This window comes from Tyto alba, unplaced genomic scaffold (genome assembly GCF_018691265.1).
Source record: "Tyto alba isolate M040663 unplaced genomic scaffold, T.alba_DEE_v4.0 Super-Scaffold_27, whole genome shotgun sequence".
Taxonomy (NCBI): Eukaryota; Metazoa; Chordata; class Aves; order Strigiformes; family Tytonidae; genus Tyto; species Tyto alba.
The window spans coordinates 6,399,474-6,533,295 of NW_024881301.1; the positions used below are offsets into that span (position 1 = coordinate 6,399,474).

The window sequence follows — 133,822 nt, forward strand, 5'->3', positions numbered from 1 at the left end:
CTCTGAAGCAGACAACTGAGTGAGCTCGGAGTTCAAGAGATTTTGTTGCTGTGATGCAGGGAGAGACATCACCTCCTCTTACAGTGACTGGCAGGCAGAACTGTCATATCTGGGCAGCTGAGGGCAGAGCTAAGGGATCCGCACGGAAATCCATCACTACTTCTGTTTCTGTATGCATTTGCATTGCCTAACACCGAGGCAACCTCACAACCAGGAATTGTGGAGGGATATGGGAATACTTTTATTCAGCTTTTGGCTTTTAATTAAGAGGAAAAGGGCATAAGTGGTGTAAGTGCAAGTGGCACATAAGGACTACACAGAAACAGGAAAGAAGGACTTGCTGCATTAGTTCAGCCACCTTCCTGTAGTAGACCTGTGGCTTGATTCCCTGTTATTCTCATGAACGCAGAAGGGGTGCTGCTTCTTAGGCTACTTCACTGTTTGGTATGGTTCACACTGTCCAATCCATTTCACAGTTAAATAACAAAATCTATTTCTTCAAATACTGCATCAAAATGTTACTGGTAATAAATAAAAAATATATTATTTTTAACACTCCTTGGGGAAAACAAATCTGGAGAAACTGTGTTCATAAATCTCCCCCTTCAAATGCAATGTAAAATCCTTTCTATTTTTCTAAAAAGAAAAAAAAAAAAAAAAAAACAAAAACAACAAAAAAAAAAAACCCAGCCACTGACAAAATATCTAATTCAGGCAACTGTTGCTAGCTTTTATTTCCACACTAAGCTGCTCTTACTATTTTTGAAACAAGATTGCAGTGCACATGAAGCCTATGGACTGCAGGAGGGAACTTTCAAAAGAAGGTCAAGCTGACATGAGGGCCTTCCTGAGAGAAGCCCCTGTACCTGTTTCCAGACAGGATTACAGCTAAATCAGAAATAATGCCCTTTAGCAAGCGGACACATATGATCTGCAGCCGTTGGAAAACCTGCATCCTCAAAAGCTGCAATTTTCCATACTGTTAACATTGACAGTGATTTGGAAAAACTACTATAGTTTTCCAGGGGCTAATTATGAACAGGTGATGATTTGAGGAAAAATTCAGAAATCAGATATTGAGATCAGTTTGAGCTCATTAAAGTTGCTATTCAGCATCAGTAAAATATTCATAATGCACAAACACAATGTAGTTTTATGTAAACCTGTTTAAAAAAAGATAACTCCAAGTAAAACAGAATAGAATTTGGTTTGATTTCTTTTCCTTTGTATGCAAATTACCTCCGAGCAGTTAATAAAGGTAAACCTTGCTAACTTATTTAGACATATGTGACAGCCTTTATGGGTTCTATTGATCTCTTGTGAACTCTCCCGATGACAAAATTCATCCCTAGATCAGGGCACGGCCACACCAGTAGTAAATTCAGGCCTGAGTTAAGGTAAGAGGGCTGCAGATACTGAAAGCTGTGAGAAGGAAGAATAAGCAAAGCCAGGGTCTTTCCTCTCCTCTCCTGGGAAAGTACTGGAAATGTTTAATTTGCATGTGAAAAGAGATGCAGATAGTACTTCAGTGTAGCAGTTAACATCGACTTCTTTGAGAATACCTCCGTTTTATTCATGTGCATTTATAATTTTGACCACCGTGTAGAGGGAAGGACCAGGCTGCAGTCCCATCATGATATGACAGTGGACAAACACAAGCAACAATATCTACCCAAAATGGTTTGCTCCAGTGGGCATTTGCCCTATCCCACAAATGTGATGTGAGACTTAAGCCCATGATTTTCTGACTCGGAGATGTAAATTTTACCAAATGAGCCTTCCTGAGGTAATAAATAAATTTTCTTACTTCTTAAAAAAATACACCTTTTCCTATCTAGTGTTGACATCATTTGATAAACTCTTTGCTGCAGGTAAAATAACAGGCGCAAGGATATTTTTCACATTTTTAAAGGATGCTACATCGCTATTTTTCTTCACCTTTCGCCACTTGCAAGCCTGAAATTAAAATTTGTTCCTTTACTGATTTTTTTTTTTTTCCCTGTATTATGCAGGTCGCTAATGAGTGCCAGGCTGCTGGCATTGCTTTACGTATTTATTAGAAAGGGAAGAGCAGTGAAGCATTTAAAACAGTCACATACAAAGAACCATGAAAATTTTTGTGGTGACACACTGTAAGAAATAAAGTTAGGTCAAGACACAGGTCTACTGAACTTGTAACTGTTCATTTCATCTGGATAGATAACTGAAAGTTTTCTTTACTGCATTTTAATTGACAAACAAAGAGAATCTTTAAGTTATTAAACCAGCTTTAAACACTTCAAAATTACTGTTGCTAAAGCTGCATAACATTAGTAAAGGTTGCAATGACCCTATTCCACACAAACCCAGCTGGAGAAGGCATAAGCGGTTGAGGGGGAGTTTTTCCACTTGTGTGCTACTAGCTTTTGGAGGAATATTACAAATAAAATTTGAAGATGTGACCAAGTTCAGCGTTTCTTGGGGCATGCAAGTGTGTGGTTATTTAAAGTTTTTCCTTCTAATTCCTGTCAGCCATTCCTGGTTAATTAACCTAAGATACTTTTGCTTCTTATATTGCAATGACAAAGCATTCGCAAAGGCGTGATTCCTACGTGAGAAGTCCTACCACGTTGTTATGCTTATCATTTAAAGACAAGAGGAAGGACAAAAAGAAAGTATTAGGTAGGATGTATTTTTAAGCAAGAGAATTAGTCATTCCTTAGGCTGCAGGAATTGCCTTAGGAGAAAAAAAAAAAAAAAAAAAAAAGTGATTGTTATATTTTGCATTACTTTCTTTAAAATACCAAACCCATATAATAAAAAGCTTATTGTAGGTATTTGCTGGACATGTCTGGTTCCATTCAGGGGCTTTATTGGGCAGTTTTGGCCTCACAGCCTGGTCTTTTTTGTAAGAAATGTCAGCAAAGTCTCTGAATTAATGGACTGTGAAGTGCTTAGAAACATACCGTTTCACAAAAGTATACTGCGAGGATGTGACACTAATGGGAGGTGACCCATGGGTTTATGACAAAAGAGCCCACTCTAACAACAAAACCAAAAAAATTAATACAGCTTCAATATGCAGTAGCTTTGCACAGAGCAATATAGAGTGTAGTGGGAGGTGAAGAATGGTAGAATGAGGGAACACTGATCAAGAATATGATTTGTAAATTATTCGGTTATCCAAATTTTTCATTTTCTTCAGGAGAAGGGAGCTGCAAACTCCCAGCTGAAGAAAAGGGAAAAAGGCAAGGCTCCATTTCAGTTGGATAATTGGGGAAGGAAAGTTAAGTTCATATGACATCGCTCACAGATTTCACTAAGTGGTAAATTCCTGGATTTGCTTACATGGATTTGTTTTATTTTAATTTTGCTGCCTAAAAAAAAAAAAAAAATAAAAAATGCAGTGCAACTCCCTCAATCTTTTTGCAATTCTGCATGGTTGAACATTTGAAATGAGTTTGTGTATCACCCCCAGGCATTGATTCAGACTTGATTGGGGCAAAGCAGACTCCATGTGCTTATTTTTATACACGTCATTTGGGAAGTTATATAGCCAAGGGAACAGAAAATGTGTTGCTCCACTGCCAAATTATCACATATCCCTCGATCAAAACGGGAGGTGATCCTAATCAACAAGTCGTGCGACCTCAGTGCAATGGCAATGCCAGGTCAACTCGGGAAAGTGAAGAGACAGATCTAAATACAAATAAAAAGAAAGAGAGAGACAGACAGAAAGAAAGAAACAACCAACAATCCTTATAATTATCATCATCTGCTGCTTTTCCCTCTTCTGGCAAAGAAACACTCCATCCATTTGCAGAAATCGCCCGCGGAAACGTTACATCAAAACTAATCACAACGATTAAAATCAGCTTTTCTGTGCAAGAGGAGAGTAAAAAGCAAGTTGGAGGCTGGAATGAGACTGTTTTTTCCACCAAAAAAAATCCGAAAAAAAAAAAATACGCGCGATATATATTTATATATATATATCTATATGCACGTTTCGAAGGAGATCAATTTTATGCCCGTGTGATCAGTTAATTTAATTTAACTTTTATTTCGGAGATTGATTCAGACTGGAGGTAGAGACATGAGCTAATTGTATCCTGATCCTTGCCTTGAGGGGTTTCAAAGCCCTGGAGCAACTATTCTCTGTATTTTGCTCTGTCTACCTTAGCCAAGCTATTGCATTTCTCTCTGGTGTAGCGAGGAGAGCAGACCGCTGCCGGGAGAGAGAAATATCGGAAGTGTGAGTTGGGGAGGGGGGGAGAGGGGGGGGGGGGGGGGGGGGGGGGGGGGAAGGGGTGACATTAAAAAAAAAAAAAAAAAAAAAGGAGTGGGGGGAGGGGAAAAAAAAAAAAAAAAAAAAAAAAAAAGAGGGACACTTTTGCGGCTCCGATGTTCCAGGTAAGGGCTGCTCGGGATCGCTGCTGTCGTTGGCGGCGGGTGCGGCGGGGCTCGGGCGCCGCTCGCTTCCACGCATGTGCCGGGCGCTCGCACCCCGCGCGGGGACGCGGCGCGGCCGCCTCGCCCGCCGCGCTCCCCCGCGCAACCCGCGCCCCCGCGCAGCGCCGCGGGGAGGCGGGGAGGGAGGGAGGGAGGGAGGGAGGGAGGGAAGGAGGGCGGGAAGCGGGGGGGGGGGGGGGGGGGGGGGGGGGTGCTCCTCCTTTCCCCACCGCCTCTGCAAGGCGGGGGGGTGGGGGGGACGACACACACACACACACACACACTTAGCGGGTGGTGTGTGCGCGGCGGTGGTGGGAATTTATTGAATTTAAATGTGTGTATTTTCGCGCGGGGGTGTGTGTGTGTGCGCGCGGCTGGCATTGTTCTCCGCCGGGCTGCAGGAGGGGGCCGCCATTGTGTGTGTGTGTGTGTGTGTGTGTGTGTGTGTGTGTGTGTGAGGGGGAGCGAGCGGGAGGCACCTTCCCCACCCCCCCGCCCCGCGCGCCCCCGCCGGGCCCCCCGCGGCGCCCTTTGTTGCCGGGGCGGCGGAAGGAAGCGCGGCCCCGCGGCCCGGCCCTTCTCCCCCCCTCCCGCCGCGGCCCGCGGGGCGAGGCGAGGCGGCGGGGCCGCGGCCGCGGGGGCTGAGGCGGCGGAGGCGCCGCGGCCGTTGGCGGCGGGACGGCGGTTGCGCCCTCACATCCCCCCCCCCCCCACACACCCACACCCACACCCCGGTGTCCGATGCCGTCCCGGAAGAGAGGGAGCCGCGTCCACCGTCTCCACCATCCCCCCCCCCCCCCCCCCAAAAAAAAAAATAAAAAACGCGGTTCGCTGCCTGTTTCCAGTCAGCGAGGTACAAGTTTATTCGAGCGTGCCCTGCGGGCGCCCAGCGCGCTCGGATTGCCGGGCGAATTAAAAGGCGAAACGCTTCCCCCGTCTCAGCGGCGGGGGCTGCCGAGAGACCCCCGGCGCTTCCCGAGGAGGGGGCCGGGCCGGGCCGCCCGCTGCGCACCGAGCACCGCTCGGGGGGCAGCCGGGGCTGGCGGCCTGAGTGGTTGTTTTTGTTCTGCGTTCCCGGCTCGGTGGAAGGGCTGAGCCTGGAACGCGGCTCTCCGTGTTCCTGGAGGCCCGGGGGCGGCTCGGCGGGGCCGGGGGGCGGCGGGCGGAGCGGGGAAACTCCGGGCCGAGCCGAGGAAGTTGGTGCCTTACGCACGCCGAGTCCGGAGAGAGGGGAAGGGAAGGAAAAAAAAAAACAAAACCAACCACGAAACAACAACAGCAACAAAAAAAAAAAAAAATGGGAAGTTTAAGTGGTGCCGGTTGGGTTCAGCAGCGGCCGTGCGAGGATGCTCGGGCCCGCAGGTCGGAGGCGCTTGGGGAAACTTCCCCTCGCCTATTCACAATGACTGCGGTGATTTTGGTGTATTAATTACGCCCGAAGCACAACACAAAATGTTCTAGCACACACTAGAGGTCCCTCTCTGAGCTGTCAGACGCCTTAGTTGGGGTGTTTTCAGGTTGGGTTGTTCTGCTGTGTTTTTTGTTTGTTTGTTTTTTTGTTTCCCCCCCCCCCCCCCCCCCCCACACACACACACCCCTTTTAATCTTTTGAACAACATTGCCTATTTCTGCAAATACCAGCGCGGCGTACCTTATTCGAATAAGGGTGATGAAGGATTTGCGACGTTTTTGTTTGCGCCCTATTTGTTTGGGCATCAGTGGGTCAGTGAGCACACAACATTCCTATGCGCTCTAAAAAACGAATGCAAACGGGTTTCATTTCTTGCAGTGATTTATGAGTTCTGTTTGAAATATCCTTGCAGTTTGTTGTTGTTGGGGTCAAGTTCCAAATTTCATACTTGCTTTTATTGTGTGAATCCTGCCATGGAAGTAAACAGCATGAAACTTGAATGAGGATTCCAGGGTATGGCTCATGGTTGTTGAAAGAGAAATATTCAAGCGAGCAAAAAGCCGAGTATTAATATTAGAAAGTCAATCAAGGTGATGGAGGCCACTAAAAATGATTGATCCCCAGCAATTTTCATATACTGACCATGTTAGGGAACTAACTGGTTCCCCCAATCTTCATGTATTACAAGCAGTATTATCACCATTTTACGGATGGAGAAACTGAGAAATAAAAAGAAGGTCACTGACTTGCCTAAAGCCATATAGCAAATAAAAGATAGATCTGGAATCAGCTAGGACAGATTTAGATCTCTTGCTGATTTGCACTGCTGTAACCATTGATTTCCGTGGAATTCTTCTGGATTTAAGTCAGATTTGGACCTTAGGTGCTGCTCTGTCTCTTAGAAACACTGCCTTCATCTAAATTCCATTTTGAACTCTAGATGGAAGTTATTGGGGGTAATATTTGGTGTACATCTAATTTTTAAAACACAAATTATTGTGAAACTTTTAGGACTATGTTGGCTTTTGGTTCCCGCCCCCCCCCCCCCCCCCCCCTTATAGTTTAATCTGTGACATCAGCGTAGTTCCCTAGTTGGTTTTTGGTATTGTTTTTTTAATGAACAATTTCCTCATGTCTAGTGCAGCTTTTATTACTGGTTTACAAGAAGCACTTCTTACTAGGTGTCTCTGAGTGAAGCCTTCAGTTTTATGTCAGAACAACCTGAGAACAGATGATTTTGCATGAGGAAGACTTCTGTTCATTGTGGATCGTGCTCAGGCAGAAATGAAAAATTGCATGACCGTCATATACAAAAAAGCCAGCCTTTCCCCTGCCTAGAAAAGGCTGCATGTAGAAGACTTTCTCCCATAGGGTCTCTATTGAATTATGATAAGTTTATATATGGAGAAAATGCGATGTGAAAGGAAATATTCGCTGATCATAACAAATGTGAGTACATTATTCAAAGTGGGGTCTCTCACAATTAACAAAATATCAAATCTGCCAGTCACAGTCAGACAGCATTTCACATGAGCCCAGCTGGGAAGGAATGATAATTTCTGCTTTCTCTATTCCAACTACTTTAGAAACATTTTCAGGATAACATAAAACAGACACAGATGCACAGATTGTGATTACGGTGCTTTACTGTTCATTTATTAATATGTGCTGGTATACATAAACTGCCACCACTGAAGCATAATGTAAAGTTCCTGCTTTCTTGCAAGTAGTCATCAGCTGGATTGAGTAAGATGCTGATACTTCAGGGAGCTGCTAGTCCCTTGGTGTTGCTAACACCCCCGTAGTGAGGGTCTGACCCCACATCTTAATGTGTGGGGAAGCAGACATAGAACATGGGTCTAATTACAACTATTCCTACCCCCTCAGTTTGAGCTTCTATGTCTGAAATAGAAAGCATGTAGGTGGGATTTAGCCCTAAAGAGCGTCTGTGGTTTGTTTAAGACCATGTACTGGCTCCCCGGCTGAGCTGAGTTTTAAATGCCAGAGCCTTAGCCCCCCCTTTCTCATGTTCTGTGCAACGAACTCCCGTGCCTTGCTTGCAATATGTGTTCAACTCTTCTCTGGTACCAGAGGGAAAATAATGTCGATCAGAAGCAAATTTTAGCGGAGATGCCTGCTGTTACTTATTTTGGATCCTTTTGCACTCCTGCAGCGGAGCCAAGTTGGATCTCCTTCCAGGAAACAAATTTAGTTAGTTGTTGTTTTTTTCTGACAGAAACATAATTCTTGCTTTAAATGGAATCTCTTCTGTTGGTCTGTGTTGCACTTATGTTTTCTTTTTACAGCCTGGGTAAAATTCATCTCTGGTACATTGCCATTGACTTCTGTGTTGTTTCACAAAGAATTAATTTGCCTTTCTGTGTTAAAATACAGATTTCTGTTGTCCTACTTTCCACAGAATACAATTTCTTTTTTTTTTTTTTTCAGTTTTAAGAAGAAAAATAGAAAATGCACATCTTCATTTTTATTTTATCCACCTTTACTACTTATGCAGGCAGAGGTATCTCTTCTTTTGCTACTTCTCTGGTAAACTAAGTTGAATACATATATATACACACACACATTTAAAGAATGTCTATAGGTGGTAGGAGGGAGTAATTACTCTCTTCCAAGCTGGTAACACCTTTAAAAAATTTCTGAATGTACATGAAAGCCATTAGCACATTCCTTATTGATGATGTGTGTTGTAGTTGTAATAATCTTGGGTTCCCTAATGTGTATTTTAATCCTGCTTTTGATCCAGAAATCAAATAAACAATATCCCATATCCAACTGAACCAAAGTTGATGCTGTTGCATGTTCAGTTGTTGTAAGCCCATGTTTATAAACTGAATGGCTCACCTGATGGTAACCTTTTCCTGATAGCTCTTCGTCTGGCTGGCTACCCCACCGGCAATGGAAGTTACCGGCTTGATGTGGTTGGCAGGTTAGTGCAAAGGCGGCTTTGCAGGTGGTTTGTATGTAGCCGAAGTCTTCAGGTGAGGGATACAAACCTTAGAAGTGCTTGCTGGGGCAAAGGACAACTCATCCTGACAAATTATTTAGTGGCATTTACTCAACTGGCTTTCCTTGCCCAACACACTCATGAATAAGGAGCAGGCTTTAAAAAAAAAAAAAAAAAACAGAAAGTAACACTGCATGGCAGGATTGCCCCAAGATGATAGGGAAATGAGTTCTGTCTCACCCAGGCTGATGGCTCTTTCTGCTTCTGATTCTCAAACAAGATCTTTACAATCACGGTCATTCCCCCTCAGCCAGCATTTATGACTCAGTTCTGCCTCAAACCTCAGGTTCAGTATAGGCATCTATGGGGTTTCCTTTATTTTCACTGGCATAATTCAGGATGATTTGCAGGACAGCTAACATGAGGGACTGTAACTGGTCGTATGTGGGCTCAGACATGTGCACCCCGCTCCTGACTCTGTGATTGTGGTTGCCTCTATCAGAGGCAGCTGGTGCGGGGACAAAGCTGTCGCCTACTGCTGTAGTAGGTTTTGCTAGACCTCACCTGTCATAATTTTTAGCTCTCAGGGAAGAACTGTGAAGCTACATTTTCATTTGGTCAGGCAGAAATGATGGGAGGTTGTCTCAGGCAAGGTATTTCCAGCAGACCCGGGGAAATGTTAATACTTTTGTGTAAGGCACAGGTGCAACTTGATCTAGAGCACAGAGTGCAGCTCTGAGCATCCATCTTTGAGAAAGGTGAACTTAAGCTGGAACGGCGGCTAGAAGGGTGATCAGGGAATGGAGTGTCTGTCTTGTGAAAGGAGGTTAGAGGCTTGAATGTCTGTGTTAGTAAAGTGTAGTCTGGAAAGTGATATGACTATTCCCTATAAATCACACGGGTAAGTGAATCCCAGTGGGAAGAGAAGTAACTGTTCAAGCTAAATGACAATAAATGTGGATATAAACTGGCCCTGTTTAGGCAGTAGTTTCCAAGAACACTTTCTGATACATTATCTGGAAGATTCAGCGTTGAAAAGGAGACCTTGAATTTGGTAATACCCTGCTTTGGGCACGTCTTTAAAACCTGGGCTACTTGGAGAATACTTACAAAAAAAGCTCTACCGACCCTTTACCTCAGTGACCTTACCTGCACAGTCCTAACAGGCTACAGTTGGGTAAGTTTTTCATCAACATGACTGTCAGTGGAGAAGAGCTTTAGTTTTTTTTTTAAGAAAAAATAAATTTTTATATATATTTTTAAAAATCTAACAAAAATGCACTTTGAGATTCTTTTCCAAAACTGCAACCAGACCTTTCTCGTACCTGAAAACCACTATTTATTTTTAATTTTCATTAGATAGAAATTTGAAAAAGACCATCTGACAGAAAAATGAAAAAAAATTACCTTAATTTTTCACAGAAAAAAATCCTCAGTCAAGATCTGTTTTTATGATCAGTGAAAATTTTGCATAAGCGTTTGTCAGCAGGAGGAATTTCTAATTTGGTCTCTAGATCAGATCCTTTATTTCTTCTCAGTTCCAGCTGAAAAACTGTTTCTCTTTGTATAGTTCTTAATTTTTTCCCAGTTAGACCTTTAATTCTTAGGGTTTTCCTCTGATTTATTTAGTGGCATTCACTTTATTTTCATCATATTCCATAACAAGGAGAGGAGAGATTGAGCAAAGAAACATGAACAAAGGGTCCTTTTCTCTTTTCCTCACCTTCTTACATGCATTAACTTAAAAACATCCTCTTCATCATCCAGTCAGCTGGCAAACTTTCTGTGCACTAGTTTAGTTGTATAGCCAGCTTAGAAATCCTGTTGGGGAAGGACTGTCTGTTCTGCTGGAGCAGAGCACTGCAGGTATTCAATGAGTAATTAATACTAGTTGCTGCTATCAGTGTTGCCAGAGGAGCAGGAGGAAGAGGAGAGGAGTGGCAGGCGTTGAGAACATACAAATAACTGTTGGAAACCAAAGTATCCAAGGGCTGTTAAAGTAGCTCAAAGTTAAGGCAAAGTGCTCTTATGAAATAAAAACAGCTTTATTTCCTTGTGTGAACTGAACCTGGTGGCGGCATTAGATGCAAAAGGTGCTGTGCATGTCACATCTTGCAAAGGGAGTGCAGGCCCATCAGCACAGTCACACGGCCATCGAGAGAGGGAGGTAGGAGTATCCTGGTTGCCCAGACCCAGGGGAAGTAATGAAATGGGGGTCTCTAACTAAAATACTGATGCCGGTCTCCCCAAGGTGTACTGCTTTCTAAATAAGCCAAGACTCACCTAGAAGTTTAGTTACAATGTCCTGGGAGAGATTGATGGTCAGCACTGGGGACCAGTAGCTTTTCAGCTTCAAACTGTAGCTTTGAAGTATTTTCTTTAGCTCAAAAATCTGTATTTATTACTGGCTACATACAATCTTTCCTTATTTTCCTTAATTTTCTTGAACTATTTACATCAATGTCCTGCAACTGAGAGTTCCACGGGTTGCTCGGAGATAAGCTGGAGTGTGATATCCTTATCCATTTATAAGCTAATGCCTTTTTAAATTCCATTAGGTGCCCTCTTGTTTTATGAAGGGCATCTGATTTTTCCTTCACACCATTCATTATTTTATACACCTCAATTCGATCATCTTTTACTGTTTTCCTTTCTAAATGAAATAGTTCTGGTCTTAATCTTTTTGTTTAAAAATACCCCCACATGTCTCTTAATCATTTTTGTTGCCTCTGGCTATCTACTGTAGCTATCTAGCACTCCCATCATTGCATCTCACTGGATCTTTTAAAGCTAGTTCCAAAGTCACCAGCGTGAAGGAGACTGAAGGATGGTCTTGTGGTTAAAGTGCATCACCGAGAGTCCAAAGTTCTGCCTCCAGATCTTCTGTCCTATGACCTTGGGCTAATCACTCAGCAGCAGAGATCTACAGTTTGCCTTTTAGTCCCAGGAAGTGGTATGGAAAAATTTCAAGTGAAATATGTTAAGTGTTTCTCCACGCCTGGATGGAAATTATTATAGAAGCACAGCCATATTAAATATAGTAGTTTCAGTTGTTTTTCCACAAGGCAGCTGCATGTGTGTTGAAATTTGTAACTTCTCCCTAACTGTTTGATTGTATGGCTCTTGACTGTTTTCTATTTGTTACACTCCTCTGATATTGGGTTCCAAACAAATTCAATTAAGTAATTTCTCTTTGTTATTTTATGGTGAACTTCATATGGAAAGTATGAGTTACAAATGATTTGGGCCAAACAGACTCATGGCTTTCATGCATCCTTGGGGACTTGGAAAGTCAGCAGAGTCCCGCTGAAAGTGAAAAACAGAATCAAATTCCGACCTTTTACATGTAGGACATGGCCCATTCCTAGGAGGCGCTGGGTACCCCTCACTCCCACTCATACTTCCCACATGTGGGATCAAGACAATGGTATTGCTGGGTTGTCTCTAGTCTGAACGAACTCATTATCCACAACCTGACAAGACTCTCACAAGGAATGTGCCCATCTGGTTCCCTTCTCTGATGTTTTCAGCTAGGCCTAGCTGTTACATATTTCTAGCACTCTATCACTCTCCAAAAGCCTTCTTCGGGTCTGGGGCACCTCATTGCCTTGGTGTGTCATTTGGTGTCTCGTCGTTCCTGGCAGACAGGATCGTGCAACTCTGCAGCCAGGTGCGTGCTGCTGTCACGGCCCCACGCGCCACGGGATCTCACAAGCAAATGCGTGCCCAGATGTCATCGCTTGCTGCAAAACGGTCACATCTCAAGCACTGGGAGAGGAGATCTCTGAGGTCTCTCAACTACAAAACCTACTTTTTTTAAACCATCTTGTGCCACGAAAGGTGCTAGAAGAATACACTTCTTTGATAGGATACTACTCCATCAGAATAGCAAAAGCAAGCTGCTTAGATATTTTGTAGCATAAACCCAGGATAACTAAATTCTAGTTTAAACTGCGTTGTTTTGTTTTTTTTTTTTTTTTTTTTTTTTTTTTTTTTTTTGTCTGCTTGTTATCTTCCTAGCTCTGTACCTCCTCTTTTTGCCTTGATGTCACTTTTTCTTTTTGTAAGCAGATAGTCAGCTACTGCTCCCATGAATACCCCAGAGGGCACTGCCTGCTCAAGCTGGCTCAAGCCCTTACACACATTCCCATGCAAGCCCTGGGAAGTTTGGTGCTCTTCTGGTCTCTTTGAAAAGGGGTCAATCCTACAGGACTCTCCTGATAAGCCAAATCATGTCATTAGGCCTGTTTGTGTGATTAAGGATAACACATAAGGATGCTCAGGGGGTTGGTGCATCAAGAGTCTTTGCAGCTTTAAAAGAGGAAAAGAATGGTTTGGCCTTTGGTGGGGCTTGGAGGGCTTTGTTTCCCTTATGCCTCATAGCTGGCATTTTGTCAGAGCCTTCTGCTCACTAGCATTCCCACAACACATGAACATGCTCAAAGAAAAATTTCCTGTGAGAAATCAATGGGCTTCATTAAATTTTCAAAGTTTAGAGCTCTGATCCTCCTTGCCCCTCTCCACGGGCAGCTGGCCCTGCCAGATTCTGATTGCTTACGTGAACATTTGATAAATCTCACTGTGGACTACATTTGCTCTTTCACCCAAGCAGTTATCACACGCATTTCCCTAACACTTTAAAATTATGCCTGCCAAACATTTTCTGATGTAAAGTTAAAAGTCATCTATTACTGAAGTGATTTTTCAGCCCTCATGGGCATGTTTTTCTTTCCTTTTTTTTTTTTTTTTTTTCTTGTGTAGTTCAGATAGTTTCAAGCTCTTTTAAGCAGGCTGCCAAGGGTCAGTTTCAAAATATATATATTTTTTTTAATTTTCTGTGCCCTAAAAATATGTTGGTGCTATTCTTCTTTTATACATCTCCTTTTAAAGTCGAAGTCAAGTGAACATAATGTGGCCTTACTGCCAAGGCCACAGAGAACTTGATATAAAACTGGAGATTGCTTCTTTCTCTCCCATTCAGGTCTCAGTCCTGCACTTACATCGGGAAGGACACTTTTCCTGTTGCCTTCAGTTAACCACGGCCAAATAGACGCCATACCACTGTGCCAAAGTCGATGACACTCTTTCTGAAGTGACCTCCGCTGTGTGCAGTGGCACTCGCGCCTGCTGTGCTCCCGAGACCTCCAAACCGGGGACATGGTTTGGGGGGTGCACAGCTCCCACCTGGCTGCCCCGCCGCCTCGCAGGGGAGGGAGGCAAGTTCTTGCCCAGAGCAGAGCTGGGATGGGACTGGATCAGGCATCCAGATCAGAAACACTCCCAGGTCCCCTGCTCTAAGTTGGGCCTGTGTGGATTTGGTTGCAGCTTTGCAGTCCAGTGGTTTGGTGCTGTTTATGGCCAACCTCTATATGCAAACCATTTGTTGGTATTCAGAGCCTTGCCTGACCCTTTCCTTCTTTTCTCCCTTTTCACCTCCTGTACAGATCATACTCCTGTTTTCAGTGTGTGATCAGAAGGCAAGATGTCACTTCTTTCCTCCCTGATCCTCTCATTTCCCCTTCTCGGTGCTCTTGGCATTTTCCTTTAAATGCCTCTATACTTCCTCTAGGTTCTAGAGCTGTGCATGGTTTTTGAAACTGGTTAAAGCAGTTTGTCCTACTATGGGAGGGAGATGCTGAAACAGAACGTGTGTCTCTTGGTTTTAAACTAGGATTTTTCTTACTCTTCTCCTAGTTTCTTCTTTAGCAAACATGGTTAAACTGGATCATGGTGCAAAAAAGCAAAGCAAGCCCTCCCTTCCTGGAGAGTGCCAGCCTCATAACACATCCAGCTTTTTTTGAAAACCCTACTAGTGCACTTGAACGTACTGAAGTATGCTGCAGCATCAAATGGTCTGACCAGTCTGAATTTGTCATTTCCCTTCAAAGTGCCTTGGCAGGACCTTTATTTGAAATTGCATTTGCCGCTTGTTTGTGTCACAGCTGCATTTCATGCAGTATCTAGAAGCATAGAGACTTGGGTCTGGGCCAGTCTTAAATAAAGAACCTAATGCAAATACCTCCCACCCCAGTAAAACACAAAGCATCATACAAAGCCTCCTAGGGTGGAGATAGAAATCTAAGAGCTAGCTAACAATTAAACTGCACTGTAATTAAAATATAATCCTTTAAATTTCTTGGATTTGGAGAGGGTTGGAAAGAGGTACAGAGAAGGAAAAGAGTGAGAAGTGAAGACATTACAATCCTTAGCCTCAACATGGAACTACTTAAGCATACCATAATTGCATCACAGAAGGTATGCATACCCCGAAACCAAAAAGGAAGCAGGAAGGCAAGAAAAAACAAACACAGTATGATGAACCAAACAGGTAACCTTCAGGAAAAGGAAATCTAGCCCTGGCTAACCCAAAAGAAAGGAATGTAAAGTGGCAAGGAAAAATGAAAGATGGGAAACTGGAGGACTGAGAGGAAATTTCAAGTGCAAACAGACATATTTCTTCAAACAAATGAGAAATATAAATGTCTAACAGAGAATTAGTGGATTTGCTGGATCAAAGGGGCAATTAAAAATGACAAGGGTATTGCAGAGACTACATTATACCCTCCCATCAATCCTTACTGATTGGAAATACATTCACTCTCTACATATTTTATTTAATTACTAAAGATGGGGGCCTGTCAAACATTGAGGTATCAGAAGAGAAACTGCAGGATTGACACGCTAAAGTAACCAACCTCCCAGAGCAGATGGCATCAATCAAGGCTGATCGATCTTAACAAAATCATGCAAGTTTCCCTTAAAAAGAGACTATTCTGCTGTACCAAATTAATGGAACATGGCATGTATTTTATTTTAAAATCAAGATCATCTCAGCCACATGAAAAAGAAAGAAAGGTTGAAATATAAGTTAGTGAGTTATAAAACCTGCACATGAACTTAATGCTAAGCATGGCTGACACAGTAACAGAAAAGCATGCCTTTTTAAACTTCCTAAAAATACCTTGAAGTATCTCAGTGAAGCCATGGATTATGCAGAATCATTTCATATAAATTTTAGAGGAAATTTCAGAAAGTCTTTGATAACTTTTCTCACAAGAAAATCTAGCTGTTAAGAAAATCTAGCAGTCATGAGGTGAGATGCAAAATTCTGCCCTAGCATCTGTTTAACAAAAGTGTTGAAGGAACAAAGAGCGAAAGGTTAGCGAGGAAGGAAGTAGAATACCCACAGATAGACCCTAGGGGTGGTATTTAAAACTTTGATGAATTATCAGAAATATAAGCTGGGACATTTGGAGGTAGCAACATTGTCAAAATTGTCTGCCCCCTTGGTCATCCAGGGCGAGACAAGACTGCAAAATTTGCGGACCCAAATACAGTTATGTGGAGAGGAAGATGACATTAATTTTGTTTATTTGCCAACACAGGAAGTGAGAAATGTGAGAAGAAATATTCTGAGTTCTCTGCATACGCTCTCAGGTTATGAAAAAACTCTTAAAGCCTTATTTTATGTGTCACGTGGGAGCAGAGCAGCAGTGGAAGGGGCAGGCTGCGGTGCGCGGCTGCTGAAGGCAGAGCTGCGGAGGCTCCAAGCAGCCCCGGGACCCGGAGGGCAGCGAGAGGGGGCTCCCCTAACGCAGCCAGGCTCCTCGCCCTGTGCTGGGGGGGCTGCCCAGGACCCGGGGGTACAAAGCCTGGCCTGCAAGGAGGGGGCCTCAGACCTGAGTGAAGTGGTTTGGTCATCCTGTTGTACCAAAGTGAGTGTAAACACAGAAGGGACCCAAACCGCACAAAAAACACGGAGGCGTGGAAGGTCACCGCCTGGCTGTGGGAGAGCAGGTTTGTTTAGAGAGAAGACTGAGAACAGGGTGAAGGTAGACAATATAACAAATACAGCTGAGAAATTATGTTTCATTTTACTCTTTCATGATATTAGGAAAAGGTTTGTGTGACAGTGTTAGTTTGTAACAAATAAACTGGTATTCTTCCTGGAAGACTCATCTTTTCTAAATTTCTGCCCTGAACTGGATGCAGCACCACTCCTGCCTATTTCCACGTGTGTTTCCCTATCTTTGCAAACTGAAAGAGCCATGGCAATGCTCTCACAAAGATCAGAAGCACAATAAAACGTAAAGCCAGCAAGTCTAAAGCTGCTAAGTGGAATTATGTTTTGATACCAAATGGAAACTCCCCAGTGCAGGACATTACTGACAGCAAATACCATTTGGGTCAGCACGGGCTGGCACAGCGAGGTTCACCCAGGCTGGTCCTTGGGAGAAAGACAGGAGAGAAGGCTGTGCGAAGACTGGACTTAGTGCCCTACAACAAAGCTGTGATCCATTTTTAAGGAGAACTGTACTGGTCCCTTCACACTTTTTGTCCATAAAAATTACTAAATTTTGTAATTCAAAGGTTCCTTTCACTGTTCTTGTGTACTTTCATTCCCTTAGTCCTGCAGTGGTCATGTTCTGCTGCAAAATTACTAGCGAAAAGTGTTCAGTTTAGTACAGGTTATTTGAAATTTTGTCAGTCCTGGGGTCGGCAAGAAAGAAATGGAAAGATACTTGCATAAGGAGAAATTCTAGTTTGTGGAAATGAATAGGACATGATTAAAGCACAGAATAAGCTCCTTTCATCTCACAGCAAATACAATATTTGTGGAATGTCAGGATTATGAATTTCTTATGAATGACTAGAGTTCAAAATACTCCTATTTGTAATTTTGCGGCTAGTGGCACTTCAGGGTCTGAGTGTCACCAGAAGAAATTACAGAGAGGGAAATAATTTAGAGAAGAAACTAAAAGTTTATTATGACACAAATCACAGTGGAGAAATGGAAGATTAATTTTGTTCCAACATACAATATATGCTTTGGTGTGCAAGCTAAGAAATAATAATATAAAACCTCACTGCCTAACCTGATTTACAAATAAAATCAATTTAATTCCTCCACTTTTCCCTGGCAGTAAAGAATGAGAGTATAGGTAAAATTTAGGTGATTTCAGGATGATATTGCCAACACTGATTTTTTTTTTTTTTTATTATTTAGCTAAAAAAAAAGAAGGAAGGTCACATTTTGTCCTTTTTAATCAGCGCCCCCAGTGGATGCTTCTGTTCTTGCTCCGACAGAGTGTTTTATAAGAAACCTCATTTGAAAGCCCAGTATTTGACTTCTGGTTTTGTCTGACAGGACAGATAATCTTAGGTGCAAAGTCACTAACCTGTGAGAGTGCCGAGATGCCAGACGTTACAGGGGCCACCAGAAAATACGAAGCATTCAATATGTGATGAACTTCCCACAAACTCTTTTACAGAGAATCCTAGCGTAACACCTACTGCCACGTGTACATGAGAAGGAGAAGGAAGGAAAGAGAACAGCCAGATCACAGGTTTCTCTTCTGTTCTCAAGGGCAGATTGTGTAATCTCCATAGGTGGGTGCACATCTTTAAATATATTCTGCGTATTAACGAATTTGGCATTCATGTCTGCCAGCCACAAAACAGCAATCTGCAAGCTGATCTGAGCATCCCTTTCTGTGCCAGGGTTTATGTGGAGGTGGTCAAAACCTCACAGGATTAGGCACACTGGGCAAAACCTGCTATATTTAGCTATGCATAGGGAATTCCCTTGTCTCTTTTGATATCTGTTACATTTGCAAACAAATGTTCTGCTGAGGGCATTAATAAGTACTATCAATAACTTCTTCAGTCTGTAAACTGATCACAGAGCAGGGCAGAACTGATTGCTGGGTAGAAAGTGTGACTGTGTCCTGCTAGACTGGCAAACAGAACAGCAGGAGTCACTGTCCTAAGGCAAAGAAATGAATACCGGGGTCTGTCCAGAAGTTAAGACTGAGCAGGTGGAGCATTTCCTAGTCACACATGGAGGAGGAGGAAAGGGTTGCTTGGTACACCATGCATTTATGAAAGGTTATGGGTAGACGGTTAAACAGAGAGAAGTGCTTTTGTTCTCTATTCTGAATGAAATGAGAGTAACAAGTTCCCAAAGGACACAGATTTACCTGGAGAGGCAGCTGCAGAAGCTGTGGACGTGTTTCCACTGTGCTCAGGAGAACCTCTCTTTTGCTACGAGTGGATGACACCAAAGGTTAATTTAAAATTATGATTATTTGAATAGAATAACCACAAAGCAAGATAATGATAGTAATTATAATGGCCACCTCTTCCGTTGCATTTTTTATCAGCAGATTTCAAAGTTTACAACAAAAGAGGTGTTTAACTTTGGATGCATTTTGCGGAGAGGGAAACTGCTGCACAGAAGATGGAGTGACCTATCCAAATTCAGCCAGGAGGCATTTGGCTGACTCAGGAATAGAAACCAGAGTGCCAGCCCAATGGGGAAGGCTTCCTAAAACAACATGAAACCAAGGAGAAATGGGAACAAAGTCTCGGCGTTTTAGCAGTGAGAAGCACCAGCTGCATTATTAACCATTTCTTTAGAATATTAGTGCATAATTCTTTTTTTTTTTTTTTTTTTTTTAAAAAAAAAAAAAAAAGAGTATTTAATTACTGAGCTGGTTCTGCAGTTCCTCTACAGGATGAAAACAAACACTTAAACAAGCCTCTCCTGCCAACCCCACCCAACACCTACTCAGTTACAACAGATGGATGAGCGCCACAGACCAGATGTCAAAATGATACCAAATTTGACACTGCACAAGAAACTGTAGCACGCTGCAGAAAAGAACCGCTCCCACGGTAACATTATTTAAATGCCAGATTGCACTGATCCCTGTTAGAAGTGATGTGCACAGAACCCGGATAGCAAAGCCTGCAGTTGCTGCCACAACCTCCTGAAATCTTTCCATGTCTTTTAATACTCTTGACTAAATTTTATCGTCTTCCAAGGGTGGGAAGCTTTGCTGAAAAAGGATATAGAAATACCTGGCTGGAGTCCAAGAGGGATGGGATGACTGTCTTCTCTCCTTGGAACAGCTTTGCTTACACCTGCTTTTGTAGTGCCTAGTAAATAGAGCCACTCAAGGTGCTCCTTGCCACCCTTGGACTTTGGTCTTGAAGGACAGGTGATCTCTCTTCTGAGAGATTGTCTGTTCCTGAAAGATGAAGAGATTCAGATGTAGTGTGGACAGGGACATATGTATGTGCAAAGGTAAAAAGCTTTGACATTTACATAGGTGGCAGCTTCATTCAAATGGTTTATATAATGTTGTACCAACTGACTACTTTTAAGTCTGAAGCAGCGTACCCTTCTGAGCAAATCTGAAGGCCTTGCAGATTTGATAGGTGGCCCAGCATTACTGGGCTTTCTAAGGAGACTGGTCACCCTCCGTGTCTGTAGCACAGCACAATGACCTGAGCCAGGTGAGCTCCCATGGAGCTGGGGAGCATCCGTGGTTGGGACAGCAGAGTTCAGGTGAAAGAGGTGCTTTTGCAAGCCTAGTTTGACTGCACTGAGAGCATCACAACCTTTGGAAACATAAACTTGTACAGCGGGACTGTTGCACTCTTCCCAGAGAGTCCTGCCATAGTCTCAGCAGTCCAGAGAGGAAGCATGTACAAAGCAGTTGTCTGTCAAGAAAAGTTCTACTGAAACTGAAGCTTCTTACTGGAATTTTTCAGTTTTGATGAAATCCTGATGGGGAAAAGTTTCTCAGTTAAACTGAGTGTACAAATGACCTAGAAATGCCAAAATCTGCTGACTTGAGCAACTACATAGGACAACCTGAACACCTGGAAGCTGTATGAGAGGTCCTCCCCTCAAGGACTGTGTGAGTGGTTTGTTTTTTGTCCTAATGGAGATTTGAAACCTCAAAAACACCATTTCCCAAAGACATACTTGTAACTGGCACGCTGTCCCCATGCTGGAAGAAGTATTTTGCATACAGGAAAGGAATTCCAGGGAGATTGTGGCTAAAACTGTCTACTAATTTTAAATTTGAGCTGTTGAGTGTCCACCTTTTTCAGAATATTTAGCGTTTTTTTGTAGCATTCTGCACCAGTTGCATGCAATGAGTGCTTAGCTATTTCACAAACGGGATCTCAAGTGATTTGAGTCAGGTGCCCACAGCATAAAAAAAGAGGCTCTTGGTGCCCACTTTGGTTTGGTTTAAGTTACTGGTCCAGTATATTAACATAGGAACTTTGTGGCAGAGCCAAGGATAGAATCAAAGGATGTATCGTCAGCTCCAGGCAAATCTGCAGACAAACTGTCTGACTACAGATGCCTATTCAATGAGTCCCATCCATCCTGGGCACTGATTGAGGCAAAGGCCCTGTAGAAAAAGGAGGATGTGATTAGATCATTAAGTGCAAGAGAAAATGTGGCAGTAGGAGAAGAAGCATAGCCATGCTGGCTTTAATCTAACTAGCAGGGAAACAGTTTTATTGTAGATGTGGCTGTATGGAAGACTCCAGTGTTGGGTGACTTACATTAATGTCACACCCTTAGTTTGCTGAGCAAACTTACTAGATTCTCTTTGATGCCCACAAACTTTCAGCAACGTAAGAGAGTCAGGATCCATCCTCAGATCAAAGCTTAATCAGGTTCCTGCTGCCTTATCATGTTCTCCTTATTGGCGGTATGCAGGTGGGATCACATAAGACAGTCATGACCTGAAATACCAAGGTACCATATGTGAAATAATGGCTGGTCCTTGGCAGGAAAGTCATGAATTATACACATTTTTAATATTCTGTAAGATTTTTGTTTTTTTACCACTATGTAGTTTTAAAGAATATAATCTGTTTCAAAATCCCTACAGTATATCTGTGTATCCCTGCATTTTAGAGAAACCCTGATATTATGTCCATAAGGCACAGGAGTTAATGCTTGTTAATCATTAACTGACTCCAGAACAATACTATGTGAATGCAAATTCTTTGTGGATATTGGACCTCATTACTGTGTTCCTGTTGGAGCAGTGACCTCACCATTTTGGCTTGTATCATGTTAGTGCTATCTAACACTGTGGGAATTAAGGTACCAGGGGTTTTTAAACATAGTTATTGAATCCTATGTGCTTTAGTAGAGGTTTTTTATGTCACACAATTTGTAAGACAAAAGTTTGTAGTGTGTCACTCTAATTCCTAAGATGGAAGGCAGTCTCCATGGTATGTCCAAAATCAAAGAATTGATGCCAAGTTGTAGCTGTACAGCACTTGTGCGGTACTGTTCTCAACAAAAAGGTGGCTTGTGTAGGTCATCTTCACAGCAATGCAGCTGTGATAATGGTGATGAGGCTCTAACAGTACAATTGGTCAAAAAAAAAATAAAAACTCTTGCATTAATCAGTCACATTGGTAAAACTGTCAAAAATAGACAAGTCTGAAATGGTAAAGGAGACTTAGTAACAGAGAATGGAACAGACTTGGAAGGTCTTTTAGAGTTCTGTGGTTGGCCATTTTGTACTAGTTGATTAGAAGATTCCTATAATTTCTTGTAATAAATATTTTATCTGTGACTATTATGTTTGACGAAGTGTTGGAGACAATAAGGAAAAGTAAGGAAGAAGAGCACCAGGCGATGCATATAAATTCTACAGGTCATGGTGATACAAGCTGAAAGAGGGGGCAAAAAAGAAGGGATGGTCTGAAAATAAACAGGAAAAAGAAAAAACAGTGAAAGTAAAAGGCAGAAGAGAGCAAATCAGGGAGTTAATTGACAGCTGAGGTAACTGAGATCTGCCAAATACATGTCTCCAGTCTGCTCCGAGTTCCCAGTGAAGCCCACAAGTAAAGGTGCAAATCAAAGTTTCAAATGTTTTCCATTGATGCACTTTCCATCCCGTAGTCTGACCCCAGAGCCAGTTATCTATCCCCAGTCATTCAACAGCCCTTCAGGAGCGCTGGTAGATGGCAAGGGGAAGGAGCATCTGAGGCCATGCTTTCTATGGCTGAGAAGACTAATTTCCCTTCATTTAAGGATTTATCTTTTTCACAGTTCTAAGGATGACTGCTCAAATGTTCTTAATCATGTGTGTGCTTGCCTGATGGGAAATGTGCAAGATCATTTGGAGACTGTGGCTTTGATACATGGCAAATGGCAATTTAGAGAACAAGATCTGCTTCTGGCAAATTAACCTTGCACAGAATTCTAGAGGGTTTTTTTCATCGGTTTTGTTTTGAAGTGACTTTATTTGCTGAACTGCAGGAAATTGAGGTTATCATTTCAAAATGTTTGTGGGGATAGAGTCCTTCTTCCCTGCCACATGCACTTATTTGTCAGTCCTTGTTTCTCGCTTCTATTTGCCTAGGCATTGGCCTGTATCCGTTCGTATATATTGCCTCTGATGTCTGACTCATTATGGCAACAGAAGTGTTGATGCCAGGCCCAGAAGCAGTACTTAAAAACCTTCTATTCTCTCTCCTTCAAGCTCAAAGTTAACCCAGTTTGTGACAAATGAAGCAAATGCAATCATTTGGCACTTTATCCATGCATCAGTTTGGAAACATAGGACCTTTCTCCTCTGCTTTTCTGAGTCTTTTTCTATTTGACTAGGCTGTCATAAAGACCACTAACTCTAGGGTGTGGAGTTTAATGCTTTGAAAGGAAATGACTGGTTTATTGCATTCTTTCTTGAGTTGCCAAGACTTTTCCCTCACCTCCCAGTATATTTCCCAGTGCCTCATAACCAGGAATGAAGAGATTCTCGGATTTCAAAGGGAGAAACAATCATCCTTAGCCTTTACATTTGGGATGGAAGGTGAATGGATAGGGCAGTGGGAGAAGAGGAAGACAGAACAGGACTTGAAAACAAACGCAATCTGAAAACTCAAAACCCGAAGTTAAGTGAATACTCACAAATACGCTGTTTAAAAAGTAATCAAGGCTTTTTCTCTTTTTTCATGCTTTGTTTGGGAACATCTTGTGATCATAAATACTTGATATTGTCATGGACTGGGAACAGTTGTACCCAAAAACTTGCAAGGAGATGTGGCTGAAAGCATGGAGATTCCCTTACGCATGGCTAGGGAGATGAGTACTGGCAGGTGGCTGCAGTGCTTGGTGCCACCTTGAGTAGAGCATCACGCTCGTTTTGCGCCGTGTGTCGAGGTGAGGGGTTGGAACCTTCTGAGGAGTCAGGCAGGGTTATACAAAAATGGAAGAACTTGGAGAAAGAGTGGAGAGAATCTCTGTCTTTCCTACAGACATTATCACTGTCTGCTCAGCTGTTTGTGTGCCCCAATAGGAACAACAGAGCAGCCAGGGATTCTCCCAGAGAAGTGTGGGAAGTCATCCATCCTGAGATATAATCACAGCTCAGAGTGGAAGGGGTATTTCTCTTCTGCTTTGAAGCTGACGGGCATCCAGATTTTTCCTGACAATTTTCAAGGGATTGCAAAGGAGAAGAGATAAAGCAGAAGGAGGAGATAATAGAAGAGATGTTCAAGGTAGGTTTGCATATCAGCTCAGTGTATTTTCTGTCCCACCTTTTCCTTCATATGCAGTGAAGGAGATGTTATGGGAGAAAGAAGAAAGTGGTTTGGAGACAGTGGAGGACAGATGAGAAGAGGAAACATTGTCCAAGCTGGAACTGATATGCAGCATTTCTGTTACCTGGGTGAGATGCACAAGGGAGAGGGGAAAAACTAAGGAGTTTCTTGTAGAAGAAAAGGAGCAGAAAGAATAATGCCAGGCCAAGGATGTTTATCAGTCAGCTTTACCAGCATGAGACTCGACTGCTAAAAGTGGCATCAGAGGAGGAAAAGCAGGAGAAGGGGCCTAAGATAAATTTCTCCACAATTGTTTTTAATTGGAATGAACAAAGAGAAAGTAGCAGATTTTGTACCCCTTTGGGGTTTCTGAAAAAGGCAAATGCAGGAAGCCTTGGTATGTGTTAAAACCAGACTTCTTGTTCACTTTCAGCTACCTTCTGGGCAAAATGACCCTGTTTGCCAACGGCAACATTTTCGTGACCTCTTCCAGAGATGCGCTGCTTGGCACTGCTTTTTAGAGTCCTTATCAGCATCCCAAGAGAAATCCTCTCTTGACTTTGCAGGCACAGAAAATTTACTTAAGATTTGCTTGTGACTCCAGCAGTTTGACTTGAGAGAAGGTTGCTGGAGGTTTTGAAGAGAGCTGACTGGAGGATCTAGCAATGCAGGAGCTGCTGAAGGCAGCAGATTGCCTTGAGGAACAAACCATCTCTGGCCCAAATTCTACAACACCAGTGCCAGAGCCCTAGAAAATGTGACTTGCTCCTGCTTCTGCCTTCACTAAGGGAGAGTAACTGCTGGGAGGGAAAAGAATCAGATCCCACCTCTTGTCAGCTGTGGGCTGACAGAAGTCTGGTTCTACAGAACCCTTTTTCTGGCCCTGTCACATCTATCCCCTCCCTTTTCTGTATCAAATATGCTCTGGCCCTGAACCCTGTCCACCACTGCTCCCTCACTAGGACAGCAGAGTTCAAATTTAGTTGTGCTACTGAGAAGCGTTCACCTGTTCTGGGTATAGAGCTCATGAATATGCCTGTAAGTGACCAAGAATCATAAATGGATTGGAACCATGGGAATGTTTCCACTGTGACTCTTTCTATCCACTCAGACTGCTGGTGGGAAGAAACTACAGACAGCCAGACCACATCTTCTTCTATTAAATGTTCCTCTCAGCAAAATACAGGATGAATTGCACACAGTTTGACAACAGGATGGTTTTAGGGCTGTAAAGGTTTTAATAATTGCCAACAGACTTGGGGGTCATGCAGGGATTGTTGGAGGAAGGCACAACCTGAGTGGAAGGAATTTCAGAACCATTTAATATTCTTTTCTAGTCCAACTCTAGCCCCCCACTTTTTCCTGTTATTCACCGTTGTTCCAGCTTATTTTCTTGGTTAACACAGCCCATCCCTGACATCCTGGTATCAGATATACCCTGATACAGCTGTGGCAGTGATTCAGAGGAGCAAGACAGGATGATAATAGAGGAGACAGCTATCAGTTTGGTCTGGATTTCTGGAGTTTTGGGGGGCAGGTCTTTATTTAGGAGTAATGCCCATGGTGAAGTTGTACGTCTGTTTGTTATGACTGTAATTCATCATGTGTCAGACTTGTCATGAGTCCAAGATGAGTTCCCCCTGGTATTGCTGATTTTGAAAATGTGGTGGGAAGTTTTCTAGAGTTCCTGCTCTCTCCTAGAAAATCTTCATGACTGAGCTCTGTATTAACAGGGGAACATTAAGGTCTCAGATATATCATTAGGGCATAGCAGCAGTCTTGGCATCCTTGTTATTTTCTGAGAATGCCCTTTAAAAATATAATAGTGAGCTGAATAACGGTTGACTACACAGAACAAGGGAACTTCCTATTTCTTCCATGAGGAAACTAAGCTAAATATGTGATGCAGATTATTCTACTGGAAAGTATTTAACTCTTGTGCCCATATTACTAATATTTTCCCCCAAGGTGTATATATTTTGCAGTGAGCACAAGCAGTGTGGCATGGATCACTGCAAAATCTCAGATGACTGAAAACAGCTGAGACTGAATTCTTCTTTCCCCAATCTATCTGCTAAACCTTACTCTGTTGGCAGATTCAAGAGTCAACCCAGACTGCATCAGCTCAGAACAGAAGGATGTTCTTCATATTAGGATGCAAAAGAAGAGGTGTGACCAGTGGTCTTAGATTCAGTGTTTTCTCTTTCTTGCTTTTGGGGTGCTTCTTGAAGTACTTTGCAGTATTAGGTAATATGTGCTTTGTAGTAAATTCCACGACAAATGTGTCCTCTTCATTATCCAGCCAAATGTTTTCAAACTGGTTATACCGATACAATACAACTACTGCCCATTTCTGCTACTCTTCTGTTGATTCAGTGATGTTTTAGATACACTTGAGGGAAAAGATCCTCTTTTAGCACTGTGTAAAACTCTTTTATCATCCAAGGCAGAAGTTTTATTAACTGTTTTTGTTTGTTTCCTTATTTATTAGTCTATTTTCAGCTTAGGTGATTTTTTTGTTTCGTTGTTTGGTTGGGGTTTTTTATTATTCTGGTTTAAAACATATCCAAAGTTTTAGAACATTCACATTTTTTGGTTGTTTCATGTTCTTTCTGCAAAGCAGAAGAAATTGAGGGGAATAGTTCTCTCTCTCTCAGGTTAAAATGAAGGGTAAACCTTTCATACAGGCAAGTGCTAGCTTGCCTACTGCCTATTAATATAATAATTTATGCATAGGACTTTGAGAAACTACTCTAGGGCCAGTATTTACCACCTTTCATTAAAAAAATTATTATTACTGATGTACTATGTGGAGGACACTTGCCTAATACAAATATCGCAGTGCTCAAGTTCAAATTATAACGAAAAATGTTGTTCAACTTCTCTGAAGCTTTCAGGGGGTGAAAACTCTTCATACTTCTTTATTTCAAAATTCTCCTATTGTCCAGCAGATTAAAAAGTAAAAATACTATAAGCTTGAAGTATTACTCCACTAAAATATCCAAAAATGTTGAAAAAGTATTGGGTTTAGGTATATTTGTTGTTTTAGTAATGGTCATCCAGCTCTAGATAAAGCCTGAGAGATGGGGCAGCCCTTCAGAGTGCGTGAGCAAAACCAGAATTCAGCAGCCTGTCTCTCGGGTGAGCACAAAGGAGGGCAGTGGCATTTGTCCATGGCGTTAGGGAGAACTTTCATGAAAACTCAGAAGGCATGAAGAAATGAAGACCTGACAGACTTCCCCAACATGGAGGTGGTTGTGTAGCTTCTGTCTGTTACTGGTACTACTGCTGAGAGCTGAAACTCTCAACGTGACTTCCCAAAATAGTACCAGGCTTCTTGGACCTCACAGAGCTTAAGAGGTGGGCAGAGAGGTACCCCGGCAATGGGCAGACTTGTTGCTCTGTTGGGCGGCCAAAAAGCCTCTGGACTTGTACCCTCCCAACAACAATATTTCAGCAACCGCACTAGGTGAGAATGATTATAAACACCCTAGGGGGACATGTTAGCCCATGTTTCTGCCATGATATAGCGTCAGAATAATTTTTCTGTAAGATTTTGGATGTGGCCAAAGCCAGGAAGCACTGCAGGCAGATTCAAGCAGTTTTCTTTTCCATGGGTGCTAATTAGTGCTGCTGACCTCAGTGGGACATCATGATTTTTCTAGTTTATTCAGCAGCGTGCAGGGTTCTCTCTACCTGGCCCTGATTATCCCAGCCACTAGCGGCCAAACCAGAATTCAGAAGACAAAATCCTGTCCCTCCCTGTTTGATATCTGACAAGTTAATTTGAAGTGATGGGTTAACAAACTGAGCCTAGAACTTCCTTTCAAATACAGTGCCCATCCCCAAAACATCACAAATTAATCCAGATGCTTTGATCCCTTTAGCTTCACAAACAAAGCTCCCGTAATTCTGTCTCTCCGCTTTATGTATGACTGAGATTCCTAAGTTCTTAAACACCAGTACTTTCTGATGGAATAAAACTAGTTCTTAGAGAATATTACTAAACATTTTAGTGTAAGCCAAGCCCAGTATACCTTGCTGAACAAAAGTGTCGTGGTTTGAGCCTGGTCAGCAACCAACCACCGCAGCTGGTCACCCTCCCTTCCCCCTCCCCACCTGGGAATGGGGGAGGGAATTAGAGGGGTGAAGGGAGACTCTCAGGCTGAGATAGGAACAGTTTAATAATGGCAATAAAATGAGAACAATGATGGTGATAGAAAAAAAAAGAAATATATAAGCAGGCAATGCACAACGTAGTTGCCAATATCCAGCTCGTTCCCAGCCAGTGACCCCGAGATACCAAGACCTCGCAATCGCAATCCCGGAAGCGAGAGAGCTCCTTCCCAACCACCCCTCCTCTATATAGTGAGCATGATGTTCCATGATATGGAATATTTCATTGGCCAATTAGGGCCTGGTGCTCTGGCCGTGCTCCCTCCCTGCTTCCCGTGTCCTTGCGCATGGGCAGAACATGAGGAGTCGGAGAGTCCTTGAAGTCTCGGTAGCAGCTGAAAACATCAGTGTGCTATCAGCATTCTTCTCATACCAAACCCAAAGCTAAATCCAAAACACAGCACTCATCTAGTCCCTGAAAAGGAATATTAACTCTATTTCAGCCCAAACCAGGACAAAAAGAAAAATCTTAAAATTTGGGAACTCCAGTGAAAATAGAAAAACTAAGCTGAATAAATGCTGTATCTGTAGTTGGGCAGAACAATCCAACTGTAGCCTAATGAAAATGCAGTGAAATAGTGGGAGGTTTTGGTAGAAGTATCCTGAAAGTCACATCTAGCTAGTTTTAGAGGGGAAAAAAATGTCGTACAGAATATGTAAAGCACAGAGAGGATATATTTTCCTTCACTCTTCTACCAGCCTGACATAAAAGACCGAAGGTCGGGTTTTCAGAAGAACACTGTGTTCACTAACTCTAATTTAATTATCTACATAAGCAGCCATGTTTGCAAATGGCTAAGCACCAAGCAGCTCCCATGGAAACCATATCAGGTGCAAGCCTGTTTAAAAGCACATCTGGCTTAAATACCTATACAACAGTTTTTGAATCCAGAGACCTTCTAATAATCAGAACAAACTTATCAGTTCTGAGAACACAAAGAAATCAGGGTATGAATTTCTTGAAGTAGTTCCTTGTGATTCTTTGACTCTTCTCAACATCGCACCAAAGAAGTGGCAAAAATGGCTTGTGATTTTTTTTATAAAGAAATCTTGAGAGGAAAAGAAGTCAGTAATTTAGGGACTTGTCCAGAAAATCAAGTCAAGTTACCAGCTCAGTGCTCGTGGGCAAGTTTATCTAAGAAATTTCAGGAGTGCCAGCCACCAGTCTTCAGAATAAGGAGCCTATCTTAAAAGTCACAGGGATTTCTTCTTCCTAAAATCACAAAACTGTAGTTCTCCACCTGATTTCCCAGATTTTACAGAACAGTAATTCAAGGTTTCAGACTTGTCTTCCAAACACTAACTTTCAACCCCTTAATTCCAGCATATGGAGGAGGAAACTCCAAACCCACCAAGTTTAATGAGGCTGTAAGATTTGGCAACCCTGTTATCAAGATGTTACTGTCAAGGCCAAATCCGTAGGAATGACCTTGAAATAAAGGCCCTATTATCTCTCACCAGCTCTTCAAACTATCCAACCCCCAAGAAACTTTGCAATTGGAATAGGATGTCAGGCTGTTTGGAAAGAAATTAAATTGTTCACAGCTGCCTGGGAATTAACAAACTTCCTCCTCTTTATGGTGGAATGCAGCATATTTCTGAGCCAGGTGGAGGATACCATGTGAGCTTCTTGTAGGACCTGGAGTTGGCACAAAGAACAACATTTTCAAGTCTGCACATATATCTGAGTTACCAGGGCTCAATAATAATTTTCTGGCAGATTAGTCCTGCCCTACAGCAGGTTTCTATGATCACCAAAGCCAGAATGAAAGCAATGGGTCTGGATTTCACACTTTATATTCTTCCACACCAAAGCTTTGATTTTAAAAACAGCTTTTTTTCCTTTGACACCAATCAACAAGTCTGACAATACACAGGTAAACAGCAGAGTAAACTGTAGAGACAGGTCCATAACAGACTAAGTGACACAATCATAACTTGGAGGAAATTATTCAAAATAACTTGATAAACCTTTGCCAAGATTGCTAATGGAGGGATCATGCACTGCAAATTGCAAATGTGACCTTGTTTTGTCCAAGGCAAAAGAGCTTACAATTTTTTTCTTGCTTATTTTAACAATGCAGATTGATCCTAAAAGCCAGGGTCTTTACTAGCAAATAACTACCTTCCTGTAATTAAATAATTCAGTCTATGAATATGCAAAGTGTTGGCTCTGAGGGTTTTTTCAATATTTTTTATTTATTTGATGACACCTTTAGTTTTGTGAAAAGAAACTGAATTTTAGCCTTGATCTTCAAATAAGGTAACTCTGAATCAAGCCCAGCTTAATTTTTTCATGGATAGAAAAAAGCAAGGCTATTCAAAGCAAGGTACAACTTCAGGGACAGACAAAAAGTTTTGCACTTTAGCAGTTGCAGAAGTATTTTTTAAAATGCCATACTCTAACAAAACAGTGATGCTCACCAGCTGTTATAAGGTATTTTTAATGTGTTTTAATATTACCTGATGCTGAAAAAACAAGAGAGGTGCATCCAGTGCACCCAGTCTTTTTCACGAAACTTTATAAATTTTCTTTACCTTACCTCTGAATCATTTCAGTTTTCCTACGTTTCCAGGCTTTACTCTCTATAACTTAAAATACAGCAAAATACAGGAGCAACCTGCAAAGAGGCCTTTCAGGTGTCTTTTACTTCATGGCCTCAGACTTTAAACCTCAAATGAAAGTCCTGATGGTATCCTGAATATTTCCCCCATTTTTTACCTGAAATCACATACACTAGCAACATTTAGTTTGTGAAAGTGCTTTTGCATAAGGGACCAGTCAAATCAAAATCAGCAACTTTTCCTTACCTATTAATATTCTGGCACGTTCTATCACTTTTGTCTTGATATGAATCAAGTCGTGCTCCTATAAAGGGCTGACAAGGTCTGGCGGTAAACATGCTATACTTTTTTATTCCTGTACTCTTCTTCCATATGACATATGGATTTATTCTCTTCTACTCAAATGCTGCTTTACAAGTTCGTGCAGTCTGTGATACAAATTTTAATTTAGACAGTTTCTGTATGTTTAGATCTCACAGGATAACAAGAGATGCTTTAGCACCTCACACATTGAGAAGGGAATATGGCATTCCATTACTAGGGCCAGAAAACATCATGACCAGATAATGGTTTAAAAGAAAATAGGTGCAAAATTTGCACAGGTCAGATTTGCAAATATCATATCAAATAAAATGGGGGAGAATGAAGGGAAGGTGTACAAAAATTAGAGAGTTGTGTTTAATTGTAAGTTACTGTTTCAGCAACAGAAAGGTGGGTCTGGGTGACAACCTGAGCGGTGCTCTGACACTGTTTAAAAGTATGGTTACACCCGCTGTGGGCTTCGTTTGAACTCTCCCAGTTTTAAAGTTGCTTAAACTGGGTATGTGTCAACCCAGCTGAGATAACTCAATTGAGAAAAGAAAATCCAAGTAGACAGGCCATTGGTGCTTGGGTTTTTACTACATAAATACCTGAAAAGGAATTTCTAAATTCACTATGACACAGACATAATACTGGTGGAAAAGGGGAATAATCAGTTTATTTCAGTCACTAAGTCAAAACAAAAGTATATTGACAGTGAATTCATGGTATAAAGAGGCTTTAAAGTCACTAGCCAACGGTGAGAGGAAGATTCCCTTTTCCACACTGTGCTGAAGACCAGCTGTTGCCCTGTCCCTCGAGGACCCCCAGCTCTGAGAAAAGCCTAGCTTGAATAAGTTTTGTAGGGTGTCAAGCCCTACCTCTAGCCCCACGTGAGAATTGGCACTCAGCACGCCCGTGGCAACACAGAAACTTCGGGTCATGCAATAGGGATGGAAAAAGTAAACAAGATAGAATCCATACAGTACAGAAACAAGGTGGAAAGTGCATTTTGTACAACAGAGTCTCAATAGATTACATTTTTGTTTGTTAAACTGTAAGGACTCAGGTTTTTTCTTCCTTTTTTTCTTAATGGAATGTTTAAGGAGCCTTCTCAGCCAGACCCTGTTGCCATAAACCAATCATCCTTCCTTGCATTTCTAGACTTCATCCAGCCCAGTGTGACTTCCAGCCTGAACTTTTAGTTAAAAATAAATTTTTATTGGAAGATTATGAATGGACGTGGGATTTCAGGAACTCTATATCCAATACAGCATTCATTTATGCTCCATTATATAGTACTAAAAACACTGTATAAAGTGAAAACTTTCACTTACACAGACCTACAACACCTATAAACAAGGCTTTGTGGTCTCACAGGGATCTTTCTTTGGAAGTTCCTTTCTTGAGTTACTGGCTTGGTCCTTCTAATTTTCCCTCACCTTCTAAATTTCCCCTTTCTTGATGTAGAATTTGTGGCCCCAGCTGAGAAGGACTTAGAACTAACTTAAGTTATCAGCCTGGATGGAAAGAGCCCTTTCCCTCCATAGAAGATAAACATTATGCCACTAACATGCTGGCTTGCTTGTTGTCAGTTGTCAGTTCACAGAAGCGACCAGACAACTGCGAGAGCAACTATAAGCAGCTACCGCTGTGCCTCACAGACCAGCCAATTTGTTTCAAGTGCCTTCATCACCACAGAAGCAAAGACAAACATAAACCAAAACACAGCTAAATAAAACATTAATATATCTCCTGGCAACTTACCTCCAGCACATTTTAAAAGACCCTTAAAACCTTTATGCAGTGCAATGCAATTTATTACCTGCCTCTCTCCAAGCGGTCTGACAATGTAGCTCTTCTATATTTTTGGAAGCAAAAATGCTCCAGCTGCTTGTCACTGAAAATAATGATGATTCATAAAGTCTTGACTTTTAATTTGCCAAGCACTAAAAGCGTGCTTTCTTACAAAGATGATGACTCAGGTTTTCTCTGGTTTGTTTTGTAAAAGGAGCGATCAGGAAACAAATCGTGGCCTCAGCAACAAAAATATTGGTTTTGTAAAAGAGAAAAAAAAAAAAAGAAGTCAGGTGAATAACGGCAAATACCTGTGGGGAAAAAAGAAAATATGGGTGTACGTCAGAAACATGCTTTCAATTGGCACCATGGAACTTTGTGAGGCGGCTGGCTTGATGCTGCCTTCACGTTTCACAACGTGTCGGTAGTAGCTGTTGCTTTGATATGCGCAACTACCACTAACATTTCATAATATGACAATCTAAGAGGTGAAATAGCTTTTGTGTTTTAAAATTCATTAAGAACAGCTGCAACTTAGTGCTGATGGATACATCATTGCTTTCCTAAATCAATGTCTCCTTTGTTGAGTTATATAAAGCCATTTCATTGCCACGTAGACAGGAGATGCTAATCTAAAAGAGAAAAATTTATAATAAAAGAGATTTAAAATCTATTATAGCACATTATATGTCATCATCACCTGTCCCTAGTATCAAGAAGTAATGAAACAACTAGAAATATCATATACACAAGTAAAAGAGTAAAATAAAAATGGAATTAGCATTTTGAAGTGACAGTTCTGAAATGCTAAAAAAGCTTATCTCAAAACTGCATGTTTCTGGGTGGGAGAAGGATTTCTAGGACATGCTTTTTCCCTAAGTGAATTTTCCAATAGTCCCAATTGTTACTTGCCTTCTAGTTCTGTAGTGTCAGTATGGATTTCTCATACCGATTTCCATTTAGCCTGTCTCTACAGCAAAAATATCTTGTGTTTAGAAAACATATTAACACATTTTAAGAACATGTTTATTGCATTTAAACTAACGATAAAAGCGTACATGGAGAAAAATCTGTTTTCTTAAAAAGATGCCACATGGTCAGCCATAGGGTTAACCGACAAGCTTGTTTTAAGCACTGGTTTTTTTAAATCTTTTCTAGAGGCCTAGAGAGCCCAGGGAGCAAACGAGCCCAGTGGATTTTCTTCACTTCTTGGCTTTGGGGGGATATTCCAGTTTAGTTCCTAGTGAAGCTTCATGATGAAACACCTACTAAGAAACACCAAACCAGGCAGGCTTAGGTGTCTGTAAGTGAAATAACCCCTTACAGAGGCTACAGGAGAAGTAGCCCGTGTCAGTCTGAAGGAGAATCAGGCCGCAGAGAGCGTTAGCACAATAGTCGGATTGTCAGGGAGCGTGGTTCTGGCAAGCTCTGTGCTTGCCAGGAGTGAGACCAGGGGCCAGGGGGAAGAGTAGCTTAAAAAAGAAATGAGGAAAGGCCTGAAACTATTTGGTAACGTGGTTACAAGCATTACCTTTATTGTAAACCAACTGACTCGTGGAGAAGGTTTTTTGGTTTTGTTTTTTAACCTGGCATGTTATTCTGTGGCATATGAACTGATCTCCAGGTATACACAAGGAAGGACAATCCAGTCCAGGGTTGCAGCCTTAGTGGGGCAGGTGTGTTATTAGTGTTCTGTAAGTATTACATCTTCTTTACTGACAGCAGTAATGAAACATATTCTCCAAGTGTGGACAGGACCTATATTAGAATCAGCCTCCAACCTTGAGTCCTAGGGGAGAATGCTGTCTATGCCTATGCAGACCTCTCGACAGGATAAAACTCTGATTAGTGACATGGAGGGTGGAGCGGATGTAAGTTTAATGTTATTATGCCAACTTGTATTAGACAACCTTGTGCAACTCTGGCAGTTTCGGAATGCAATTCGATTACCTCGTCTAACCTGAGAGGTTGAACAATAGGATTTAAACTACTGGAATATAATTGACTAGGCTAAATTTTATCTTTAGGAATGTAGACAGACAAATTAACATATATATATGCAAATAACATATATATACACATATACACACACATATAAACATATAGGTTATACAGGTATATATACCTTATGGGAGTGTCTTCCCACTTATGGGCACCTGCAGCACTCTAAACACCTCGCTTGCTACTCTCTGAATTCCCCCTGGCTGCTGAAGTGCATCCCATTGATGTGTGTAATATGGATGCTCCATATACATTTTTCCCCTCCGACCTCACTGCCAGTTCTTTATGTCCTTTATACTTACTATTAGTATACTGGGCTCCATATTCATCTCCAAGTCTGTCAACATAGTTCACCTCCTGTAATCAGGAAACGGTGATTAAATGAACATCCAAGTACAGAAGCTGTCAACCTGGTGTTCATCTTTGTTAAAGTTAAAAAACCCAAATGTTCAATTACCTTTTGCACTCATACAGCTTTGAAAAGCTCTTCTTAAAAAAAAAAAAAAAAAAAAAGAAAAAAAAGAAAGTGGCTTCATCTCTTCTACAATCTTAAAACAGAATCAAAGGTCAATGCCAATCATGTAATTTTTAGCACGTATGGGAACAGGAAAGGAAAAAAAAAAGATCTCTGTTGAAAAGGTGTATGCTGCAAGCCCTACAGTTCTGTCTTCTAGGGTGGGTTGTTCTAGCTCCTAAAAGGAACTTGTCTGGGGCATTTAGATTTTAACCACAATAAGGTCTTGCTACTTTTAGCTATCTGTTTTGGCATCTGGTCCATCATGGGAAGACCTTTGAGACTGTTTCAGGATTGGGTTGTAGATAGAATATAAGGGGGGATGGGGGGTGGGGGTGGGGAAGGGAGTTGTTTATATCCACTTTACGTGCATAGGGGAAAAAAAAAATGTCCAGATTATATATATGTCATCAACCTAAAAGGGAACATAATCCACTCTGAAACTACAGAGTGAGCACAACTTTAGTGCATGCAGCAACTTTGACCTCCGTGTAATTACCCCAGGCTTACATCAATATAACAGTGCCGGGTTTCTTTTCAATTATTTTCTGGGAGTAGGAGGCTCTCTTCCTGGAACGCTTATTTGCTTCGAATTGGCCTAATTTGCTCAAGAGGTTTGCTCATCTCTTTGGGATGCCGTATTTGCCGGGACGGCGAGGGCTGGGGCTGCCCCGGACGCCCCGTCCGTGGCCGCCGGCCTCTGCCCCGGGGCTCAGCACCGGGCTCAGCACCGGGCTCAGCACCGGGCTCAGCACCGGGCTCAGCACCGGCCCCCCCGCAGGCAACCACCGCGGCGGGGGCCCGGCGCTGAGCAATTACCCACGGCTGAGTAAGCAGCAAATGTGGTAACTCAGGCCAGCAGCTCTGCAATTAAGGCTATAATTTCAGGTGTAGCCAGTAGTCGTAATGAATATTTATTTCAACGTGCAAAAGAGGAGAAATCGCCCGGCCAGGCGGCCCGGGGAGGTTTAGTGGGGTGATTTGGTTTGTGTTGTGCGGGTGGTGCCAGCGGGGAGCTGGTGAGGCACGGCCGCCTCGTCCCCTCTTGTCCCTCCCGTCGCGGGTGGAACAGGCTCCCTCGCCCGCGGTGTGGGGCCGCAGGGCTTATGCCCCCACCCTGCCCGAGCCCAGCCCTGCAAAGGACCCTTCCCAGGGAAGGAAGGGTAAGGAGAGTGCAGCGAGGCGGCTGGCTCCGGTGCCGCTGGGTACGGCTTCCCCGGGGGTGGGGGGGCGCAGAGCCGGCGGAGGGCAGGGCCGAGGCTCCGCAGCCCCCCCCCCCCCCCCCCCCCGGGCTGCTCGGGGGCTCCCGTCTCCGAAATCCCCCCCCGAGCGACCTCGCGGGGTCCGGCTCTGTACTCCCGGGCTCTCCGGCGTGGGCTACGGGGGTCCCTTTGGGTTTTGTCCCGTTGCTGAAGGGGGTAGCAGAGGAAGAAGCCGGGCTCTCTGGGAGACGGGGGGGGGTGGGTGCCCAGGGCCCTCCGGCTGCCCTAAACTCTGCAGCCCCAGCGAGCTAGAAGGTGGCCAGGGGCGCCCGTCAGCCCCCGAATCCTTGTTTCTCCCTCGCCGGGGCTCCCGCAAGCCCGGCGAGCGCCGCGGCTCCCAGCCGGCGTTTCCCGGGCGGATTCCGAGCCGCGCGGATGCAAAGCCCTCGGCGTCCGTCTCCTCCCGAGCCCCTCGACCAAAATCCAGGCGCCCGGTTAAAGGTGCGGCGGTCCCGCAGGCGGGGAACCGGGTCTGCCCCGGCGGCATCCCGTCGAGGGCTGAGCCGTGCTGCCGGGCAAGCACAGCCCGAGTTTTTTGGGTGTTGGTTTTTTTTGGTTGGTGGTTTTGGTCGTTGTTTTTTTTTTAGTTGTTGTTGTTTTTGTTTTGGTTTGGTGTTGGTTTTTTTTTTTTTTTTCCGTTTTAGGTTGTGGGCGTTTTTTGGTTGGTTGGTTTTTGTTTATTTTTTTTTTCTTTTTTCTATGTTTGTTTATAAGTTACTGTGAAATGAGGACGTGCGAGAGGGTTGAGGAGGTGCGAGGCGTGCCGAGCTCCGTGCCAGCTGCTTGGTGGCGGTCCGTCCCTAACGAAAAGAGCCGCTACACGCGCGGAGTGCCTTTTTTTTTTTTTTTTTTTTTCGGGGATGGGGAGGCGGGACAGGCGCCGGGAGCGGGGGGGAACGGCCGGGCCGGGCCGGGGCGGATGCCGGCCCGGCGGTTCCCCCCCGCTCCCGGCGCCCATCTCCGTTGCTCGACGGGACGCACCCGAGGTGAGCGGCGGGCGCGGTAAGTACCGCTCCCTTCCCCGCGGTACCCCCCTCGGCGCGGCTTTGCCTCCTCCTCCCCATCCATCCCAACCCCTCCCGCCCCTTCTCCGCCGCCGCCACTGGGAGCGCGGCCCCTTTAAGAGCCCGGCTTTGCCTCCCGGTAGCTGAAGGTCATTAAAACACAAAAGCGCTCCGGCGCTGCGGTCCAATATAGCGCATGCGCCCTGCCCGAGGACTGGCAGGGAGACGGCAATATGGCGAGAATGCCTGGCAGCGGCGGCGGCGGCGGAGAGTGGAGCGGCGGCGGGGGAGGCGGCGGCGGCGGCGGCGGCGGGAACAATGCGGGGGACCGGCCGCCCGGCCGCGGCGTCGCCCCCCGCCCGCACCGCTACTGCAGCGCCGGCGAGGAGGAGGAGGGCGAGGAGGAGGATGAGATCCAGGAGGTGCAGATAACGGGGGACGAGGAGGAGGAGGAGGAGGACGGAGCCGATGGGGGGCTGCTGCTGGACGAGGAGGAGGAAGAGGAGATGGGTCTAGAGTGGGACGGCGAGGAGGAGACGGAGCCGCTGCCGCCCGCCCCGGGCCGTACGGCGGGCGGCGGTGGCAGCGGCGTCGGGGCTGCCCCGGGGGGCGCCACGGGGGCTGCCCCGGGGGGCGGCGGCGGCGGCCCCGGGGGGGCGGCGGAGGACGCGGAGCTGGAGGCGGCCCTGCTGCTGCAGCGGCCGGAGCGGGCGCGGCTGAGCGAGAACACGCGGCTGGCCACCCGCTACGCCGTGCGCATCTTCCGCGAGTACCTGAGCGAGAAGGCGCAGAGCCCCGACTTCGAGACGATGGACAAGGGGGCGCTCTGCCGGGTCCTGCGCTCCTTCTACGCCGAGGCGCGCTCCAAGAGCGGGCAGCTCTACTCCAAGTCCTCCCTCATCAGCATCCGCAGCTCCCTCAACCGCTACCTCAACGAGCCGCCCTACTGCCGCACCCTCGACCTCACCAAGGACCCCGAGCTCCGCGCCGCCAACCTCACCCTGGCCGCCGTCATCCGCAAGCTGGAGGAGCAGGGCGCCGGGCCGGTGGTGCAGAAGCAGGCCATCACCCGTGCCGACCTCCGCAAGCTCTACACCTGCAGCGTCTTCAGCACCCAGAGCCCCTTCGGGCTCCTCAACAAGGTCTGGTTCGAGACCTGCATGTACTTCTGCACCCGGGGCCGGGAGAACCAGCGGGAGCTGGAGGAGGACTCCTTTGGGCTGGCTGTGGACGAGGACGGACGCAAGTTTGTCTACTTCAAGGCGTTGGGGCCCTACCACAAATCCCGCTCGTCCTCCTGGAGCAAGAAGCGGGCGGAGAGCAGCGACGAGGAGAACCTGCCCCGCATGTACGAGACTGGCACCGAGTTCTGCCCCTACGCCAGTTTCGTCAAGTACCTCTCCAAGCGCAACCCCCTCTGCAAGGCCTTCTTCCAGCGCCCGCGGGACCACTGCAGCGAGGGTGACATCACCTGGTACGAGAACAAGGCCATCGGCAAGAACCTCCTGGGCACCCGCATGCAGATGCTCTCCAAGGCGGCCAAGCTCTCCAAGACCTACACCAACCACTGCATCGGCGCCGTCTCCATCGCCACCCTCAACAGCATTGCCGGCATCGGCACCAAGCTGGGGGGGCCGCAGCCGCCGCACCACCACCCCCCTCCCCACCACCACCACCACCACCTCCTCCACCACCCCGCTGGCGGGGGCTGCTACACCCCTGCTGCCCTCAACGGCGGGCCGCGGCCCCGGCCGCCCGCCGCCAACCCCTACGTGCTGCCCAAAGACGGTGACGCCGCACCGGTGAAGGCAGAAGCGGCCGCGGTGGCCCCGGCCAAGCGGGCCCTCTACGAGGCAGTGTTCCCGGCGGGGGCCGCGGCCGGCGGCGATGCCTGCGGGCCCTCTGCCTCCCCCAAAAGACTCTGCCGCCGCCCCGCTGAGCCCCTGGACGCCGCCGCGCCCGCCGTGGTGGTGGTCTCAGTGAAACACGACCCCCTGCCTCACCTCCTCCCCGAAGCCAATGGGCACAGAAGCACCACCTCACCCACAGTAGTTTCACCTGCTATTGTTTCCCCCACACAGGTAACCGGAGGGAAAAAAAAAAAAAAAAAAATGGTGGCAACCCCACACCCCATCCCACATAGCCCCCCCCCATTGCACCCCTCCTTTCTTCCCCATCTCCACCAAGGCTGGGCACCGATGCACACTGCCAGCCCTCGGGGTGGCTCCTGGGATGACTCCCACCGTTCAGGCACCCAAGGAGTTGGGATGCGAGTTACCCAAATTCCTTGCCCCCGACTTCACCCCCCCAAGTCCAGTGGCTGCTCGCTGCGTGACTGTGGGTCGGACTTGCGAGGTGCCCAGGTGCTGCCTTGCTCCCCCTCAGTGGCAGCACCAATAACTCAGCCCTGCAGGCTCCCCCTTTCCCTCCTTTATTTTTTTTTTTTCTCCCCTTTTTTTTTTTCTTCCTCTTTTTTCGGGAGATGCGAATTATGGAAGTCGGGCCAAAATGGTAGATAAGGGCATCAGGTATCATTAGTGTGTGTGGTGTTCTTGATGTGCTAATGAACTATTTGAATAACCTCAAATGCAGGAAACAGCTGGGAGAATACTCAATTACACACTAGTAATGAGGGTGTAATTTTAAACTTCAGAAGTTAACAAGAGGGTTAATATGGCAATTGCATTCATCTTGTATTTGTTTATTTAAAATAGCTCTGTTTCCTGGCAGTGATCCTCTTCTTTTTTTCCCTTTTTTTTTTTTTTTTTTTTTAATAAGGCACAGTGGCTTTAGTTGTGTTAGTTACCATAGTGGCGAAATATACAGAAAGAGCACAATTAAACAGGTTTAGGTGCAACTTAACTGTGGAACGAGCCCAAGTGCATTAGATGTGTTTCACTGAGGTAAACCGGTCTTGTCAAAACCTCTGTTGAGCTGTGCCTTAACGCGAGCCTTGCGACCCCCCCGCGCTGTGTGCTGGCACCTGCTGGTGCCTGCTCCCCGGCCCCTCCGAAAGTACTTTTGGGTGCTTGCGCGCTGGAGCTAAATTACTTCAATTAAAGACTCGCCGCGCTTCTGCAGTTGGCTTGAAGTTTGGAAGTCATTCTAACTAAATCTCTAAAGCGTGCGCGGTTAGGTTGTGCCCCATAAAATACCGTCTTTCAGGCAAGAACTTCACTGCTGGCTGCCCCATGCGATTACAAAACCCCTCTGACATTCTTGTGTCAAGTAATAACAGGGATCGCAGCCGTCGGCCGGAGAGCGCAGCGCTGGGTGAGCGCAGGTATATGACATGCCTGAGCTGTTTCCCAAGTGGAAATACCAGTTCTGGACAGACTGACCCTTTCAAAGAGTTTGCCAGCTAATCAACCAGCCTGAAGGCTAATTGGGGGGGGGGGGGAGGGGGGGGGGGGAGGAGGGAGATGGGGGCTTCCAGTGAATGCCTGCATAAGTGTCTATGTTCTTTAAAATACCTGTGACCTCTCCTTTCTAGCAGGGTGTTGTGTTGGTTTTTTTTTTTTTTTTTTTTTTTGGACCACTTCAGTGGAGTACTGTAGTTTGATCTCCTGCTGTGTGTATCTGGTGTCTCTGAATGGCTTAGAGGCTTGATTATGTGCAGATAATGTTTTTGTTCTAGCTCATTATTTCAGGTATAAGCTAATGCCCTTCCACTGTGTTTAACCCTAGACTCCTCTTTCCCTCGCTTTTAATGACCTTGAAAGTAATTTTGAAACTTCAGGCATAGTTCAGCATTTTTAGAGCAGCAGTGCACGTGAGTGCGGGAAGGGGAAGAGGGAACCGGGCAGAGCAGTTCTGATCCAGTTAGCAGTAACAGAGTACTCTTGTCTTTAACCTGTTAAATGAGGTGCCTTGGTGCCTTCGGTCATCAGGCTGGAGAGCTTGATCTCTACCACGGCCCACAAATCTCTTCACACTTGCATAAAGCTTCGGCGAGGAGAAATCCAGCTGCTGTGAGTGTTTGTTGCAGAGCTGCTCTTCCTACGTGAAGCATTTGGAGCTGTAATTCTCATTAGTGGCAGGCTATGGGGGGAAAGGGAGAAATATCTAAAATAGATGATAGAGTACACAGGCGTGTGTGGTTCTCTTAAGTGTATCAAGAAAGAAAATGAGCAATCAGCAAGGATACTAAGCAGTGTGCGTTTTCTCAGTAATTATATGGAAATGTTCATCTCCATTCACAATTTAATGAGCTAAACAAGCTGCCCAGCCACTTTTGTAGCTGAATCTTGCCTTTGCTACAGAACTCGTTAATTTAAGTCTTTAGAAGAAGGAAAAGTGTCTTTTTTTTTTTTAATCACCAATTCTTCTCATGTCAGTTTTAACTTATGCACTACTTCTGGGATGTGACAAAATGAAAAAATACTGGCTGTGAAATAGATTTCCTCGAAAGAATGTTAATGCTAAACTTTTTCTCCCTAGCCTCCTTTTATATAGTTACGCTAATCGAGGTCCAGGGCATTTCCTGGGGAAATTAATGACTGGTTGGGGTTAATGGCCCAAGGCACTGCCTCAAGCCATCGACTCTCCCAGCCGGTCATTAATCCCCAGGAAATGCCCCGGCCCTCAATCGTTATTGCTTAATTATAAACAAAGACTTTCTAAGCTTTTTTTACTCAATGCATCTCATCAAGTAATGTGACACTAAATTCCACTGTTGACAAATGTTACTGATTCCTTGAAAACACGAAGGTCATAAGTTTGTGGTTTATTGGTTGTCTTTGTGATTATTCTTTGAGGGGACAGATTCTGCTGCCCTCATGGACTTGTGCAGTACTCTGGTGAAAAACTGTTGGTGTGATGAGTGGGCTTCTTAGCATCTTCATACTGTGTGCACACATGCTCTTATAACATCGAGAGCGTTAAGCAAGGTATGGAAAAGGTTAAATGAAGGCACCAAGTGGGATATCTTCAATTTGCACTGACTACAAACTTTAAATGTAATAATCTGAGGAAGGATGTTAATTTTAGGCTTTTCTATTGTGGTTGCTCCCATCTTTTGTTTTAGCCTCAAGATGTCTTTTCAATGCTGGGTTTGTAGGAGCCTCCTCCAGAGCTAGGGAAAGGTATGTTAAATGTCCATCTTGATCCAACTGTTGCTTTAGGTTGCAGCCTTGAGAGCAGCATTTATAGAGTGTATTTTAAGTATACAGCACTGTGCCATCATGGCACAACTTTCTTTTTAGTCCTTATTTGCTCTGAAGTGCAGCAATTTTCCTGCCACTGACAGCAGTACTTCAGTTCAAGTTGATGACAGAGGGATATAATTTGGCTGTTGTTCATCTCTCGTGTTACTGAAAGATGAACAATAGCTGAAGTTTAAGCTTTTGATTCTACAGTGTGGTGGTAGCTGTTGAGATTTATAAATCTGGTACATGCTGAACTTACTACAGTAGTAATACTCAAAAATAGGTCTAGCAAAACAGATTGGCTTCCATGGGTGAAGAGAGTTTCTTGTCACTTGAAAATGCTTCTGTTACGTTGATTCTCTAACTCAGTTGGGTTTCTCTGGGCTGCTTCTGAAGAGTTTCGTCAGCTATTAAGATATCTACCAAACACTCAGTCATTAAATCATGACTCACGTGCATTTGTCTTGGCTGTTCTGAGGAATCCTTAAACAGTTTTTCCTCCTGCTTTAAATCCAGAGCTGCCCTTTTTGTTTTCTGTTGATCTGGCACATGTCTTTCTGTTGCCTTATGTTCTGTTTGAAGGGCTTACTCTGACCAGAACCAGAAATCTAGTTCTGGCTGCAGGTTTTGCAAAAGAAGGCAAAACAGTAGCACACAAAGAATATGAGTAGGCAGCAGGCACAACTGGGAACAAATCAAAATAACTAATAAGTTAGTCTAACTCTTTTTAGTCTTTGTTTCTGGAGGTGGATAAGAATCTTTCTGCTTGATCTTTGATCTGGGAACGTTCTGCACTTCCATAAAACAGCCACAAAAAAGGCTTCTGTTCTGTACAGATGTTTGTAGTACTCTGACCAGAATCATGCTAGGTGCTTTGAGGAGAGCTCCACAGATGGCTTCAGGGAAGGATGCTTAGGATGGTGGTGTTAGGGTGTTAGGCTTTAGTTCTATACAGATAATAGATGGGGCAATATCCCCATCTTAAAGGCTTAAAGTACAGAAGCTATTAAGACTGATGACTGCTAAATACCTTGTTAGTTCTTGTGGCAGTACTTCTGTTGATCTGGTTTCAGAGGTTAGTACTGGCTGCCCCACTGCTGTCTAGTTAGTGCCCTTCTCTTTGATTAATGGATTATCCCAGGTTGCAAGAAAATCCAAGATTTGTTTGCTGTCTCTTTTTAAAAGAGACACTGATGTTAAAATCTTAAACTCTGAGTGTTAGAGGAACTTACACCTACAGCTAAAGAAACTGTGCCTGCCTTGAGGGCTACTGTTTCTTGGTGGTTGTGTTGTGGTTTGTTTTTTTGTTGCTTTTCTTTTCTTTTCTTTTTTTTTTTTTTTTAATGGGAATGATTTTCAACTTCTACTAAGTTACCAATGTGGAAAGTGATTAACTGTAGAAGGGACCTTGTACCTCCGATAGTCATCAAAATTGCTCTTAAATCCTCAGGAGGTGGGGGGCAGGGTAGCAGAGGTGTCAAATATGATCCCCAAAGACAGCTTTTGTCTCAGTCTCTGTAGCAAAACAAATGAATCCTGGCTGTTACTGTCTTTGGTGGAAGCCAGTGCTTGTAACTGAATGCTTCTAAAGGTTGTTGAGCAGAGATGGGGTTTTTCTGAAGACAGTAGGATATCCCAGGTTGTGTTCCTTATAACTAACATGAAGTTTGATAGGCATGTAAATGTTTCCCAAGATGAGTGTGAGAAAAGCAAAACAGAGGTCAGACTTAATGATTTCATATGAAACTTTGGGGGCAGTATGTAGACTGAAAGGAATGAAGGGAACTTTTTCCTTTTCTAGACTGAAGTTGGTCCATTTTGGATCAGCTGTTGGGGAGGGAGTTGATTTAAGGGGACTCAGGAGAGTATTTTGCAGAAGATCCAGGAATGGTGTTTCAATGCACACATTTAGAATTGTGGTTGTGGAGTTTAAAGTCCAGTACTGTCTTTGTAGGTCCTCTTAGTTGCACTGGCACAATATATTGGAGGTATTAAATTCTGTAGCTATTTCAGATGGTGATTTCCTCCACTATCACTTTAATTTTCAAAATGTTTTTACTTTTTAGAAATTAAGCTCCTTTTATTTAGTTGCCTCATGTGAGCTAGTTGGAGAACTTGCTTGGTCCAGCCTTCGGTGATGCTAAGAATGCAAGAGGTGATCCATTTTGTATAACTCAAATGAATATGACCTTTTCAGTACAACTAGGAAGAAAAAAACAGAATCATTGAAGCACTGCTGTATTTTGACACTTTCAAAAATTCTACAGAATCTGAAATGACTGTGTTGGTACTCTTCCTCTGTGCATGTCAAACATAAAATGCACAAACTTAAAGGCAGCAGAGAGCTTTTTTTTTTTTAACAAAGTCTTCTGTGATTATCCTGTAAAAGATTTCCTATTGCCCACTGCTCTCCTTCTAGAGAGCAAGAGATCAGAAACTGTTCAGTCTAATTGGTGAGTCTGTATGACAGTGAGCTGCCTTATTTCATGTATGGTGTAGAAATAAATGAGTGCTTAAACCCTTTGAAACACACCACTACTGCAGAAGCCAAAGGCTGTAATTAAATTGAATGTGGGGTTGTATTGTCTTGTGCCCTTGGCTATAAACTTGATAACAGACCATGGTACACCCACTATTGTGTTAGAAGCTGGAACCTAATTAGTGATGTTGTAGATTTTCAGTCACTTTCGAAGCCCTTCTGTTCTTCTTTTTCCCCGTGTCCTTTCTTATTATTTTGCTTTTCTGTTTCTGAAGCAATAAATGCACCCTTCTTTTCAGAAGGAAATCGTTAAGGGCATGTAGCCAAATATGTATGTGCAAGATAATTTTTTATCATATTTTGGATTCAAGGGACAAGTGTTGCTAACTGCATTTTATCTGATGTAGAAGAGATTTATTAGTGTTGTGATAGTAAAAATATATAATCATGTTTCCAGGGAACGCTTTCAAAGTCTCTTCTGGGCACTTGAGGGGGAGAGTAAGGAAGGGATTGGAACTTCTTATAATACCTTGATCTAAAAGTAACATTGGAAGATGTATGATTGAATTCTGTTCTGGTTGTTTTTTAGGGATTATCCACAAGGAAAAATGGCTCTTCCAGGCTTTTAGAAATTCATGTGCTTTTGCACTCAGCCAGTTTTAGTTAGCTGATCTGAAAACCTTCAGACTTACTAAGGACTTAATCCCTAATGAGGGCAGGTGCCTTTGATGTGTTCTTAATGCCATTTTTAGTTTGGGGAAATATTCAAAGTTGTAGTATACAGATGCAGTATATACATTTCCAGTAAATTCTTAGTTAATTGATATCTGTAATTATTGTATGCATCTGTACACTTCTGTAGCTAGGACAGATCATTTTAATTAAATTGAAATTGAGTGAAATTTTTAAGCCCTATTCACTTTACCAGTGTATGAAAACATCTTTTTCACTGTATGCTTAGGGCACATCCACTCTGTATAACGTGGTCCTGTGCATAGACACTAGAGCTAGCACCTGCTCAGGACTTCAGCTTGCTTCATGTACTCGCCTGACTGGTGCACTGTGCTGATGTCATATGGTACTTAAACTGGTGTAGTGTAGCTTGAATAGTGCATTGTCATGTAGCTTTTGCCAAGGGGTAATCACTTCTCTTCGAACAGTAGCACCAGCAGTGTGAAACTGGTGCTTCTCCTGTAATACTGTCATGGTTTTCTGCTGAGGAGCAACAGGAGTCCAGGAAGACAGAGCCGATATGATCTGCAGGGAGGAATGGACTATAAATCCCTTGGTGGAGCTTCCCTAAGGTCGGAGTAAGAGATTTGCGTGTAGCTTTCTTGGTAGTGGGGGTAGCTAGTTTGTTTGGTAGGTGCTGTTCAGGTAACACAGGCTAGAGCGCTTGTCCTTGCAGGAGGAGGAGGAGGAGAGCAGAAAGCTCTTTATGGGAAGTGAGGTGTGAGGATGAATTTTAGCTTTCCTTCTGTTTTCTTACCCCAAAGATCTTGTGGAGGTGTTGGGGTGATTTCTGAGCTGGGCTTCTCTCTAGCACAGTGCTTCATTTCACTCCTCAAAGTACCCAGGAGCTGGGTCTGATGGTGCTGTCATTTGTTTTAGGTTTGGGGTTGGGTGTTTGGTTTTTTTTTTTTTTGATATGGGGAGTGGGAGAAGGAGGAGCCTGTGTGGTTGGGACTCTTGTGCTTGGTAGCTCTAATGCAGGAGCCACAGCTTTCAGGCTTCCCTGCAAATTGGTGCCTGTATACGCTGTTACTACTTTTGCATTTGTCTGTCAGAAATGTAATGGATAAATGAATGACTTCTCTGAAATGCCGCTGTATTTTAAGTACCTCTTTCTACGTGTGTCTGTTTATGTATGTTTAAAGCTAAGTATTACTGGAGAAATTTCAAGAGCAATTTCTCAACACCCTTCAGCTGAATCCTGAGTTTTTACTCACTGCAGCGATATATATATAGCTGCCTCTTTTGCTGCTGCTGCTTTTCGTCCATATGTTTCTAGCAGGCTTCAAAAGTGGTGAGGAGAGGTTGGTCTGGAGCAAGGACAGCATACTGTGTCTGGTTCTTTTACTTCGAGTTATTAAGATCCAGTGTAGTCATCCTGAGCACTTAACTCTGATCCAGGGTTACCTGTGCTTGCCTTGCCAGCGTGAGCTCTTGTTTCACGGGTGAGGTGTCTGCAGTTCCCCCAAAGGAACAGCATCGAAACTCTCAGGTGCAATAGGAAATCATCAATGGTTAATTACCAAGCATCCTCTAGCTTAAAACTCCTCTGGAGAAGCAGCAGCGGAAGCATGTGGTGTGTCTGGCCGACACAAGGGTGGGAACACGAGGTGTGTGGGTTTAGAATGAAAGAAAAGGGGAAATCCACTCGTGTTGCCCTCCTCACCTCAGTTCTGCTTGGGCTGGGTTCAAACTGTTTTCTCCTTGTGCCTGAAGTGTGGGGAAGAGGAGCAAGGAAAGTGAAGTGAGCTTAAATAGTTTCATTCCTTCGTCACTTCTTATGAGGGCTGGCTGTTACCTGTGACATGCCTGACAAATTCCTGCCCTCATATTGAAATTGCTCCATTCAGAAATATATGTGAGTTGTCCTAAGTGCTGTAATTAACCCATATAGTTTTGATGCCAAATTAGGAGGACCTAACTGAGAGAGTTACATGGAGAAGTTGGAAAGTATAAATGGGAACACAGATGCCATGACAGACAAACCTGCAGCTGTAGTACAAATGGTGCGGGAATGTTGGATGAGGAGGGAATCTGCTTGAATTGGTTGCCTTTTTGTGGGTTTCTCAGTGCTTCTAATAGTTTTATGACTAGCAGCGCTCACATGAAGGGTGCTTGTGTGCTCTTCCTCCTCATATCAGATATGACAGTGATACGGCTGCAGTTGTTTATCACAGGAGTTAGCTAGCAGATTACTACAGACCATGCTTGTGGTGATTGGGAGATGATGCTTTGTGTAGGTTTTTATCAAGTTTATCAGTGCAAGTTTCCATATTGGGTTTAGAAAACATGTTGTATTTTTCCTGTTATCATAATACTAGTTTATGGAAGCTCTCCCTAGACCGTTGCAAGACTAGGCTCACATTTCTACTTGATTCTTTTAAATGCCTTTTTTTTGTGTGTATGTGGGAGGATGAAAGTAATAAGATACTCTAAGCATGTGTTTTTTTTTTTTCAAATAACCAGTTCAAAAAGAACAATTTAGCCTTTTAGTATATTTTATACTTTTTCTTGCCTTTTATTTTGGTAATGTTGAAGTATGTATCTTGCTGATTATTTCTCATTGAAAATACAGTTGCTCTGAAAAAAACTTTCTCTCTCTCTGAAAGTGCACGCTAATCAGTGACTGGCAAACTTGGGAGTGGGAAAGTGACTGTTCTTGGAGGCAAAAGGGATAATCTAAACCTCTGTGGTCCATGAAGCCACATGAGAACTAAGTTCTCTCAAACTGACTGATATTGGTAGGAATATGATTTCTTTCCAGCACAAACACTTGAAAATTTTATATTCTTTAGCAGGGATGTCGATGCAAATCCCCCAGCCTTTGACTCTGGTTCTTTTGCCCAAGTACTGTTTGAAACTAAAATAGGCAGAGTGGGACTAACATGGTTTAAGTGTCAGGTTTAAACGGCTTCAAAATAGGCTTTCTGAAGTTGCTGCTAATCCAAAGCAGTACGGGTAACAGTTACCATTTGATTTTTAAAAAGCAGAAACAACTTTAATATCCTGTCAGAACTTTGTAGTTTTGCCTTCCTTTTGGGGTATTTGACACTCTTCTAAAGCAGCCTTATTTCTGGTTTTATCTCTTTAGAAGTCTTTGCAAGTTACCGTTTTTTATTTATTTTTAAATGCATCTATTTTTGAAATGGACCTGCATTTGCCAGCTGTTTTCAAATAAAACACTGTGAGACTTTTTGATATCTCTCAAGTAGGTCCTGTAAGCTGTTCTGTCACTTTTAGTCATTGAAAAGTATCAGAAGTAAGGAATGTCAAAAAAAAAGCTAAGGAAGAGCTAGGTTTATTGTAACTAGCAAGTGCAAATGTGTCAAAATGGGTATCGAGTTTAAAATGTACAGTGACTCAGTACTAACCTTGGTATTAATTGAAATGCAAGTTCATTGGTGTATGGAAGTAGCATTACACTACTATGTAAATGGCAAAAGTATACCTATGGTACAGAGGAGGATAATTCAACACTTTAAAAAAAAAAGTTTACTATGGCAATTCATTAGGAAACGATTCCTCATGCCTGTGCTGAAGTGAAACTTTAACTAGTCAGTTTTCCTCACTATGGTATATTCACTTCCAAACTGCTAATAGATATATTCGAGATCATTGATATAACAGTAGGCTAGATTTGCAGTACAAGATAATGATATGGTAGTAATTGTTGCTGTCATTTAAAGTGTATGGCAGACACTTTCAGAAGCTGATGTGTGTTGTTTTAACTGTTGAGAGATACCAAAGCATCAGGTTAAATCCATATCTTACCAGGAAAAGATACAACAGCTGATAAATAATTTTTTATTTTTTTTTTTTTTTAAGATTTCACAAAGCTCATGTGCAAATTTTTGCTAAAAAGCAAAACAACCCCCTGCCCTTTCCTTCTGTTCTTGGTAACTTGGCTGAATATTCGAACTTATTAAGGCATTTCTTTTTCTGTAAAGTGCTGGCCTGATTCCACTGGACACTTTTTTTGCTACAGGGTTATAATCTTACCAGTGTTAGTTGCTGTAAAATGCTCTGGTGTGGTGTTTTCCTGGCAGTCTTCCGTGAAGATTTCCAGGGACAGGGCTGCAACAACTACCCGACCACCTTAACCTTTGAAGCAGCAGCCCCTTGCTCGGCACATGGGGTGGCCAAGTCCCCCGTGGCCCCGTCCTTCCCGCAGGGAGCTGGTTTGGGCTCCAGCACAGACAAACGCTGCTGCTCGAGCAGCGTGCTGGGCACCGCTGCCAGCAGCCCACGGCTCTGGGCTCCTTGGGTCTCCAGGTTGTCCTCCAAAAAAGGAAACTAATACTGTAAGGAAAAGCTAAGTTGTCCCCTTCGTACCCCTGGTTTACCAGCCTATTTGGAGGTCGGGAAGCAGGGGTTAAATAACTCTGCTTGGAAGATTTTGAAGGCAGAAGGTAAGAATCTTGTGAGAAGAAAAAGATCTTGGAAAAATTTGAAATCGAAAATGAGTAGAGGGAAAGCAGGGCGAGAAAACCTTACCAACTATCTTGTTGCAACATGTCAGTCTGGAAACTAGATTATACCAGTGTGCTTCTGCTGGATTAGTTTGATGGATTCAAGGGGTGGGAAATAATGCTTCTGTTTGAAGAGGTGCTAAAACTGGAGGAGGAAATTAGGATTAAAAAAAAATCCTTCTCTCCTAACACTAAATAAATGTAGTAGGCACTGAAGCAAGATTTGATCAAGGAAAAGATAGACCCAGAGGATCTTGCTACTTTAAAGTTGAAATGCCAGAGGAAAATGTAAAAGAACAGTGAAGTGTGGAGGGGAAGTCTTGGTTTTCTTCAACTTTCAAATTAGTGAAAAGAAAATTAGTATGATGTAGATTAAGTACAGTGTATTCTTGCTTCTTACAGAAATGCAAATGTAAAGATTTTTTTCCTTAACCTTAAAAAGAGTGACATTTAAACCAGTAGTTTCCTATAGAGTTCTGTTTCAGAGTAAGCATTGGTTCTTGGGTATGTATCCCAAAAGAAATCCACTATCAGTGCTGTGATAAAATGGCCTCAAAAGCGTTGTTTGTTTTTATGTCTAGTGGACAATGAACTAGTTTCCTTAAGATACTTGAAACACTCCTTGTAAACTAAAGTGTCTGGATCAATTTTTCATTCATATATTCGTAAAACTTGTAGGAAGTTGTGAATACATGTTTTCGATCAATGTATCTATATAAACGAGTTACCTACTCCATTAATCTTTGAGCTACTTCATAAAATTCCCAAGAACCACCCCAGTGGGTTCCTGCTTTCAAAGACAGTTTCATCCCACCCCGATGCCAAACAAGGCGAGAACAGCCCCGCCGAGTGATGAGGGACACGTGGGGGATTTACAGGGTCTAAAGGAGAGGAGAGAGTTGGAGAGTCTTGGTTTTGCCATGTTTATCTGACTCGCAGTTTCCTAGTGGAATACTAGGATTGCTGAATTCCTTGAAGAGCTGTCTGCATCCAAAATGACTTGTGTATGCTACTCTATTCTGTATGTTAATGCTTGGATTTTTGCTGTGTAGTCAGTTCATGTTATATATGACAACCTTAAATGCCTCAGTGGGGTGCTTAATCAAATCATATTTTTTTCCCTAAGGAAACAAGCGTAGGGTCATAGAACTGAGAAGTCAGTAACTTCTCATTTCTGGTGGTAGATGGCTGGATACTAGCTTTCAGGGACCCATTCTTGAGAAGTTAAGCTGCTATCATACTGTACTCTACTTTTTTCATAAATATATTTTAAACTTCTCTACAAGCTCTTTTTAGATCTCGTCTACCGAGTTTCTGCCTATGCATCTTAATGGGTAGGAGACCTCAGATCAGTGTTACAGCATCTGCTTCCATGCTTTGTATATGCAGCTATATCTAGGTATGTGGTTATGCACTTTATAAGAAACTTATTCAAGGAGAAATGTTCGTCTATCAGCAATATCTACTTGTTGGCAATGGTAGGGGGATGCTCTGAGCACTGTCGTAAAAGCAGTAGTGTTGTGTTTTGGAGACCCTGTGAAATATGCTGCTTTTGTTGTGACTTCGAAATTAAAGCTTTATGTTTTACCATGGAAAAAAGTACGAGAGAAGTGGCCACGGCAACACAAAGCCTGCATGGAGCGAGGAGCACGTTGCCTGCGAGCCAGTGGGACGGTACCATGGGTGTTAAGAAGTTGTGCTTCAAGAGATGGGAGATGGCAGTGTTGGAGAGGATTTACTGGATGATTAAAGGCTCTGAGGAGGAGATGGGCTGGGTGACTGAGGAAGCTGGTAAGAGATGTTAATCTGGCTGCAATGTCAATCTAGCTCAAAAGAGGGTGGGGGAAGAAAGTCCTCATCTGTACTAACGGAAAGTCGTTAGCTGTTCTTAAAGCAGGTTTTTTGGTGACTTATGTGAAATTTAGTGGCCTCAGTCAGATCCTATCGGACAAGTATCCTCACAGCAGAGGCGGCCACCAGAACTGAAACTCATTGCCACTCCTGTTGGCAGCCTGAGTGGTGGGGTGAGGGGGAAGAGCTGCCCTCGACCCAGAGGTGAGCTCCTGCCCCTCAGGGTGGGCTGACAGCCATCTGGGGGGAAGCTCGCTCTGCCGGTGGGGCATTTGCTGTCTGGATGGTCTGTTGGGCTGTGAATGCGATGTTAGCTAGAAGTAGCAGACTCCTGTACCAATTTAAATCAAAAAACAAGACTAATGGCCAAATTCGTACCCTCTGTGTTTTTCACTAATCATGAAAAATAGCAGCAGTTTGCTACTCCATCCTCCTGGCTTTACCCTCTTCTTCATATAACTGTGCTGACTTTTACTGATGGCTTCTTGTGTCTAATCATTTCTTAATGAAGAAGGCGAGTATATTTTATTTTATCCTTCATGGGCTTCTTTTTGTCACTTGTTCCTGTTTCCCTCCACTCCAGGCAAAAATTATTTCCAGCTGAGAGGGGCTGGATGCATGTCACTCCAGAGCAATTGTAAATGACCCTACAGCTTTGCTTGCAAAAAGCAGAACATATTTCCCCTCAGAGCACACCCCCTTTTCTCACCTAGAATGCATGCAAGAAAGGTCATACGGGGCCAGACTCGAGGGGTGTCTGTTCCTGTACCCCATCCCCACATCAGTGGCCAGGAGCAGGTGGCTGTAGAAGAGAATAGGAATGGGCAAGTAGGTGACGTTTCTCATGTGCATCTTATAAAGGTGTTTGCCAGGTCTCACTCTGAGTTGTAAGTGACGTGACAGAAGGACGTTAATCATTAAAAAGCATATACTAATGCAGTCACGTTGGGTCTGTGGGATGAACGGACCCCTTTGCATTTTCCTCTCAAACTGTTTTGATGGGAATGTTGATTACAGACAAGGTAAACTTGTTTGTACTTCATTCATTAATAACAAACTATAAACTGCCCTGCCTCCCCTCCCCACAGGCAAGGCACTTGAGGAGATGCCAGGCAATTAAAGTACTTAAGACAGTAATTATAGTCAAATATACAACAAAAATAAAATCACTGCACATGATTTTTTTTATGCTTGGTTTTGTTCTCTGCATTTATTAAACCACAATTCTTGCCTCACGATTGAACAGGAATCTCTCAACTGGTAATACCAAAGTGTGTGTTAAGTTTGCTTAGGTTCAACTGGGTATTTAATAATCTCCTTGATGGACTTACTATTGAATTTTTCACATCTCTGAAACTTCTGCTTTTTAGGTGGATCTTGGCATATAAAGCCAGTGCATCTGTGAGTCTTAGCACTGATGAGTAGGGAGGTAATACCAATGCTCTCTTGAAACTTTTCCTTTCTTGCTTTTCTTGCTAGTTTTCTCACTGTGCAAGGAGTAACATCTCTCTGGTTACTGTGATGTTTAGGAGGGGAAGACTGAATTAGGCCAAAGCGTTCAGTTAATAATCCATAGTTGGCTTCAAATAATTAAATATAGGTGATGCATTTTAAACTTCAGAAATAAATGTCCACAAACTTGACTTGTTTTGAACCTATTTAATGAGTTAGCATCCTGTAGTATAAACTTGTGTGTATGCCAGCTCAACGTATTTTTAAGTGAAATTCTTGGTGACTTCAATATTCCAGATAAAATACACTTTAAAAAGACAGAAACTTAGCTGTAATGAGATCCAGGTGGTGTGCATAAACCTTTCACATTACATTACATAATTAAGTTGGTAAGTAATGTATGGGGAAAAGTTCTTGTTGCTTATTCTTTTGTACTGGAGTTTTACAAGGCTATATAAATACTGTAAGTATTTAATGGGGGAAATACAGGATTAAAAGCAAACAGCAGATGAAGTATGGTACAAAAATTTCATAAACCAAATGTGTAATATTACCCTTTCAGTATTTAATATTAAATGACTGAAACTTGACAGTATTCTGAATGTTACCTACATTAAAACAGGCCTTATAAGAACAATCTTCAATTGATTAGTTTGATTAGCGTGACTAGTTTAAAGGTAGATCACTTTATGCTGGATGATATCAGAGCATGGATTCCTTCTGAGTAATGTTTTCACCGGTCTTTTTATTTAGTAAAAATCTACATTGCTGTAGTATTCAAAGCAGGGTACAGGCTCATGGACTTCTTACCATAACTTAACAACCTGTTCTCATTTTTAACAAACTGTAATTACACAAAACAGAAACATAACATAAACTACATCTTCATTTATTTTGACGGTAGAGCATGGGAGAGGAATGTGGGAAGGCATTCTTCGTGCCACCATTAGTTTAGCTGGCTACCTTGCAGTTGTTTCATAAACATCCTAGAAAGCTCCTGAAAATACTGAATGTGGAATGTGCCAAAAATGGTTAAAATTCAAGACTTGGTCCTCTGACAGACAAGCCCTGGCGAATCTTAGCTTGATGTTTCTGCCCTCGGCTGCCCTCCTCCTTTGCGGAAAGCTTTTGCTCCCTTGCAGAGTCAGCAAAAAGAACCATGTGCCTGTGCTTCAGCAGCTACAGCAAACCCTGGTCAAGGAAGTATTATTATTTTTGGGTGCTGTCACCGTCACCAGCAATTCGAGTTGCTGTGTTTGTCCTGTGGACTGGAACATGGGAAGCATGGGCATGCGGTCTGTTCTACCAGCTCTGCTATGGGGGTGGTAGCCTTGGGGAGAGGAGTGGTAAAAAAAGAGCAGTCCTAAATTGCACAGCTGTTTGCTGCATGATGGTGAGTCTGAGCCCTCAGCTATCCTCATTTAAAGGGAATGAATGGTCAGGCAGGTATCATAATGTATTTAAAGCTTAGGCAGTTGTTCTTGTGAAGAGTGTAATTTACAATAATTGCTGATTTTAATAATGAACTGATCTGAGATGTCTCAATGCCCGCTAAGCAGTTAAAATGACAACTTAATTTCAAGATGTTGTTACTGGTATAGGTATATTGACCTCGAACTGTTCAGGGGAGATATAGTGGGGTGATTTCTATAGCAGAGGTGTATTACGCTTAGGCTTCCTTCTACAGACCAGAAACCAAATTTTGAACTAGAAATAAACTTTCACTTGCCTGGGACTTATTCAATGAGAGGTGAAAGGAACATTCAGAATGTAAGTGAATAACAAATATCTTTTGGTTTTGTGGGTTTGTAAGTTCCCATAAATCAGTCAGCAAGTTCCCAGTTGTGACAACCACATGTCCCAGGCTCTGACATTGCAGCCACCACAAAACTCAAGTGAAGGGTGCAATCGACCCATAATAAGAGTGGCAAGCCAAATGAGTGGCATTAAAAACCCAGGATGCTGTCGTACAGATTTCCAACTTAACTTTCTGCAGGCTGTCAATATACCAAGAGACTAAATTGCCCTCCCTTTCCTCTGTGGATCCCTGACTTGCCCCTTTGCTACTTGGTAAAGCAGCAAACAAAAATCTGTTATGGGACTTTGAGGGAAGAATTTGACGTGACTCAGTATTTTGTGATCCTTGTTTTTAAGGAGATGTCCGTGTTAATGGGCATTTATTGTAAAATATGGAAGAGAAATAGGTTAAAAGTCAAAGTAGTGATGAAGAGTGATTCTCTCATTTTCTCCCTCTGTTCCGGGGGACTGTGGTCCCCACTGCTCCCGGTGAAGCCATCACAAGGAGTGGGACCGCACCACTGGGCAACTGGTCCGTCTCAGGGTTTCCAGCAGGGATGAGCTCTGGGCATGCAGCCTGGTGCCACTCCAATGTCCCAATTTAAAAAAAAACGAGGATAGGAAGCATGGCTGCTCATCAGCCTCGGGTCACTTGGCAGGGCTGCGCTTCTCGACAGCTCCTTGCTGCGTACAGGACTTGTGAATAGCTGGCGGACCTGCCAAAGCAGTGGGAGCCGTGGTGGAATGTGCTGATGGGGATGTCTGCAAGTGCCCCACACCTTGTGCGCTCCTCCTGCGTGACGCTGCCTGGCTGGGAGCGAGGTGCGAGCTCTCCTCAGCTTTGGAGCGGCCAATTCCAGTGCTCCGCCAGCCTCTGCCCAAATGCTGGCCTGAACCAACCCTGCTTGGCTTGAGATCCGGAGGGATCACAGTGCAGCAGGAATAAGAGGCACTTTGTTCTCCATCGTAGATACACTGAGATTAAACTTGATAGTCATGAGGCTAGATTTACTGCTGTGCTCGCGCTGTTTTGCATTGCACAACAGCACAAACACCCAGAGAGCGAGTGAATTTGATCTGTGTTTCCTAAGGATTGTGAAATTGTCCTCTGTATAAATTTGCTGGCTGAATTTTAAGCATGATTTATAAAAGGGGCCTTTCCTCGTACAGTAAACGTGATTTCCCTTTCTGTAGGGCTGCAAGACAAATATTCTTAGTCTGCAAGCTAACTTTTGCAGTGTGCTATCCTTAACGTGGTTTTAGCTCATCTTCCTTACTGCATGCTTACTAGCTGAAGCTATTTAACTGAGGTGCAAAGAAAAAAAAATAATATAATTTCTTCAGCATTTGGACCTAACAATGGCCTACAGGAAATGTAGAGCAAAGCAGGCATTTGTTCTGCACTGTTCAGAAGCTTTCTAAAATCCTTTGAAGTGTGCTGTGGTTCTTATTTTTGGTCCATTTTTCCCATCTGCCATTGCAAGTAGACTTTCTCTTTCTAATCTGCTGCCTGAAATACATTTTGTTCAGGAAAGCAAGTCTCTTTCTGTTGTAATCAGGGCTAGGAATTCAGCTGCAGGGTCACTCTTGGTGCTGTAGAGTTCACTGACCATGCTTTGCTTCTGGCAGTCCTAGCTTTGGCCCCTTTACACAGATCAGTGCCAGGCTAACCCCATTTATTGCTACTACTGAATCAAAACTCTGCTTCTCCTATTTAATTTAGCTCAAAATCAATATAATGCAAACAAACATCAGTATGGCAAAAGACTCAGAAGAAGACGAGGAAAGAAGAAAAATGCACTTTTTTTTTTTTTAATTAAATATACCAAATGGTGCCAGTCTTCAGATGGGAGGAATTAGTTTGCGCTGTATCCTTAGACCCTTTATAAAAATCAGTTGTTGTCATTGATTCTAATTTGCACGTGAATATTAGAGTTTATCTGGTTGTCTTCAGTTCCCTTTCTGTGTATAAAAACCCTTTCTAATGTAACTGCTACTGCTTAAGTTCAGCCATGCATTCAGTTTTCTTCTGGGTTTCATAGTCCCAGATAAATCTCTTGGTTTGCTTCATTGTGCCCCCACTGGGTGAACATCCATCCTTATTACTAGACACCTTCCACCAGTTACCACAGTGTCAGCCTTCTAGAAACTGCCAGACTTGCTTCTGGTCAAGTGAAGTTGCTGTTGGCAGACGCGTGTTATTCTTGGTGAAGCTACTTGGTGCTGAGCACTTTGAAAGGCTCATCACTGTGAGATGGGTTAAGAGGTTTTGTTAAAGTAAGTGTGTGGCAGGTAAGACTCCTGTGGCTATCAAACACCGTGGCTGCACTATAATCTTTTTCTGTATCTGTGGCACACCTCAGTATGAGAAAGTGTTGGGATCCTCAGGACCTTACTTGAAGTTTAGATGACGAGACCTTTATGGCGTGGTTGGCATCCAGCCACCTTTCCCGGCCAGGGCTGGAGTTATGAATTCCACTCGCCACACCTCATTCCACACTGCTTGTCAAATATGTGGAGTAAGGCGCACACGTACCCTCACCCGTTGTTGTCGTCTGGACTGAAGCTCTGTTCGTTGTGCAAGGCAGCGCGGGTGGAAGTCATGAGGTTTAGTGTTTCTGCTAAAAAACAAAATAATCTTGCCATGCATCCTCCTACTCCACCCCTTCTTCTCACAGAAAAACCTCTCCCCAAACTAATCCTCTTTGGTTCTTCAGCTCCAGGGTGGTGTTCAGTAGAAATCAAGCGCTTGGTTGAGTGTGTCTGTAATGGGATGTAAGATGGCTGCCATGAGACAAATCCATAATTTAGGAATTGTTGCTGAAGTTCATTTCTGCTACCCTCTACTAGGTGATCACCACAAGAACCCTGAAACCTTTTCTGTTTGTTTCAAATGCCCTTTTATTTCTGACATTACAGTTCATCTGTTCCTGAAGGCAAGCTTCTGAGTGTTTGTGCCAGAGGGGAGACCAAAGACTGTCAACTTAAATGTTTGTTGAGTTTTTTTTATTTTATTTTTATTTCACTACCCTTCTCCACACTTTTACTGATTAAGTGCTGCCTCCTCCTTCTGACTCCTTTGGTTTTTCTTGCAGGGCTTTGTTGTTCCAACAGATGATGCTTCAGTTTCCCACTCTCAATATGCGCATTGCATCTCTGTTGCCTCCTTGCCTTGCCTTTTACAGGAACTGTAGTGCTTCAGCCTCTCTGCTTTCCTCCCCTTCTGTGCCAGGGAGGGAGCTGATGTTATCCTGCATGGCTCCTCTGGGCAGGAGACAAGTGCCAAGTAAAACAGCAGGAGACAAGCATCGAGTAAGACATGAGCTGTAAAGCCTTCCTGATGTTTTCTCAAACTTACCTGGTTCCAGATAAAATCCTTTGCAGATGTTATCTCCCAAACTTTATCTGGAATAGGTCTTTTAAAGACTCTGGATGTGTCGCTGTGTAGGACTATCCCTTTATCTACTCCTTTACACATCAACTCCTCCTCTTGTGATGGTTTCTGCCACTTTTCAGGTCTCTATTGAAATATGGTGGGTTTTTTGCATGTGACTTTTAAAATTAGTATTTAATTATAGTTGGTGGTTGTCTTGACCTGACACCTTCTCAGTCTTTTGATACTCAAACTACTCTTTCTCTTTTCAAGAATATTTTTTTTTTTTTTAGATACTTCCAGATATTGTAGTTTTGGTCCTTCTTCAAAGTTGTCTTTTCTCTATTGCAAAAGTCAGGTGTAGTTCAGAGTTGTCAGTTTGGACCTATAGAGGATGTTTCCCCTTATTGGCATAGTCTTCCACACAAGATACTCAGTGAGTTTATTTTCTCTAACTTTAGATAGATGATGTCTTCCCCTCTTCCCCACCAACCCAACAAAAGGTTTCTTCAAGCTTCAGTTTGCCTTTTTAATTTCAAGCTATCCCTCAGAATCACTTAATGATGTGATTCTTCTCTGTTGTTGGTTTCTGTGTCATAACACAGCTATATGTACTATCAGTTTATGTTGATGTGTCTGTCTTGCTTTTCAGTTTTGTTGAAACGTGTTGTACGTTGGAGGCAATAAAATCCAATAGCTAGAGAAAGTGAGATAGGCATTTCTTGTTGACTGACAGGCATAGTCTTTTCTGCTTCTTTAAACATTTTCAGGTCCTTTTGTTGTCTAAGCACTGGTGCTTTGCATGTTAGTAATGACCACAAAACCATAAATATGGATTTAGAAGCAGGCCATGCCATCCAAAGAAATGTATGTTGTATAAGATTTCATCTAGTATTCTAAAGTTACGTGTGTTGTTGGTTGTGGTGTTGGGCCAAGTAAAAGCCTTTTAATATAAAGTTAAGAGTAGGTCTACAACTAGATGGTAGATTACTGTTGGTGGTGGCAGTGATGATTCCTGTTAGCATATAGCACATAGTTATATAGATTCAGGTTTAATCTACTTTTGTGGGCAAAAAATGCTAAAATTGGCTGCCAAATGGATTTTTTTTTCATACAAGCTACAATGACTACTTAGAGAAATCCCTACAGGTCTGAAAACAATAATAATCAAAAATGTATTTCTTAGCCTTGGATCCTAAAGTATCTTTTACACATAATGGAATCGAATGAACCAAATCTAAAATATGCTTTGTTCATATGCCATATGGCCGTTGTCTTGCCAAGCACTCTTCTTGCCTTCCAGAGCAGACTCCTGTGTTCTCCCTTCCTTAAATCCTGCCCTTCACACTAACCAAAAAAAAATTGCTGCTTGACCCCCATAGTCATATGCCTACTGTTCCTTTCCTCCCTTCATCCCTAAATGCTTTCCCAGTGTTTAAGAAATCTTCAAACACCAGAAAAGAGGTAAAACAAACTAAAAACCTTCATGCACTACTTCATTGAAGGAGCCTTTTGAATTTAACCACAGCTGTATTTAGAACCTGTATTCAGGACTTCAGCCCTTTCCTACCAGCCATCAAAAAGCATACCTAGTTCTCCGAGGGATTTAAAATCCAAAGATGGACAGATTTTAGTGTGGGGCGGGGGTAGGGAGGTATCTGGGACACTGGTTTTTGGTTCAGGTCCCGTGCGCTGCGTGGATAGCCCATTTCCAGAGCTCTGGGGAGGCCTTCATCATTGCGTGCTGCCTTGTATGTGTATTTTTAGCAGAAGGCTGTTCCTTGTCCCCGCACCAGGAGCACCTCTGTGGTGTTATGCCGACTGTCCCGAGGTGTTTAGTAACCCATGTGCATTTTGAAATAGCTAATGATAATACGATTTCTCTTGTGATAGTATTTGGGCTTTTTCATTCTGCTGCTTGTTATGAAATCTGTAGGCTGATAATTTTAATGGGAGTTACAGGAGGAGAGGAAAAAGTCCCAGCCAGCCCTGGAAATGCATGGGATTGTGGTAGAGCTGAGTAAACGCTTCCTATTGCAGTCTGTCTTAACAAGGACTTCCAAAAAGCCTGTCATTTCAGTAAGTTCAGCTTTTACCCTTTCCTCTCACTGTCCTCCCTCTTGGCAGTCTCTGTCCTGCTGGTGGGGTTTCAGTAGATTATAATTTTTGAGACATAGGGTCTTTGCTTTGCAAAGTTCAGCTTCGGAGACCTGCTGGGAGGGGAGGTGGATGGGACATGGATGGGAGAGGAGGAAAACCCAGTGATGATGTAGGGCTCCTAGAAGTCGGTCCTTTTTGCCTATAGCGTTGCATGGTATTGAGTCTGGAGCAAGGGATGTATAATTTAAGATTAGTGTCACACCGTATTTCTAATTCTCTACCAGCCTGAACTCTAACTGTCAAAATTGCAGTTCTGTTTACATCTTCATCATAAGTTAAATAATTACAAAAGTATGGCTTTAAAGCCCTTTCATGTCTTTTTTTCTGCAGTTAGGTTATAGATGAAGCTGTCTATCTGTTTTATTGTCTAGTCATAATTACTAAGTGGACGCGATGTCTTCAAAATTACGATTCTGTCTGAGAATATTTTATTATTGGTTGCTGCAACAAACATCTGGAGAGTGCTTAGAGCTCTTGTGTTATAGCATTTCAAAGACACAGTTTTATTGGATCTCTATAAATTTGTCCCTTTCCTTTTTGACTCTTCTTATGGCAGGAAGAGGCTTTCCTGTGTTTTTCTTAAGCCTGGTAATGTGATTCCAGATATAAAATTCTTGAGATAGTCTAAAGGTGGCTTTTCTGTTGTTTGCATGTTCAGACTGAAGTAGATAATGTTTTGTTGATATGTCCAAAAACACATCTTCTCTAGATGGGTCAGTATTATCTCTTTCTGCTCCTAGGCAAATTAATAAACCAAATTTTAAAAGCGCAAAGGAAAGCAGGCGGCTGGCTGATTCAAAGGGAGAGGCTATGTTTTTCATCACCACCCTTTCAAAGCCTCTCTGAATCAAAAGAACCATTGGATTGCGAAGGCAAGACCTATGCCACACCAGAAGCTCCCAGTTCAGCAATTTTCCCAGGGTAAAATTATAACTCATGTTTCCTCAGCACAGGCTGTAACTGGCAGCGTTCCTTGTACTTCTAAGGGTGAAATTGCTGGGGGGGGAACAGACATCTAATGTGCCTCTGGAAGTTTTACAATGGGTGTTAGCCTCCCTTTGTGGAAAGGTAGATGTTCTTCTGGAACATACCCAAGGGCAGGTGCTATTCAAACTGGAGTGTAAATTAACTTCAAATAAGGCAGTGCAGGCTTATTTTTGTTCAGTTTGTGAATCAAATCTAAAGAAGAAAAACCCATTTCTCAAATTCTGACAGTTCATGACGATCTTCCAGTTATCCCACTGAAGTCTGCATTTTTATGGTTCTTTAAAATCTTCAGATATGACTGCAATTCAAGATGTTAATCTTTATTCATGTACTACTGATAGGATCTTAACTCGCAAACAAAACAGGCAGATTTTAGAAATGCTTGTTTTTTGGTGTAGCTTCTCACCAGAAGATTATTGGACAAATTGCAGACTTGGTCCGAGAAGAATGTAACCAGTTGGTTTCTTTCCCACTGAAATGTTGACACCATCTTTAAGGATTTGTTTAACTTTGCATTCAAATGTACTAGCATGGTTCTGGCAAACAGAAGTCCTTTCCCTCTAAACATTAGAGGGAGTGGTTTGTTGTTCTTTTTTTTTTTCCATTTATTTTGTTTTGGTTTTTTTCCCTTGTCATTTTCTTATGTAAGGACTCTTACAAAATATGTGCAGAGTGCCTGCTAGAAGTGGATAAAAGGCAACAACACTTGAAGACCAACTAAAAATTACATTATTAATATATCTCAACCTACAAGGCATCCGCATGAGAACAGTTGGAAGATGGATTCTAGTGTTCAGAGCTCCCCTATCCCTTCCCATGTACGTTCCTGGTCTGAAACCCCATGTCTGGTCTATTCCCAAGGGCTGGGGAGACCTGCCCAGCAGCTGCCTCTTTCAGGGAACAGGTATAGACCCTGGATGGAGCCCCAGAGTACGTAGGTACGCTGTCTGCAAAGGTGCTGGCAGGGCAGACCTCCGGCAGCAGCGATGAAGTGGTCCAAGGTGTTTGGATCGATGCTGCTCACTGGAATGAATGGAGTCTTGTACAGAAGAGAAATGGTCTGTCATCTCTGTCCTTTGACAAAAGGTGAAACTCCCTTTGTGTGCTTGCTTTCTTATGAAGCACAGGTAAATTCACATTGTCTCTGCTACCTGAGGTTTGATGGAGGTAAGAGAAGAAAAGCGACCTATTTTCCAGGTTTAAAAGAAAGTAAATGAAACTGTCCTCGGGGCAGCCGAAGCAAAGAGGTTTATATCAGCTGTAGTGTTGTGGGCAGGGCTGCCAGGCTGCTAAAGGCTTTTCAGACCTGGCAGCCTCTTTCCCAGGGTCTGCTCATATTTTTAATAGTGCTTCCTTTTTGTTTTGTTTTGTTTAAGAAGTATCCACGATGGCTGCAGCCTTTCTCTGCTGAGACTGAGGGATCTCTTGACACTTACTGACTTGTAATAGTTTCTGCAGTATCTGCAGGATCCCCCTTTTGCCTGTGTAAAGAAGGCTGAGTGAAGGTCACTGAGGTGATTCGCTATATACCTCGTGAAATATTTTGAGCTGGGCATTTCCAGTTGGAGAAGGCTCGGGCTGGGGAGTTATGCTTTTTCTTTGGTCACTCCTAAATCAAATTTATTGCTAGTTTGAGTAGAAACTGGTGCAGAACAGACAAGCTCCTGGCAGAGCGAGTGGCCTGAAATGTCAGGTATCCAGTCCCCTCCTATCATAGGACACCATTAGGAGCAACACAGCAGGTCTGTTGACCTTTGGTCTGATGTCCTGTGTCTAAACACTGTGTTCTCCAACGTGGTTAGGGGATGGTTTTGCCTGCTGCATCCTGGGGTAAACACCCTGTGATTATACAGTGTCAGGTGGGCAGTGGTGAGCTGTGCAGTAATTGAGAGCAGCTTTCCAATCCGGTTTTGCTTGTAAATTAAATGGCCGCTTTTACTGAGCAAGAATCGAATCGGCACGTCTGAAGATCGTAGAAATCGTCTACTTCCTTTATGGAAGCCAAAGTGACTAGTGGAACTGTGTGTGTGTTTGAGGGTAGTGAATCTGGGCTGGACCCCCAAGTTATATCTGGATATTTTTTCATAGTGCAGTGGGTTGGATACATGCCAAAGATCCTGCTTGCGCTATGGGCTTAAGTCAAGTCCTGTGTCAGCCACATTTACCACTTGCTTGACCAAAGCACAGGGGGTGTGCACAGCAAGAAATGGGTAGGCAGTGCAGAAGGAGAGAGCTTTGCTTGCAGGGCCTGAATGTAATAAATGAAAATATTTGGACTGGCCTCAGCACTGCTTACCCAAACAAGCAAGGGGCTGAGTTAATCTTCCATAAAGAGTACAAATTTATAGAATATCTTGAGGGAGGTATTAAACTTTTGTCTGCAGTTTCAATGCTTAGGGGAATCTTCAGAGAAGTTTATAAGCACTTGAGAAGATACATCCTGTCTCTGTGAACTTGACCTTTTCTAGGTTTTGGACTTGCCTTTACTGCTGTACTGGTATAAGCACAGGTCCTCATTTGACTCCTGCCTTTATCCCTAATTATTTTTCCTTCAGTTAATTAGAGATTTTTCTTAAGGTCTCAGTAGCTGGTTTCTGATGAAGGTGTGGTTAGAGCTGTTCTGCTGAAGTTAGTTGTGTGCTGCAGACTCAGCTACTGGGCTCTGGGATTCTTGAAGTGTCTTCGAGCTCTTGTCCAAGGGCATTTTAACTGTCCTGCATCTTCAGGTAGGCAGTGCTCTCCACCCATCACAAATACCTTGCTTCCCTCAGCCCCTTGCCTTGCATTTGGTTCTCTGCACCTGTGGCATTTATTCTAGGTCCTGATCAGCTCTGAAATCCCAGCAAGGTTCGTTTTACTGAGGAAATGCAACCACAATCTCTCCAGCACTTGCAGAACCGAGCAGGTGTAGTGGTCAGCAGCGCCAGCATCTCGAGGAAGAGGAGGAGGCTGTGAGCAGCCAGCATGTGGGCTGAGGAGCAAAGGACCCTGGTCTTGAGGGGCAAGATTGGCACTCTACCCATGGGACAGTGCCTCTGGGACAAGGAGGATGCAGCAGTTAAAATTGTCCCATCAGGTAAGTGCTCCAGTCACCACTGCTATAGCCACTCTGGTGTTACAAGAGGTCCATTGTTGCTTTTGTAGGCTTGGTTGGTATTCGGACTATTGCAGGATACAGAAGACAGCCTAACGTGGTTCCTGGTACCTCTAGGAAAGGGTTGCATCCAAGGCTTGGTTTCATGATGGCCTATACCTTACACCCTGGCTATGATGGACCCCTCTGGGCATCTCTGTTCCTGCTCTCAGGCAACCTTGTGTCATCCACCTTTCTAAAATGCATTGCTATGTATTTCTGCAAATAATACTGAGTGCTGCAAAAGCATGGCACTTGCGGTGGGAGGAGTGAGTGGCTGCTTGGCATAGTAGTAGGTCTTCTGCTGTGCTTGGGTGCCTCACCATCTCAAGAAAACCTTTCTAATTCTCAAGCTCTCCATTGTATTTGACTGTCTTGCATACAATAATTTGACCTTCTGTCACGTTTTGACAGACATTCAGAATTTATAATGAGGCTGTTCCTCCAGAAATCTAAAATGAGAATTCTAGTACTACCGCTGAGTCTCAGGGAACCTGGTATCTCAGTTTACTGTGGCACTGAGTTGCAGCTGATAGTGTTTTGGGCCTGTTTCTCATGTGGCGCTCAAACACAATTGTTTTGGAGTTTTGCTTTATAAACATAATTTGTAATGTTCAGAGTCAGCAATCCTAAAGCTCGCAGCTGTGAGGGAAAGAGCAGTTGGATTATATTGATGAAAGGCAAAACATGACAGTGCATTCGGCATATTTTCGCTGGGGAAAACAATGTGCTATTCCTTTGTTTTGCAGACTCGGTGGCACCAGTGCAGCCCAACTATGTCCTTGAAGAGCTACCAGCCATTGGTGTAAGCGTGAACCAGCAGAAGGGCATGGATGTTCTCATATGTAAAAACTTTTTGCCAAAGATCTGGGCAACTTCTTTGTGCTTCTGGGCTGTTCAGAGCAAAGGTGAAGAGGAAGCGCTGCAATGGCACACACACACACCTTGAGACCAAAATGCAGGTTGTGCACTCTCTTGTGCGCATGGTTGTCTTTGACCACCTTGCAGGGCTTTGTCTGAGGGGCCACACAACCTGGTGTCACCTATAGATACAGGGTACCATGGCCACAGCCAGAGAATTTGTTGTGAGGACATCGTCAGCCCATAGAGCTGCCCAGGGTGGGATTTTTTCCCCCTTCCAGCAGGACAAGCACCTGGGCTTCCTGGATGCATAGCTCTATCTCTGCCTGCTTGCTACACCTTCCAGAAGTGCTGTTTGTACTTACTGATACTGTTTATGTTGAATAAATGCTTTCTCCAGCCTCTTTGTTGTGGTGACTCTTTTTGCTGAATTGATAAAAAGCATGTGGGGGTACTTGTTTAAGCATTGTGGTGAGACATGATCATGATTATTTTTTTAATCTTTAATGAAATGTTTGTTTTGAAAAAGTGAATCCTCAAAATGGGGACACTTGTGCAGGAGCCAAATTTGAGAGTAGTTCCTGGTTTGGATGAGAGCCTTGAGCTGGGCTTTCCCGTATCCCAAAGCACCCCTAAGCATCAGCCTGCTGTTTATTTCAGAGTCGGATCCATGGCACTTGAGTGACTTCTGCTGTTCACTGTTTGGATACATTCCACGCAGAGTGGGATGTATGTGTTCAGAGGAGACTTTTCTATTGGAGGTGGCTGATGTGGGTGTGCTAACTGTTGCTGCCAGCTTTTCCTGGGCACCAAGCTTTTGTGAGGAGAAACATCTCATGGCTTTGTTGTGAAAAAAGGATAATGAATACAGATAGATTTGATGCATTAGAATAAACTACTGCAGGATTATTGTTTCTAATGTCTAGACTAGATAAGACAAGCTTGTCTTCACCGCCCCCAAAAAAATCCCAGAGTTTTCAACATGTAACTTTGAGTTTCTTAGCAGTAATAATTGCTTGGGCTGTGACAGGGAGCATCCAGTAATTTTAGCATTTGATACAAAGGCTAGAGCTACAGTATGTTGAGTAGCACCTTCTTGAACTGTGTTGGCTCACAGGGAAGACCTTGGCTACAATAACCCACGCCAGAAATGTCTTGACCTGCAACCTAAAATGATCCCCGCAGTCCAGTGAGTCAAGTAGATGTTTTGTACTTGAATGTCAGCCCTCCTGTGAGTGAGCTCGGGTTGTCTTGTAGTGGCATGGTTTTTGTCAAGGTTTCTGGCTTAAGAAGAGAACTGGAATGACTTTGCTCAAGACCACAAAGTGTAAATAACACTTCTGAAACCTCTGCTAATCATAGCAGTCTAACATGAGCAAATATTTTGAGGGGAGGAGGAAGCCTCCTGTCTCTTTGATTTTTGTACACTTAGCAGCACATTGTAATAACTTGTGTTCTTCAGATATCTCTTATTTCTTCCACTTGCTACCAGAAGGTTGACATGGTTCTTATGTTGTTGTTCTTCGGTAGACCAGTAGCATGGGTGTGCAACTCAGCCCTACAGCTACTGTGATTTTTTTTTTCAACCTGGATGTAAAGGCTTATTCTTTAACAGTATTCTTGAATGGTGCTGGGGAGAAGGTGGTATAGAGGAAAAAGGCAGGGAGGAGAAGAGATCTGAAAGCTCTCCTTCATGATCTTCAGTCCCCTTTGGTAGAAAGACTTCTACATTTTACAGATTTTTGTAAATCCTGGGGAGGAGTTAAGGCAGGGCTGCTTTTGCTTCTGTTGTGTCTACAGGAGGGCTTGCCCAGAGCAGAAAATGAGAAGCAGGTGCAGATAGAAGACCTGGACCTACGAACTGCTTGTTGTTGAAAGACTCCTTCAGCTATCAGCAAGACAGTGGAGGAACCCTGAACCACACTAATAGTGTAGTATTTTCATGTGCTGAACCAAAACTGGAAAGTTTCAAGTGACCTAAATGCCTTTAACCTCCCTAGTACATGGATTTTAGCACTTTTGAGTATGTAGTTTCAATAATAAATTCATTCTGGTTGGAAATCAGAACTAATTTTTTTAAAAAGTTGTTGGGAAAAAAAAATCTTTGAGTGCTAATAATGATAAATGTTTTACAGAGTATCTGAAGTATTTTGTTTTGCAGGAACTGTTGTTAAAACCTGGGATTTCCTGTTCTTATTTTTTTTTTTAGCGTAAATATTAAAATATCTGAGAAGAAAAGGTACCAAATGAAAAATGGACTGTTGACAGACCAGGAAGGTCACTGCCCCTGCAGTCTGCGCAGGTGCTAGCTGTGCTTTGTGTCCCGCTCATGAATAAAGTTGGTGTGGTTCCTGAGGCAGACAAAAACCTCTGTGATCTCCCGTGTGGGAGCAGCCATAGCTGAGCTGAACTCTTCCTGGGTGCAAGTCTCACCTGCCTGACACCAAGAAGGTCTTCTGAAGAGCCTTTTGATCCTTTTTGTTGTCAGCTGTTCTAGATAGCTTTCTGGATCCCATTCAGTTTAGTTTCTGTGACTCGCTTCTCTCCTCCTGTAATTGTATATTTGTAATCACTTTAGGTAGTAGCAGCTTAATTTACCAGCAGTGCCTTGTTCTAACCACTTTTAACTAAGCTTTTCACTTCCATGTTTGCCATTATCTAATGCAAGCCATGTATTTCTTCAGAGAGACAGTTTGCTCCTGTGTTACCCTTTCCATAGCTGAACCAATACAGTGATTTAACTAATGCAATGATTTAACTCTGATGTGTTAAATGCCAGAGTGGTCTTAATGCTGTACCCATTGGATGGTGATTTGTGCTATGGCTGTGCTAGTGAGTTGTGCCACATAAAAGAAACTGTTTTTTTTTAAGCACCCTGTTCTCTGAATCCCCTTTTTGCTTTGATTTCTCTGGGGCAACTGCAGTAGAAATACCATTGCTTAATTTCAAAGTGGTCTCCAAAACAGTACTGAACTGGTTTTATCCAGGGAAATGCGCTTTGTGAGCTAAGGCTGGAGCAAGGTTAGCATTATTGTGTTTAATATCTAAACATCGAGCAGATGGGCGTTGTTTCTTGAGGCACAATAAATGCAGGTAACTTGAAGGGGGAATGTTGAAAAGGAGGAGGGTGAAATAAGATAGCAAAAGGTTTTATTGTAAAGCATTTTTATTTCTTGGGAGTTTTAGTAGGTAAACTGTAAATGGCAGCTTGATTAAGTCTCATTTTTGGAAACTTTGGTTCTCTTATATCTGTTTTTTGGTTGTGGGGTGTTTTTTGTTGTTGTTTTGATTTTATTTTTGTTTTGTTGTTTTTTTTTTTTTTTTTCCTTGTAAAATGCCCACAGTCCTTTGACCTATCTCCCATTCTGGCAATGATGTTTATACTACACATTCTTCTACCGTTTCATGCAGCCGGAGCTATCGTAGCTATGTTGAATGAGGTCCCGGCCTAACTACAATATTAACCCTGCAAATCTGTTCATTTTCTCCTGAGCAGCCCCAGGCAGGGTATACGGGAGAATGTGTCCAATTGAAAAACTATTACAGACTCGGTGGTGCTGCAGTGTGCTAAATTGCAAGAGGGCTGTGTTTTTCTGCCACAGAGGATCCTGCTAAGAGAGGTGGTGGTGTCTGTCTCATACAAGTTACAGAATTAGTTTTTTGTTTTAGTCTCAGTCTTTGTTGATGATTTTTTTTTTCAAACTGTTTGTCTGCTTTTAAGCATTGAAATGGGTTCCCCTCCACACTCGCTGCTTTCCTTCTGCTAATCGTCCAACATGTGCTTATTTTTCACCCCTGGTTTGTATCACTCCTTGCCTTCTTACTTTTACCTTTCCAGTTGTTGTTTTAAATTTTTTCTTCATTATTTTACTAAATATCATACTGCAGATCAGTAGCATCTTGGGTGGTGGTTGTATCACATAGCATTTATGGCAGACATTAGTTTTGCATAGCGTGTGTACCTTATTTTGTCTGGACTTGCCTTCATTGTGCTGCAGGCACCTCCTCAAGCAATTGTAGTGATTAAAATGGTATTTCTGCAGATTTATATTAACTTCTGCTTATAAAGGAACAGAGTAAACCCAACTCTCCCCTTCAATGTCTAAACTAGATGTTTTTCTTTATCCCCTTCGTTTTTATCAGCATTTGACCTAAGCTTGCTTCTGCGTATGAAAGAAAATTAGTTAAGTACCTTGTGGTTTATAGATGCCTTTTGTTACATATTACTTGGATTTATTGTGCAACATTGGCCTGTAAATCATTTGGGTTAGACATTTACCTGGCTCGTGTTGACTTTATGGTTTGAGACTTTTAACAGCCATGAAAAATGGAGAAATGATGTTTTTGGTGGCGGCAGTCTTTGCTAGTCCGAATGCCCCGTAACTCCCTCACAGCCGTGCTCTGCTTCTCCGAGGTTTGCTGCCCAGCTCTGCAGAGATGTTTACAAGGAATCCATTACCTTTTGCAGCTGAAAGACGTGTCGAAAGAACAAAGAGAGTTTTGTGATGAAGTGTATCTGACTTCTCGCTGCTTTGCTTACCTTTTAAATGTAAAACTTAGTAATTTGCAAGGGCTTTTAGTTCTCAGGGCATCCCTATAAGATTCCACCCGTACGGAGCTTTCCTTCAGTCAAAAGCGGGGTTGTCTCAAAACCGCTCTTGAACGCATTTCTATTTTAATCCCCAACTTTGAATGCAGCCTGCCTTACTGGCTCCAGCAAATCGCCCTGCCCTGCCCCACCCGCCGCGCGCGCAGGCTGTGTCTGCTCTTTGCTGGCGTTACATCTCTTCCTTTGTGACTAAAAGTTGGTTTCATCAGCAAAGCGTCGGCTCCCGCTCCGCTCTCGGAGCTCGCCTGCCTCGGGAAGTCGCTCAGACCTGCAGCCTATGCGGGGCACGCGGGGGCATCTGTCGCCATACGTATAACTTTTAAATGGAAAATGTCTTTCTCAAAGGCTGTCGATGTCCAGTGGTCTGCAGTCCATGAGCAGTTGACTAGTCCAGGTGTTTCTGCTTCTGTTTCCGTGCTATGTGAATTGGGAACTCGAGAGAAGAGTGTGCAGGATGGAGGAGTTGAGGGTTTGTATTTCTGTTCTGACTGTACGGCAGTGATGGAGGGCTTGGGAAGGAACAGAAAGTCTACCTGGGGTTGTCTTAATTAAGGAAAGTAGTAATTGTTCTTGGTCTTTCTGTCTGCAGCTCTTTCTGTCAGAGCCTTTATCAGCTCTTAAATAAGAGAATGAGCTTTTTTTTTTTTTTTTTTTTGTATGGGTTGTCTGTCACGAGCAGTATTCTGGAAGAACTTGTTTTATTGAACATGATTTGTACTTTGTGGGTTTTATCATGGCATTTTGCCCCACTTATTTAAAACTTAGCCAGTTAAGACTCTTAGAGCTGGATTGATTTTAAAAACTGCCAAATATTTGTCTGTGCTTTAATAAGATAAAAATCATAAGCTGAGACTATACGACAATGTTATTGACTGAAGACTGTGGGTTTCTGTGAGGTTTTTAAGGAGATCATTAACCTAGGTCTATCTCTTCACAGGACAGTCGGCCCAATATGTCAAGACCTCTGATCACTAGATCCCCTGCATCTCCATTGAACAATCAAGGCATCCCCACTCCAGCACAGCTCACAAAATCCAACGCACCAGTTCACATTGATGTGGGTGGGCACATGTATACCAGCAGCTTGGCCACGCTTACAAAATATCCCGATTCCAGGTAACTTTAAAAAGCTTGTTCTGCATGTCTTTGGCAACTCCTTTTCTTCCATTTCATGCGTGGATGTCCTGGTTCTGTCTCAGAATGAAAAATTTAGTTCCTTTTGTTTCGGAATTAAATTAGGTTTCTTTCTTTGTAGGAGGTTAGAGACTGACTTTTCTTTCCCTGTTCCACTATGTTTCAGATAAATGGCACTTCTGCAAATCCCTATGTGTATGTACTAAAACAAAGTTGACAGTAAAGAGCACTTACTTTCTACCACCTAGAATTCTGGTTTTATGCCAGGGCACCCGTTCTGAGGTTTATTACATTCAAAAATTAGTAATACTGCATTTAAGCAAACGTGGGGGTGTTGGGGTATTTGTTTTGTTTCTTTTGGAGCAATAACCACTCTCCTGTGCTGTCAACATATAATCTCAGATGTATCACTTGAGGGTAAAGGCAAAATCGAATGTAACAAAGTATAGGAGAGCTTTAACTGAATAATTTTAATAGAATATTCGGACTTTTTAAATAATTAGACTAAACTTTCACGTACCTTCTGAATGAAATGTTTGTGACTGGTAGCTTACTGGTATTAAACAGTTAGAAAATTTCTGCATGCATGAGCAAGTGGTACATGTAGAGTAGATGAAATAAGAGTACAGCTGTAAGAAAACAACAGTGCATTGTACACAGTGTATGTGGATATTACATGGTGGTGATGGCAGATAAACACTGTAATGATATTGTAATTCTAAGAGTTGGTTATCAGTTAGCAAGTGTTGATTAGTACTAGTCCGTACCTTGCCCTTCACTGCCTGATCCTGCTCTAGAGGGAAGGCAGTGTTACCTTCGTGGTCTTTCCAGCAGCTGAGGGAAGGAGTTTCTGAGTTTCTTGATCCTGCAACTCTGACTTGCCTTTCCAAAGGGTACAAGGCGCACTTCATGGGATGTGATTTTGTTCTAAGCATGGGTTTCACTGGTACTACTACCTCTGCAGAGTCGCCTATGTAGTTTTAGGTGGGACTGGAGTAGTGCTTCTGACACTAGGAGCTGACAGAGCCAGAAGAGAGCAGTAAATAAAGGTGTATGAAAGAGAAACAGCTGAGCACATGGCCTTTCTTAGGACAACCTCCTCAAGGCCAGGCAGAGGGAAGTAGTAGAATCCATGCCAAAGTGCAGGTCTGCCAGGAGAGATTGAAGCAATGTCTGGGAAAACTTGAACTGTTCTTTGAAACCTGAATCTGTCATTTTGGGGAAGATTTTTTAGGACTTGCTTGTGTTCCACTACAAGGATTTGTGATTACTTAGTGGCTTTTAGTAGTTGGAATAGTGATGGTGTCTGAAACTGTTGTGTGTGCAGTATGAGAGGCTGTTGTATTAATACATGCAGCTTCTGTTTCCATGTCAAATTCACCAGGACAGTGTACTACTTTAAATGAAGAAACACTAAAATGACTTTCATAAGTGTGTATGGTGGCAGTGGAATTTAAGCATAATGTATTCTGTGTTCAATTGAGCCATTGTAGCACTTGAAAGTGGAAGTTATGCCTGTAGTATCAAAGCCGGTTTAATAAATTAAACATTTTAAAGTTCTTCAAACATAATTTAAAGAAAACCCAAACTCTGAGTTATAGTCATTCTGTTTCAAGTTGTTCTGACATGCGTTTGTGTTTCTGTTCTGACAGTAAGTGCCTTTTGAACCCCTTGATGAGCGAATATTTCCAGTGTAGCTGTTAGAACCTGGAATTCCCAGCCACTTCCACAACTTGAGAGATTTTTTTTTTTAACATTAGCAGCTTCAAAAGAGCAATTATTAAGCTCATTTGGATGTCAAGTCAGTGGCATGAAGCAATAAGCTGCCAATCATGATATAGTTGTACGGGTTTTGACTGTGAGATTTAACTTTTTTTTCCAATGTGTGTGTGTGTATCTATATATATATATATATGATGAGTGCTGGGTACAAATTACCTAGTAATATTTGGGCCTTAATACAAATTGTTGCTTGGAGCCTGACCTGATCAGTCTACATCTACAGTATCACTTTGTTAGTTAATCCAAGGTTTTGGTCAACGTTGCTTGTATGTTTTCTTTTTCTGCCAATATCACATGTGTGAATGAGATCAAAACTATGGCAGGGTCTCATACATACCTTTGGGCCAGTTGAAGCCTCCTGAGGCTCACTGTCATATGAAGTATTGTCTATGAAAAATAAGGTCTTGATTATCTTGCCTGAAAGAGCACTGCTGCAGGGATGAGTCAAGGCATAGGTTGCAGGCTCCAGCATCCAACAGGTTGAGACATGAAAGTCATTAGACTTCTGACTCGTATTACATGTAGTCTAAGGGCCAGAAGCCTAAAATGAACCTTTCATCTGTGGGCCAGGTACCAGAGTCATCTTTCTTTGTGAGATTGAAAGGCTGATATCCAAACCAGCAGCTTTGGAGTCACTGTGACTTGATGGTGTGAAGGAGAGCTATCCTGATATAGCAGTCTCTGCTATGGAGCAAGTGTATTCTTCCTTCTCCTTTGGGGCTCAACAGCATCTCATCCTGTGCCTGTTTTCTCTTTCCTGGACAGCACAGTAGGAATTGAAAATAGTGCTTTAAAAAAGGGTTCCTTAAAATTATATCGGGTAAAGATTTGCAGCTTGCAGGGCTCATTTTCCATAATTCTTTTGTTAGATCCCCCTACCTGGTTTGTGCCTTGATATGTAAAATAGATACTGACAAGTATCCATTCATTCCTCCGAAGCAACCCAGGTATGACTATAAAAGTGTCTTGCTACTGATGCTGCGTCCCTGCTCTTTGCTATGGAAATACCATTGAGGGCTTCTCTCAAATGCTCTTGCGACTGAAGGACCCAAGGAATTGGAACCTATCTGTGTTTTGGCTAAAGGCTTGACACAGTGAAGCAATCCAACAGGGAAGCAGCTTATCTAATAGATGGTTTGAATTAAGTAATCCTAGAATTTTGAATTCTGAAGCTGAAATAATGCTTAGAAAAAAAAAAAAATTAAAACTTAAAAATCCAGTAGCATAGAACTCAGAGGAGCTCAATCATTCTCCAGACTGGGGAGAACCTACTGTTTTCACAAGGAGGACCCCATATGATTATTTTATCTCGTCAACAGGCTTCAGGTTCTCCCAAGACACCAGTGAGACCATGCCTCAGACATGATCTCATGCAGCTGAATAATACAATTTGCCAGACTTAGGCTTCAAGAAGAGGCAATTTGAATCAGTGTATCTACCAAGAAGACCAAATGTAAGGTCAGTCTGTTGAAAGAAATAATAGTTTTCTTGAAATGCTTGAAGAGGGGGCAGATGTGCTTTTGTGCAACTCTCTCCACCAGGACTATAGACCTTGATGCATTCACCCATATACAGATTGTTCCTCCTGTTCTTGAGTTGTCAACTGATGGTTATTCATATGTTCATGTGAATGAGCCAAACAAATTGTTTCTATTCTGTGAAGTCTTACTGTTACGGAATTTGTTCTGTTTTGAACTAGAGCATGCCTTCCTCTTCTTGACAACCTTTGGTTTACTTTAGATTACCAAGTCTGCAGCATGATATTTGGCAAAACAAAGCCATATGTTAAAGATTTTTTTCTTTTTTTTTTTGCTTCTGCAAGTGAAGATTTTTAAAAATAGGTTTGCTTTCAACTGCCCAACTAAACAGCTCATTTAATTCATTCCAGGGAGGAGGGACACAAGATGAGGGTCTGCTAAAGGAGCTTTTCTCCTCTGAGAGCTGAGGCACATGCATGCTGTCCCATTGTTCCCTATGGTCACCACAGAGTCTGAGGAAAATGGGTTGAGGTTTTAGGATTTATGATTATGAGCAGAGGAAGCACGGGCCTGTTAGCTCTGATATTTGTACCTGAGCAGTCTACTTCTTTTAGTGCATTATCATCTTGCTTGGAGTTGGCATTCCTGTTTCTCTCAGCCTTAACGCTGTCTGTATGGTATCTACCAAAAGTTATTGTGCACCAGGCTAAGACAACCTTAACTGACTATCAGAACTAAATGGGAAGATATTTAACTTTGATCATACCAGCATCAGCCATCTGATATCTCTGATATCAGCAATATCAGCAGTGTTGTCTGTCTCATATGTTCAAAGCATCTGGACTTTTAATTAGTTCTGTTCAAGTCATCTGGTACAAATATTTGCATAACACTGTAGCATTGAATTGCCACATCATATATTCCCACCATAGAACAGGAGAATTTATTTTAAAATCATGTATGTATTTCTCTGTACAACCTTTTGGGGTATTTGTTTGTGTTGCTACATCTCCCATCTTGATTTACTCCCTGCATATGAAGATGGATTCTTCTTATATGGTATTTCACAATACTTCCAAATTTCTGCCCAGGGCTGTTTCAGGTTTTCATACGAACCTATCCATTTGTGTCCCAGTTTTCTTACCCAATCTTCACTCTCAGCCCTCAGGGAAATTAAATTTCACACACTTGGATCCAGTTAGGACACTGGCGTTTTTTTGGTTGGTAAGGGTTTCTTCTGCCTCAAGAGCACAGAATTACTTAGGAGAGTGCCCAGACTGTCCTTGGCCTTTTTTGACAGTTTGAGGGCAAGACTTATCCTTCATAGGTAATGTAGTTAGACCTCCAAGGACATGCTATGAATTAGGCAGCTTAGCACTGTTTATCTGTTCCAGAGCTTTGGCAGTTTCTGTTGTCTGTAGACTGTCCCCAGTTCCAAAATAAGACACCGATGTGGTCCTTAGTTCAAACTTCTGCAGGTTGAAACACCATGCTGGAGACTTCTGGTTCGGTAAGAGAACTGTTGTGGTGAGAGCGTTCTGTACGTTGCGTAGGACTCCCTCTAATACCTCCACAAAAGCAGCCCTGTCACAAGTTTCTTGCCTTGGATAGTACCTCTCACACTGCGAAGTGATGCTAATTCTATAAAGAAATAAATCCAAAGTTTTCTAACTCATGAGCATTTGGGGAATTAATTTTTTATAAGGAAATACTGACAGAGTGGGTGTTACTACATCTTTATTTCCACTCTCCTTATTTGGATTAATTTTCCTGAAAGGTATATCTCTATCTGTGGAGGTATTTGGTGGTATTTCTAGAGTAGCAACATCGAAGCCTGGTGAGGTGGTAGTTCTTAAAAAACTGTGACACTACAGTAGCTAGACTACAGTAGAGTTGCACTTTTTGAGAACAAGCGTTGTGTTGCAAGCTGTAAAGAGCAAGTTTCTTTGAGAGTTTTCAATATTGCTATACACTAGCTCTGTCTGCTGTGTTAGTGTGAATGGTCCAGGTCACAGATTTTTAATGTTTTGTAACATTCCTGGCAGCGGGGGAATAGGCAGAGAAGGTGGCAGAGCCTCAGTTTAATCTTCATTACCTATCCTGGCTTGCTCATCTAGTTATTCACCTTCTACATTTCATCATTTGATTGCTGCATGGCCTTGTGGCGAGGGAAAGGGAGGGCTTGGGATAGGGGAGTACACTGATTCTTTCACTGACCCATTCTGTGACCCAAGATAACTGATTTAACTTTGAGCTTTGGTTTCTTCCCACCAAGGTTAACAAAAAAGCAATTTGTAAAATGCTTTAGGATGATGATTGAAGGTGTAAAAGATTACTATCTCTAAGCATAAATATTTATAGATGCCAGTAACTGAGATAGAAACAGTGGATGATGTTGGTATCATCAGTAACGTATTAGTAAAAAATGAAATGTTGATTCATGAGGACCAGACTCAATACAGTTAAGCAGTACAGTTGTTTTGGTTGTTGTAACCACATATACAAACTCAGGGGAAAAATAGAAACAGAACTGTAAATGACAGTATGCCTATTTCAAGAAATTCCAGAGAATTTACACAACTGATATTGTAAAGAGAAATCTTTTGTAACACACATCTGTCAATAAAGAGCTCAGAGGGGTATTTTCTGGTTCTGGCTGAACCAAGATTAATTGTATCTCTAGGTGTGTATATTGAATTTAGGGTATATATTGACCTCATTTTGCCTCTTAATGATCACCACAGGTCAGTCATCACTGTTGCCTCAGTAGAAGTGAGTATTTTCTGAATCTTAGTCCTGTAGTATGTCTAACTTGTGAGGTCAGCAAGTCGTTGCTGTTGCTTGTGTCTGGTGACTAGGTGAAAGAAATAGCATGATCAGATTAACAGGTTCTCGCATCGTGTGGTCGGTAACTGGTGGTGAGTCATCACCAAAAGGGGCCATGGAGTTAATGTCTTCCTGGTCTGAGTGTCAGTAAAAGTCGGTTTCTGTATTATTTATTTGGAGGATAAAAAGCAGTGTTTTGAACTTGTTCAATGCTTTTGCACTCAAATGTGTAAAATGACAGCAAAATCAAGGTAGTGGATTGTTGGAGTACTCTGCACATATGCAGACCCAGAGAAAGTAGATGCTCAGACTTGATATTGCAGGGGCTCATGCCATGCTTAACTATGGCTGCACGGCTATGACAGTGTGGATGAAAATTTTCAGGAGGACAAATGTCTACATTCAGGAGTGTTACAAAGCTAAAGGCTTCAACTCCTTATTTCTGAGGCTAGTAGTCTTCTGAAGTAACAAACATTTTTCTTGAGGGGAAAGAAAAAAAATCCGTATCTTCAGTATGGCTTATAGATCCCTTTCCCAGTAGGCTTGTGTGAGGTTGTATGGGTTGGATCAACCTGAAGTCAAGGAGAAGGGATGTTGTCAGTAACTAGTTGAAGGGTCTGTGCTCTGAGAAATCCTTTCACTGCAAAGGCTGCTTGGTATCAGCTCCATGGGTGGAAATTTGTCAATGAGAAGCAGTTTGTTGTTGTAGTGTTTGCACTTTTCTACTCAGTAGCATGACTTCTTAAACTAGGCTGAAGGCACCCAAGCAGTATTTCTCATTCCAACTGACCAAGAAAATACTTGGGAAGGAAAAAAGGAGTGTTTAGTCTATGGGTCTTGCTGGTCTGATAAGGAAAAGCCTGTTAGAAGCTGAAGTGGCACTGAAGTATTCTGCTTTTATCAGTCATTTCTGAGTGTCCAGTTTTGAGCCATAGTCTCGAGGTTCAATGGTTTGTTTTGCCTTTTGCTGTACTCAGTCCTTGCACTCAAGAACATCTGTATGTTAGCACTAGGTTATCTTCCTGCTCCCACACAAACTGTTTGTACTTCATTCATCTTTCGTAAATTGCAACGTAGTTGCTACGCAAATTGGCATTTAGTAGCTACCTAATTGCAGAAGTAAACATTCAGCTTCCAGTTTTACCCTGAACACCTGGCCACCTCTTGGGTCTGTTTGGGACTTTAGGATATAGATTCCAATTTCTGGCTTACTTCTTTCTGGTAATGATCAACCTTCTGATTGGATTACAAGTCCACTTGCCATTTGGGGATGCATTTGCAAAGGTTGCATAGGAAATGGTGAAAACTACTTAGGACCCAATGGTTATCTGCACTTGTTTTAATGCAAATAATGCATAAATGCTGTGTTGGCTAGGGGAACATCATCAGTTCCTATTATGTGGGCATTTCCTCAAACTTAACTGGTCTGCAGTTTATTCAAATGTCATAACCAGACAACTGTCATCTGGGAAGCTTTATTTCTCCTTTGCCTTTTGTTCTCAATCTTTCTTTCCCTTTGGTCTACAACTATAAGGATGTCACTGTCTGTGACTCCTGCCCTTCAGTATCTTTCTTCTGTCCCCATTCTGTTCTGAGCATTGACCCTGGTCCTACCATCAGAATTCCCTCACTGCTTTGTCTTCCTTTATTTTTCACCTATACTTTTCTATCTCTGTTGGAAAGAGTCAGAGCTCACAAAGTTCACAAGTGATCTTTACCTGACCAGATCAAGGCATGCTGCTTGCTTGTCCCTTTCTCCCCACACATCCTTGGTTTTCTGGCTCCTGTTAATGGTGAGTTTTCTTTGAGTAGTTAAACAGCCAGCATATTTTATAGACACACTTTTGCTCTTAGTGGCATCAGCTGAAAGGATGCTCTGAGACTCATTAATCTCTTTCATTGAGTCTTTGAATCAGTAATCAAATAAACTGTTTGCAACTGCAATATGTACATTATCTTGGGTCTGTAGGACTCTTCCAGCACAGTTGTCTCAACACTCGTTTGGACAATTTTCTAGGAACTTTCAAGGCACTTTCTGCCTGATTCAGAGAACCGAGGGGCTCCTGTAACAGTTTGAAAGCATTTAAGCTGAGGTTGTAGCTACTTCTTGAGGTGTGCTTTGCAGGGACATGCCTTTAGGAAAGGAGTGGGCTCACGGTCACCTTCCCACCCAGTCCTTCCACTGTGCAGTGCTGTGTGCGTAGACACTTGGGCTACCTCAGGTGCTCAAAGCAATATAGCACAATGCTCCACCTGGACTCGTTTATCCTGCTTCCAGCTAACTCAGCTGTGCCACGTCTGGTACCCAAGCTAATTACTGAAGACCTATCTTTTATATTTCTACACACTGCTGCATTTTGCAGAACAGGCACTTGGTGAAGGAGAGCAACACTGGCAATTCCGTTTCCATGAATCAAAAACTTTCTGTTTGTGAAGTATTATAAAAGGTGAAAGGGGAATTGTAATAGAAAGATGCAGGGGTTTGTTCATAAGATGAGATGGTTGAACATAGCAGTGTTAAATGCAATGGGGTATACTTTAGTAGTTCATCAATTTATAAAGATTAATTCTACCTCTTAGACCCCAGTGGGGTTTTCATGTTAAAATGTGACATGCCTGTCAGTCAAATGGTAGACATAATTGTTCTTTAAGTGACCTATTAAAATCCCATTTCGTTTAATTAAAAATTGTATTTGTGTTCTCACACAGGCCATATCTGTATGGTAAAACCTCTTTTCATATGAGGCACGTTACGGGTAGAGAGCTGTCACAAGCTGTGTGACACACACGTGAAACAGGAGGAGTGATTGAAATCCCGGTGCAGCAACACGCGGTTGGCCCTTGGCTCCCGCTGACATGGAAGGAGATGGAGGGATAAGCAGCATCTCCCAGGACCGCACCCAAGCCCTTTGCATTCCTCGCCTAAGAAATTGCTTGTAGTTACTTATTGTGGTATAGAAAGTTATAGCACACAGCATTTGCCATAAGTGTGTCACTTCAGAGCAAATGATGGATTACGTCCTTCCACACCCCAAAAGTCATCTTTGTGCTGTAATTAAAAAATAAATGTTGCAATGTTGAATTGGAAATATTTTCTGTCATACAATGAATTTGTTTTGTTAGGTTGCCTGGATGTAATTGCAACAATGTCAGTGTATTAAACCCTTGTCATGGGGTAATGGTTTCCTGCCGCTACACCAGTGCCAAGGACTGCTTTGCTTAGCAGCTCTATTGCTGTTTATCTCCATCAGCAGTAGTGATTATTTTGCTTCTGTGAAGCGTTTTTTTTTTTCTTATTTTGTTCCCTGTATGCGTACTATAAATTATACTTCTGTGTGAATGCTAACCACAAATCCTAAACAGTAGGAAGCGCTTCCATGCCAGAGAGCAGCTCTGCTGGGAGCTGGTTTTAGGTTCGCCCAAACTTGTCGGCGATCTGAGGGGAAGAAGGCGTTCCAAACCGTGAAGGTCTACTGGGCCCCTTCTACCCATCTGAAAATTGATCCCTCTTAAACAGTTTAGAGGGCCCTCGGGGTCTTACAGCTTACATAAAAAATGAAAGCCCTTCCTGTCTTAGAGCAGTGCAAGCAGTCAATACAAAAGAGAAAAATGGTCTTTTAAGTGTATCCCATTGAATCCATTATCTTGAGGGCCCGTGTGTGATGCTTCATCAAAACATCATCATCTGTGATACATGGGGGAGAGGGCGAGGTGGCGTTTGGGGTATTTCAGAGAAAATGCTGCAGTACTCTGTTCCACAGGACTGGCTAAATATGATACAAGCCAGAAAATGAGAGCTGCAGAAAAGCTGATATTTTACTCCTTATAAAAAATTGCATTCATATTTTACATGTTTGAAACAAGCAAATCATTCAGGAAAAGTTTTCACTGTTTCTTTTGTAGGTATGAAAGCCCTTTTGGGCATCTTGTACAAAATGGCTTTGCTTTCGAGCGGAATACAAACACTCAATTTTTTTTTTTTGGCATTACAATGATAAATTAAAAGGAGGAAAGAAAAATCAATGTTTGTACCATCAATGCATTCTAGCTTTGTTTTGGGAGGTAGTGAAAGGGTTGAACTGCTCTATCATGAGCTGAATTGGTGTTGAATTTCTGGTTCTCGTGAACAAGTGTAAGAACAGTTAGCTTTTTAAACACTGAAGTTTTTAAAATTTTTTGCTTGCCTGTACTAATGATTTGTGTATTTTTCTTAGACTAGCATAAAAAGAAAACCTTTGATTTTTGTTGTTCTAAGTTTGAAGTATTTACTTAATGGCATAGTGGTGTTTTTTACCAGATCATGTGGTTAGGAACTGATCTTTTGCTGTTGGTGTTTCTATACTGCAAATAATAAGGATGTTGCTCTTTGCTAGGAGAGCAAAGGGAAGAATGAAGCAGTATTTTTGAATGCAACTGAGTTGTTAAATGCACATCCTTTGGTGAAAGGTTTGCTTAAATAAACTGAGCAGTAGGCAGTGGGTGTGTGCCTTTGCGCAACAGCATCCACCCAGGTGCTTTATTGGCCAGGGTGATCCTAAAGGCAGAGTGCTGTCAACATTCCTAATTGGTTATTACCCAATAACGCACACCCTGCAGTGTCTTGGGACTATAAAACACTTTTTACCTAGCCTTCCTACATGAATAATGAAGCACTTCAAATATTCATCCAATTACAGTCAGCCTGTCTCTTGACTAAGGGTTGCCAAATACAATTGGACATACTTCTGACATAGAATTTCAGGCTATGTCTATGTTGGAAGGGTTTAGTCATAATTCTTGACTTCTGGGGAGAGATTAGATAACACTACGTTGTTAGTGTTCTAACACTACCACTTCTGCAGCCTCAAAAACTATTGCATGTTGACTTGTGCTATTAAATTCTGGTTTACTAGCAGTATGATTTCAGAGTTTTAGAAAAATCGTTTGGTTTGGGTTTTTTTTTAATTTTATATTGGAGCTTGTCACGTGAAACTTCTCATGTTCTCTTTGAAACAATAAGATGATTTGCTTGTTCTCCAAGTGCTGTGGATACAGGTGCATATGACTGAAGTCACCATCCAGTATATGAAAAGCAGATAGTTAGCACGTATGCTTTTCAAACATGTAGACTGTATTTATTTTCCTCTTCTAGTTTTTCCAAAGATTTTGCTGCCCATCATGATTGGCTCCTGATATGGTAGTGTCTGACTTTTAAATAGTTTTTTCTCATGTCTTGCTAGTGTCTTCAAAAACATCATCCTCATCCTTTACAGAATATTAAGGTTTAATTTTGCTTTACTAGCTTCTCCTGTGAATAAGCTCCCCTGAATGCTAATCTTCCCTCTGGCCTTCCCAAACCTGACGAAGGTGTTGTGCCATACCTCTGCTCATGGCAGTTTCCATCCCTGCTGCAGTAACACCATAGGGAGTCATGTTGGCTCCAGCATGCTGCCACAGAGGAAAACCTCGTGACAGTGTCCATCTTTTAGGTGCAGTGGAGATACATGAGTAGGGAAGTGGTGGTAAATGTTATTTTAGGAAGATGTAAACTGGGGGAATGGTGGCAGGAAAGGTGCCTCCCTGCTTGTATTTCCCCTATGGAAGACCTAACTCACCGGAAAGGGAGAGGAGAAAAACTGCTGCTTTTCAGTAGCTAAAACGTATTTGAAGGTTCCACTTTTTATCAGGCATTCTCGTTTTCCTGGTTTCTAATATTTCTATCTCATAAATCTGGGCCTTGGGCCATGCCTTTTATACCAGCCTTTTCTTGCTTAGTAGCTAACCCCGATAAACTCATCAGCAGAGCTACAATTGCACTTTCCCACTTCCGCTTTGGATTAATGGTGTAGCGCTCTGAAACTGAATGGATGCTGCTCTCTGGACCTCAGAGGTCTGGTTGCAGGTGAGTGTTTAATTCCCTGCTTGGGAAGTAGAAATAAAAGCCCTAATCAGGTGTGTTTCATGCTTCTCTCTTCAGTAGGCTCAACAAAAGGAAGGGTGAAAAGGATGCTATTGGAAGTCATTGCTTGTCTGATATCATTATGAGGCATAAAGCATTGGTTTGAAAATAGAAACAGCTGGTATGGCTGTGACTTTCAATTGTGTTTAGCTTCCATATGGGTCACTCTATTTTCTATTAAAATGCTAAGTTGTTAAATCAGAGATGTGAGTCCTTCCTTCTCTTTACTAATGAAGTCCTGGACATATGACAAACATGAAGGGCCCCGAGAGTGACGAAGAACATAAAACAGGCTTCTGTACCATGCAAAAAGCGTAAATCTGGTAGCATAGTTCTCATTCAAAGAAGAAAAATTAGTCATGTTGTCCTCCAAACCTCTCCCCGAGCCTGCAGAGGCTCTGCCGGGGCGAGCCAGGCTGTTTCCCATTGGGACAGCTTGGCTGCGGCTCCTCCAGGAGTGTTTCTTCCAAGGGCACTTTCTGTTGCTATGAAGGACTGCAGGAAGGACTTTGTCCCTTGGTCTTGCATGCCTGAATATTTTTCTTTGTAGCGTGCTTCTGCTGGGAAAGGTGAGCGGCGATGAAAGCTTTATCAGCTGGAAATTGCAGAGGCTGCTGACAGAATAAAATAAATGGGGTGAGGTCCTGAAAAAAAACAGTCGGTGAAATCTAGTCCTGATAAACGTCAAGTTTGTTGTAGCACGTTGCTGACTAAATGTATGTCTGAAATGAGAGCACATCCATCATAGAGAGAGCTTATTTTCCTCATCGCTGTCCTAATATTATTCTGCCGTTGTAACAAAACTCTTGCAGCAGTGAGGGAGCAGGGTGTGAGGGCAGTGAGTAGTGTAGGGGAAAGATGGTCCCCTGCTAAGAAGTGACTCCGCAGGGTTCAGCCAGCAGGAATGTGTTCCTGCCAGCTCTCACTGCTTCAGAGGCTGAGGTGAAATCCCTGCTTTGTCTTGTCTAAGTGTCCGGTGATAAGAAATAATAAGCCAGTGGTGTGGTCCCAAAATTAGATGTGGAATTTAATGTTGCCCGTGTTCACAGACTGAGGAGCAAATGTGTCTTGCTTGCCTTTGATCCTGCAAAGGAGCCTGAGCTGCTATCCACAGTCATACACTGGCTGTTTCTGTACTCCTCAGTATTGTTTAGCAGAGGATTTTCCCTGAAGATCAACCAGCCCTTGAAGCGCAGTGGAGAAATGCCCCTTCCTTTTGACAGTCGGTTGTGAGGCCCAAGCCTCAGTCAACACTTCTCACTGGTCCCTGCAAAGCCGTCACTAACTGCCTTTGCACTACCGGCACAGTTGTGGCAGACTCCTTCCTTACAGCCGTGTAAATCCCTGGGGCCTATCCCTGCCAGAGGTCTTTTAACATCAAAGCAGGTAGGTAGCGGGTGGTGGCAGTTAGAGGCAGCAAAGATCACTTGTGTGCTTGCCAGTCTGGGTGGGCTGCTGGATGTGGGGACAGTGTGGGGCTTATGGGCGCAGCTGATGAGCAGTAGGGTCTGGGGCAGCTGCAAGCAAATCTCAGACATCTCACTGCTTTTCTGTTGACTGTATTGCTGTGGTATCAGTGGTATTATTACAGAGCCCAGCCTGACCTCAGATGCCTTCTTCCTTGTGTTAAAACCCATCATGAAGCTGGTGCTCAGCAGCAGGTTCTGCCTTCTGCCTCACAACTGGGCACTCGGGTCTGTTTCATCTCCTGTGATTTAATTTTGTTTTTTTGGTAGGCATCTTGAGGTATACAGTGGGGGAAGAAAAGCTGTGCAAGAGTGAGTGACCAAGGACTGCACTGTAGGTTTCCATCACAGGACTGCTTGGTTAATGCAAATAAACACAGACTTGCATGTATGTGGTTAGAAAGAGAATATAGTTTTGATATTGCTCCATAGTCAGAATTGGCCATTTTAAGACATTATCTTTCTCCAGATCCCTCCCTTTCATTATGTCGATTTGCTTCTCCTGCCTCTAAACTATCAAAAATTATTTTTTTAGGAAGGTAGTGGAAAATAATCAGAATCTTCCCATAGCCCCAAACTGCTTGTTGTAACACTGTGAGCTTTTGGAGGGTGGGGGTGGAGAGCTTTGATGAAACAGTGCAGCTCTTGATTATCCCAAACTATTTTCAGGCTTCTGCATCTTTTGATAATGTGGTTCTGTAGATCTCCTGTAAAGATAGTAGAAAACAATTATATCTGTGCCTTGTGGTGATGCAAGAGGAAAAAAAATCAGAAGTCTACTAAAACACCTGGATTTCTGCTAAATTAAAATTTTATTACACTCAGAAACAGAGCAAAAAGTATTGGTATTAAGTAGCTACACAAGTGGAGGGAGCAATGCAAGGTTGTTGTAACATGTTTTATTTTCAGCAGGCACAGAGAAGAAGAGAACTTTTTGAAACCACTTTCTGTCCCTGCCCATACCAGTATTGGAACTTGCATTAATCTGAAAAATTATAGTTGTGAAACTCAGGATTTTTCTCTCTAAATTGTTAGCTTTTTTTTCTTCTCATTGGCAAGGGAGGGATAGCATCTTGACATACCTACCTGTGTGGGTGGTTGATCGGGGTTTTTTCAAAACCAGTTATAGTTCATGCAAGCTGCAACTTAATCTATGAATATGAGAGTTGTGCAGTGCTACCAGTGTCTGGGGACAAGGGCATATGCAAAAAGACCCTGAAGCAACAGCTTTTTTTTTTTTTTTTTTTCTCCATTTTTAATCCAACTGTAGTCAAAATTGGTTCTGTCTTTATAGAGAAAGGCTTCAAAATTAAGTGAATGAAATAATGAAAAGGTACAAACGCAAGCAGTAGGCTGCTCCATGATCAGCATCTTTCTGCTAGACTAAAAGCAGTGCTTGACTTGGTAGGTGACTTCTTTTTTATCAGCAGCCTGGAATTGCCACAGGGAAATTTTGGCTGTTGGGTTGTGCTGGTTTCTAGCAGGAAGATCACAACAGATGTAAGGTCCATATCCTCACTATTGTAAATCCTCCAGACTGATGGAGTTACGCTTATTTGACTGTTTCTCCACAGATCGCTTCCCACTTGTTTGCCTGCATTCAGAATTTATTAGTTACTACATGACAAAGCTGTCATAATTTTTCAGCAGCGGCGGTGCAGGAGGCGTGCGTGGAATGCGATCCAGTCCCGCGTGGGTGGGCTGGGCTGCCCTCCACGGGTGTCTGTGGCTGCCCATCGGCGGTAGCTCGATCTAGAGTCAGCTCACTTCAACACTCTGCTAAAATACTTGTGGCTGACCGCCTGCGTTTAGGAAATGGGGATCCTAACACACTTGCAGTATGGTATGACTTTGGAAGGCGCTCTTCTGTATTTCCTCTGGTAAAGCTGCCTCTCGGGAAGAAGCTGAGAACAGTCAGCTCCTCTATGTGAAGATATCCTGAATTGCAGGGTAAAATAGCTCTTAAATTAAAAACGTTAAAAATTCCTACACATTTTAGGAGCGCTACAAACCATTGCTCACAATTTCATATCGTATAAAGTTGTTATTTTTGAATTTAATAAAGCCTGGGTTTCTACTGAAGTGAGTATCTAGGAAGAAACTTTGTTTAATGAATGGATTTCGGTACAGTTAGTTTCTGGTCGTTTTGTGAGTGGGATACGCTCGCTGTAGCACGGGCAGCTGGTGCGTGTGCACAGTTCCTGCCTGGACTCCGGTGGCAGCTCCAGCAGAGCACGAGTCTGCAGCAGCACCCCTGTGCCATCCCCCGGCCCTTCGGGGGTCCCGGAGTTGCCCGGGAGCATCTCGAGTGGCACCAGACACCTGTGCTTAGGCAGCTGAATCACATCCTAGCCGTTGTGTGTTAAAGGCACCATGATGTAACACTTAGCCTTGTCATGGGGTGTTTTTGAGGATTTCACTGGCTGCAATTACAGTGTCTGTTTTCACATACGTGGATTAATTATTCCTTATGCCACTATTTTGGGGGCTGTATTGCTTCTGGACTGTATCTCAGTTTTCTTCCTTTATTCTCTCTCTACCTCCTCCGCAGAAATATATCTGACATACTGTTGGGTTTGGTATGGCTGCAGGGATGATTACACCCTGAACAGCATCTAATTTAATAAACAATAAAGCCAATGTTTTGTATATGTAAATTTTGTCAATGGAAATAATGTTATCTGTGTGGTTTTTATCACTGTACCACCAGCAGAATGTGAAGGTGTGGCACTGGCATTTTTAACCTATGCAGTAAGAATTATTTATTGCTCAGAGCCACTGTCTAAGCTGTTTTAGGTGGACTTTCCTGTCCTCTCAACTGATTAGCACACAGATTTTGAATGAACTGATTTGGGTAATGGTGTGATTTTCCTGGTTACTGAAATGCTTAAATCATTTCAACCTCTAGCATGGAGGCAGTTAAACATGTAAATGTATGGGAATGAGTTATACAGGTATAAACATGTCTATGTAGGCACATTTGTGTGTCCACACTAGGAATCACAGCAATGTAATTGTAATGTATATAAGTTAGAGTTAATCAAAACAACAGCAGTGTACAGTCCTGTGTTTCTCATACTAAATTCTGGGCTCATAACACCCATATTTTCACTGCCTCTTGTGTATGCTCTCGTGCTATCTGGATTGCCTTTCTCAAAGAATTTATAATCTAGGATGTTAGCCTGGAAGTACCATTTTCAGTCTAGGTGGAGGAGTCTGTGAGCAAGTGAACTAAGTAGTAAAGCAAAACACAAATGTGTGAGAGGAGCATAATAAATGTGTTATTTTGTAGCTGGCCTTGCAGCTTGTAGCGTTGCAATTAAAGTCAGCTTTATAGGAAAAGAACATTATTAGGGCAGCCAGGGTGACCTTAGTTTGTCATCTTCATGGTTTATGTGTAGTAATACCATCTCCAATACATGATTGCCTGCTGCTCTGCAAAGAGAAATGTGGTGCTTAATTACTAAACAGGTCATCAGCATCTCCTCAGTTCAGCCTGTGTCCTTGGGCTGTATTTTCTGCATATTATTCAAGTCCTGTTCTGAAGAGTCATTCTTGCATGCTTTCTTTGCGGCATTCCTTAGTCTAGTACCTTCTTGCTTCACTCAAAAGGAGCACAAAAAAATAAAGCAGGCATGCTTAGTGGTAGCATTGCACAGGAAATCTGGCACACGCTTGGACAGAGTTTGTTTCTCCAGGGCAATCCCCGTCTGCCTTATCCATGTTCCCTTCCTGCATCCCCTTCCCTCATCCCTTAGACCTTCTCCTAATCCTCCAACAGATGAAGCAGGGGTCCTGTGGGCAACAGTCTGCTCACTGTACAACCCTGGCTTATCCCCAGCTCGCGTGCTGAACTGACGGTGCTGTGGGGAACCGGTAGGTCTTTAAAGACCAAGTCTAAAGCATTTCATGCAGAGGAAGGTTTGCAAATGAAAAGTGCAGGAGCATCTCTAACATCTGACATATCTTAACTTGTGAAGCTTGTTTTGACTACCTTAATAATGTTCTTTATATGTGTATTTTTTTTTTACTTTGTCTATTCTTGTAGGGCTTTAAAAAAGCAGGCTGAACATGCTTTCCACCTTCCCTGGTAGATTTGTCTTGTGACAGTCCGAGCCCAAGTTCAGCAGCAGGGTTGAAATCTGTTAATCTGTTTTACAGGCTTCTGCTGCACAAGCTAGCAGTAGCAAATTGTTGTCCTCTGCATGAACTGCGCTCAGGAAAGATGTTATGAACTTTGCAAATGACTGTCATTGAGAGCAGAGGAGTGAGGGTGTTCAGGAATACTTTATTCCATTCTGGGCTCTGGAGGATGGTGTTATCTGGGGGCACAGGCTCACCACAGTTAACAGATGAAGGTTTTAGGAGCACTTGCTCTCTCTGAATTTTATTCATTGATGAGAAGCTTTTACCTAGGCTTTAATGAAGAACTGGCCCCTTTCTCTCTTGAGAAGCAAGCCCCCATAGGAGCCCCGTACAGCACGCAGAGGTTAGTTGTACAATCTCCTGCCTTTATGGGCTGCAGTGCAGGAGGAGTTTGTGCAACTCTTGCAAAGGGAAGGGCAAGTGTGTTCTTGTCCTGTCTATGGAAACGTGTTGTCCTTCCTCTTAGAGGAGGCAGCAGTTAACAAAACAACATAGATGGGATTTCTGGCTAAGTAGTCAGAGTTTTGAAGAACTTGGAAAGCTTGATTCATTATGGTTTCATTGCAATGATTGTCGTTTATAGGGGCACCGGCTCCAGGCATATGAGGTGTGATGCCTGGTTCCCAGAGTAACATTTTGTAAAGGGGCAGAGTTAGAGATGTCATAGCACTTCTTACAGAGCATATACATGCTTAACTGGGGTATCTGTTGGGTTTGGATCCAGAACTCATTTTGCTGCTACTTTTCTAAGAGATTTTATGGAGATTCTTAGAGTGTTTTCTAATTTCCAGTGATTTGTACATGGAATTTTGATGCTGAGTCTTCTTGAGGGCACAGAGGAAATCCTGAGAGCTTCTAGTGGTTTGAATGAAATTTGTGAAAGCTGAGGGGCAAACTTGATGTACGAAGGAATACATCAAAGAACTTCCCCTAATCTGAGAAGGTTTTTTTGTTGGTTGTTTGGGTTTTTTTCAACATCCAGATTTTCGAAAGGGAAATGGCTCTGGTAGCTTTTTCTAAGTTGTTTTACCAGTGTTATCTCTTTGTGGAATCTGCATTTACAGATTTATCCTTAGGGATTTTAAGAGGGATATTGCTACCACGTCTTAAGAAAAATTGATGGACTCAGAGGAGAGTGGGTTGGAGCTAATATATTTTTGCTTTTTAAATAAACGTGATCCTGAGACCTGCCTGCGAAGGAGTTCAGTGTTCTGAATATATAGATTACCATGGCCTTTGGGATGTTGTGCATACACTGTTTTAGCTACTTTCTGTCTTTTGGTATTGAATGATAAACACTCAATTTCTGCTCCTATCCTCCATTATCTGTACTCACAGCAAACCTGACTATCTTAAACATGATTAAAGTATAATTCAAAAGTTATTAGCTGATTATGACGCAAAGTACTTAATTTGCCATTGCACCCTAATAACTTAAAGGTACTCCTGGTAACTTGGTAATAACCGTATCATAAGCAAAAGGACACGGTTGCTACTAACTTAATAGGCAGCTTCCCTCAAGATAAAACATAAATAACATACCTCAATGAAATCGGATTCAAGCTTAGTAAAATTATCTTGGCAAGCAAAGAGAATATTTGTTAATTTTTCTGTGAAATGTTATCATTGCCAAGAAAACTTGGTTACAAAAAACAGAGATGGAAAAAGTATTTGCATGAATAATTGATTTAACATTTCATTGGTTTAAATTATTTTAGGAAAAGTGGTTTTGATATGCTCTGGAAAACTAAAAAGTTTTTAAGGACATATTTGCAAGATACCAAATACTGTAGGAGATGTGGGGTTTAAAGGCTTGCAGTCTGCTCCTCAGTATAACCAGTGCATGAGTGGAGCCTGAAAAAAAAGAGCAAGGAGAGATGACATTGTAAAGCATAAAATACTGGTGGCCAAGCTGTGGCTACAGAGCAGCAGGCGTGCAGGTGAGCCATTGTGTGTAGCTGCTCATTGCTTGATGTCTCACAAGTGGCTGAAGCAAAATGCCTCTCGTGATGAGAGCGATGGCAGCGGGTATTGGCAGCCTCCTGCCCTGCTCCAAGTCTCCTTGACTTGGCATGCATGGTGGGTCTGTCGGAGAGCCAGCTGGTTGGAGAGGTTTCTCGGGGTCCTAGAGGAAGAAAGAGGTTGTGGTACCACTCTGTAGATAGTGGTTTGGCTGAAGGAAAAACCCATTCTGGGACTGAAAGAGTCAAGTTTTCTGGAGGCGGGTCTGTATGGTAGCAAACAGTCTTGACGGAGTGCTTGGTGTCTGGAGACAAGAAAAACCGTGAGGGTCAGGGATAGACACAATGTCTTTGGAAGTGTCAGCAACTTCAGTGTCTGACAGATGGAGGAACCTCACTTTGATAAAAGTGATGGGGATTGTGGGGATAAGGGTCCTGGTTTGACATGGGGGAGCAGCTGGAGAATAGAGCACAGACCCTTCTCAGCCACATCTAAAGCCTGTAATGCAGCCTAGAGGTTCAGGAGGTTTGGCTGCCACAGTATTGAAATGACTTTTTAAAACACTTACCTGCCCAGCCTTGTGTGAAAAGATGCAGATTGGGGTTGCAGCCTGTTCCTCTTATCTGTCTGTATCTCTTCGGTTCACCAGAGCAGACAGAGAATGCGTATGGTAGACAGAAACTCCCTGGCGCATCATCCCCAGTCTGGGGATGGTGCTCTCCTGGCCTCACCCTTGCTGCCATCGTGCGATGGTTTCCACCTGTCCACATATATAGTTTTCTGACCATGAGTCTTGATATCCCATCCCAAGTGTTTATTCCTTTTCTTTTCTAAAATGTCAGCGCTTCTACAAGTGCCATTTGGGTCTGGGTGGTTGATGGTGTTGAGTTTGGGAATGAGGGTTTGAACATTCTGGAAGAAGGCTGTGACAGAGCCTACGTTTTTTGGCCTACTTCTGCTGGACATTCAGTCACCCTACACCCACCATAAGGCTGATAACCACTAATTTATGTACATGGCAGGAGTTACTGTATTAGCTCTATTTCATAGTGTAATTATTACTTTTGATGTGAATCTCCTAGGTAGCTAGATCACTGGTTTAGTGGGGAAAAGGAGGTTTTGATTTTTCTTGGAAAAACCTCCTTTTCAGGCAAATAGATTGGGTTGTTGCTACTGACTTCTGGAGCCTTAGCAATTCCTTTTTTAAATCACTCCAATGTTTCCTGTGACCCATGTATCCTCTTTTGTTCAGTTGTCACATAGTTACATGTCTCATCATCTCCACGCTCATCTGCGGTGTAGAAGGCCGTAGTTCGCTCTCGTGTAAGTAGCATTCCTGCAACATGACTTACACGGTGTTGTGCAATTTATTCTTTTCCAGTTAATGTGTCAGTTTGTCCATGTGGGTTAGATCCAATGACTATTAGTTCATTTTGTAATATGTCTTGATTTGCTTTCATCTCTGCTCCTAGTGCTGCCTCTGATCAGGCAGGTTATAGCAAATCTCATGTTTTGTTTTGCTGGGTTTTTTTTTTCTTTTTTTTTTTTTTTTTGTCTCTACATTCCCTAAAGATACCACCTCACTCATCGTTTCAGATCCTTCCCATCTGTTCGTCACATGCTTCACTCTGCATTTAAGACTAATCACCACTTCTTGTCTATCTCAATTTCTTCTAAAAGTTTTATTAGCCCTCTGAGCTTGCCCTTATCTTTTCTTTTGCTTCCATGCTCCAATAACAAACTTAAGATGTTTCAAATTATCTCCATGTAAATGATTCAGTTCTTTAATCTTTAGCAAATATTTCCACAAAGGTTTGACATCCTTCTACTCAGTATCTGGGATTTATCTGCTCTTTAAAATGCCATGTAACGTTTTCTTTTAAATCTCATAAGAACTGGTGTTTTAATACTTCCTCCTGTACATCCTTCTTGCTCTGTCATTTTTGCTCCAATATAAATACCTTTTCTATAGAAGGTTTAATGAGATTTTATGTTTTAATACATTTTTCCCCTGTTACCTTTGCTTTATAATCATTGTATTCATGCCTCTTCTGATAATGTAGCAACTGTCTGTGCCAAGGAATTCCTGAGACTCATGGACATGAAACCTTAAATTAAATGGAAGGAGGAAGAGATAAGAACAAATTATAATAGCACTGAGAGCAAGAGATTACAACAGGGTATTTGGTTAAAATGCGGTTTTCATAATATATGTTCCTGAAAATTGCAAATGTATTCTGTTATATCATGTTTATGAGCCAACTTTTGTTATGCAGAGTTATAAAGATTGCTAGGTATTCAGTCGCTGTGGATCCAAATGATGTGAGGTATTCAAAAAAGAAGAGCAGGTTTTTACTGTTAAAGTGGTCTTCTGAAAAAAGAGTAGAAACCTCATCATTCTCCACTTGGGTAGGATAGCATTTCTCCCTGGCGTGGATACCTCTTCAAGTGTACTAGCTTCTAGGGGACAGCACAAAATTATATAATTTAGACATACGAGGAAGTAAAATTAAATAGCCATGAGATGAGCATACCATTAAATAGATCTAATTTATAATGGGCTCTTATGCAAATTGCCTTTGAGCACTTAGTAAAAGAAAATGAAAAGAAATTAATAAGGACAACGTGGACTAAAAAGTCATGGCGGAGGGGGTGGAAGTAAAAGCCTATTCCAGCTCGTGCTCTGTACACTGCAGAGTGTTAAATAAGCATTCCCATTAGCCACATAAATTTAACGATGTGATAGTAAACCTTGCGTTCACTTATCCTTTTAAAGGCAAACCCCTACTCACTTTGCCACAGTGGCTCCAACTAGGTAACACATCAAAATACTTTTTCTTTGCCATGTCATTCATTATTGGAGAGAGAGAGAGAGATGTGTTTTCATAAGTGCTTTGCCCCTTGCCAGGCACTGAATATCCGACCTCGGTGGAGTCCCAGGCAGTTATGTGCCTCACCGTCAGCGTGGGGTTGTGGGTGCCAGGGCATCGCCGATGCTCCTCCTGCTGCACAGTTCCCTCTGCTGGGTTACTCAAACGGCTTCACACCAGGAGTTTTCCTCCCTTTTTTGTTGTTTTGCAAAAGACACAGAGAGCAGGGAAAGCTGGCAGCTTAGACTGTCAAAAATAGTTCATTGCAAAAGATTTTCATTTCATTTTGAGTTCATAGCGTCCTCTGATAAAGGTGATAATGTAAGAAATAACATACTAAATATATTCAATAATAAGGAATCTGTTTTCTCAGAGAAAAAGGTTTATTTCAACCTTAGTTTGAAAGTAATGCAATATTCTGCTTGCTTGCAAACATCAAGGCTTGCAGCTTTCCGTGTTCCTTGTATCCCTTTGATTACAAATGGGAAGAATTTGAGCTCTGTCCACTGAAGCCACTAAAACAATCTCCAGAACCATGTCAGTTTTCTTAGTGTTAAGAAAGTTGCGCAATAGCTGACTTGTTTAATTAATATTGGCCATCTTGTTCTGAATTATTGCTGTTTTCCCAAATTCTCAGCTGAGGCAGAATATACTAAACGGAAGCCTTTCTCTTTATGTGTATAATAATATATATAAATATTTATACACTGAGAGAGGAAGGTTATAAACACACTATGTATACAGTTTTGCTGCAGACTGAGTATATTTTTATACTTGACAAACAGGACTTGTTTCTGAAGAATTTGAAAAATCCTGTAAGCAATGTCATCTTCCTGTGCTAGCTTTTTAGTCTAGAAACACTGCAATGGGAGTGCTGATCTGTGGGGAGAAGGATCCCTATGGTATTTTATGGAAGTAAAACATTGATCTCCATATCCGCTTGTTTTCTCCCCACTAAAACCAGGCTTGCAGCTGTACCTGTTTCATGTCCTTAAAGTAAAACCAGATTCTCTGACAGAATCTGAGTTTTCCACTGGTTATGTTTTCAACCCTTGAAGCTTTCGATTTCTGACAGTGGAATATGATACTTAAAGCCACAGACATTAATTATTACCCATTGGATGTCGCACTTTCAACCCGTGGGACATTAATTTTCCTGATATATAGAAAATTCCAGCCTGTTAGTTTTAATTAAATATTTCAGAAGTGCATTTTCTTGTAAGTGGACTACAGTTTCTTATCCTTTACCCTTGATATTTGGCTAATTCTGCATATAATTATCAGCTTATTTTGCAAGCCTCCTTCAAAGCCCTTTCCCATTTGGAAATCCATTCAGCTGTTACGTATTTGTAATTTAAAAAAAAAAAACTTCATCTTTGCCAATCATAGGCCAGCATTGTCAAGAAAAAGTGATGGGGAGAAACATCCTTCAGGTTTTCTTGGGAAGTGAAGTTATATTAAACATGACTTAACGATCCCTTCTTGTGCCAGCAGATTGATGTATCTTAAGCTTTTATAATTGCAGTCTGAGACCAAGCAGGAGTAACAGCAGAGTTATGGGTGACAGGGAGGACGGTTACTCAAATTTTATTGTATAGAAAAGTTGCCAAATGAGGCACAGTGGAGGGCTTGCCGCTGTCCTTCCAGGAACCCAAGAGTACAGGGGAGGCTGGAGGGTGAAAGCGTTGGTTGTTCCCCAGATCCTGGCATAGCCCAGTCTCCTCTCATGATGGGAGTAGCAAATGCAGCTTAGGAAAAGGACTGTGCCACCAGATTTGGGTCCCATATTATCTCAAGCCTTTCCCTGAAGGCTGTGTGAAGGAAGCTGGAATCTACATTTTTCCGTCTTAAAGGAGAAAAGGCTTTAATTTTGTTTACAGAAGACTCGCTGCTGGGGGTCTACCCTTCCAGAGGTGTTTTAACACGTGAAAGCGCAGTTGTGCGTTGCAAAGTGATCCTGGTCGGGGATGCAAGGGGAATTGGGACTTTGCAATTCCTTGGGTTTTTCTGCTGCTGCAAAGCAGGTGCACTAAGGCAGCGCTTTCTGTTAACTCTTCCAGCCCAGACCCAAGAGCTTTCGGGTCCCAGATAGCACTCCTTATGGCTGTGCGCTCTTGTCAGCATTATGGTTTTGTCAGAAGGCTCCATCCTCTGATACTATCTTGTTCTTCTCACAAACAATTAATAAAACGAAGACAAAAAGCCTAGAGGTTTAAAATATGTAATTATAGTAGTAATTTAGAACTATGAAAATGCTGCAGAAACCAATTACAATTTTGGTAATGACTGACTTGGTCAAATATATATGTTTTGTGTGTGAATTCCACGATAGGTTCCAGGATGACATGCTTGAGTATAGGGGAAGATTAATTCTAAATGCCAACTGCATCCATATTAGACATAAAGGCTGCTCATCCACCTAGTGAGCAAGAACCTGTATTATATGGCCTGTCGCAGCTTAAATTTTGAGCAGCAGGGCAGGCAGTAACAAGTATCCAAGGAACAAAGCTTGAGTTGTTGTAAGGGATGGCTTTGAGAAAAAAATACTTTGTACCTGATCATTCTGCAAAATGTATTTAATTCTTTGTTACAGGTTCTTCATGCAACTCAAACTGTTTCAGGCAATTCCTACAGAATTATAAATGCCCAGTTGAGGTTAATGTGGGGTTTGTGGGGTTTTTGTTTGTGGTGGTTGTTTTGTTTTGTTTTGTTTTGTTTTACTTCCTGGGCTTCATCTCTCCCAGCTGGTGAGAAAGAATAGATGAGACTTGTATTCTGTTCACAACTTATCGGGTGTATTACCAGAGGTCCCTGCTGCGAGCACAGACATCACTCCAAACTTCATTTGGGTTGCCTGTGCCATTTTCAAAGGGAAGGGTGTATGGCTGTGGGTGCGATGCGACATGTGGTCGGTCACCTGAAGCCCCGTCCTCTGCAGTTCCCCGGGACCCTGCTGCAAGCCCTGCTGTCTCCCCCCTTTTTGGGAACCGCTTCTGTCTTTGGCCTCTTGAACTTTTTCTGGAGAAGCCCTGCCAATGGATGGGGTGTCTCTCAGCCTGGGATGCTTTGTGCAGCCAGGAAGGCGGTTCACCTCTGAGTTTTTGGTGATTTTATTTTTATTATTATTTTTGCTACTGGTGCTGGGGGATTTGTTGTTTCTTTATTTCTTTTATAACAAAAATAGTGTGCCATGACTGCTCATTGCACTCGCTCTATCCTTTTTGTGAGAAGACAGAGTTATACCTTACAAAATCCACCAGTGACTCAGGAGCGTTTTGCAAATGCCCCGGTGCAGAAACACAATGTATGTTTTGTGTTACTCTGGCAGGGGTTTTGTTTGGAGTTTTCAGCCCTTCCTACTGCTCTAACTAAAGGTAGTTTGTGAGGCACACATCTAGAAAACACGTGTGCCCAGCGATTGATGTTGCAAGAACTGTTGGCCAGCAGAAGCTCTCTAGGTGGCTGTATGGTCCTGATGGTCAGTGGGTGTCTCTCAAAACTTGAGGCATTTTTCCTTGATTGTTTTAGAGTGTATACTAATTGATACCTGCCACAAACAGTTTATTTTTACTGTGAAATCATTATCTCACATTGAAACACTACAGCCTTTTTATCCCCAGCTACTTATTCCCACAGTGCTGCCTCCTCAGCTGTGCCTGTCCAAGTGTTTGTTGCAGTAAATGACATCCAAAAAATGGGTTTAAAAACAAACAAAAACCAAGCAAGCAACCAAAAAAACCCTTTCCTAAGTTCAATTTCCAAACTAAAACAAGTTCACTGTGCAGTCCTCCAGAAAGCAGAATGAAGTCAGTCAAAGGGGTTGGTGCATCTGGGGGGATGAGGTTGATGGGGGCTATCAAGAGAGGTGGCCAAAATAACCAAGGGACTGTCATCTCACAAGACACAGATTTGGGCAGTGATGCAGGTGCTTCCCCTCCACCAACCCAGCTGTGCTACTTAGCAGTTCCTGAGGCCGTGCTGGAAAGCATGCAGCTTAAATCGTGGTTTGAAACCTGCCCTTTTCTTACGAAGCGGAGGCACAGAGCTGCTCCGGTGAAGTCGGCGCGAGGGGGTTTGCAGTGTCGGGCAGTCTGAGTGGCCGCTGAGCTGAGCTTGGTCTGACCCTGCCACTTGCCTCTTGTTTCCTCTCCAGAATCGGCCGGCTTTTCGATGGCACGGAGCCCATTGTCCTCGACAGTCTCAAGCAGCATTATTTCATTGACAGAGATGGGCAGATGTTCAGATATATCTTGAATTTTTTAAGGACGTCGAAACTCCTCATTCCTGATGATTTCAAGGTGAGATTTTAAGGCACTTGGGTGTTTTACATGTACCTTGGTAAAGCAAGTATCTGGCATGTAATCAAAATAGAAATCCCTAGATGTGAAGGTGGGAGGGACAGGGACGAACTTGTAGAGAGAGCATGGTGCATTTCAGGTACATGGCACAAAAGTAAGCGTGGGGTTGCTAACGTGGCATCTGTCAGCTTTTCCTAGAGTGGCATCAATATTAAATTTTCACCTCCTGGCTATAGCATAATGGAGCAACCTTGCCATGCTTGACCTAGGGAAATTAAATATCATAGGATGCTGATGGAGACAGAAAGGATGTTACAATCTGGAACCAACTGCTCGCGAGCTTTGCTGATTACTTGTCCTCTCATCCACTTTTATGCTTCCCCTCTGATTGCAGCAGCTCCAGCTTCCACTCCCATGCTGAAATTCAGAGAATGGTGTGGGAATCACAGCACTGACAAAATAAACTGCACACATGGTAATATTTGAGCATTAAGTCATAGAATACTTTTTCCCCGAGACTCTTGAATGCATACTGCAAGTTTAATTTGGGAGTTTTAGAGAAGTCAGGGATGAATAGTTCCGCATTTAATATTTCAGCTTTATTAAAGAGCCTGCTTTTTTTTTCTTTTTAATAACAAATGAAATTTGTGGTAGTTCACCATGCTAGATGCTAGCCTACAGAGACACAGCTTCAGACTCCGCATGCTGCTCTGTGTTTATCCACTTGTAGGTATGTGGGTGTATATGTGGTGTCAGTGAATTGAGTGTTGGAGACCGTGGTTGCAGTCAGAACAGATCTTTATCGTTACTTAATGAATGCATATCAACATAGCTGGTTGTGCCATTAGTTTACCGTAGGAAATACAGCAACTCGGATTGAACAGGAAAGGTGATGGGGAAGGGTTACAGCAGTTCACACTGGTGTGCAGTCTTTTATCCCCCATATCAGAGACAGATTTTCAGGTGTTTGGGGCATAATAGGTGTGAGGTTGACTTCAAGAGCTGTATTGTGGCAACCTTTGAATCATCTGCTGTAGACACATACTTATTTCTCCCATGCGTGACAAGGGTAGATCTACCTGAATAATGTGGGAGTTCGGAACTAGCCCATAAGCATCATATCCCTCTTTTGAGGCTTTATTCATGGCTTTGTGCTGCTCTCAGCACTTGTCCTGAAGGTAATCAGAAATACAGAAAAAGGAAAAGCCATCTTCCATGCAGTATTAAGAAAGTACAGATGCAGAGCCTTTTAAACACATAAATATACTATAGCTGTGCTGAAATTAAAAATGTAACTCTTGGCAAGTTCACCCAACCAACGTGATGTTCAAAGGGGCATCCTTCCCAGTTATGCTTTAATGTGTCCAAAAGATCAGTGCTTAAAATGAACACCGGTCCTTGTTTCTTAGAAATGTATAGCTTTGGTGACTTTTTTGTTACCCATTAAATGTAAGCAGTATTTTGAGCGTGATTTAGGTGTCCCATTCTCATTAAGTATTTGGTTTCTAGCTCAAATTCAGGGCTGTATTGGCTATTAGCAGTCTTCTCTTGTTGTCATTCTATTCTTCTGTATTCCCGAATTCTCACGTATTGCTTTTCTCTGTATAAATATTTTTCAAATGGTCTTATGCTCTCAAGCCTATAAAAACAAGATTTTTTTTTTTTTTTTTTTTAAGTTAAAAAATGGCAGCAGGCAGACTCCAGATCATCAGTTCTAAATTACTTTGGTACTGGCTATGCTTAAAAATGCGTTCTCTCTGCTCTGGCATTTGAGACAATGTAGTAAACAATACTGTTGGCAAAATGGGGACATATTAAAAAATACTTAATTTTTAAAATGTGGTAATATGTGCAATTCATTATGCAAATATCTGAATCATTTTACACTAAGAACCATTGCAGGCTCCCTCATTTACATTCTTATACCTGTTACAATGCCTGCTAGTATTGCTGTAAGACGCAATGGATCCTAGTGATGAATTTTCTGAATCCTGATTGAATTCTGTTCCATCTGTTCAACGAGGTCATTATTCTATGACATCACTATGGGGATAAAATATAGGGAAAAGTGGGACTTTTGCCCGGATTATTTCATAGCAGGAGGGAGTTGAGCAAGCATAGCCTCCAACTCCCCTCATGAGTGCTGCTATACCCAATCAGTTTCAAGTGTCTGGTGGTTATTTTTTTGCTTGCACTGTTATTTTATTACACTTTTCTGCACAGTAATTACGAACTATGTCTGAAGGGTTCCAGATCTAGAGCGGCATTAGCCTGAATAATCATATACATTAAGAGGTACATCAGCAGTGCCTCTTTCTTAATTGTGTACAGTAATATGTGTGTCTTTCAGGACTACAGTTTGTTATATGAAGAAGCAAAGTATTTCCAGCTTCAGCCCATGCTAGGAGAGATGGAAAGGTGGAAACAGGACCGGGAGAGTGGCCGCTTCTCAAAGTCTTGTGAGTGCCTGGTGGTGCGAGTTGCCCCAGATCTTGGAGAGAGGATTACACTGAGTGGCGATAAGTCATTGATAGAAGAAGTCTTTCCAGAAATCGGTGACGTGATGTGTAATTCGGTCAACGCCGGCTGGAATCACGACTCGACGCATGTCATCCGATTTCCATTGAACGGATACTGTCACCTCAACTCAGTTCAGGTAGGAAGTCATGTATGCATTTTTTGGAAGGGAGCCTGCAGGCCAGGTACCAGTGGGTACCTTTGCAGGCAAACTCCAGTAGTGTTAAAAAACTGCTTTAGGAGATACATGTTTGCCTCAATATAAAGACATTGCACATTTGGAGAAACGTTTTTTTGACATTTGAACGGAGGGTGACCATTGAAGCCTGCTTCCAATCCCTTGCCCTGCTTGTTATAAATTGTTTTCTGGCTTGACGAGAGAGCACAGGGACATCTCAAGCCAGGGAGGGAAGATGCTGTATCCCCACAGAGCCTGTTGTGAGGGCATGGGGAGCTGTCCCTTCACCTGAGAAAGGTAGTGGAGATGCTCTGAAACTAAATAGGAAGAACAGAGGAGCAAAAAGGAAAATCCCCATTCTCTTATTCTAGGTGTAACAAATGAGAAGTGAGGGGAAAGGGGAATAAATGTGAGAAAGAGATGACAGGACAGTAGGATTGGCCAGCTGCTGAAAGGAGGGCCAAGCTTCCACAGAGGGAGAACACCGCCAGTGCCGTCGTCCTCCTTCCTCTTGAAACAGGACCCAGTCTTTCTAGAGAAGGGAGCAGCCTGCAGCTGCAGGAGAAGGCATCTGTTGAGTCTTACCCTTCATTAGGGCACTTTGCCTCAGCCTGCTCTGCTGTCTTTCAAACTGGGACATCTTAGGAGAATTTTAACCCTTCAACAAAACTTTCAGGCAGGGTGTGTAATGTGAATGTAATGTGAAGGGTACGACGGGGGGAGGAAGTTACCACAGGTGTGGTTAAAAACTAATGTGTCCTTTTTCCAGTGTTACTTGGGTCTTTTGCATTTGATAAAGACCTCTCTAATACTTTAATAAATTACCATATACTTTTTTACTTTGGACAAAGAAAATGTGTTCAGTCTTCCTCCTTGCTGTGGTAACATAGACATATCTCCTTACTGCAGATAGGGACCCATCTATTTCTATGTTCTTAGGGAAGACCCTCCTCTCTCAGCAGTTTTTCCTGATTTTTTTTTTTTTTTTGTTGTTGTTTAATAGGCATAGTAGAGGCCTATTGAGATAGAACAAGGAGTAATGGTTTTTAAACTAAAAGAGGGTAGATTTAGGCTAGGTATAAGGAAGAAATTTTTTATGATGAGGTTGGTGAAACACTGGAACAGGTTGTGCCAGAGAGACTGTAGATGCCCCATCCCTGGAAACTTTCAAGGTCAGGCTGGACGGGTCTCTGAGCAACCTGATGTAGTTGAAGATGGCCCTGCTTATTGCAGGGGGTTTGGAGTAGATGACCTGTAAAGGTCCCTTCCAACCCAAACTATTCTATCATTCTGTGTAGCAATATCTAAAATCAGTAGCTGTTATGAAATGGATAAGAAAAAAATCTGGGAGAGAAATGCAGGTAATTTCTGGAATAATTATAATAAATGTATAAGATATAGTGTCATCTGGTTTATTCTTTCTTGGATAAAAACAACCTGCCTCACACACCTGTCTCCACCTAGTTAGCACAGCCTGTACAGCCAGCACTTTGGAGTGAGAGCACTTCTTCACATCTGGAATTGTCATTAGCACTCTTGATGCTGTTTGGTTTCGATACACCTCCTAAATGCTCCAGGCTCATGAGCGAGTCCTTACAGAAGAGAGACTTGCAAGCTGAGCTTGGCATCTTCCCATCTGCCAGGTCCTTCTGTCCAGGCAGAGCAGCTCTGCTCTGCTCCCTCCCCAGAGGGCTCACCAGGCACTGCCTAGGTGCCAGCACTTAGCACAGGACTCTGGATGGACCTATTGAAATCTGGTTAACCCATGTTATGCTTGGACAGTTGTGTCTCGTATTGGCCTTCACTGTCATGCTGAAACATCAAAGTTGTTTTGTCATAGTGACTAATGCAAATTTAAAACAGCTCTACGTGTAAGATTACCACTGAAAAGGGATAAGACTTTCAAGAAGGATTGTTTAGCCACATGTCGTATGATAGTTGTCAAAGCAGTTGTATCCTTTAGAATTTTATCTCTTATCTTGACCTTTACGTTTTTGTCATACAAATAAGAATTGCCAAGCATATTTATTGATGTGAAAAACCTGTCAGAGTGACAAAATATGCACAGGCTTCAACAGAGATGATAAATCCATGTTGATAATGCTGCATCTTCCATTTTTGGAGGACATAAGCATTTACCAATCCTAATAACAATGTGAGGAGGGACAGGGACTACCAATAGACCTGGAGAGTGAGGTGCAGACTAAATGATTTGCCCAGGGCTGGGTTAGTTTCCTAACAGTTGCTACAATCACATTTTTTTTCCATGGCTTAATTTCTCCTGCTCTATTCTGCAGTGGCTTGCACTGAGACATATTTGGGGGATTTTTGGCTTATACTGTTAAAAGCTAAAGATCAGAGTAAACAAAAATTGCACAGATGTTTTGATGGTTGCTTCCCAGTCTCTCTTTCCACCCCTTCCTTTTTGATATTTGTCAGCTGTGCAATTAGCCACGTTCAGGTATTTTGGAAAGACTTTTGCCAACCTGAAGCAATACATGTAAAAACTTGGCATGTCTTGTTTCAGGCATTTTTTAAACCACAGCTCTCTTCAAACCCTACCCCAATCCTCTGCAGCCTTCTGCTGCTCGGCTTGCCCTTGGTGTCCCAGCACACCTGAAAGCCAATTTGCTAATTGGTGAAATAGCTGGGAAAGACTTGGTGGGCACTTGCTCCCAGCCCAACCCCAGTGAGGTCCAGTCACGCTGGACAGAGGGTGCCTTGTCCTGTGGGGTGTGGTGGTGTCCGCCGGTCTCCTTCACAGGCGAGGCGAAGGCAGCCCAGGCAGCAGAACAGATAGAGGTGATGACAAAAGTAGCAATGAATATAAACAGTGGAAAGAACTCCTTGGCCCTGCAGTTACAGTAAAACACCATGAACACTGGTAATTTAAAAAAAAAAAAAAAAAAAAAGTGGAGTAGTGGTGTGGAAAGAGACCGTGCTTGTGACAGCCTGAAGCCGGTGCTGGGACCTGAGGTCTTAGCACCAACACTCGCTGGGTGAGCCGTGTGGGTGCGTCCCCCTGCCACTCTGGGACCCCTGCCTGACCCTTGGCTTTCTTCTTTTTTTTTTTTTTTTGGTGTGTGTGGTGGGGGTTTTTTGTTGTTTTGTTTTTTGTTTTAATTTTTGCCACTGTATTTCCCACTGGAAGCAACACTCAGGTTGTGAAAAGGGAGGAAAGGTGAATAGGCAGAACTTGTTGGTCCCATAATTAAAATTAAAAGGTCCTAGGTTTTACCACAAGTAACTGTAGCCACAGATCTTTGTGATCACGGTTGTTTTTTAAGTCTCTAGAAAATATGATGGTAACTTTTCTGAAATTATGACCATAGTATCTACATTGTCACCATTTTGTTGAGATGTTTGCTCAGCATCTCCCAGTGTCTGCCATGGAATCCTGTATTTTCTCTGTTGTATTGTAAATTTTGTGAAGCAGAGAATGCATTTTTCCAGGCATGTTCCTGTGGATAGAAGAATAATATATTTGACAGTACTAAAAGAAAAAAAAAAAAAAAAAGTATTCTTTCATTTTATCTCTTACTGCTCAGTGGCTAAAGTCAGCAAACATCAGTCCAATACAGTGAAGCCAAGGGAACCAGTTAGCGGGTCTGTGTAACCACTTCTGTTTCCTAGCTGGAGCCATTTGAAAACAGCAGTCATTGTCCTCGGACAGCTAAGAGTTTGTTTATCTAGTTATACATCAGTGTTTGTTTCCTCTTTTTTGCAGGTACTTGAGAGGTTACAGCAAAGAGGGTTTGAGATTGTTGGCTCATGTGGAGGTGGGGTGGACTCTTCCCAATTCAGTGAATACGTACTGAGACGAGAACTCAGAAGGACATCTCGTGCACCCTCCGTCATTCGAATAAAGCAAGAGCCTCTGGACTAAAATGGACATGTTTCTTTATGCAAAAAAAAAAAAAAAAAAGGCAGAGAGAGAGGAAAAAAAGGGGGACGTTTCATGTGCAGTTTGGACTCCAAACAAGTCCTGGAACTAAAATTGAATAAAAGACACATCTATATCAAATGTAGAGACCACACCTGAATTCATATGGGAACATTTGGAATAGTAGTAATAATAATAATAACCTCAAGGTGTAAAAGAAAACACACACACACATTTATAAAAAAATATGTATGTATATGTATGTCTGTACATATATATATGTATGTATATCTCAAAGGGTAGGAAACACAACAACACAAAAGTGGTAGATGAGGTTGGTGCTGTGATGGCCATTAAGTGTCCTAGGCCTTACTCGGACCCACTTAACGGTGTACAAGCCATTACCATTGGGGGATACATAGACTACTGTTCACCCATTTTCCATTGCCAAGCAGCCATCCACTTTTTAATGTGCACACACCTTGACTCAACTTTATTTGCATATGGAGGTTTATGTCTGTCTTTTTTAGAGGTGGATGGGCAGGTGTTCAGGAGATGACCATCCATTGCATTGGAAAGCTAGTCGACTGAAATTTTAAATGTAGTTTGTACAGAAGTCGCACACTTTTTGTCTGCCCTCACAGCTGTGAAAGGTTAACTTTTCTTTTGAATGAGTTTTTTTGTTGTTTTTGTTTTGTTTTGTGTTTTTTCAAAGGGGGCCAGAATAATTAATATTTGGTAGAGATGCTCTGGTTTGAATCTGCTGCTTTCCTACAATTTTTTCAAATTTTATAATGTATTAAATACAATAAACTCTGTTTAAAATACCGAGGGTTTGATTTAAGCCAACAGAAGCAGAGAGGTGGGATTTAGCTCACTGCACCCCAGCGCGTGGCAGGTGGAGTGAGTTAAAGGCAGCAGACGCCGTTGCAGGATCTGTCCGGTGTGCCACGCGTTGCTGGTCCTCCTTCAGCGCTGTCCTTCGTCAGCTTTGTCCCGGTTTGAAGAGAGGCTGTCGGTCAGACTTAAAAATAGCACCAGCTCAGCCCAGGGAAACCCATCAAAAAATGACGCCTGGTTCTGTAACCGTCAGTGTAACAGCGAATAGTTGCATGCTTCCCTCTTGACTTAAGGAGTTGGGAGCTGCAACTCTCCGAGCCCTTGCCCTGCTGAGTGTTAGTCAGCCTCTTTGGTTTTAATGTTGTTTATCTCCCTCATTTAAAGCCTAGTGGTCTTCTGCTGAGAGAGAGAGAGGGGGGCAGCCCCTTGTGTTGCGCCATCGGCTGCGTTAATGCTGGTGGCAGGCGGTAAGGCCGTGTCCTGCGAGCTGTTCTCTTGCAGAGCCTCAGCGGGGCCACGGCCGCAGCCGCCTGGTTGGGGCCAGTCAGATACTGCGAAGGTGCCACGTCACGATACCGCTGCACGGACCGTTCGTGGGTTGATGCTTTCACCACCTCAGATGCACCAGCAGCCCCACCACCTTTCCTCCGAAATATCTTTTATGCAATATTCCAGAATATGACTGTGTATTCATCCTAGTACAGAAATTTCTATTGATGCAATGGTGCCGGCGTTCCATTCATTTTGGTGACACTTTGCTATTTATTTAAGAAAAGGAAAAAAAAAAAAAAAAAAGAAATTGTTGAATACATGTAACAAGGTTTTTAATATAGTCTGATAACTCAAAAAAAAAAAAAAAAGCTACCATTTTTCTGTTTTTTATTAAAATATGTCAGAGAGTGCACCTAAAGAACTCTCTGGCAGCACATATCAATGGTTTTGAAATTATTGAAATGTGGAAATGGGGGAGGGGGGGCATCCAAAAATTAAGGTTCATTAGTGGGTTATTAGATCTTCAATGTGATGCTGATTTATCTATTCACAGTACTGAAACAGCTGCTTCATTGAAAATGCTTGTTTTCAATTAGCAGCCAGTAGTCCTCTTACAAAATAAACAAATGCTTGCTCTTACTGCCCACAATTTGGTTGTTAGTTTGCATAGAAGTCAGAAAGCTAAAATCCTGGGAAATAAATATTTTTAACAGATCTTCACGCTGTTGGAAGTGGTATGAAATTCGTGATGTTGAAAAAGATGCCAGCCCCCCACGGATTGAGAGTACAGGAGTTACCGGTGCAAGGCGACGTGATGTTTTGGGGACTGTTTGCTCTGGGAAACCTCCCTGTGCAGCCTCACCTCTGGGGCCTCCGCAGCATACCCGGGGATGTGTTTACACTCTCTGTGAAGCCCAAAGGGATTCTCAGATCCAGACCTGCCCTCCTCGCTGCTGTGTTTACGTAGGGGCATGTGCTTTGGTGCATGCTGGATCTGGTGGGGGGCCTGCAGCTCCTTTCCCTGCTCCCTGGCCAGCCGATACCTCAAGCCTGCCTGGCACGGAGCATCAGCGGCCCCGAAATTGGCACCCCAGCACCTGCCCCAGCGCTGGCAATGCCCACAGCCCCACAGGCTGGGTGTGGAGGGCGAGGAGCTTTGCCACTAATGTTTTTTGTTGTGTTGCTCCCAAAGGCGGCAGGTTGTGCTCAGCCGGTGGTTTTGCTTGCTCAGCGTGTAACCATCCGACTCAACGACACCGAGGACACCTTTGTGCTCCTCCCAAATCCCCAGCTGGCCGGTCGCCCTCCCACCGAGCCTGCGTTCATTGTTGGAGTCAAAAATCACTCTGAGACCCTGAATATAAATGTCTCTGCAATTACGATGTGGTCACGGAGTAAGAGGTCATGAATAAACAAAGTGATGGCTAGTGCAAAATGTATACAGGAATAAGCTAGATGTAGATATTTAGAGAGCAAATGAGATTAGTCCTGTTTGCAATGGAGGCTTGTAACCATGTGTTTCTAAAAATGTTCTTTAGAAAAACTCATCAACAGACAAATGAGCAATATATCCGGGGGGGAGGGGGGGGAACCAAGAAGGACCAGATTATGGTCAGCTCGTTTCTGGAGGTTAGTAACTTTGATATGTACAATAGTTTAAATTTGTCTAATTTTTTATTAAAAAGTATGACTCCATTTTTGCTATCAGTGGTGCTGTATTTAATAACAAGAGGAAGAGCTGCAGTGAAGAGTAGCTGCCAACGTTGTACTTCAACAGCTTGGTTAAGCAGCTGCCAGGAGAACTGCTGTGGACATGCAGAGATTGCAGATGCCACCCAACACCCCTTCCCACCATGAAACCCAGGCAGAGGAGCTGGGTCTTCACCTTTTATTTTGGTAATGTGAATGCTGGATTTCTGCAATAACCATCAACCCAGGATTTAGTTCTTCCCCTATTGCCTCCTTAATGTACCAAACACTTACATCATGTAAGTATGGATCCTGACACGCTTGAATGAACCTTTAAACTGTGAGTGTCCCATTTAAGAGAGAGTTAATTTACCCTGTGCCACAGAAAGTGAAGTCCCACGTAGTCACTTGGTTAATCTCTCTTTCTAGAAACACTACTTGTAAATAAGTGCTGTGAATTTATTCTATTTCCAGGTAGTTATTGGCCAGGTAGTCTGGCCTGGTGAACGTTTTTGCTCTCTGTTGCCATGTGTCTAGAAGAAAGCTGATCATTTCAGTGCTTGCCTGGCACAGGCAGGTATAGTTGAGGCATTGCTTTTTGATGCTCCAGAGAATCCATAACAAAATCCAAGGGGGACAACCTACTGCCCTCTGAAAACATGAAAGCTGAGCCACTCATCCAATTATTTTTCTCTGTACTAAACAGGTATTGATTTAAATTTGAAGAGAAACATTTTGTTCATGAACATAATTTTTTGCAGCAACCTTTAAAAATTGATTGCTATACTAATTACAGGGTTTTTACTGTCACCCAAATGACTTGTCAAGTGCATTTTTCTTTTATGTTCATGTTTTTGCGGACTTGGATGAGGAGGGTTTGATTTTGAGGGGTGAGAAGAGAATTTTTATTGATCAATGGTCAGTTTTTCAGAGAGATAAAAACATTTATTTCCATCTGTCATTTCTTGACTGCAGAATTCTATAGTATGAATTATTTCTAGGGACAACTGGTGTTTGTATGTCAGCATTCATGCTGCCTGAGGTTTATTTACAGTGGAAATGAAACTAAGACATCCTTAGGGCCTGTAGACCAGTTGCTTTTTCTCAGACTTCAGTTTGAGTGGTTTATTATTTCTTGAGGGTCTGGAGGGATTGCCACCACCAAAAAATCAATATGTTGCATCAGGTCCCTGTGTTGGCTTTGGCTGCTACCTCATTGATCTGGTTATTGAAGACCCCAAAACTGACTTAGCATTTGGTATCTTCTGTCTGAGATTGAGATTGAAACTGCTACTCCTCTTCCAGAAAAGAAAAAAAAAAAAAAAAAAGATGCAGGTACATAGTACAAAAGTTCATTCCCTTGTAAGCTGAGCTAGGTCTGCTCGCAGGTAACCAGTATGATAATGTCGATGCTGGAGGGGAAACCCTAGTGCCATCCTGCTGAAACATCTGTTTGTGGAAGGATGATCTCCTGAAATGGAGGTGTCCTCTGACAGATGGAGAAAAGTCCACTTTTCCTTGAATCTGTGATTTTTTTTTTTTCCCACATTTGTTGACTAGAGGCTTAATACATTATTGAGTCATGTGGCCCTAAAATAATGAGAAGTGTGTTATTTTTCAACTGATGTCAGATGTTATGGGCCAGATACCATCTTCTGCCCTCCATATTCATGGTGAACTTTCTCCCACAGCCAAGTTATCTGAATTACAAATTAATGTAATTCAGGGATTATGAGAAGAAGCACGGTGTGGTGATCAGCTGTCATTATCGTTGCATCAACAGCAATCGTGTTTTGTCTCTGTTGCATGTTGCTTCTAAAAAATACAGTATTTTCCACTGCAGGTCAGAGGAAGCATGGTTTGATGAGACTCTTCTCTCTCGGCCCCAGTGAAACTGTATGTCCACGAGCTCTTCTCTCCGGAGATGCTGTCATTGGTGTGAACAGGCTGGGTTTGTGCCCCCCGGGGAGTGTGGGGTGTTGGTCCCCTTGCCCAGCCCAGCAAGCCCCATCCCCTGATCCTCAGAGCACAGCTTGGGCTTGCTGGCTTGGGGAGAGATAGAAGGAGGGAGGGAGATTTGTCTCCGTACTCCAGAGTCTGGACTGGTAAACGATCTCGTCTACAAGCCCAAATGGTCTTCTAGCTTCTGTTCTGTTACGTAGCTCATCAGTGTCGTTATCAGTGTTCCTGAGGAAAGTGCATGGCATGGGATGGCTGGCCTTGCCTGCTTGCTGTTAGGATGCAAACTAGAGGGTAAGACAGTGACCTGTTGAGTGGGCATTGACTTAAAACAAAAACTGCACATGCTGAAGTGCCCTAAACTAGTGTACTGCGCTTGTTCTGGCTTCAGTTCAAACCAGAGGGCTTAATGGGGATCACCAGTGGGTGTTTGACACTTCATTTGATTAACCTCCTAGAAATTGCAAAACCAGAAGACAAAACAAGTAGAGTGTGGACACTAGTTTTGAAGATCTGTAGCTGTGATTTCACTAATCCCTGCCGCTTCTGAATAAATACTTCACCTCTGGGTGGCTCATATTATTACCAGAAAATAACAAAAGTAGCTGTGTGTTTCTTTCCCTTGCTTTCTCCAGTTCATAATGCTTGTTTTTCTTCTGCTTGGGGCTGTGCCTGGGCAGCTCCAGAGTAATAATTTTGGCCCTAATGCAGTGCTTGGTCTCTTCAAAGCGTTGTACAAACCTTCAATTAAGCATCTCTCTACCTGTGAGGACAGAAGGTAGCAATAAGATCATTTTGCAGGTGGGAAGGCTGAAGAAGCTCGACTCCCACCCATCCACGTGGCTAGCTGTGCTTCAAGGGTGGCACTCAGCTGCCCCCCTCCTTCACAACCCTTCTTGCAGTACAGAAAGAGGTTGGAATCGGTAACGTGCTATGACATACGTTCTTTTTTTTTTTAAGCTGAGAGTTGCAAGCTATTCAAGGAAATACAAGGCATCCCTGAGATGTCTGAGTAAGCTTAAAAATTAACACTACAACCATGTTAGGCTTGATGTATCTTTGGGATTTATTTTTTTTCTAATTCCTTCTCAAGTGAGAGAAAAATAAATAAAATTTCCTTCACCTTTCACGTTTTAAGTAGGGTCTACTTCTCTCTTCATCTCCTTCCTCTGGCTCAGCTCTTCAGTAGTGACTACAATTTTCTGTTTCTGTTGTTTCAGTTCCTTACCACAGAACTCAGGCATTACAGAATGGGGGCGGGGGGATGGTGGTGGTAGTGGTGCAGAAATAGCAACAAAAAGCTCCAGTAGAATTTGTGAGAGTTTTGGTTGTTCATATAGTGGTCACAACAAAATCCTGACGCATGCCAGGATGGTTGATGGCAGGAACGTTTTTCAGGTGTGGTTGCTGAGATGGGGCAAGGCACGGCTGGCTCCTGGCTTCAAACGCTCCAAAATAAAAATTACAACCACAGCAAACTAGGGCTCAAACCCTCACGGATTATCTTTCTCCTTTAGCATCTGCTCCTCTTTTTCACAGTTGTAGCCTTTAGATGAGTGGTTTAAAAGCTGTGCTATCATCTCTGCTGTAACCAGTGCAGCTATTCCAGGAGAAAGCTGCTTGGCTCAGGGACAGCTGTTCTGCAGAAAAATTCTCTTCTGATGCATTATTGATAGATGTAAGTTAAAGCCATAAAGCTTGCAGCTTTATCAGGCAATATCTACTAAATCCTGGAAGCATGTAAGATAACCTAAATGTAATCTACTGCATACCAGCTCCTTCAGTGATGGATAGCACAACAAAAGCAGGACTAATGAAAAATTAATGAAAACAGTTACTTCCATAAGAAAAATGATCTGTTTTCTCCCACCTTGGTATTGATTTTAACTGGCCCTGTAATTGGAAGTGTATAATTTTTTCCTAAGGTAAAGAGGATTGAGGGCGAGGGAGAGCGAGCGTATAATTCTATTCATGTTTGTGACATACTTTCAGGCTACAAAAACAAAGCATTTTCCTTAGGATGCTGAAGCCGCCTGTGAATGCAGACTTCAAGCATATTTTCTCAGCTCAGGCAAACTGCCACACTGGTTTGCCTGAAACCAGATAATGCATGAGCAGAGTACTTGGAGTACTTTGAAGGCTGGTGAGGAAGCACAAAGAAACAATGTTTAAGAAAAATCAAATACAATGCATGTAACTTGGTAGGTTTAACATGTTTCATGTATTCAAGTTCATTCCTGATTGATCTGCCACTTTCTGAAAGAGAAAAATCATCCAGTTGCTCTTTGGAGAGTGCATGAGTGTCAGGCTCAGAGGAAGGATCTTCTATGTGAGACCGAACCTACTGCACCACGTTGATCATGCACCAGCCCGGCAGTGAATTTGCTGCTACGTGTTGTCTCTTCTCACTATCACATTCAAGTACAACTGTATTTTTCCCCAAATGTAATAGAGCATTTCTGTCTTTTTTACCATACAACAGCAGAAATCGGTCACATCCGTGGCTGCTGTCAGCTCTATTTTAAATTATGCTTAAATCTTTACCTGCTTAATGTTAATATATCCACTGAGCCCAAAGGGCACTGCTGAGATAATAAATCAATCAGAGTAGCATATAGTTTGTTTTGGTAGGGAAAAAAAATGTGTTTCTCAAAATGTTTAGGAAATGCTTCTTTCCTGTTCCCTGTTGTGTATGATATGGGTCTTTTTCTAATCTCTTCCATCAAAGATGTGGTACAGGGCCATATTGTGCTGAGGAGCTGAGAAGCAAGATGTTTCTGCACATACTGGTAGTAAATGTTCCTCTTTATCTTTGTCTTTTTCTAGCATCTTTTAGCTAGTATGCCTGCCTTTAAAATACGCATCTACTTTTTTTTTAACTTGAGAGACCTAGTGACATCCTTGATCGTTGCTTTTTTTGTTGTCTTTCTCATTGGCCTAATAACAGCTGCAATACAAGATGAACCACCTCTTTCAAAGCATGTCTTTAAAAATTAGGGCATTTACTCGTCCTCGAGGTTTGGCTTGGCTTTATTTGTGTTGCAGCAGTCTCAGCTGGTCCAGTCTCAGCTGATGCTCTGCACAGCAGATGTGGTGACCGAGGGGCGTGGGGTGACCAAGGGCCCCTTTGTAAAGGCGCTTTCCCCAGGTCGCTGGGCCTCGCTGTGTGAGCAAGTCCAGCACCAGTGAGAAGAAACCACCCAAAAGTTGCCGTGCTGTAACCACCCAACAGGCCAGGGCAGCTCCTGTACCTGCTGCCAGGGACTGGTGTGGCAGCGAGGTGTCCTGGGTGCCCAGCTCCCTGCTCCACCCTCAGGCGAATCCTCTGGGTCCCCTGGACATACACAAAACCTGTCTGGATGCAGTCCTGGGCAACTGGCTCCCAGTAGCCCTGCTTGAGCGGTGGGGAGGGACAGGATGGTCTCCAGAGGTCCCTTCCAACCTCAACCATTCTACATTTCTGCCATTTGCAAGAAGATTGACTTGGCTGAAAGGTGGAGGGTTTGTCAGGGAGAGCGAAATGTGGCCCTGTCCCCCCTACTTGGTGCCACCAAGGTCCTCTTCTATTTGCAGAGCAATGCACCAGTAGAGTAAAATATTTCCAGAGGGGCAATACCTCTGGCTACAGAAGTGTGAGGCCAGGCCAGGAAAAGCACTGTCTGCTTGAAGCAGCATTACTGTAATCCTGGTGCTCACAGCATCTCGAATGAACCAGCAAGACTTGTTTAAAAAAATTACGCCGGGGAAAGCAGGCTGGAGAATGTCATCAAAACCTGTCGTGGAGAGGTGCTGGGGGCCAAATGTGCTGGGGAAGCACGCAAGGATGTGAGTGGGGCATTACTGGGACAGGCCAGCTGTGTCCCAAGTGACAATTAGCGCATGCTTGAGTAGTTAGCTGGATGGAGGGCTCAGCGTCCTGGGTCCTGGTCCTGCCCCTCTGGACTGCAAGCTCAGCTCTGCAGAGGTGAAAGCAGTGTACGGAAGGAAGAACACTATGTGGACAAGAAAGGGTCTTAATGTGGGAAAACAAAGCTATAAGTCATCAAAAATGGTTAACAGCAATGTCATAGAATCAGCGTTTAGGATCACTGGCAACCCTGGCACTAGGTCTGTATTTTTATGCCGCTTGTTAAGTCAGGTTACTGATGACAAAATGTGGGAACGATAAATGATGAGTGCAAGTAAAATGTGCATGCAAGGAAGTGATTAGCACATACTTTTTTCTTAGCATGACAGAGTGAAAGAAAGACAATAGTTTGACTGAAAGTGCATGGAGGAGAAAATTATCTTAATTGTTTTAATTCTTTAAAGGAGAAAAACTTAACTCTTGCACCAATTACTGCAATAAAAAATACAGGCCAGCCACTTTATGCTGGGCAAAAAAGAAGATACATCCTGAAAAAGCCTGTTTTGTTACAGATGATGTTCTTACTTTGTCCTGCCACCTTCTGTATATTAATTACAAAGTCAATCTTCTACCTGGCCATCACTTAATTCTGTATTGCTCACCATATGCTATGGACTGTAAGAAAGTTCATTGAAAGAAATAGAAACAATATATAGATTTTTTTCAGAAACACTAATTATTTACACTAACACATGACTGGTTTTCTTAAAAATGAATTGTACTCTGTGTCTGTCTGTTCCCCACCCTTGGCATTTAACTGTGTTTTAAGACAACTTGGGCAGGGCAGAGCCTGAGTAAAGGTTTGCTTTGGAAAGTGCAGCAAGGCAGAACTTCTCTGCTCCATGCAGTGGGATGAAGTTCATACTTGCTTGCAGGAAGAGCTCTTCTCCCAAGTGGCAATTAGGAATTGTCATGAAACAAGCATAAATAAAAACAGAGCCTTTCCAGCAGCATCAGAAACAGAAGAGGCTGCATGTGTTGCCTCAAATATAAAAACAGCAGGGAAAGGGCTTTCATCCTTCATTGAACTTCTCAGAGATCCAAAGAGGCCAAAAATGCATTTCTTCCTGCAAGTGTCACTCTTAAATTATGCTGTTTATTTCTGGAGCATCACAATTGTCTTGTATCTTCTTAAAAGTAAGACATCACTTTGTTCTGCTTCCGTCCCCTTGTCATATTATCTGGGGTATTAATTCTGGCCTCTTGTGGTTTTTCAATTGAGAGAGATCTTTTACAACTTTTTTTTCAGTAGGGAACAGAGTGGGGATTCAGTCCTAATGGGGGTTGAAAGCGATCGGGTGCCAGTGCTGAGCCTGATGTAATAAACTATATTTAAAGTATTACTCATAGAAATTTTGTGAACAGCGAAGCTGCAGCTCATAATTACGTGACATTGTCGCTGAAAAACGAACAAACAAACAGCAGAGCTTTGAGAAAGGTAGACCCAGTGCTCCTCACAGCTTCCTTGTGGGGTCCCATTTTGGGAAGGCACTTCTGGGTGTCCTTGGCTGTCGCTACAGTGGAAGTTTAGTCTTCATTTCAATGGGACACTCACAATACTGAAATAAATAATAATGAAATAAATTAAATCATGCATAAATTTCCATACCTTAGCAAGTTAAGACACAGATGCCTAACAGAAAGAGGGGCAAGAAGACACCAGAGAAAGCATCCCCAAAGTTCGTTCTTCCTGACTTTTCTGTTTGTTTTACTGATTGTAGGGCTAAATATTGATTTTTCAGCTCTGAAAAACTGAAGGTATAGCATCTTCTTCTGCCATGTTCTCAATATGCTTAAAAAGAAAAATCGCTCTGTGACCACATTTTTTCCCTGTAAAAATGTGAGTAATTAACACAGCAGGTTCTCAGTTCAATATGTATAATTTATTGTAAAATGTATATAATTGGTTTGGCAGACAGAAAATGCACCAACACAAGCGTAAAGCTTTTTATGAATCCATATGTAATACTGGATGTTGATGGATTATTACTCAGCAAGATGTCATGGTAAATAACTGATGCAGATGTACAGTAGCAAATTACTGGTTTTGCCATTTTCATTAAAAAAGGAAACAAACAAAAAAAGTCCTATTCACATCTCCATTATTTATTGAAGAAATTTTTTTTAATACACTCACTGCTGGAGCATCTGGGTGTATTAAACAGCTGAATTCAGTATCGCATTAAGCTAAATTGCCCACAATGGGCAGCTGCCTCATTTCACTGCTCTTATAAGTCCAAAATGTGTTTTCTGAATGTGTCATTTGTCTCCTTGCCGGAGCGGTGTGCTGGCGAGTATTTCACCAAAAGGAGAGGGAAGCAGGTGGGGTGAGCATGTTGTTCTGCTGCCGAGACCCTGCCCAAACCGTGGCCAAGAGTCCCCGAGCTCAGGAGAGAGGGTGGGAACAGGAGGAGAAGACAGAACTGCACTCCCAGCTTCATATTCATGGACGTGGTTTAAGCCCGGGTGGCCCAGGAGCATCACGTGCCGTCACTGGGCTGCCCAGCAGTTACCGGGCTGGGTCCGTGGGGAGAGCCGCCCTCCCGGGCTAGCTCAGCAACCTCTCAAGCCCCCTGGTTCCCAAATACCTATGTGCTGTGTAGGGGTGCACAACACTGCAGCACCTCATCTGCCCGCACAGGCCACAGGTACCCCCCCCACACCCACACCCCCCCCCCGCCCCAGGTGCTGAAAAAGAAGGGGCTCCTGCAGCTCCTGCCCAGGCTTGGTCCCTGGGGAACGGCCACCAAGGTGGGCAAGACAAGGGGACCCCTCGCCCTCCCTTCCCTGCCCTATTACCCCTATGTCTTTTTCCATAGAGACCGCAAACAGCTCAGACATTTTCCAGCCTCTCCAGAGGTGTCAGTTCTCCTCAGGGGAGTCTCTTCATATCAGCAATGGGGCTCAGCCCCTGATAGCAAAGCCCCTGTGTCTGACCCCACACCCAGCACCTTCTGTGTGTCACACCAACATTCCTCCACTTGTGTTCTCCTTTCACGTCTTCTTTGACCTCTCCCTCATCCTGGAGTGGATTTTCCCATCCATTTTCCTACCTTTTATACCTGCCTCTTCCCTTAGCCCATTTTTCATCATCTCTTTCCAGTCATCTGTTCTCTTTCTTCTCCTATAATCCTGTACATTTGGATAATTTTCATTTGGACTGTTTAACATAACCACTAGATTTGTGTTTTAGCCTTGTTTGGCAGGTTAAAGGCTCCCTTTTCTATCTTGCATTCTGCACTTTCTTCTCGCTCTTAATATGTCAGGGTTTACAGACTTGGGCTCCAGCTCAACTTCAGTGGGAAGTTTCACCAGTGATTGCCATAGGAGCAGGGAGAAAACATTCAAAATGCTCCAATGTGAGAGGCTAAACCTAAGTGTCTGAGTTTGTCTATGGCCAGATTTCCCAAGCTACTCCATGCTTCCAGCACCTCCCAGCTCCAAAGGGACCTGCAAGCAGAAAGAAAAATGTTTCTGAAAAGCAAGCCACGTTTCCTTAGGTTACAGATGATGGAGGCAGCATCCTACCTGGTTGAATTCAACGTGTCAGCGCAGGGTTCTTATCTTCAGTGAGTCTCTGCTAGGCATTGTGCCCAATCCTTCTGCTGCATTTATATTTACCAGTAGTACATTTGGAAGGGAGGAGAGAATTTTTTTGCCTTCTAACTTTTTTCCAGGGGCAGCTCGTAGAGGGTCACGTGTTTCAGGCAAGCCAGAAATGTCTGTCTCATCACCCAGCTTACACACTCACGTGCTGCCTGACTGTGGTGCTGCCCCATGGTAGTTTTCTGAGCACGTGTATCCTGTAGATATGCTATGGCCATCCCAAACCAAGAGCTATGATGGGTGAAGCCGTTCATCCACGTAGCTAATCTAACGAAAAACCCTATAATGTACACTCAGTGATATGCTAGAAAATTTGCTTTTGCTGGCAGGATTTATTCCATGACCCTGCTCTCCTCAGCCAGCAAAGCAGAGACTGGTGTGAGGGATGCCTGCAGGAAGCCCCCTCAACCTCTGCATAACCTGGGATGACCGCACTGGCAAAGTGCTGCTAATGCAGCCCTGGAAATAGGAAGCCCTGGTTGTTTCCAGCCTTGGTGTGTAGAAAGAAAGGCTCCCACATTGTGCTCCCATCACATTCAGATGTTTTTTATTCTTCAGTTGCAAAACACCACAGAAAAGATAATCCAAACTGATCTCCGGAGTGAAAGAAAAATGGAGTGGCAGCTGTTTTTTAGCGAGGCTCCTTTATCAAATGGTGTCTGTTCAAACCCCTTCTGTTCAGTAGGAAACGTCCCACTAGAAAAAGACCCCCATTTCCAGCTTATCTTTCCTGCAGCTGTCATTGCACTGCTCATTGTTTGTGAAGTTACCGGCACCTGTGTCTCCCCGCGATGCAATCTAGAGGCTCCCACTGTTGATTTCAATGTAAATATTTTTTTTGTTGAGAAACAAAAGGGCTGGAAAAAGGGAGGTTATGGGAATATTCAGGATGAGATAAGGAATCTAAGGCAGAAAAGAACACACCAATTACCTCAGCTCACACGCTCGTCTGCCAGATGAAACCAGTTTTACCGGCTGTTGCCCAAAGGCAAAACACCATAGGGCTTCTGATGTCATGTTGGCCTTTGGTTATGAGCCCGGGTAAATGGGCTGACAGAGAGAGAACAAGGGCTGTGCTGCTTAATGCCAGCTTCATCTGTTTATGTTCGTCTAGCATCAATTAAAAATATCTCTGTCTCATTCCGCCTGCCTGCCTGCCTGCTAGTGTGGTATTCATGTTCTTTCCGCAGCACTGTAGCTTGCCTTGCCTTACAGTTTACAACAGTGAAAGTTGGCATTTGCCTCTGGCAGGGCAGAGGACGAGAAACCATTTCACTTTCATACTACTTTTCCTCCGCTCTGTCTCCACACAGAGCAGCGAAGGTGTTTGATGTGCCAGTTGTTGTGAAGGGGTGATGTACAAGGCCAGGGTGTTGTTAATTTGCAGTGCTTCAATAGCATTAGCTTTTTCCTTAGGATTTAAATTGAGTTGGTGACATTGCTGGGACAATATAGTGCTGTAGATCTGAACTGCGTTTTGTACACTCATCTGTCTTTTCTTCTTTATTATATTAACCTTCTTTTTCTTCCTTTTATTTTTTTAAAAAACTTTTTATACCAGCAAGACCCAGTGAGGCAGACTTTATGCTGCAATAATTCTGCATGTTTTGATTATAAATATCCCGAAGCAAAGTTAAGGTTTTTTTCATATAACTATCAAAGCAAGTGTCTGCTTCAACACGGAGTGAAAGGGACGTTTTACACATAAAAGCTCATCAGTGGGTGGTAAACAGCTCTTGTCCTAATACATATTGCAAATATTCTGCTGCGGCACAGACTGACGGCTTTGGTGAAATTGGTAGCATCTGACTGAGACGCAACAGTTCCCTGTGCGAGCTGCTATCGTGGGAGCTTAACCAGGGTCAGAGCACTCAAGAAATCCCCTGAAAATCAAGTCTTTTGCCTGTTGCACTACAAAAGCCATCTCTCACATTTTAAATTTCCCGTTGTCTCCTTGAGAGCAAATAACACCACAAAATAATTTGAAAACAGAGGAGGTAGGTAAAAATCAGTAGTTTCAGCAATAGCAATGTAGACAGTTTCCTCCACCGCAATCTCCCATCTAGATTTTCTGAGCAGACTCATGATTTCAGCGGCTGCCTTGGCAGGTGCCCAGTGTGATGCACCTGAAAGCAGCCAGGCTGTCTGACAGTGGATGCACAATGGTTTTGGAAAATCAGAGGTCTTCAAGAGTTCTCAAGTCAATCATCAAAAACTACTAAATATTTCACGTTTTCCTTATTCCTCAGTGTTGCGTGCCCTCAGAATGGCAAATGCTTCGTGATCTGAAGTCAACACAACAGCACTGGTGTATCACTGGCTTGCAACAGCATCTATTTGAAGAGATGTTTTAAAACAGTCTGCAGTGCTGGAAGGCGGCTTTTTCTGTACTGCTCCTAGCAAGGATGTGCTGATCTGAGCACTCGGTGGCATGATTTATTTATTAGAGCTTCATACCATTTTTTTTTTTCTCCCCATTGACTCAGGATTAAAATTAAATATCCTTAACTGCACGAGATGAAAGTATAGCTTAGCTCATTCAGGTACATCTGTATTAGATACGTGTGTAAGCGATTGCTCTCTGCTAGCTTGATCTTGCATTCGTGTACAGACAAAACTCCCCCAAGACAGCTCACCCGACTTGGGTGTTCAAATGAACTGTAACTATGGCAGCAACTGGACTAGGCCAGGGCAAACCTTTGCAGCATTTGATTCTCCAAAGATGCGATCAATAGCTGTCATTGATACTAAGGAGGGGGATGCCATGAAGGCTGTGGTCCTTGGGAAGGCACCCGATTCATGGCCTCATCGATTCACCTGCTGAGCACAGTGCTGCGCCGACACACGTTAAAGCTTGGTAACTCACCTCTCCACAGGTTGGTGAAGAGGAGATGCGTTCTCGGGTCATGCTCTGACCTGGCCCCTGAGCACTGCTCTCCGGTGGTGTGGCAGGCCCCCGAGACACCGGTGCTGGAGGAGTCTGGCCAGGCCAGCAGCACCTCCATGTGTGACTGCAGCGTGGTTGGGGGGTTGAAATTGTAGGAAGAACGAAGCAAAACTCCGACACGTTGGCAAGGAGTGAGGTTTGCATTCAAAGACCTGCTAGAGGTGTGCTGAGCTGGGGATGGTAGTTTGGCACGTGCAGATTTTGCATGGCCCCCTGGGGAAGCAAGGGAGTGCCAGGGAAAGGTGTGCTGGAGGCACAAGGCAGCCACCAGCAGCATGGCCTGTGGTCATCTGGGCTGACTTTACTTCACATTAAGGCTTTGCTCATCACAGTTACCAAGTCTCAGGCTAAGGGAAATGGTGGTACCTTACAGTGGTCTCACCCCTTGGTGCTGCCTCTCCTGGAGACAGTCCAGGCAGGTGGAAAATGTCTAGCTGGGTGTCCTGCTGCCAGTGTACAGCAGCGTCTGACTGAGTGGCCTTTTGGGGAGCCAAAATGCTGAGAGCGGCCCTGAAGAAACACAAATCCCAGAAAAAGGAAAGGAAAGCATTCTCCACCAAAGGTCGGCTGTCAGGGAGGCAGTGCTCACTGCTTTGGGTGCTGGGAAAGGAGCAGGCACATGCAGAAACCTGGCTGGCAGGGAAAGCGGCAGATGCAGAGCGAAGGGTCTGCCTGCTTCCAGCCACTGCTGTGGGGACCTGGGTGATCCACCCCTGAAAAACACTTCTGGGCCAGACCATGCTGTTGCAAGCAGGTTGTATTCTGCCACTCCATCATCAAAGTTTCCCCTACTCCATCAAACACACGTACATCAGTGTCTGGGATGACAGGCTTGAGTTTGGGGTTCAAACAGGGCAGATGGGGGAAAAGGACTCTGGAAAGTACCACCCGCTTTTCAGGGAGGTGCCTCTGCGTCCCTCAGGGTCTCAGCTGCCCTCTCAGTTGGGCTGAAAGCAGTGGGAGGTGGTCACCCATCCTGGCCATGGGTCAAGGGGCCTGCAGGTTTTTTGCCAAGGGATGCGGAATGGAGAAGTCGGTCAGGCAAGCCGGTGTGGTGGTTTGTGGCATACTAGAAGCACCTATGGTGCAGACTTGCTTGGACAGTAGAGTCTGAAAGGGCCTTGTTGAGGATGCAAAGGGTTTTTTTTTAAAAAGCATTGTCTACAAGGGCCCCTAAGCTTTGCAAAGCATGGAGGTGAGCATGGTGCTCTGAAAGGAGTGGGAGGGACTGTGGCAGAAAGTGGGTTCTGCTCGCTCTGCCAGCGGGTCTACACAGCATCCAGCAGACCAGTGCAGATGTGGGTTTCAGGGGAAAGCAGCCCCAGAAGCATTATCTAGAAGCTGAATGCTTCCTCAGCAAGGATCGCAAAGGAGAGATGAAATACATTTCTTGCTGGAAATACCACTGAATGCACATCTTGCTGCCTTTTACAGCAGCTACTTGGAAAGACCACCTCATCCTGCATGCAACCAGCTACAAAATCAAGGTCTACTTTATCCCTGAGAGTGCCCAGTTTCCCTCCTTTTGCGATAGCTAAGTCTATTACTTTGTCCATTGCTCTCTGTGCATACGTTACGTGGTGACATATGCTGTGCTGACAACATTGAAACCAACTGCCCTGTTCTCAAGATTCCCCAGGGTTTGGAATGGTGGCCTGGAATGAAAACTATTGTCTCAAAGACCTTCACACATGGGTTGGCTGGTTGGTGATTACAGAGTACGAAGGGATGAGCTAGTAGGGATTGAGCAGTTTTATTGAAAACACTGTGGTCAAGGTGATGCTGTAGATGTTGAGGTGTCCTCATTCACGAAGCTTAAATCACACACTAGGAGAAACAGCCATGTTACCAATGCTTGTAAAAGCGTAATGTATATGAAAGTATTTCCAGTGCTTCCATCTCCCCAGAAGTAAACAGAAATTAAAATGGGCTCTAAGTTTGCACACACAGAATCATTAACTTTGTATAGTTAGGGACTAGAGGGAGGGAGGGAAGGGGGATTTTTGGTAGGGTTTTTTTTTCTTTTTTTTTTTTTTTTTTTTGCCCTGGGCAAAATTTTCAACATTAACTAATTAATGTTTATAAAGCACTTTGCATATATAGTGCCTTTCATCAGGGGATCTCCGAGTATTAGATTATATTATCTTGAAGGCCCCAGGCCTGTGCATACTAGCCCTATAAAGTATTAGCCTTATAAAGTTTTGTAATTCACTTTGGCTTTTTTTCTGGGTAGGTTTTTTTTTTTTTTTTGGTTGGGTTTTTAATCTTCCCTCTTCTGAAAATGTGCCGAGCATTTTGGTTGTGTATGTAAAAAGGCGGTAAAAAAGGTGGTGTCAGACAGAATGACCATATGAAAAATCAGGGCCCCATCATGCATTTCTCAAATCCTCTAATTGCTGGAGTTCGAGAGTAGCAATCATGCCAAACTTAAATTGAACTATAAATCCCACACGTCAAGTAGGGATCAGGAGGAGGCACCATCACCGGTGGGGGAAGCAGCCCTGATATTTGTTCTGCATTATCTGGTAATGACAGCAGGGATAGGGAAGGAAAGGGAGACCTCTGATCTCTCACAGCATCAGGAGGCAAACGCAAGCTCCATCACGGGGGCAAGCTGGTGGCTCTTCTGTATCGCATTAAGTTTCTGTTACTGGTGGCTGGGAGCTGGGAACCCAGGGATGGGCATGGAAATGTCCACATTTAGAGCCCAGCTGGAATGTCTCCATTGCTGTCACCCTCCGGGGTGGAGGCAGGAGGCACAGTACCCCAAAGCCATGCCAACAGTAGTGAATCTCCCATGTGTTAAATCTGAAAAGCCTGCTTGGGCGTGGGCTCAGTGGATGACTCAAACAATTACTTAACAATAGCCGGTTGCGTGAGCTGGCAGGGATGTAGCCAGGTTCACAATGGAAAAAATGTGTGGGCATCTCGGCTTTAGCGAAACACATGGGGAGCAGACTTGCTGCTGCATGCAGGAACTACCAACAGAGAAAGCAAGGCCTTGGGGAGCAGAAACTTGACAGGGACAAAGCAGAGGATGTCTTTGCCCTTACTTGCACGTCTTACAGGTGGAATTCCCCCAGCTGAATTTAGCTGGGTAAGGGCTGCTGCTACTCCAAGGGCAAAGACTGAGCAGCAAATCCAGTCTTTCAAAGAGTCAGCGGTATTCAGAAATCAAAACCGGAGCCATCCCTGACGAGGTCATCTTGCCCAGACCAAAGTAACCTTGCAAGCAGTAAAAGTTCACAGCGAAGGGTGGGAAATCCCTCCACTTCAAAGAAGGAGAGTTCAGCAGGCCAATGACAGATGTAGCTAAAACCAGACAGGTATTTCTTCAGAAAAACAGCCCAAGAGCTCTTCCAGAGCCTGCACGTGTTGAAGAGCTTGATGGGGAGCTTGGGATGAGTAAAAGTGCTCATTTGTCACCCATGGGCTGATGCTCCAAGTCCCAAAATAACTATTGCCTGTGACTCCCAGGGGAGAGGCAGTTGGGAGATGTGTGCAAGTGGGCAGCAGGGGACAACTCACCAGCTGGGGTACAGGCAGCATCTGGACATGGAAAGTCATGTCAGGAAACCGAGCAAGTAGGATTCACTCACCAGGCTTGCGATGTGGACAAGAAGCTTGGGAGGCTAAGCCTTGCACCCCTCACTGTGCACTCCTGGTCCCAATGAAGAGTGGGAACCCCATACGGATCTGGAGGGTGCTCCCTGTGTGGACCTAGAGCAGCATTTGGGTGGAGATGCAGCTGTAGCACAGCTCTTGCTGGCAGGGAGCAGCTGGAGATGGCTTTGCTGCGGCGCTCCACGTCTTCTATCCCTGGAGCCAGTGCTTTGGGAGACAAAGGGGCCCACCTGTTGTGTTGGCAGATCTCCTGGGAAGCATGACCCACATGGGATGCTCTGTTGTTGCAAGCAAGACAGGGTGGCGAGGGCCAGCTGTGGATTGAGAGTGAAGAGAGAGATAACTTTCCTCCTCTGGAAACACTACAGCACAGAGAGTTGGCCTGGAAGCAGCCAAAGGTCTCATCACCTTGCTCCAACCAACAGTGTAGGCTGATCTACCATATGTGACCCCAGGGAGCACTGAGAAGGACTTCTCCTGGTCTTCTCTCTCCCCCTCAGGTAGCTGTGGTTGAAGAGAGACTGGGAGAAGAGGAATCAAAGCAAGAACTATTCTGGGGCACATCTGGGTCTCTCCTTCTGGGCTCTGAGGGTGCTTTCTTCCTGGGACCCTCCACATGTGCTGAGCTCATTTTGCTCCTTCAGCTTCTCTTGCGCTACATTCACTGGGTTTGTCTACCACTAGCAAGTGTGCATTTATATTGGCAAATGAGACCATCTACCAAATAAAGGGACTCTAACAAGGCAAGCAGGCACATTTACAAGGTGCCGTTGCCGCTGGCTGTGTGTGTATGCGTTATTCTCACCTCTTCTTTGATGTAGACACTTCACTTATGCGTCGGGCTAGCATGCCTGGTCCTTCAGGCCAGGATACTCCCACACTTGTTTGTTATGCAGCAGTAGGGAGTGCTTTGTGTTATTGGTATTACCTCCAACTTAAGGCAAGAGTGGATTTTATTCATGTTCATCAATAGGGAGCAAGCCACCTTTTCCCTTTCACCAAACTCAGGAAGCAGCCGTTGCTGCACCAGGCCCCGGGGAGCCGGGAGCCGGGCAGGACGGCTGTGAGTCATTCCCGCTCTGGAAGTCAACCAGCTCCTGCTCATGAGCTACCGTTGTAACAGCTTCTGCTCCTGTTAGACGTGAGTGGTTTCACTGCCCGCTGGTTGCCGTCCCTGCCCATTGGGTTGGAAGTCACCTGCATTCCTCTTCCATGGGTGGGTGGTACAAGGGCTTTGGAGTAAAATGCAATAACTGTCTTTGAAGGAGAAATGCTGTCAGATTTTACCCGTTGCAGGGCTGCAGCTCCACCCCTCACCAAAGCAGGTGCACTGCCAATTGCAGACTTCAGCCTCAGCAGGTCTGGGAGAACTGGGGCTCTTTGGTTGCTCTTCCCATTTGCATGCAATTCCCTCCAACTCCTGAATCCTCTCCCTGCAACAGGTAATTTGCCTACCTGATGGGAGCTCAGGAAAAGCCATGCTGCCTGGGATTTCCCCACATCTCACAGCAATGAGTCCTGACGGGTACATTCCTTTAACTGTGAGCTGGAGTGTAAGAGCAACAAAGGGGAAACACACAAGGATGAGTGTGGCTTCTGCTGAAGCAGAAGAGATGCTGGTCCAGTGCAGGGAGGCGACACTGATGCGTGTGGGCATTGGGAAGACCATCTCGTGATGCTGTGTAGGCAATCATCCTTGGGAGTCCTCTCCCATGGAGGTCACCTGCTGGTCCTCGGGTGTGGACAGCTGAAGCTGAGCAGCTGTAGCACAACCGAAGAGCTTGCAAGGACTGGCATGGCGGTGCTGGCAGTGGCTGAGGGACTCCAGAGGGATAGACAAGAAAGGACTTGCAGCAAAGCTGACTCTGCAAGGCCAAGTTGGGCAACAGCACTTTAGATCAGCTATAGATCTAGAGGCCCTCAAGTGAGGCAGGAGACAGAGGAAGCTTCCCTCTCCTGCCAGCACATCCATATTTGGAGGTGTGGGTGAAGGCTGCTCGCTGCCTAGGGGCTCAGGCGCCAACAAATTGGGCGATACAGTCTAGCACTGGGGGAGTTCACCACAGTCCTCTCCTTCTCAGGTTTTGGGGGGTCTTGGGTGGATTTGGGGAGGAGGGGAGATATTAATTAATTTGTAAATAAATAAATTTGATAGAATATCTTTGGGTCTGTCTTATGGTGAGCTCTTGTGTAGTGCGGAGAGCAATTCATGTCCCTCCAAAACGGGCGTCATGGGCAACTCTCCCTCCCTCAGGCAGTGTTGCTTTGGTTTTATGGCCCAGGCTACATACATCTTTGAACTATTCAAAGCGGTGGCTCCCGCTTAGTAAAGTCTGTGGGACAAAATAGAGACGCTGCTTCCTCACCACCTATCCCTGGGGAGAAACCTGACGCTGGTGCAAGCGGATATTGTTCCCCACAGTGGCGAGATGGGCACTGAGGCTCCGCCGGCCTTCCAGGCAGCTCAGCGGGGATGTGAGGGAGCAGCCACGGTGCCCCGCAGTGTGGGAGAGCACTGCAGTGAGGTGGGCTTGGGGGATGGGGAGGGTGGGATGACCGTTTCAGACTCCAGCATAGGGAGGGTGGGTTCCTATAAGCACATGTAAGCCTTGGCTCCAGCCTGTCAGAACTCTCTCCTCAACAGAGGGCATGCAGCTTCCCCTAGAGCATTGAAAACATGGAGGGAAATACCCTTCAGAAACTGCCCAGATTTCGTATTTGAAATTCAGACCACCAGTCTTGTGATTCCTGGAGATCTGATTCATGCTTTTTGAACGTGTGGGTTTGGCAATCCTGTGTTTGCACTTACAGCCATTTCCCAACCCCTTATTTTCCCCAGAGGTGTTCTTACTTTTCCCTTTTTTACTCTTGTATACATGAAATAAACTGCTCGGGGGTTAGGGGAGTTGTTACCGATAGCAAAACTCATCTATTAAATTCACAGTGAGCTGCTCACTAAACAACAAAAAACCCCCCACAACTTTATAGTCTAAAATAACCATGTTGGGCTGGAGCCACTCCTCCCTGCTCTTGCTTTGCCTTGGGGCAGATTAGACTGGGCAAGGATTCCTTTCCCCAAGGAGCAGCAGGAAAATGCTGTAGCCCCACAGTAGCCATACTGGGGGTGGCAGACAAGCCCTGGACCATCGTGATGACCTGTCGGTCCCCATGTGTTCCTGTGGGAAAGCTGAGGTCCTGCCCCCATCAGCTGCTCTGGGGAGGGAAGTCTGGGGTGCTCACAGGCATGTAAACCCCTAAGAGAGCATCTAAGGGCCTCTCCTGGGGTCACAAAAAGAGGATGGCTTTGTTTGGGGAGATTAAGTGTGAGAGTTTTGGACCCATATGCAGTCAGGTAGCAAAAAATCCCATTTTTTCCTCTCAAATATTTTTTTTTTTAATCCAGTTATGGCAAGGACTGTATCTTTATCACTGTAGATATCAATCAGGGGCATAAGTGCTGCCTTAGCTCAAAGAAACAGTATTAATTATCTGAAGCCTGTACTGAGCACCATCCATATTCCCATAGACAGCCTGCTGCTGGCACAATAGAAGGCAAAATCACACACCCATGGGAGTGGAGACTGTTTTCCATTCTCTGCAAGGGATCCCTGCTCACTTGAAGACAGAGCAGCAGTCAGAGAGCAAAAGGGATCCCTCCTGTGAGGGAGAGGGTTTGAGGGGTGCCAGTCCCAAACTGGGTGGCAGCATGCTCTGAGCATGTGGGGCCAGGCACAGGTAGTGCTACGCGATATGGCCTTAGTGGGTTTGGGACTCACAGCTAATTTCAGGAAAGAGCTTCACTGTGAGACGTATTAGGGAGGTATAAATAGCCCCTGCTACCCTGGGACTCTACTGCCTCAAGCGACATGCGAAGGAGATCCCCAGAGAATGGTACATAGGGAAGGGGAACTACCAAAACTAGATAGAGGGAAATCCCCAGCACAGGGCTTTAGCTGCTGAGAAGCAAGTGCTTCCTTCTCGCAGCGTTCTCTGTGATGCTGCAGAAGCCTAACAACAGCAAGTTTTTATTGGCATCTCAGCAAAGCCCAACCTGAAGGAGACATCCACAAGGGAACAGCTTAATAGCCTAAAAGCACTGCAGCTGCCTGGGACAGCCTGCCTCCTTTCTGCAATAAGCACACACAGGGGGCTAGGAAAGGAAACCCACTCTACCCCAGCCATCTTCCCCTGGGGAAAAGGGAACCTGCATCTCTGACACCTTGGTAAGCCAGAGATGACGGTGAAGACCTCTGCAGCCAACACTCCTCAAGCTTCTCCAGAAGTCACGTCCAAGATTTGGAAGCTCTTGAGAGAGGGCAAGTGCAACAGGAGCGACATTACCTAGTCATTAACAAACATCATGGGAAGAGAAAGTAACAGCCTTATTTTAGCCCTGCTGAATTTGATTTAATATCTCAGCATGCCCAGAGGGTCTCTAGGTGCTCACAATTTCTGCCTGTGTAGAGGACAACAGGTTTGTGATCAAGATCTGTGAGCTATTAGTCCAGACAAGTGGCAGCTGAAGAGCTGTTTGTGCAGGAGTTGTCTCCTATGGAAGGCAATCAAAGCAGCAAGCCTAAAGAAGGCTGGGAAGGGATGGTAGTCATCCAAGAGAAACAGATTATTTGAAGGGTGGGTAGGACAACCAGAGAAGCCATGGAAGCTGAAGAGGAAGGCAAGCTTTTGAGAAGAGCAGAAATGTTCAACAAGCTGTGCAAGATGAGGGTGGGAGCATCCGGTCTGGATGTTGCTTGGTCATGAGCATTTCACTCAGGTTTCACCTGATCACAGGAATTAAAGCCAGGCCAGAGGGTGCCTGCTCGAAGCAGACAGTTCACTCTGTGTTTACAAATCATTGCCAGAGCTCAAAACACTGAGAAAGGGCAGTGGCCAGGGAGACCAGCAAGGGAAGGCAGGCCAGAGCGTTTGTGCTGCAAGGCATGAACATGGGGGCAAAATGGAAAACTAAGGCAGCGGGGTGGGGAGGGAAAGGGGAGGTGGGAAGGAGCCCCAACACCACAGAAACCAGGTGGAGGGGATGAAAGGCAAGAGTGGGAAAGATGAGCGGGACCACTGCACCCGCACCGCAGCCAGCCGCGTCTAAGGGATTTTTGTTCCCAGAGCCAGTTCCCGCGTTCTGGTGTCAGGAACTCAAGCCGCTTACGTACGGCTCACAGCCCATGATGGGCACGGGCTTGTCAAGACCTCCTCAACACGGGGCGCGTGTGGGGAGGCCGAGCGCACGGTGCTGTGGCGGCTCAAGGAACACCCAGAGGGATCGGTCGGCCCAGCGAGGGCTCGCCTCACAGCCGCCAGCGCCAGGCCTGCCACCCACCCACGAGCCCGTCCTCTGGCCGAGAGCCACCAGACCCCAGGCCGGCGCAGCCGAGGGGCAGGGCAGACCCGCGGCGGCTCCGCGGGTCCCCGGCAGGCTAGGCCGGGCCGGGCATGCCCGGCGGCCCCGGGGCGGCGGGGCGGTGCTGGCTCCTCCGGGCCCTCCGCCAAGCAGGCGGCTTTCTCAAGGGCACCTCCGCCAGCGCAGCCCCAACGCCCGTCCCGGCACCGGGGTCCCCGCGCAGGGGTCCCCGCGCAGGAGCAGCGGGACAGCAGCCACCCATCGCCCCCCTGCCACCCACCCTGCCCGAACCCTACGCTGGTTGGGCTTCTACCTGCCGAAGAGCAGCCCAAGGCTGGTGACAGCCATACAGGGTTTTAAGTCTCTTCTTGAGCAGAAATAGGTGTTTCTGGGGTGAAAAAAAAAAAAAAAAAAAAAAATCAGAGAGAGAGGCAGCACCTTGCCGCTGCCACCCCACAAGGGCTGGGCTGTGCCTCCCCTGCTTTCTCCCTTGGGGGATACTGCCCCTGGGGTCAGCTCAGCTTCCCCGCTCCCAGCCGTCATCAGAAACTCAGCTGCAGATCAGGACTGCAAAAAGTTTAGCCGGTTATTGAGAAAAAGCCTGAAAAGCCAGACGTCTACCTCAGGAGGTGGAGGAGCCTCACCGGGTACGGGGAGGTCTGGAAGAGTCGGGTCCCTGCAAAGTTTTCTTAAGTTTTCACTGGATCAAGACTATAGAGAAAAAAAAAAAAAAAAAAAAAAAAAAAAAAGAAAAAAGAAAGCCTCCTGACTCACTCTCTTCCCAAGACTGCCCTAGCCCAGGGCATTCTCCCTGCCTTGGGAAGTGTTGCAAAATTTGAGCTTGCCCTGGAGGTATCTCTCACTAATTACTGGATATCCTGGTTTTGTGTAAGGACACAGGCAGAACCTTCCCACAGGTTCTTCTTTATGGCATGGGAAAAAAAAAACTCGAAACACTGATTTCTGTTTCAGCATCCCCAGCAGACTGCTGTGAAGGGCTGATTGCACACTCGAGGGGATCTCTTTCTGGAGCCATCCTCCCCAGCTCTGGGGCATCACTCACCAACAGTCTCTAAGCAGCGACGAATTTCAAAGGCAAAACCGACCTTACTTTTAATATTTGCCCTCTGTACCTGAAGTTTGGGTCACTTTCAATTTTTTTCCCCTGTAATAAAGAAGACTAAAGCTTTCAATTTAGAAGCAAAGACTGAGAGCTGTGTGAGACAAGGCCTGTTTGAGTTCGCACTGCCGGCCAGCAGTGCTGCAAAGGGCTAATGAATCAGCAGGCAAAAGGCAGGGTGCAGAAAATTACAGCCCTGGCCCTGGCAAGAGGTAGTGCAACCCTGATCACCATGCCAGCTCGATGCAAGGCAGATGCTCACATGGGCTGTAAGCCTCCATCTGTGTTTTATTCGCATCAGTAAAGGAAAACTGCTTCAGGTCCAAGATGTTGAATAGCCCGTGCTGTATCTACACATCTTCAAGTGTCTACTGTATCTACACATCTTCTGCTCATTCCAGCCTCTTCTTTCAGCGTCAGTCAGGTCACTCACTCCCATGGACACCACGTGTCCTCCCCATCCCGCATCCCACAGTGCTTCAGCTCTGTCGCTGGACCACAGCACTGGGCTGCAGTTGGCAATAATCCTTCATGTCACTTCTTCAAAGGGAGATGATTACAGAGGATTTCTCCAAATTGTAAGAGACGTGAAGTTAAGTATGAAAACTGCATTGGACAAGAAGCAACAATTTAAGGATTTCTTCCTCAATAAGTCTGCTTCATTAAATAAGTAGCCTGCATACATATACCCACCTACTTTGACAGATTTTTTCTTTTCTAAAAAGGCCCTTTTCTGTCATTTCTGTAAGTGAAAACCTCTGCCAGAACACACATAGAAGTATCACCGAAGCTCCTGGAGAGAGGAGCGAGCTCTGTCTTAGATCTTCCACGTGCAATCTCCTTTTCCTACCTGCCCTTCTTGAGAAGTCCCGCTGATCAGCTCTTCAAGGGAGTCTTTATTCTCTGCCCAATTTTGCACAAAGGTATCAAAGAATTTTAACATATTAAAACTTGCATCCTTTTCAAGAATTTGTCTCCTTACTCCCTCTCTCCTTGTTGCTGGAGTTTCACACCTGGGAGCTGTTAGAACTCAGTCTTTACAAGAAGTAGGGTATTTCTTTTTAAAAGTTACTTAGCCATCCTTATACACACAGAGTACATGCATATTCACACATAATTACTTGAAAAAAAAAGTACTTCCCCTCCTCCCTTCCAGCTTCTAAGGACAGAAACAAGAAACACCTTCAAATAACTGTAAATAATAAACCCCGTCACGCTAAACACTTCAAAGTGGAAGTGCAAATATCTCAAGAAGCTTGGGGAACTACACATAATTATGAATTAGCTCTCAAAAACAGATACAGAAGATCTGTCAGATAATTTTTCATTCCAAATAGATTTAAAAATAATATTCCCTGTGATCTGGTAGAGAGAGTAATTGCTTACTGATAACTGCAGTTCTTCAAGTACAGCCTGTGGAGTGGGAGCACGCATGCCAAGCTGCTGAGATGAAGATGACTTTTTTGCCTTAGCAACACCCACGCAGAAGACCCCCACCTTTGCTCCCTCCCACCAGGGCAGCCCCAGGGGAGGCAGTCTCTCAGTGAACTACTGATGGGCAAAGCTCTGGAGAAACACCTACTGGTCACCCCCTGGGCCCTCAGCACAGGTCCTGACACCACCCAGTGTCCACCTGAATCACGCGAGACGCGGCTCTATACCCTTTCCTACTTCTGAGCCAGAAGCAGACTGAAGAGTTGATACCTGAAAGAGCTGTGGGACTGTGAGCTGAGGGTTGAGGAAGAGAACAGTTCTGAAGGGGTCTCCGGCAGGAACTTGGGGTGACTCTGTCAGGGAAAGCGGGAAATACTTGCTGCTGCAAGGACCTTGTAGAAAACGTGACCAAAGTCGGACTTAATGGTAGAAGTCTTGGCCACCATGAAACGCAGACTTCCTGCAAGGATCTGCTCCCTGCAGAAAGTAGCAGCCTCAGGGCTGACGTGAGCTGACCTGCACCACCACCTCCTTCCACTTCAGAATAGCCATTCAAGTCCAGGATGGAGATCCTCCTTTTCCTCCCTCCTTCACAGCAAAAATCATTTTTTGGGGGGGCAGGCTGCCTGGAAGCAACCTGTGAACTGTAAAGCAGGGGATCCTGAGGAGAAACTGGGTATGAAAATTATCAGCTAACATGCCAATATAGCTAGAGAGAGCAGGCAAGGAGTGACCAGCTCATGCCTACAGTAGAAGAGGCGGTAGGAACAAGGACTGATGTATCTGGAAGGAAAATACAAGGTTTCTTGATTATTCTGGTTTCTTGATTATTCCTTCTAAGTGTTACAAAGCCAAAAGGGGTGCTCATCGATCTTACAAAAGGCCTGCACCAAGTGACACACTGGCATTGTGGCCTGCAGATAGACAGCCTTGCCACCAGATGAGGGTGGGACAAGCCACTGACACGTGGTAACGAGACCGGTACCAGAAGTGGCAAAACAGAAAAGCCTGCTGTGCTACGTTCTTCAGCCTTGGTACTCGATTTTGCACTCATCAAAGCAGTAAAAATTTCACTGCAGTTTTCAGTTACCTTCAGAGCTGCAAGGTCCAGCCTTGGGACTTGGGATAACATCGGCTGGATCCAGCTCTCAGAGTACGTGTAGACGTGTGTGCTACGTGCAGAGGGAAGTGCGTGCAGCACTTGGTCTCAGAAACCCAGATGCCCTCGTTTGAAAAGTTGCTGGGAACAAGCCCGTTTCACCAAGCCCACTCACTTGGACTGTCTGCCCCTTCAGGACATCCGCATTTGCTTTAGACTTTGCTTCTTCACCCCCGCGATTAAAAAGGAAGAGGAAAGCAAAGAGCAGAGCAGAGGGATGAACCCGGAGAACAGCTGACAGCATTTCTGTGGAGCACTGTCTGCTCACATGGCAGGACACAGGTGCCTACAAGAGAGCGGGCCTAGAACAACTTGATGCAAACAGGAGCCTTAAACTACTTGTGTCAAAGTGTCCAAGAGAGTGCA

At 43.7% G+C, this 133,822-nt stretch overlaps 1 protein-coding gene across 5 annotated transcripts; it reads left to right on the forward strand.

The window, feature by feature from the left end:
• Positions 1 to 4,162: 4,162 nt before the first annotated feature.
• On the forward strand, positions 4,163 to 108,350 carry KCTD1 (potassium channel tetramerization domain containing 1). 5 transcript variants are annotated; one of them, XM_033001122.2, is made up of 5 exons: positions 4,163 to 4,231; positions 71,783 to 71,961; positions 98,601 to 98,745; positions 101,096 to 101,401; positions 105,168 to 108,350. In XM_033001122.2, the coding sequence occupies exons 2-5, from the start codon at positions 71,798 to 71,800 to the stop codon at positions 105,324 to 105,326; spliced, it is 774 nt and encodes a 257-aa protein (XP_032857013.1). In that variant the 5' UTR covers positions 4,163 to 4,231; positions 71,783 to 71,797; the 3' UTR covers positions 105,327 to 108,350. The 5 variants fall into 5 exon arrangements, with proteins under 5 accessions (XP_032857013.1, XP_042654125.1, XP_042654126.1 ...); XM_042798191.1 differs by lacking the exon at positions 4,163 to 4,231 and adding an exon at positions 37,688 to 37,793; XM_042798192.1 differs by lacking the exon at positions 4,163 to 4,231 and adding an exon at positions 37,720 to 37,777.
• Positions 108,351 to 133,822: the final 25,472 nt, after the last annotated feature.

What these genes read in the sequence shown, in the direction of transcription:
- KCTD1 (XM_042798190.1), top strand. Translation starts at nt 38,029, where the DNA reads ATGGCGAGAATGCCTGGCAGCGGCGGCGGCGGCGGAGAGTGGAGCGGC. An exon ending in CTATTGTTTCCCCCACACAG is followed by an intron (nt 39,877 to 71,782) that starts GTAACCGGAGGG and finishes ATCTCTTCACAG; the next exon opens with GACAGTCGGCCCAATATGTC. An exon ending in GTCACCTCAACTCAGTTCAG is followed by an intron (nt 101,402 to 105,167) that starts GTAGGAAGTCAT and finishes TCTTTTTTGCAG; the next exon opens with GTACTTGAGAGGTTACAGCA.